We start from the raw sequence: 144,179 nt of genomic DNA on the forward strand, positions 1-144,179 counted from the left end.
CACAATAGCTATAGAGTAGAATGAGCCTTGATGCCCAGCAACTCTTACATACATAAAGAAAGTGAGGTGTGCCTAGATACTGGGATTTTATCTAGCTATAAAGAAAAATGAGACTGTGGCATGTGCAGGAAGATGGATACTGGCTCAGGAAGACTAGATTCTCTCTCACATTCCAGTTATTTATTTTGGTGTGTGTTGGGCACATTTGTACTAAAAGCAGAAGGGGGCCAAAGGAGGGAGGAAGAGGATGAAAAGAGAGAAATGGGGCACATATTCCATGGAAGCAGCAGAGGGGTTGAGGGACCAGTAACCGGAGAGAAGGGGGCTGATATGGCGGATAGAGCGGCAGGAGATTAATAAGAAGCAGTAAGATGACATATAAGTATGAAAATGCTAGCATAAAATCTATTATTTTGCATGACAATTTAAAAATAAAAAAAAAAGCCAAGCCATGGTCTGTAGGGCAGGCTCAGTAGGGTAAACTGTGCTGTGCAAGAATGACGATCTGGCTTTGAATTCATGGAATCCACGTAAAAATCCAGGCACAGTTATCTGTATCTAGCACTGTGGGAACCGACAGGGAGAAACTGGGGCCTCACTGGTGAAACAATTTAAAAGTAGAAAAACACCACCCTGGTTTTGCTAATGATTTGGGTCATATAACTCCTCATAGATGAATATAAATGAGTAAATCTATGCATATAAATAATACACACAAAGCTTGGTGTGATTTAAAGTAAACGCATTTACAATTCGACAGCAAGTCTTTATTTGAAATTGTTTAAACTATTTAACTCAGTATTTACTCAGCTAGAAAACTTTTTTTTTTCTATGTAGAGATTCTGGCTGGTCTAGAATCAGGCTTTGAACTCAGAGAGATGCATCTGTCTGTCTTTTGAGTGCTAGGCTTAAAGGAGCATGTCACTGGGCCCCAGCTTAGAGATCTATTTTAAGTGATCAATCAGAAACTACCCAGAGGTTTGTATAAGAATGAGGGGCCTGTGAGACGGCGCAGCAGGTAAAGCCATCTACTGCCAAGATGGAGACCAGAGCTTGATCCTGGAACCCAGATGGTGGAAGAAGAGTTGTTCTCTGACCTCCACATGTATGATGTGGCAAATGATTAGCGCCCTGGCCACACACACACACACACACACACACACACACACACACACACACACACACCACACACACACCACACACACACACACACAGAGGCACACAGAACAAATCAATAAATGTAACAACAACAACAACAAAAGAATGTTATTATAGTACATTTTTAATTAGAAACTATCCAAAATAGTTAGAGTGTATAGCACAGGGCTAGTTAAAGCTTTGAAACACTGTTAACAACTGGAGGACAGATGCAAAGTTATACTAAAAAAGAAACAAAATGACATAGATACATCCCATTTTTTTATTTATTTATTTATTTATTTATTTATTTATTTATTTATTTATTTTTATTAACTTGAGTATTTCTTATATACATTTCGAGTGTTATTCCCTTTCCCGGTTTCCGGGCAAACATCCCCCTCCCCCCTCCCCTTCCTTATGGGTGTTCCCCTCCCAACCCTCCCCCCATTGCCGCCCTCCCCCCATAGACTAGTTCACTGTGGGTTCAGTCTTAGCAGGACCCAGGGCTTCCCCTTCCACTGGTGCTCTTACTAGGATATTCATTGCTACCTATGGGGTCAGAGTCCAGGGTCAGTCCATGTATAGTCTTTAGGTAGTGGTTTAGTCCCTGGAAGCTCTGGTTGCTTGGCATTGTTGTACTTTTGGGGTCTCGAGCCCCTTCAAGCTCTTCCAGTTCTTTCTCTGATTCCTTCAATAGGGGACCTATTCTCAGTTCAGTGGTTTGCTGCTGGCATTCGCCTCTATATTTGCTGTATTCTGGCTGTGTCTCTCAGGAGCGATCTACATCCGGCTCCTGTCGGTCTGCACTTCTTTGCTTCATCCATCTTGTCTAATTGGGTGGCTGTATATGTATGGGCCACATGTGGGGCAGGCTCTGAATGGGTGTTCCTTCAGTCTCTGTTTTAATCTTTGCCTCTCCCTTCCCTGCCAAGGGTATTCTTTTTCCTCATTTAAAGAAGGAGTGAAGCATTCACATTTTGATCATCCGTCTTGAGTTTCGTTTGTTCTAGGGATCTAGGGTAATTCAAGCATTTGGGCTAATAGCCACTTATCAATGAGTGCATACCATGTATGTCTTTCTGTGATTGGGTTAGCTCACTCAGGATGATATTTTCCAGTTCCAACCATTTGCCTACGAATTTCATAAACTCGTTGTTTTTGATAGCTGAGTAATATTCCATTGTGTAGATGTACCACATTTTCTGTATCCATTCCTCTGTTGAAGGGCATCTGGGTTCTTTCCAGCTTCTGGCTATTATAAATAAGGCTGCGATGAACATAGTGGAGCACGTGTCTCTTTTATATGTTGAGGCATCTTTTGGGTATATGCCCAAGAGAGGTATAGCTGGATCATCAGGCAATTCAATGTCCAATTTTCTGAGGAACCTCCAGACTGATTTCCAGAATGGTTTTACCAGTCTGCAATCCCACCAACAATGGAGGAGTGTTCCTCTTTCTCCACATCCTCGCCAGCATCTGCTGTCACCTGAGTTTTTGATCTTAGCCAATCGCACTGGTGTGAGGTGAAATCTCAGGGTTGTTTTGATTTGCATTTCCCTTATGACTAAAGATGTTGAACATTTCTTTAGGTGTTTCTCAGCCATTCGGCATTCCTCAGCTGTGAATTCTTTGTTTAGCTCTGAACCCCATTTTTTAATAGGGTTATTTGTTTCCCTGCGGTCTAACTTCTTGAGTTCTTTGTATATTTTGGAAATAAGGCCTCTATCTGTTGTAGGATTGGTAAAGATCTTTTCCCAATCTGTTGGTTGCCGTTTTGTCCTAACCACAGTGTCCTTTGCCTTACAGAAGCTTTGCAGTTTTATGAGATCCCATTTGTCGATTCTTGATCTTAGAGCATAAGCCATTGGTGTTTTGTTCAGGAAATTTTTTCCAGTGCCCATGTGTTCCAGATGCTTCCCTAGTTTTTCTTCTATTAGTTTGAGTGTGTCTGGTTTGATGTGGAGGTCCTTGATCCACTTGGACTTAAGCTTTGTACAGGGTGATAAGGATGGATCGATCTGCATTCTTCTACATGTTGCCCTCCAGTTGAACCAGCACCATTTGCTGAAAATACTATCTTTTTTCCATTGGATGGTTTTGGCTCCTTTGTCAAAAATCAAGTGACCATAGGTGTGTGGGTTCATTTCTGGGTCTTCAATTCTATTCCATTGGTCTATCTGTCTGTCTCTGTACCAATACCATGCAGTTTTTATCACTATTGCTCTGTAATACTGCTTGAGTTCAGGGATAGTGATTCCCCCTGAAGTCCTTTTATTGTTGAGGATAGCTTTAGCTATCCTGGGTTTTTTGTTATTCCAGATGAATTTGCAAATTGTTCTGTCTAACTCTTTGAAGAATTGGATTGGTATTTTGATGGGGATTGCATTGAATCTGTAGATTGCTTTTGGTAAAATGGCCATTTTTACCATATTAATCCTGCCAATCCATGAGCATGGGAGATCTTTCCATCTTCTGAGGTCTTCTTCAATTTCTTTCCTCAGTGTCTTGAAGTTCTTATTGTACAGATCTTTTACTTGCTTGGTTAAAGTCACACCGAGGTACTTTATATTATTTGGGTCTATTATGAAGGGTGTCGTTTCCCTAATTTCTTTCTCGGCTTGTTTCTCTTTTGTATAGAGGAAGGCAACTGATTTATTTGAGTTAATTTTATACCCAGCCACTTTGCTGAAGTTGTTTATCAGCTTTAGTAGTTCTCTGGTGGAACTTTTGGGATCACTTAAATATACTATCATGTCATCTGCAAATAGTGATATTTTGACCTCTTCTTTTCCGATCTGTATCCCTTTGATCTCCTTTTGTTGTCTGATTGCTCTGGCTAGAACTTCAAGAACTATATTGAATAAGTAGGGAGAGAGTGGGCAGCCTTGTCTAGTCCCTGATTTTAGTGGGATTGCTTCAAGTTTCTCTCCATTTAGTTTAATGTTAGCAACTGGTTTGCTGTATATGGCTTTTACTATGTTTAGGTATGGGCCTTGAATTCCTATTCTTTCCAGGACTTTTATCATGAAGGGGTGTTGAATTTTGTCAAATGCTTTCTCAGCATCTAATGAAATGATCATGTGGTTCTGTTCTTTCAGTTTGTTTATATAATGGATCACGTTGATGGTTTTCCGTATATTAAACCATCCCTGCATGCCTGGGATGAAGCCTACTTGATCATGGTGGATGATTGTTTTGATGTGCTCTTGAATTCGGTTTGCCAGAATTTTATTGAGTATTTTTGCGTCGATATTCATAAGGGAAATTGGTCTGAAGTTCTCTTTCTTTGTTGTGTCTTTGTGTGGTTTAGGTATAAGAGTAATTGTGGCTTCATAGAAGGAATTCGGTAGGGCTCCATCTGTTTCAATTTTGTGGAATAGTTTGGATAATATTGGTATGAGGTCTTCTATGAAGGTTTGATAGAATTCTGCACTAAACCCGTCTGGACCTGGGCTCTTTTTGGTTGGGAGACCTTTAATGACTGCTTCTATTTCCTTAGGAGTTATGGGGTTGTTTAACTGGTTTATCTGTTCCTGATTTAACTTCGATACCTGGTATCTGTCTAGGAAATTGTCCATTTCCTGAAGATTTTCAAATTTTGTTGAATATAGGTTTTTATAGTAAGATCTGATGATTTTTTGAATTTCCTCCGAATCTGTAGTTATGTCTCCCTTTTCATTTCTGATTTTGTTAATTTGGACACACTCTCTGTGTCCTCTCGTTAGTCTGGCTAAGGGTTTATCTATCTTGTTGATTTTCTCAAAGAACCAACTTTTGGTTCTGTTGATTCTTTCTATGGTCCTTTTTGTTTCTACTTGGTTGATTTCAGCTCTGAGTTTGATTATTTCCTGCCTTCTACTCCTCCTGGGTGTATTTGCTTCTTTTTGTTCTAGAGCTTTTAGGTGTGCTGTCAAGCTGCTGACATATGCTCTTTCCTGTTTCTTTCTGCAGGCACTCAGCGCTATGAGTTTTCCTCTTAGCACAGCTTTCATTGTGTCCCATAAGTTTGAGTATGTTGTATCTTCATTTTCATTAAATTCTAAAAAGTTTTTAATTTCTTTCTTTATTTCTTCCTTGACCAGGTTATCATTGAGTAGAGCATTGTTCAATTTCCACGTATATGTGGGCATTCTTCCCTTATTGTTATTGAAGACCAGTTTTAGGCCGTGGTGGTCCGATAGCACGCATGGGATTATTTCTATCTTTCTGTACCTGTTGAGGCCCGTTTTTTGACCAATTATATGGTCAATTTTGGAGAAAGTACCATGAGGAGCTGAGAAGAAGGTATATCCTTTTGCTTTAGGATAGAATGTTCTATAAATATCCGTTAAGTCCATTTGGCTCATGACTTCTCTTAGTCTGTCTACATCACTGTTTAATTTCTGTTTCCATGATCTGTCCATTGATGAGAGTGGGGTGTTGAAATCTCCCACTATTATTGTGTGAGGTGCAATGTGTGTTTTGAGCTTTAGTAAGGTTTCTTTTACATATGTAGGTGCCCTTGTATTTGGGGCATAGATATTTAGGATTGAGAGTTCATCTTGGTTGATTTTTCCTTTGATGAATATGAAGTGTCCTTCCTTATCTTTTTTGATGACTTTTAGTTGGAAATTGATTTTATTTGATATTAGAATGGCTACTCCAGCTTGCTTCTTCTGACCATTTGCTTGGAAAGTTGTTTTCCAGCCTTTCACTCTGAGGTAGTGTCTGTCTTTGTCTCTGAGGTGTGTTTCCTGTAGGCAGCAGAATGCAGGGTCCTCGTTGCGTATCCAGTTTGTTAATCTATGTCTTTTTATTGGGGAGTTGAGGCCATTGATATTGAGAGATATTAAGGAATAGTGCTTATTGCTTCCCGTTATATTCATATTTGATGTGAGGTTATGTTTGTGTGCTTTCATTCTCTTTGTTTTGTTGCCAAGACGATTAGTTTCTTGCTTCTTCTAGGGTATAGCTTGCCTCCTTATGTTGGGCTTTACCATTTATTATCCTTTGTAGTGCTGGATTTGTAGAAAGATATTGTGTAAATTTGGTTTTGTCATGGAATATCTTGGTTTCTCCATCAATGTTAATTGAGAGTTTTGCTGGATACAGTAATCTGGGCTGGCATTTGTGTTCTCTTAGGGTCTGTATAACATCAGTCCAGGATCTTCTGGCCTTCATAGTTTCTGGCGAGAAGTCTGGTGTGATTCTGATAGGTCTCCCTTTATATGTTACTTGACCTTTTTCCCTTACTGCTTTTAATATTCTTTCTTTATTTTGTGCGTTTGGTGTTTTGACAATTATGTGACGGGAGGTGTTTCTTTTCTGGTCCAATCTATTTCGAGTTCTGTAGGCTTCCTGTATGTCTATGGGTATCTCTTTTTTTAGGTTAGGGAAGTTTTCTTCTATGATTTTGTTGAAGATATTTACTGGTCCTTTGAGCTGGGAGTCTTCACTCTCTTCTATACCTATTATCCTTAGGTTTGATCTTCTCATTGAGTCCTGGATTTCCTGTATGTTTTGGACCAGTAGCTTTTTCCGCTTTACATTATCTTTGACAGTTGAGTCAATGATTTCTATGGAATCTTCTGCTCCTGAGATTCTCTCTTCCATCTCTTGTATTCTGTTGGTGAAGCTTGTATCTACAGCTCCTTGTCTCTTCTTTTGGTTTTCTATATCCAGGGTTGTTTCCATGTGTTCTTTCTTGATTGCTTCTATTTCCATTTTTAATTCCTTCAACTGTTTGATTGTGTTTTCCTGGAATTCTTTCAGGGATTTTTGCGATTCCTCTCTGTAGGCTTTTACTTGTTTATTAATGTTTTCCTGTGCTTCCCTAAGTGTGTTCAGGTCTTTCCTGAAGTCCTCCAGCATCATGATCAAATATGATTTTGAAACTAGATCTTGCTTTTCTGGTGTGTTTGGATATTCCATGTTTGTTTTGGTGGGAGAATTGGGCTCCGATGATGGCATGTAGTCTTGGTTTCTGTTGCTTGGGTTCCTGCGCTTGCCTCTCGCCATCAGATTATCTCTAGTGTTACTTTGTTCTGCTATTTCTGACAGTGGCTAGACTGTCCTATAAGCCTGTGTGTCAGGAGTGCTGTAGACCTGTTTTCCTCTCTTTCAGTCAGTTATGGGGACAGAGTGTTCTGCTTTCGGGCGTGTAGTTTTTCCTCTCTACAGGTCTTCAGCTGTTCCTGTGGGCCTGTGTCTTGAGTTCACCAGGCAGCTTTCTTGCAGCAGAAAATTTGGTCTTACCTGTGGTCCCGAGGCTCAGGTTTGCTCGTGGGGTGCTGTCCAGGGGCTCTCTGCAGCGGCAGCAACCAGGAAGACCTGTGCCGCCCCTTCCGGGAGCTTCAGTGCACCAGGGTTCCAGATGGTCTTTGGCTTTTTCCTCTGGCGTCCGAGATGTGTGTGCAGGGAGCAGTCTCTTCTGGTTTCCCAGGCCTGTCTGCCTCTCTGAAGGTTTAGCTCTCCCTCCCACGGGATTTGGGTGCAGAGAACTGTTTATCCGGTCTGTTTCCTTCAGGGTCCGGCGGTGTCTGTGGCAGGGGTCCTGCCGCTCCTGGGCCCTCCCCCACGGGAGCCCAGAGGCCTTATACAGTTTCCTCTTGGGCCAGGGATGTGGGCAGGGGTGAGCAGTGTTGGTGGTCTCTTCTGCTCTGCAGCCTCAGGAGTGCCCACCTGACCAGGCGGTTGGGTCTCTCTCTCACCGGGTCTGGGAGCAGAGAGCTGCTGCGGGCCGGGATCCGCGGGTGTGGGACTTCCGGTAAACACAGAACGTGCCCGGTTCTAGAGAAATTCTGCTTCCGTGTGTCCCAAGCTCACCAGGCAGCTTTCTTGCAGCAGAAAATTTGGTCTTACCTGTGGTCCCGAGGCTCAGGTTTGCTCGTGGGGTGCTGTCCAGGGGCTCTCTGCAGCGGCAGCAACCAGGAAGACCTGTGCCGCCCCTTCCGGGAGCTTCAGTGCACCAGGGTTCCAGATGGTCTTTGGCTTTTTCCTCTGGCGTCCGAGATGTGTGTGCAGGGAGCAGTCTCTTCTGGTTTCCCAGGCCTGTCTGCCTCTCTGAAGGTTTAGCTCTCCCTCCCACGGGATTTGGGTGCAGAGAACTGTTTATCCGGTCTGTTTCCTTCAGGGTCCGGCGGTGTCTGTCGATACATCCCATTTTTAAATTTGAATTTATGTATGTATGCCTGCATGTATAAATAAAAACAGGACAAAGTACATGATGTATTGTCTGGCTTTTACTTTTTGAATTTTGCTTACCTCATTATAATTTTATCTTTAAACTTTCTCTAAAATTTCTAAAATTAAAATCTGAAAAAGGTAAGTGTTAATTTTAAAGGATTGCTTATCTAAGATAATGAAAGGAAAATTGTAAAAAAGGAAAGGATGGTCAATAGGAAATTCCAATTGATTAGGAGAATTTTAGACTGAATATTGAAACAGAGAGGAAAACCCAGGTATTAACAGGCGCTCTGACTTGGTGTCAGGCCACGGTGGCTGCTTTGATATTTCAGCTCAGCCCTTTACTTACATAGCATTAGGGGTTATGGTGTTGTGATCATTTCAAAGAAGAATCTGGCCCATCTAAGCAACTTGGTCTAGGCTACCATGAGACAGATAAGCTGACTCTCTTGCCCTGGGTACCAGGCAGATGTTAAGCAGAGTTAACAATCTGCTAAAAATCACAACTTGTGTTAATAAATTCTTTAAATTTAGATTGTAGAAATTCACTCCCATACCCATTTTCTTGTAAGTAAGCGAAGGTGCTAGGGGCGAGGAGATTCTCTAATGACACTCACACCATAGCCAGTCACTTTGGGCATTCCCTGGGCACCTTGAACCTGTTATGCAAACATAGTCACTGGTTTGGTGGCTGAAGGCACAGACAAACGGCTGTCTTTCAGGGCTGCCAAGGCTCACAGCCAATGTCCTCAGTGCCGCTTACAGCCTTCTACTTAGTCTCTCCACTGTTGTTTTCTGTCAGCTTTGGGTAGTGTGAGCTGAGCAGGTACCAAGGGCCCAGCATTCATTCTGAGAGCCTGGGGTAGGACTTTGTCTCTGGCCTGGTTGGTCCTAAAATCCTTCTGGATCACCTAGCATTCACAAAGGCTTGTGATAGCAAAAAACTGTTCAAACGGCTTCAAACAATTCTGGTGGAGCTTTACGATGTAGACAATGCATAGTGTTGGAGAAAACTCTATTTCCTGTGTCTTTGCTGAAAAGCATTCCACACCTGTAAATATTTTAAGTAGGAGGGATGGTCAGAGCTGTATTTTAAGTGTTTACAGTTGTGTTTTCTTCTGCAATGCCACTGAGTAATTTTGTACACATGAAACTCTTTCCCTCCACTACATCTCTAGAAACACAAATGTGGCATGATGGGTTGCACAGCCAGGAGGATGTGGTTGCAGAAGATGTGCAGGCATCAACACACATAGAGTTGCTTCTGTATTCCGGGAGTGGTCTTGGGTGCTTGGGACAGGAACAGAGGATCTTCATCCCATAATATTTACACTCATTTGGGGGACAATTAGAGAAAATGACCACTGAAGCATGAAACATTAAATGGTGAGTGGGGAGGACATAAGATACTAGAGAAGGTTAGGAAGGGTCACATTGTCTCACGGTTTGAAATTCAAAAGAAGTTGCTCAGGAAAGGTGAGTGCATTATTCACAGAAACACTGTAACACTCTGTTACTTTCAGGCAGAAGAGCTACCAAGTGTAAAGGCCCTGGGGCAGATGTGTGCTTGTCCTGTTTGGCTGAGCAACTTGGGTGGGCTGACCCAAGGGAAAGGAAATGGGGTCAAGAGAAATGGAGTGTGCCTCCAAAGGCGCTCTCTCTCTCTCTCTCTCTCTCTCTCTCTCTCTCTCTCTCTCACACACACACACACACACACACACACACAGAGAGAGAGAGAGAGAGAGAGAGAGAGAGAGAGAGAGAGAGAGAGAAATCCTAACAGAAGTACAACATTTCACTTGCTAAGTAGTTTTAGAGCATAATTTCACACCTTACTTACTAAGACATCTGTGGCTTATTTCTGATCTTAATGGAAATGCTTTGATTTTCTCTTCATTTAGTATTATGTTGGCTATAGTCTTGTAGAAAATCTTGACTAGCTCTGCTCCCTTGAAGACACCACAGCCTGAGGCATCCCAGGAGATCTACTGCACACAGGGCAACTGACCCAACAGATTGAAAGCCTCCCCAGAGTTCTGCTACACACAGGGAAACAGAAACCACAGTCCATAGGCCTCCTTGGAGAACAGCTTCACACAGGTCAACAGTTTGACTGTTCCTCTGAAGGCCCAACAGTCTAAAGGCCTTCCAAGAGATCTGCTGCAGCCAGGGCAATAGATCAGCCAGCTTCTCTGCCCTCTGAATACCCTCCAGTTGGAAGGCCCCACAGGAGGTCTGCTATAGCCAGGGTCACAGGCCTACCAGGAGACTTGAAGCAACCCCTGGGACAAAAAGGGCAGATTTTAGACAGAGTCACCCAGACCAGCAAACACCAGGAATAAACAGATGTCGAGAGGCAAGCGCAAGACCATAAGCAACAGAAACCAAGCAGAACCCAGTTCTCTGACCACAGCAAGACCTGAATACACCAACATACCTGAAAATCAGGAAGCTGATCTAAAGTCCTATCTCATGAAGATAATAGAGTCCTTTAAGGAGGATATAAATAAGTCACTGAATGAAATGCAGGTAAACATAGTTAAATAGGTAGAAGCTCTTAAAGAGGAAACAAAATAAATCCTTTAAAGAAATACAGGAAAACACAACCAAACAGGTGAAGGAATTGAATAAAGTGATCTGAGACCTAAAAGTGGAAGTAGAAAGAATAAAGAAAACACAAACGGAGGCAACCCTGGAAAACCTAAGAACAAAGTCAGAAATTACAGATATAAGCATCACCAACAGAATACAAAAGATAGAAGAGAGAATTTCAAGTGTGGAACATACCATAGAAGAAATTGACACAACTATCAAAGAAAATTCAAAACATAAAAAACTCCTATCCCAAAACATCCAGGAAATCCAGAACACAATGAAAAAACCAAATCTAAGAATAATTGGAATAGAGGAGAATGGAGATTACCAGATCAAAGGATCTGAAAACATCTTCAACAAAATCATAGAAGAAAACTTCCCCAACCTAAAGAAGACATAAATGTACAAGAAGCCTATAGAACACCAAATAAGCGGACCAGAAGAGAAAATCCTCTTGTCACATAATAATCAGAATACTAAATGCACAGGACAAAGAAAGAATATTAAAAGCTGCAAGGGAAAATGGTCAAGTAATGTATAAAGGCAGACCTATCAGAATTACACCAGACTTGCCAACAGACACTAAAAGCCAGAAGATCCTGGTCAGAGGTCATGCAGACTCTAAGAGAACACAAATGCCAGTCCAGGATACTATACCCAGCAAAACTCTCAATCAACATAGATGGAGAAACCAAAATATTCCAGGACAAAACCAAACTCAAACAGTATCTATCTACCAATCCAGACCTACAAAGGTTCCTAGAAGGAAAAACTCCAACACAAGGAGGTTATCTATACCAAAGACAAGATATTAATCATCTCACAGCAAAACCAAAAGGAGAGAACCACATGCACATAATGCTACCTACAAAAACAAACATAACAGGAATTAATAATCATTTGTCTTTAATATCTCTAAATATTAATGGACTCAACTCACCTATAAAAAGACATAAACTAACGGACTGGATATGCAAATAGGATCCAGCATTTTGCTTCATACAAGAAACATACCTCAATAACAAAGACAGATACTACCTCAGGGTAAAAGACTGCAAAAAGGTCTTGCAAGCAAATGATCCCTAGAAACAAGCTGGAGTTGCCATCCTAATATCCAATAAAATAGGTTTTCAACCAAAAGTTATCAATCGAGATGAGGAAGGACACTTCAGATTCATCAAAGGAAAAATCGACCAAGAGAAAGTCTCAATTCTGAACATCTATGCCCCAAATGCAAGAACATCCACATTCATAAAAGAAACTTTACTAAAGTTCATAACACATATTGATCACCATAAAATATTGAGAGACTTCAACCCCTTATTCTCACTAATGATCATTGAAACAGAAACTAAACAGAGACACAGTGAAACTAATAGAGGGTATGAACCAAATGGGTTTAACAAATATCTACAGAACATTTCACCCCAAAACAAAGAATATACCTTCTCAGCATCTTATGGTAGTGAAGAGACACGTGAAACCACCTTTCATATCTGCACATCAAATCCTGCATTCTCCTGTCTCTGCTCAGAGCCAGGGCAGTTAGCACTCTCTTTCTCCTCCCAGCCCCCCTTTTCCCCAGCATAGATGCCTAGGGTCTTTGGACAGACAAAAGGGAGCCCAACTGGTTGCAATCCCTCTTTCATGAAAGCACTCCCCCGACCCCTGACCTCCCTGGGCAGGTGCCAGCCAGCCTTTGGAATAGCCAGAAGGTAGCCTACTCCAGCCTCAGCATTCTCTCTACTTTGATTAACAACCAGAGTTTCTCTGGTGCAGATGGCTCCTGCCCTTGAAGGAAGCAGGAGCCAATATCCTTGAAATGACAAAAATCCACTCTTAGACTCTGGGAAAGAGGCAATTAAGTGTTCCCAGACAGCTGTGACCAGTTTGTAAAATACACTAGCTTCTGATAATGCAAAGAGTTATTACTTCCCAGATAAGGAAGGTCCCTTTCCTGTGCAGTTCCGCCTGCTTTCTGAACAAACATTATCAGGTTTGAAGGATGACATCCCTTCACCCCTTCAATCCTGTAACACCAAAGCTCGAGAATGCCAGTTTACGCATACTCCTATATATATCTCAAGCCACTGAACTCGAGCATCGCATTCCCACCCTGTCGAGCAGGAAAGGCTTGTGATCCAGGTCAGACTCATGTAATAAAGACTGTTACTGTATTGGACTTGCAATTCCTGGTGGTCTCCTGGGGTTCCCGAGAACTGGGCATTACAGTACCTTCTCCAAAGTTGACCCTATAATTGAGCATAAAACAAGCCTCAACAAGAAGATTGAAATAATCCCATGCATTCTATCAGATCACCATGGCCTAAGGCTTGTCTTCAACAACAACAAAAACAACAAAAAACCCACATACCCATAAAAACTGTACAATTCTTTACTTTATGATAATTTGGTCAGGGAAGAAATACAGAAAGAAATTAGACTTCCTGGAATTCAATGAAAATGATGACAATAACATACCCAAACTTATGGGACACAATGATAGCAGTGCTAAGAGGAAAATTCATAGCACTAAGTGCCCTCTTAAAGAAATTGGAGCAATCCTATACTGGCAACTTAATAGCCTGAGAGCTGTAGAACAAGAAGCAAACACACCCAAGAGGAGTAGAAGGTAGGGAATAGTCAAACGCAGGGCAGAAATCAACTAAATAGAAACAAAGAGAAGGATACAAAGGATCAGTCAATAAGACCAAAAGCTGGCTCTTTGAAAGAATCAACAAGATAGATAAAACCCTAGCCAAACCAACTAAAGGGCCTAGAGGGCCAAATTACCAAAATCGGAAATGAAAAGGGAGACATAACAACAGAAACAGAGGATATTCAAAAAATCATCAGATCTTACTACAAAAGCCTATACTCAACAAAACTGGAAAATCTAGATGAAATGGATGGTTTTCTACATAGATACCATATACCAAAATTAAATCAAGAGCAGGTAAATTTTCTAAATAGGCTCATATCCCCTAAGGAAATGGAAGAAATCATTAAAAACATCCCCCCCCCCAAAAAAAAGGCCCAGGTCCAGATGGTTTTAGTGCAGAATTCTACCAGACCTTCAAAGAAGACCTAATACCAATATTCCTCAAACTATTTCATAAAATAGGAACAGAAGGAAACTACCTAATTCATTCTATAAAGCTGCAATTACTCTGATACCTAAACCACACAAGGATTCAACAAAAAGAGAACTTCGGACCAATTTTGCTTATGAATATCGAAGTAAAAATACTCAATAAAATTCTTGCAAAACAAATCTAAGAACACATCAAAACCATCATTCTCCATGATCAAGTAGGCTTCATCCCAGGGATGCAAGGTTGGTTCAGTGTACAGAAATTCATTAACATAATCTACTATATAAATGAATGCAAAGAAAAAAATCACATGATCATCTCCTAAGATGCTGAAAAAGCATTTGACAAAATGCAACACCCCTTCATGTTAAAAATATTGGAGAGATCAGGAGTTCAAGGCCCATACCTAAACATAATAAAAGCAATTTGCTGCAACCCAAAGCCAATATCAAATTAAATGGAGAGCTACTTGAAGCAATCTGACTAAAATCTGGGAACAGGATGCCTACTTCCCCATATTTACTCAATATAGTACTTGAAGTGCTAGCTTGAACAATAAGACAACAAAAAGAGATTAAGGGGATCTTAATGGGCAAAGAAGAAGTCAAGGTCTCACTATTTTCAGATGATATGATAGTATACATAGGTGACCCAAAAAATTCTACCAGAGAACGTGTACAGCTGATAACTTCAGCAAAGTGGCTGGACATAAATTAACTCATATAAATCAGTAGCCTTCCTTTATACAAAATGATAAACAGGCTGAGGAAGAAATTAGGGAAACAATTTCCTTCACAATAGCCACAAGTAGTATAAAATATCTTGGGGGGTAACTTTAACCAAACAAGTAAAATATCTGTATGACAATTCAAGTCTCTCAAGAAAGAAATCGAAGAAAATCTCAGAAAATGGAGAGATCTCCCATGCTCATGAAATGGCAGAATCAATGTAGTAAAAATGGCCATCCTTTCAAAGGAAATCTGCAGATTCAATGCAATCCCCATCAAAATCCCAACACAATTCTTCAAAGACATTGAAACAGCAATTCTCAAAATCATCTGGAAAGACAAAAAACCCAGAATAGTGAAAACAATTCTTTACAATAGAAGACATGCTAGGGGAATCACCATCCCTGACCTCAGGCTATACTATGGAGCAATAGTGATAAAAACTGCATGGTATTGGTACAGAGACAGAGAAATTGATCAATGGAATAGAATTGAAGACCAGAAATAAAACCACATACTTACGGACATTTGATCTTTGATAGAGAATCCAAAAGTATACAATGGAAAAAAGAAAGTGTCTTCAATAAATGGTCCTGATCTAACATGCAGTCTGTACATATAAAAATAAAAATAGATCTAGATTTGCTACCTTGCACAAAGCTAAAGTCCAAGTGGATCAATGACCTACACATAAAAACAGATACAGTGGATCTAATAGAAGAGAAAGTGGGAAAGAGTCTTGAACTCATTGGCACAGTGGGAAATTTCCTAAACAGAACTCCAATGGCTCACGCTCTAAGATCAAGAATTGATAAATGGGACCTAATGAAACTGGAAAGCTTCTGTAAGGCAAAGGACACCACTGTCATTAGGACAAATTGGCAACCTACAGACTGGGGAAAAAATCTTCACTAACCCCACATTTGATAGAGAGCTAATATCCAAAATATATAAAGAACTCAGGAAGCTAACCACCAAAAAACCCTAAAGAAATAAATAAAAATGAGGTATAAAACTAAACAGAGAATTCACAATAGAGGAATCTTGACTGGGTGTGAAGCACTTAAAGAAATGTTCAAAGTCCTTAGTGATCAGGGAAATGCAAATCAAAACGATGCTTAGATTCCACCTTATACCAATCAGAATGGCTAAGATCAAAACTTCAGGTAACAGCACATGCAGGTGAGAATGTGGAGAAAGAGGGATATTTCTGTATTGCTGGTGGGATTGCAAACTGGTATAATTACTCTGGAAATCAATTTGGAGGTTCCAAAATTGGAAATAGATCTATCTGAAGACCCAGCAGCACCACTCTTGGGAATATACCCAAATATTGCTCCACCATGCCACAGGGGCACATGTTCCACTATGTTCATAGCAGCCTTATTTGTGATAGCCAAAAGCTGGAAACAACCCAGATGTCCCATGACAGAAGAATGGGACAGGAAATGTGGTTCATTTACACAATGGAATATTACTCAGCTATTAAGAATGAGGACATTGGGCTGGAGAGATGGCTCAGCAGTTAAGAGCACCCGACTGCTCTTCCAGAGGTCTTGAGTTCAATTCCCAGCAACCACATGGTGGCTCACAACCATCTGTAAAGAGGTCCGATGCCCTCTTCTGGTGTATCTGAAGACAGCTACAGTGTACTTATATATAATAAATAAATAAATCTTAAAAAAAAAAGAATGAGGACATTAAAAAAAAAAGAACAAAGACATTCTGACTTTTGCAGGCAAATGAATGGAACTAGAAAATATCCTGAGTGAGGTAATTCATGACCCAAAAGGACATGCATGGTATGTATTCACTAATAAGTGGATATTAGCCAAGTGTGTGTGTGTGTGTGTGTATGTGTGTGTGTGTGTGTGTGTGTGTGTGTGTATCACACTCAGGATACACCACAGGACTCAAAAAGGTTAACAAGCAGAATGGCCCAAGTGAGGATGCCTCAGTCCCACTTGGGAGGGAGAAGATAGAAATCACAGGAGGGGGAAGTGAGTGAGGGTGCTGGCTAGCAAAGGGGACAGGGAGCTAAAGAGGGGAACATGGTCAGATATTGGGTGGGGCAGGGGAAGGACTGAAGCCCTGAGGGGCAGCAGAAAGAATGGAAACAGGCAACCTTGGGAGGTAGAAAGTGGGGGACCCTCCAGAATATACCAGAGGAGTGAGACTCTCAGGACCTTAAATGAACTGCCTTACAGTGGGGAGAGGGAACTTGTAGAGCCCACCTCCAGCAGTAGGATAGGGCATCAAGAGGAGGGATGGTGTTGTCATCCCACAGTCAAAATTCTAACCCATACTTGTTCCTATCTGAAGGAACTGCAGGGACAAAAATGGGAAGGGCCTGAGGAAAAGGAGGCCCAGCAACAGGCCCAAAGTGGGATCCAACTTAAGAGGAGGCCCCAAGGCCTGACACTGTTACTGAGGCTATAGAGTGCTCATAAAAAGGGGCCTATATGACTGCCCTTTGAAAGACCAAACAAGCAGCTGAAAGAGTCAGAGGCAGATACTTACACCCAACCAATGGACAGAAGCTGCTGACCCCTGTGGTTGAATTATAGAAAAGCTGGAAGAAGCTGAGGAGGAAGGCGACCATGTAGGAGGACCAACAGTCTCAATTAACCTCAGACCCCGCCCCCTGAGATCTCTTGGATCCTGGACTACCAGCCAGGTACCACACAGCAGCTGAGATCTGGCCTCCAACACATGTACAGTAGAGGGCTTCTGGGTCTGGGTTCAGTCAGAGAAGGTGTATGTAACCCTCAAGAGACTGGAGGCTCCAGGGAGTGGGGAGGTATCCTGTGGTGGGAACATCCTTGTGGAGACAAAAGGGAGTGTATGGGTTGTGGAACAGTCAGAGGGTGGACCGGGAGGGGATAAATATGGAGTGTAAAAAAAGATTATATAAAATAAATAAATTAAATAAAATTTTAAAAAAGGAAGAAGCAAAAGAAAAATCTTTACTATGTTATGTTCCACAGTCTTTCCAAGGCTTTTATCATTGAAGGATGTTGGATTTTTTGGTCAAAGGTCTTTACTGCATCTACAGAGATGATCATATGATTCTGTCCTTGAGTCCATTCATCAGATGAAGTACATTTATTGATTTATATATGTTATATTATCCATGCATCTCTGAGATAATGACCATTCAATCCTGGTGAAAGAGATCTTCATTTTTTTTAAAAAAACATAATTTAAATTTAGTTTGTAAGTATTTTATTTAAGATTTTAAAAATCTATGTTAATTAGGGAGATTTGCCTGTAACTTTCGTGTGTGTGTGTGTGTGTGTGTGTGTGTGTGTGTGTGTGTGTGTGTGTGTGTGTGTGTTTATGAGAGGAATCTGGGGGTGTTCTTTTTCTACTTTCTAAAATAGTTTGAGAAGCACTGTTATTATTTTTTCTCTAAAGGTCTACAAGATCTGACATGTGTCCCTTTGCCTCTGGAGGCCTTAGGGCAACTGAGAGGAGCTGACTCTTTGCCTTCACAAATACATACCAGGGGTCAAACTCAGGTCTTTAGTCTTAGTGGTCTTCCCCTACTAAGGCATCTCTCTGGCCCTCTACTGAATTTGTTGGAGTCCTGGTACTGGTAATCTGGGGGAGGAAATATGCTATTTTTTCAGGTTGCTTGAGTTTTAAACCCAGGCCTGCTTGTCTTGTTAGATTGTTGGTTAAGATTGTTGCTTTGTACTTTTTTCTTTTAGTTTGTTTTGTTTTGTTTTGTTTTGTTTTGTTTTTCAGTCCACTTGTCTTCTTTCAATGCAGTGTTCAGGAATGAGTAGGTTGTGTAGTGTTGTAATTTTTTTTCTGTTAGACTATTGTTTCAGAGATCAGACAGGATCCCCAGTCCTCTACCAAGGGCTGAGTACTATTGGGTAGCACCAGTCAATGTCCAGTGGTGAGCCCACTGTGGTAATAGAGTGCTAGTTACCTACAGAACATATAGCTGTTATGTATCAACTGTTTTAGCAAGTAAGAGAGTGCTGATAATGCTGTGTATGTTAATATATCAGTTATCATGCTATACATGGAAAGAAAAAGAGAAGTGAGGAACCACAGTGAGACATGTGATTAGTGTTGGTTCGCTAGGGGAGAAATAGAGGAGGGAATAACTGGGAATAACAGGGACAAAGAAAAATAGGAGGAGGAGGAGATGTGGGAGTGTTGATTAATAGAATAAAAATATGGAGGTAAAGATTTAAACTCAGATATCAATTCAGCCTCTGGATTTTGAGAGAGGTAGCTGTAAGAGAAGATAAAGGGATAAAAGGAGATAGAATAAGAGAGAGAATGAGAGAGAGAGAGAGAGAGAGAGAGAGAGAGAGAGAGAGAGATATGAGGCGTGGACAGTAGGCAACAGTGCTAGCCTGCCACATTGACCTTGGATATTATGTAGAAAAGGAAAGTCTGTATGTGCAGGGTAGGGATGGGGCAGGGATGGGGCAGGAATGGAGGAGGAGTGTTTTCTTCCTATAATTTATATACATCTATCCAGTCTATTTTGATCGTATTCATCCATGATTGTTGCCCCCCCCTTGTCTTCCAAACTTCATATCTTCTGTTGTTATTGTTACTGATAGCCCCCGAGTCCAATTAGCTCCTATGTGCATGGTTGTGGGTATATCTACCGAGGCTTAGACAACCTACGCTCTCTCTCTCCTTCAGCAACCATGTACTGTCAATAGCTCTCCCATCAAAGCTGGGGCCTTGGGAGCCCCTTGACCATTCCTGTTGGAATTTTGACTGACGTGATCTTGTGTAGGTCAGCACAGTTGTTATGAGTTGATGTGTGTACCTGCTATGTCCTATTCAAAAGTCAACATTTCATAGCACCCCATTCTGTATGCCAGCTCTTATACTTTTTCTACTAATTCTTCCTTAATTTTGCCTGAGCCTCATCTATATGTCTGATACAGCGTAAGTCCCTATAAACGCTGAAGAAACTTACATGCAGTGAGGGCTCCCTATCAGACCCTGGATTAGGCACAAACCACACCCAAACACCCACTTTCACAGAGAGATCCTTTATTCAGCAGGGAAGAAAAGTCAAAGTGGCCGTTCTCTGACTCAGGCAGAAAAGGAGCCTCAAAGGAGGCAGGTGTAATTTTTAAGAAGAGAAAAGGAGAGGTCTGTGTTAGGTTTGGGCTAGGATGTATTGGTACATTTTGATTGGACATGTTAATTAGGGGAGCCAAAAAAGGTTTTTGAATCCTGGACTTTGGTAGTCAGCCTCAGGAATGAGTCTGGCATAAGAAAGTGTCCAAATAAGGGAATAGACCTTGGTAGCTAGCTTCAGGGATGCAATCTATGGTTTATATGAGGAGGGAAGGGGAAGGACAAGGCCTGCCAGTGCCATGTTTGCTAGGGCTTCTATTGTTTCCTAGAGGTCTTTATGTTGTCTTTGCAGTCAACTGCTGGAGTCTTGCTTTTTCACATGAGTAATGAAATCTTGGGGCTAGGGAGATGGCTCAGCATTTAAGAGGTTTGCTGTGTTCCAGGGACTAAGCCCCTACCTAAAGACTATACATGGACTGACCCTGGACTCTGACCTCATAGGTAGCAATGAATATCCTAGTAAGAGCACCAGTGGAAGGGGAAGCCCTGGGTCCTGCTAAGACTGAACCCCCAGTGAACTAGACTGTGGGGGGAGGGCGGCAATGGGGGGAGGATGGGGAGGGGAACACCTACAGAGAAGGGGAGGGGGAGGGATTAGGGGGATGTTGGCCCAGAAACTGGGAAAGGGAATAACAATTGAAATGTAAATAAGAAATACTCAAGTTACTAAAGATGAAAAAAAAAATCCTAGCTCTCACCTCAGGAAAGGAAAAGACTATGGCTCAAGTTAGAGATCAGGCTCCAGCTAGCCTCCCAACTGGCCTGGCTGACCATGGTCTTCCACAGACACAAGTCAGCAGGAAATACACCACTTTCTGAAGGAGAGAATACTACCACAGATGAATGATATTTCTTACACCTCCGGAAACCTCAGTTTTGTTCTAAGATTTTTCACTGATTGTAGGATACCCAATCTATATCATCTATAACTCAAAAAGTTGACTGACTGCCACTGTTAGGTTCCTATACATACCTTCAAGAGAGCAATTCCTAGATTAGTAGCCCAATTAAAAAAAAAGAAAAAAAAAAAGAGTGTTTGCTGTTTTTACAAAAGACCCAAGTTTGGTTGTAAGCATCTATTTCCTGCAGCTCCCAGCCACAGGTAACTCCAGCTCTTCTCCAGAAGTTTTGTTGCCCTCTCCTGGCCTCTATGGGCATCTACACATTAAATCCTCTGGGTCAGGGAGATAACCTCAGCTGGTAAATAGTTTACTATGTAAGCATTATAATCAAAATTCTATGCCAGAATCCATGTAAAACTGGAAGCAGAGAACTGACTCCAGAAAGCTGTCCTCTGACCTCCAGACACACAACAAAGCTTTCACCATCATGCACACACCTCTCACACAAAAATGTTTTTATAAGAAAGAATTAAGCCTTAAGGCTGTGGGAACAGCCCATTTAGTTAAATGTTTGCCTTGTAAGTGTGAGGAACCACGTTTAAACTTAGAATCCACTTAAGGAAAAAATATTCAGGCTCGCGATCCAGGTATCAAGGAGGCAGGAAGGTGGATCCCTGAGGTTCACTGGCCAGCCTACTAGGTGAGGTCTAGGCTGGTGAGAAACCTTATTTAAAAAAAAAAAAAGTGGGTGGCACCTGAGAAATGACCCCTGAGGTTGTCCTCTGACCATGTATAAATGTGCATGCACATGCACACGGGTACACACACTCATGTACACACATGTACACACACTCATGTACATACACGTACACACACACAAACATACAAAATTAAATCTTGGTAAAATATTTCATGCTGCAAAATATTGAACAATCTCACCGTTTTTCAGGGTTGATCAATATTCTGACTTTATGATTATCAATGCTGAAAATACCAATTCCCATAAATGTATATAGTACCAGTGATTGAATTATGGCTAGAACAATTTCAAAATTTCTCAAAAATTTTGCCCTAATCCCAAGTCAAAATTCACTTTTATGATACTCTAATCAGTGACTCAAAACATACTTGAAAAATCAAACATTGTACCACAATCCAATCCCAAAATTCTGCATTATTTTATGCTGAGGAATGACAATAGGAAAATTCAGTAGTTTTAGCTTTCTGTTACTAAACCAAGACCCCAAACCATTCTATGCATGATTGAAACCAAGGACTGCAGTTCACTGCATATGGTAGTTTGGACTCTGAGTCAAGCTGTGTCAGTAGCTGTGCAGGGCGAAGGCATCACCATCCAGATGCATGGAAAATGAGTTCTGGGAAAAGTCACAACCAACCCTGGAAAGTGCTGTCAGTAACTCGCTGGATTCATTATGCATTTCATTTTCAATTAATCTTTGCTTTCTGCGTGTTCAGAAGGATTCTGGCATTAATACAGTGTCTTTCATATTGTGGTTTGGATCCCTACCTTATCCTACTGACCTCTGGTCCATGGGATTTTCTAAGAGAAATATCATAAAAGAGAGGTATGGTCCACCATGAATTGAAGGAAACACAATTGCGTCACTTTTGGAATATGCTACCTCTCTCATAAATATTCATGAAACATCTTAGAGATCCACAATGTGGAACCCACTGCACTGCTACTCACTTTGGGGACAGCCCATGCCCACTTCAATCTCTTTGGAGTGTTTGCTCCGCTTAATAAACTTCTGCTTTAACTGTCAGTGTCTCTTGGCTGCATTCTTTACTTTTAGAAGACAAGAGCTGAGGAGAAGAATCTTCAGCCATCACAGTGGTTACTGCATTTTACTGACATGCCCAAACAGTAAAAAGAGAAATGTGTACTTGGTGTAGGGAATCTCAGAGTCAGCTCATGACACCCCAAGACCCCAAGACCGAGATCATAGCACAGAGGAGATTTATGTGCTCCAGAGGGACAGAGGGGGAAGAATAAGAGACAAAGACAGGAGCTAGAGGAGAAGGGAGGAGGGGAAGGGAACAAGGGAGACGGTGAAGGGGTATTTGTCTCCAGGTGAGTATGTGCGTGCGTGCGTGTGTGCGTGTGTGTGTGTGTGTGTGTGTGTGTGTGTGTGTGTGTGTGTGTGCGCGCGCGCGCGTGCATGTGCGTGTGTGACAAAGGATGTTTCTGGATAGAGAGGAGACAGATGTGACCCATAAAGCAGTTTATAAAGGGAAGAGGGGAAATCCTGTGTTAGGATGAGGTGTTTAATTTTAGTTGGGAATGTTAATTAGGTGAGCCAAAGGGGGATTTTGATTGCTGGACTTCACTTCTTTGATAACTGTACCATGGCAATCAGCCACAGGAGGAGGAAGTGGCCAAGGAAATAGACCTTGGGGGCTAACTTCAGGAATGTAATCTAGTGGGTTTTTAGCAAAGGGGAGGGAAGAAGGGGAAGGGCTGTGAGAACCATGTTTGCTATGCTCCTGCTGGCTAGAGTCCCACATTCCCACCTTTTTGTTGGGTCACTGGGTGTTGGATAAGGGGATGTCATTCTTTCTAGCTGCTTCCTGATGACAACATTGGGGCATTGTTTTTAGGGGACCCAAGGAAGCTGCATTGCTGGTCAAGGCCAGGAAGAGCAGGCTGTTTTACTTGTACCATAGGAAAGTGTAGTCTATGAGGCTGGACCAGGATGTAGATTCCAAGGGAACAGATAGGGCTGGTACTGGAATTGCTGGGGAAGTCTATAGTTTATTTGAAATCTACTGGGGCAGAGTCTAGGGACAGAGACAAATTTAGGAGTTTAGAAAAAATTATCTTGGATATACATTTGAAACTTTTAGGTTCATGGCCCTGGTAGTTAGGAAGAGGAGCCCCAAGACCAGAGAAAGGGGGAGAGATCCTAAGGAAAGGGGGAGAGGTCCCACCCTTAGCCGTAGGTAATCGGCAGGAAAACTAAGGCTGTTGACTGACAGGAGCATTTATCTGGAGTCTGTTTGAGAGTTCTTGAGAGGAGCCAGGAAAATTGAGATTGGCCATACAAGGTTAATTAGAAAACAAATGTTATCTAACAGAAGGGTCTGGTTGTATTAGGGAGATTATAGTTTGAGAGGCTTTTGTTAAATCAGCATAGTCTTTCCTGGGGTATTCAGGTGGTTTCTGAAATTGAGATATTTTAAGATCATGAATGATTGGGGAGGCTCTTGGCAAATGGTGAATGGGATGGTTTGGAGTTTGGTGTGGATAGATTGAGAGAACTTGGCTTGGTTTCCAAAGGGGGACTTGTATGGTCAAAGGGACAAATTGTTGGTAGTGGGGTGGGGCATTGGCAACTGGGGTGTCTACAGTGAGAGGGACTGTAGTTAAAGGAGAGAGTTGAAAAGATGTACAAAGAAAGCAGTGGGAGACATTGAAGGAGCAGTGGGTGGCATTGAGGAGAGTTTGTTGAAAGTCTTTGACCCTAGTGAGGAGAGAGAGAGAGAGAGAGAGAGAGAGAGAGAGAGAGAGAGAGAGAGAGAGAGAGAGACAGAGACAGAGAGAGAGACAGAGACAGAGACAGAGAGACAGACAGAGACAGACAAAAAGAGACCAAAAGAGAGAGAGAGAGAGAGAGAGAGAGAGAGAGAGAGAGAGAGAGAGAGAGAGAGAGAGAGAGAGAGAGAGGAGATGGCTTGGGTTTTGTATTGTTACTTGAAGTGTAGGATTAGTTCAGAGTGTTCAATGTATGAAGACTTTGGACAAATGAGTTGATGAATTTAGGGGATTCAGTGGATGTTTGGCCATCATTTGGGCTAAGGAAAAGCAGGGGCATGAGGAGATGAGATTCAGAACAGGGGATCTTGAAGGTAGAGGAACAGGAGGATGAATATTAATAACCAAGGGTTAGTCTGATGTCTCATCTGAGAGGAAGAGGCTGTCATCTGTATAAAAAGTGTAGCCAGACATAGATAGAGGATCTATTGTGTATGAGAGGGATGGGAGAGGACGTTTTTTGAGTTTTAGGACAGTGCTATTGAGGATCTGAGGAATACTGAAGTAAAAGTATAAGTATGGAGGGGTTGAGGGGATACAGGTAAGAAATGTGAGTTCTTCGATGAGGGAGCCAGAGCATTGGGAATGGATGGTGAGAGAGGATAATAAGTTGTGAGAGCAGATTCCAGAGTTTGTTAGATCCAGAAGTGGGCAGGGTGTCTGTGGCATAGACAAGGATGTGGATGCTGCTCATAGAGTTTTGCTGAGGTAGGCAGCAGGGGCAAATGTCAGTCCTAGAAAATGTTTGTGTGTTTTGGAAATGTAATGATAGAAAGATTTCTATAAATCTGGAAGGCGGGGGTTGTAGTAGAAAGGAGAGCTTTTAGGTTTAAGGGATTGTTTATTACTGGGAGAGAGAAGCTCATGACAGCAGGGATGGCCTGGGGTTGTTTCCAGGAGCAGCTCTGTATAGAGGATGTACTAGATTTGAGAATCCAGGGATCCATGAGCCAAGGAACTTGGCCATGAGGGCGTAGATGAGGAGTGAGGATGGGCAAGGTAGTTTAATGTGAGGTGTCTGTGGATCGGCAAGAGAGAGGATTCAAACTGGGTGGCTTGGGGAAACAGTTGGGTTTTGGAAAGTGAGAGTTGGTAGCCTCTGACGCTGAGGGAATTGAGGAGTCTGGTTGTGTCAAATTGTCTATCAAAGAGGGAGAGGCTTTGAAGGAGGACTTTATCTATAAATTAAAGCAGGGATTTGGGGAGAGGGACAGGCAGGCCAAGTCTGTAGGAGCGCCTGGCCAAAAAGTGGGGACTGAGTCTGAATCCCTAGAAAAGGTCAGTGTATGTCAGCTTTTGGGATTACTGAATATCAGGATCCATTGACATGAAGGTAAAGGGTCTTGGAAGTGGACACCTAGGGGTATTGAGATGAAAGCATCTTTAAGATTCAGAACTGAAAAGTGAGTGGTGTTATCAGGGAAAGTGGAGAGGATAGCCTAAGGGTTAGAGACTTAAGGGTATAAAGGGAAGCAGAAATAAAGAGATCTTGAACATCGTTAGACTGGGAGGCAGACACACTGAGTTTGCATTTTGCCTGGAGGACATGCAGAATCCTCCCTGTCAGCCCCTCTCAAACTCCTTCAGGGATACATCTTGCCACAGTTGCTGTGAGTAACCTGGCCTTAGGTTTGCTAAGTTGTCATAGAGACCAGCTAGGGAGGGTAATGCAGAAGGGCAACCACCAACAGACGGCTGGTAGATTTAACTTTTTGAAGAGGTTCCCTGGAGACTAGGCTGAGGAAATAGAGGAGTGTGGTGGTATCGGAGAGGGAGGGGCTGTGTGTGTCCTGTGGTACCCTTAAGCTCAGTGAAGTCCAAATGCTGCTCAGGCTAAGGAGCCAACCCACTCCAGTGGGGCTGCACAGAAGCAGATGGATTTTTAAAATTATTTTATTTACATTCCAGACATTGTCCCCTCCTGGTCCCCCCCCCCCACACTTCCCCATCCCATTCCCTGCCCTTTGCCCCAGAATCCCCCTTCCCTGGGGCCTCTAGTCTCTGGAGGATTAGGTGCATCTTCTCCCACTGAGGCTGGACTTCTGCTATATGTGCCCAGACCAGCCCACATACGCTGCCTGGTTGGTAGTTCAGTCTCTGGGAGCTCCCTGGGGTCCCGGTTAGTTGACAATGCTCATTGTCTTCCTATGGGGTTGCTGTCCCTTTCAGCTTCTTCAATCCTTCCCCTATTTCATCCATAGGTGTCCCGGACCTCAGTCCAATGGTTGGGTGTATCTGTGTCTGTCTCAGTCAACTGCTGGTAGGACCTCTCAGAGGACAGCTATGCAAGGTTCCACACAGAAGCATATTTAACAGGCTCACGTTTACTCGTGTGCACTGAGTATCTTTGTGGTGGATCTAATGGGGTCTAATTGGATGTGTCTGAAGTGCGTAAGCATTTTTGTTTTTATCAGCTTTGGCTAGTGGATGTCAGACACCAAACCATGGACCATCCAGCTTGTCGGGGTGGCACTGTGTCTGGATCTGGGCTTTGTGTAAGTGTGAAAGGACTGAGAAAGACCATGGTCAGTGCCGTGAAGAAGATCTTGCACTTCTGGAGTCAAAGCCAGTTGTCCTTATCATCCTCCTCCAGCCGGAGCCCACCATTTCTGTGTGGCAGTGCTGGTACCCTCCTCCCGTGGCCCACATACCCCAAAGACACTTTTGGAAAATGCCAGAAGCCTGTGACCTCACCACAGTGGAGCATAGGCCCATCCTTGGCAGAAATGGTCCCTATAAGAGGTAGTAAGTTTTCATACCTGTGAGGACTGAGGAAGGGAATAGTCAAGAAGAGGTTGTGAAAAAAAATAACATTTCCTTAAGAAAGAAAATAACATTCTTCCCTGGGAAGAAGATAATCACTGTACACTGAAGTGGGTTTAACAAACAAGGCTGGAAAGGATGATTATAAGAATATGGTCTATTTCTCTATGAAAACAGCATTATGTTTCTGTTACATTAGCCTTCTTAGACTTTGAACTGAATTCAATGCTATATACTAGTTAGTCCTTTTTATTAATATTCTTTTTATGTTAATCTGTTTCTTGCTCATACAAAACAAATGCATTTTAAATGGTCCGCATACTTTCTAAGTAGGGGAAAAAAACCCCAAATGCGGAGACTAAAAAGATAATTGGAAGTATTCTTTATATTTTATAGGGTTAATGTTTACTTGAAAAATATGCTTTTTACTTTGTGAACCCTTGAGAATACCTAAGGAAAAGCCTAAGTTGGATAAAAATAAATAAAAATAGCATTTTATTTTAAAATTACAAAAGTCAAATGACACATTAAAAATTAATGGGAAATGTATGGATTAAAGTAAAACTCTGGAGGCTGTGGGCATTGAAGGCTGTCCCCAGGAGGTGCCATCAAGGAAGACCACACACCGAGGAAGCCTTTGGCAGAGTGTGTGGTTCTCAGAAGTCTTTGTGTCTCTGATTAGTGTAGAAGGTGAATGATCACCATGTTTACATGTTCAGGTATGCTATAAATTCTTGGGTCAGAACACGGTCCATGAACGACGCTGTGTGAAGAAGATTTCTGAAAGCTTGTGAGGAAATTCCAAGCATCTTATAGCTGCTGTCCATCCACAAGAGGGGCTGTTCTTGGCATGTGCTTTTGTGCCCCTCCCAGCTGTAACAGTGGGTTAGTTTCACATCACTCATTTTACGGTCCTTATGGAGGTGATGCTTCCAAGCCTGGGTTGTCCTTTTGACTTTATCCAGTCTGAACTCCTGTGACCTTGCCCTTGTGATTGTATACAACTCGCACTCAAGTGAGCTTTGCTCACATGACCTCAGACTATAAATCGTCTGCTGCTCTTAATAAAGATGGCTATTTCACTGGGCATGGTGGTGCATGCCTTTAATCCCAGCACTCTGAAGGCAGAGAAGGAGGATCTCTGTGAGTTCAAGGTCAGTAGGTCTATAAAGTGAGTCCTCAATAGCAAGGAATTGTTATCCAGAGAAATCATGTCTCTAAAAACAAAACAAAACAAAACAACAGCAGCAGCAATAAAAATATGGCCATTGCATGAGATTTTAGTTCACATCATTTTTGGACTTCCCCAGGTTCATGCTGCCATAGAGCAGTAACACAGTTGGAAGACATTTTGAAATTGTGCTATTTATTTATAGGTCATAGAAGAAGGACATACTACAGTTGACCTTATTGACCTCTATCCTCTGAACTAGACTCAGGATGGAGCATCCTAATTGAGACTGTATATTTTTTTTTTGCCCTAACTGAACAAGTTAGAGTAGGGTATGAGTTCTGGATCTGCATTATGCCTAGATTCTGGGGTGCTGGGGTGCTGATCAGGGAGAGAAAATTCAGGGGGACTTGGCTACATTTCTTGCTCACCACCATCGGTGCCAGGCTGATGTCAACACCTGCTCAGGGGAAGTGGAGCACAGCCTAAGATGGGGTCCCTAGACATGGTGAGAAATGACACAGTCTGGGGCTCAGGGTAGTTCTCAAACTCCAGGGCACCCAGATGCCTCTGGGAACCTCAAAGACTTGAGAACAGGGGTTATGGGCCTGAGATGAGTTGGGGGTAGGGAGAGCCTGGATTAGGTCAGGGTGAGTGTCAGGAGCACAGAGGGGCCCTCTGCAGGAGGTTTATGAGAGAGATAATCCTTTCTTGTCCAAACTGTTTATTCATGGTGGAAACATAGATGCAAGCAACTTCCTCGGGGTGCACCAGTAGTTAAATACCTTTTGCAGGAAGGAAGGTGTGGGAAAGGAAGGTTATTGGCTAAACCCTCCAGGTCCATCTAGAGGCCTCAGCATGGAGAACTCTGGGCCCTATGCTGTGTGACCAGTTGCCATGGTCTTCTTAGTGAGGTGTTGTGGTCACATGCTTCAGAATAGTGACCTGGTATAGAACTGGGTCAGGCTCAGATTTTAAAAGCTTACCGTTCTCAATTATGAGAATTTCTGGGCTTCCTTAATTTGCTTAACTTTTTTTTTTTTTAGGTCATCTTGATACAAACGAAGGTTATCAGGAAAGAGGATCCTTGTCTGAGAAAACACCTCCATCAGATTGGCCTGTAGACATGTCTCTGGTGGAATTTTTCTGATCATTTATGGAGCGAAGGAACCAGCTAATGGTGGGGGGTGCTACCTCTGGGGCCCTGCTCCAGGGATGCATAAGAAAGCAGTGCCTTAATTTGGGTTCTATTGTTGTGAAGAGACATCATAACCATAACAACTCTTCTAAGGCAAACATTTATTTGGGTCTGGCTTACAGTTCAGAGGTTTAGTCTATTATCATCACTGGCAGAATCATGGTGTTATATGGGCAAACATGGTACTGGAGAGGTCTACATCTTGAGGCTCAAACAGCAGGAGAGAATGACACAGTAGGCCTATCTTGAGCATCTGTGCCCGGAAAGCCCATCCCCACCAGGATATACTTCCTCCAACAAACTCACACCTACTTCCACAAGGCCACACCTCCTAATAGTGCGACTACGTAGGGCCAAGCATTCAAACAAGAGTCTATAGAGGCCATAGCTATAAAGCCACTACACTGAGCAATCCACAGGGGGTGGCTTTTGCCTCAGCTCCTGCCCTGACTTCCCTGGACTGTAAGTTGTACAAGTGAACTAAACCCTTTCCTTGCCATGTTGCCTATTTTTCTTTTCTGTTTCCTTTTATTTTTTTAGCCTCTCTATACAGCCCATGGAACACATTCTGCAGACCAAGCTGGCTGGGAAACTCACAGGCATCCTCCTGCTCTGGCCTTCTGGTGCTTAAAGGCCTGTTCCACCATGACTGGCCCCAAATTGCTTTTGGCTATGATGGTTATCAAAACACTTAGAAAGCAAATTAGGACAAATGGAGTGCAGATTTAGACAGTAACATGAAAATAAATCTTCCAATGTTTGCTATACAATATGTACACATGTTCAACACTACATTGAAGTACATTAACAGGTAGACATTCCTCCATTGCTAACATGGTACTCATCAAGAGAGAGCAGAACTTCTGTGCCTCAGTTTGGAAATGTGGCGTTTGTACTGTACTTTTCTCCATGTGGGACCCTGGAGCTGGGGTCATCATATGGTACTCTTGGATCTCTCCCAGCTTTCTCAGCAACTCTTCCCTGTCCTTTTACCTGAGCAGGTGTAGGCATGTTCCTAGAACACAACTGAGACATTTGAACATTTTTTCTTGCCACCAGACCTCCTGAAACTACAGTCTACTTACACTGAGACTCAGATTATGTACTTAAACTTTGGAGTTGATCATAACTGGACAACGTTCTGAGAATAAGTAATTCAAGGGCTCAGCTGTAGACAGGACAGCTCTATCAGTTTCCTCACTGAAGGTGCAGGGAACATCATAGATGAGGGGTGGGGAGGATGTGAGATCTGGAGACTGGGTGGGGAGACCTGTGAAATGCTGCCCTCTGACCTGATATGCATGTCACCCTCATGAACTCACAGCAGCCATTGCTACTTTTTAGGACCTGAAAACAAAAAACAAATGAACAAGAAATCAAAAACAAACAAAACAAAACAAAAATAACCCCCTAAAATACCACCTCCAGGAGGAGGGGGAGGAGGTCACAGTTAACCAACACGATCTGAGGAGCTGTTGTCAGAGAATAGCTACGGAGGCAGTGAGAGTCTTTGAAGGATGGGGCATTGGTAGGTCGTCCACCCTACCGTTCCTGACCCAATACCCACGAGCATCATGCAGTCCTAATTGAACTCAGTGGACAACTAAAAACAGAAACAGGAAATGAACATGAAATTAGGAAGAGAGCATGTTGGAGGTGTAGGTTGATGTCTTTGTGCAGGTGAGGGCTGGCACAAGTTAAGTCAAGGACATCATTGGACAGTTAAAAATTAGGCAGGGACAAAGCTTCTGTAAGGCAGGAGAGAAGGGGAGGAAAGGGAGAATCAAGATGGAGATGGAGAAGGAGGACCCAGATCTGAATGGCCTTAGGTCGTTCTGTATATTTTTTTCTTTTTACACAAAGCATCTTCACTGTTTAACAAGGAATAACCTTTTACTTGTATATTTATTTTGATGACATTGATAGTATAAAAGCAGGACCCCTAGAGAACCAAGGAATCTCACAAATCCAGATTATTTCCATTAGAACCATGATGTACCATACAGAATTATCTTTCTTATCGATTGCTCTTAGAACCCCAGTAAGCTTGTCATAATAAGTCACTGGAAAAGAAAACAGAAGCTTATTTTGTAGATGGACAATAGTAAGTTTTCTTACTCAGGAACTTCTAGAGAAGATGGCAAGATAGTAAAGTACACAATAAAATGTGCTTTGAAATTATAAAGTTTCTAGTTCTATGCCTAAAGCTCTGAAACATAAAATCTACGTATTTTCCTTTTTTTTTATCCAATTTATTTGGAGTTCTGTAGGCTTCTTGTATGCTTATGGGCATCTCTTTCTTTCTTTTTTTTTTTTATTAACTTGAGTATTTCTTATATACATTTCGAGTGTTATTCCCTTTCCCGGTTTCCGGGCAAACATCCCCCTCCCCTTCCTTATGGGTGTTCCCCTCCCAACCCTCCCCCCATTGCCGCCCTCCCCCCATAGACTAGTTCACTGGGGGTTCAGTCTTAGCAGGACCCAGGGCTTCCCCTTCCACTGGTGCTCTTACTAGGATATTCATTGCTACCTATGGGGTCAGAGTCCAGGGTCAGTCCATGTATAGTCTTTAGGTAGTGGCTTAGTCCCTGGAAGCTCTGGTTGCTTGGCATTGTTGTACTTTTGGGGTCTCGAGCCCCTTCAAGCTCTTCCAGTTCTTTCTCTGATTCCTTCAATAGGGGACCTATTCTCAGTTCAGTGGTTTGCTGCTGGCATTCGCCTCTGTATTTGCTGTATTCTGGCTGTGTCTCTCAGGAGCGATCTACATCCGGCTCCTGTCGGTCTGCACTTCTTTGCTTCATCCATCTTGTCTAATTGGGTGGCTGTATATGTATGGGCCAAATGTGGGGCAGGCTCTGAATGGGTGTTCCTTCAGTCTCTGTTTTAATCTTTGCCTCTCCCTTCCCTGCCAAGGGTATTCTTTTTCCTCATTTAAAGAAGGAGTGAAGCATTCACATTTTGATCATCCGTCTTGAGTTTCGTTTGCTCTAGGGATCTAGGGTAATTCAAGCATTTGGGCTAATAGCCACTTATCAATGAGTGCATACCATGTATGTCTTTCTGTGATTGGGTTAGCTCACTCAGGATGATATTTTCCAGTTCCAACCATTTGCCTACGAATTTCATAAACTCGTTGTTTTTGATAGCTGAGTAATATTCCATTGTGTAGATGTACCACATTTTCTGTATCCATTCCTCTGTTGAAGGGCATCTGGGTTCTTTCCATTTTCTAGCTATTATAAATAAGGCTGCGATGAACATAGTGGAGCACGTGTCTCTTTTATATGTTGAGGCATCTTTTGGGTATATGCCCAAGAGAGGTATAGCTGGATCCTCAGGCAGTTCAATGTCCAATTTTCTGAGGAACCTCCAGACTGATTTCCAGAATGGTTGTACCAGTCTGCAATCCCACCAACAATGGAGGAGTGTTCCTCTTTCTCCACATCCTCGCCAGCATCTGCTGTCACCTGAGTTTTTGATCTTAGCCATTCTCACTGGTGTGAGGTGAAATCTCAGGGTTGTTTTGATTTGCATTTCCCTTATGACTAAAGATGTTGAACATTTCTTTAGGTGTTTCTCAGCCATTCGGCATTCCTCAGCTGTGAATTCTTTGTTTAGCTCTGAAACCCATTTTTTAATAGGGTTATTTGTTTCCCTGCAGTCTAACTTCTTGAGTTCTTTGTATATTTTGGATATAAGGCCTCTATCTGTTGTAGGATTGGTAAAGATCTTTTCCCAATCTGTTGGTTGCCGTTTTGTCCTAACCACAGTGTCCTTTGCCTTACAGAAGCTTTGCAGTTTTATGAGATCCCATTTGTTGATTCTTGATCTTAGAGCATAAGCCATTGGTGTTTTGTTCAGGAAATTTTTTCCAGTGCCCATGTGTTCCACATGCTTCCCTAGTTTTTCTTCTATTAGTTTGAGTGTGTCTGGTTTGATGTGGAGGTCCTTGATCCACTTGGACTTAAGCTTTGTACAGGGTGATAAGCATGGATCGATCTGCATTCTTCTACATGTTGCCCTCCAGTTGAACCAGCACCATTTGCTGAAAATGCTATCTTTTTTCCATTGGATGGTTTTGGCTCCTTTGTCAAAAATCAAGTGACCATAGGTGTCTGGGTTCATTTCTGGGTCTTCAATTCTATTCCATTGGTCTATCTGTCTGTCTCTGTACCAATACCATGCAGTTTTTATCACTATTGCTCTGTAATACTGCTTGAGTTCAAGGATAGTGATTCCCCCTGAAGTCCTTTTATTGTTGAGGATAGCTTTAGCTATCCTGGGATTTTTGTTATTCCAGATGAATTTGCAAATTGTTCTGTCTAACTCTTTGAAGAATTGGATTGGTATTTTGATGGGGATTGCATTGAATCCGTAGATTGCTTTTGGTAAAATGGCCATTTTTACTATATTAATCCTGCCAATCCATGAGCATGGGAGATCTTTCCATCTTCTGAGGTCTTCTTCAATTTCTTTCCTCAGTGTCTTGAAGTTCTTATTGTACAGATCTTTTACTTGCTTGGTTAAAGTCACACCGAGGTACTTTATATTATTTGGGTCTATTATGAAGGGTGTCGTTTCCCTAATTTCTTTCTCGGCTTGTTTCTCTTTTGTATAGAGGAAGGCAACTGATTTATTTGAGTTAATTTTATACCCAGCCACTTTGCTGAAGTTGTTTATCAGCTTTAGTAGTTCTCTGGTGGAACTTTTGGGATCACTTAAATATACTATCATGTCATCTGCAAATAGTGATATTTTGACCTCTTCTTTTCCGATCTGTATCCCTTTGATCTCCTTTTGTTGTCTGATTGCTCTGGCTAGAACTTCAAGAACTATATTGAATAAGTAGGGAGAGAGTGGGCAGCCTTGTCTAGTCCCTGATTTTAGTGGGATTGCTTCAAGTTTCTCTCCATTTAGTTTAATGTTAGCAACTGGTTTGCTGTATATGGCTTTTACTATGTTTAGGTATGGGCCTTGAATTCCTATTCTTTCCAGGACTTTTATCATGAAGGGGTGTTGAATTTTGTCAAATGCTTTCTCAGCATCTAATGAAATGATCATGTGGTTCTGTTCTTTCAGTTTGTTTATATAATGGATCACGTTGATGGTTTTCCGTATATTAAACCATCCCTGCATGCCTGGGATGAAGCCTACTTGATCATGGTGGTTGATTGTTTTGATGTGCTCTTGAATTCGGTTTGCCAGAATTTTATTGAGTATTTTTGCGTCGATATTCATAAGGGAAATTGGTCTGAAGTTCTCTTTCTTTGTTGTGTCTTTGTGTGGTTTAGGTATAAGAGTAATTGTGGCTTCGTAGAAGGAATTCGGTAGTGCTCCATCTGTTTCAATTTTGTGGAATAGTTTGGATAATATTGGTATGAGGTCTTCTATGAAGGTTTGATAGAATTCTGCACTAAACCCGTCTGGACCTGGGCTCTTTTTGGTTGGGAGACCTTTAATGACTGCTTCTATTTCCTTAGGAGTTATGGGGTTGTTTAACTGGTTTATCTGTTCCTGATTTAACTTCGATACCTGGTATCTGTCTAGGAAATTGTCCATTTCCTGAAGATTTTCAAGTTTTGTTGAATATAGGTTTTTATAGTAAGATCTGATGATTTTTTGAATTTCCTCTGAATCTGTAGTTATGTCTCCCTTTTCATTTCTGATTTTGTTAATTTGGACGCACTCTCTGTGTCCTCTCGTTAGTCTGGCTAAGGGTTTATCTATCTTGTTGATTTTCTCAAAGAACCAACTTTTGGTTCTGTTGATTCTTTCTATGGTCCTTTTTGTTTCTACTTGGTTGATTTCAGCTCTGAGTTTGATTATTTCCTGCCTTCTACTCCTCCTGGGTGTATTTGCTTCTTTTTGTTCTAGAGCTTTTAGGTGTGCTGTCAAGCTGCTGACATATGCTCTTTCCTGTTTCTTTCTGCAGGCACTCAGCGCTATGAGTTTTCCTCTTAGCACAGCTTTCATTGTGTCCCATAAGTTTGGGTATGTTGTACCTTCATTTTCATTAAATTCTAAAAAGTTTTTAATTTCTTTCTTTATTTCTTCCTTGACCAGGTTATCATTGAGTAGAGCATTGTTCAATTTCCACGTATATGTGGGCATTCTTCCCTTATTGTTTATTGAAGACCAGTTTTAGGCTGTGGTGGTCCGATAGCACGCATGGGATTATTTCTATCTTTCTGTACCTGTTGAGGCCCGTTTTTTGACCAATTATATGGTCAATTTTGGAGAAAGTACCATGAGGAGCTGAGAAGAAGGTATATCCTTTTGCTTTAGGATAGAATGTTCTATAAATATCCGTTAAGTCCATTTGGCTCATGACTTCTCTTAGTCTGTCGACATCACTGTTTAATTTCTGTTTCCATGATCTGTCCATTGATGAGAGTGGGGTGTTGAAATCTCCCACTATTATTGTGTGAGGTGCAATGTGTGTTTTGAGCTTTAGTAAGGTTTCTTTTACGTATGTAGGTGCCCTTGTATTTGGGGCATAGATATTTAGGATTGAGAGTTCATCTTGGTTGATTTTTCCTTTGATGAATATGAAGTGTCCTTCCTTATCTTTTTTGATGACTTTTAATTGAAAATTGATTTTATTTGATATTAGAATGGCTACTCCAGCTTGCGTCTTCTGACCATTTGCTTGGAAAGTTGTTTTCCAGCCTTTCACTCTGAGGTAGTGTCTGTCTTTGTGTCTGAGGTGTGTTTCCTGTAGGCAGCAGAATGCAGTGTCCTCGTTGCGTATCCAGTTTGTTAATCTATGTCTTTTTATTGGGGAGTTGAGGCCATTGATATTGAGAGATATTAAGGAATAGTGATTATTGCTTCCCGTTATATTCATATTTGGATGTGAGGTTATGTTTGTGTGCGTTCATTCTCTTTGTTTTGTTGCCAAGACGATTAGTTTCTTGCTTCTTCTAGGGTATAGCTTGCCTCCTTATGTTGGGCTTTACCATTTATTATCCTTTGTAGTGCTGGATTTGTAGAAAGATATTGTGTAAATTTGGTTTTGTCATGGAATATCTTGGTTTCTCCATCAATGTTAATTGAGAGTTTTGCAGGATACAGTAACCTGGGCTGGCATTTGTGTTCTCTTAGGGTCTGTATGACATCAGTCCAGGATCTTCTGGCCTTCATAGTTTCTGGCGAGAAGTCTGGTGTGATTCTGATAGGTCTCCCTTTATATGTTACTTGACCTTTTTCCCTTACTGCTTTTAATATTCTTTCTTTATTTTGTGCGTTTGGTGTTTTGACAATTATGTGACGGGAGGTGTTTCTTTTCTGGTCCAATCTATTTGGAGTTCTGTAGGCTTCTTGTATGTCTATGGGTATCTCTTTTTTTAGGTTAGGGAAGTTTTCTTCTATGATTTTGTTGAAGATATTTACTGGTCCTTTGAGCTGGGAGTCTTCACTCTCTTCTATACCTATTATCCTTAGGTTTGATCTTCTCATTGAGTCCTGGATTTCCTGTATGTTTTGGACCAGTAGCTTTTTCCGCTTTACATTATCTTTGACAGTTGAGTCAATGATTTCTATGGAATCTTCTGCTCCTGAGATTCTCTCTTCCATCTCTTGTATTCTGTTGGTGAAGCTTGTATCTACAGCTCCTTGTCTCTTCTTTTGGTTTTCTATATCCAGGGTTGTTTCCATGTGTTCTTTCTTGATTGCTTCTATTTCCATTTTTAATTCCTTCAACTGTTTGATTGTGTTTTCCCGGAATTCTTTCAGGGATTTTTGTGATTCCTCTCTGTAGGCTTCTACTTGTTTATTAATGTTTTCCTGTGTTTCCCTAAGTGTGTTCATGTCTTTCTTGAAGTCCTCCAGCATCATGATCAAATATGATTTTGAAACTAGATCTTGCTTTTCTGGTGTGTTTGGATATTCCATGTTTGTTTTGGTGGGAGAATTGGGCTCCGATGATGGCATGTAGTCTTGGTTTCTGTTGCTTGGGTTCCTGCGCTTGCCTCTCACCATCAGATTATCTCTAGTGTTACTTTGTTCTGCTATTTCTGACAGTGGCTAGACTGTCCTATAAGCCTGTGTGTCAGGAGTGCTGTAGACCTGTTTTTCCTCTCTTTCAGTCAGTTATGGGGACAGTGTGTTCTGCTTTCGGGCGTGCAGTTTTTCCTCTCTACAGGTCTTCAGCTGTTCCTGTAGGCCTGTGTCTTGAGTTCACCAGGCAGCTTTCTTGCAGCAGAAAATTTGGTCTTACCTGTGGTCCCGAGGCTCAGGTTCGCTCGTGGGGTGCTGCCCAGGGGCTCTCTGCAGCGGCAGCAACCAGGAAGACCTGTGCCGCCCCTTCCGGGAGCTTCAGTGCACCAGGGTTCCAGATGGTCTTTGGCTTTTTCCTCTGGCGTCCGAGATGTGTGTGCAGGGAGCAGTCTCTTCTGGTTTCCCAGGCTTGTCTGCCTCTCTGAAGGTTTAGCTCTCCCTCCCACGGGATTTGGGTGCAGAGAACTGTTTATCCGGTCTGTTTCCTTCAGGTTCCGGCGATGTCTCAGGCAGGGGTCCCGCCGCTCCTGGGCCCTCCCCCACGGGAGCCCAGAGGCCTTATACAGTTTCCTCTTGGGCCAGGGATGTGGGCAGGGTGAGCAGTGTTGGTGGTCTCTTGCGCTCTGCAGCCTCAGGAGTGCCCACCTGACCAGGCGGTTGGGTCTCTCTCTCACCGGGTCTGGGAGCAGAGAGCTGCTTTTTTTTTTTATTGGATATTTTTTATTTACATTTCAAATGTTATTCCCTTTCCTGATTTCCCCATAAGCCCCATATCCTGTCCCTATGCCCTTCTTCTAGAAGGGTGTTCCCCCTCCCCAAACACCACTCTTTCCGGCCCCGCTGACATTGCCCTGCACTGGGGTGATCCAGCCTTGGCAGGACCAAGGGCTTCTCCTCCCATTGGTTCCCAACAAGGCCATCCTCTGCTACATATACAGCTGGAGCCATGGGCCTGTCCATGTGTATTCTTTAGGTAGTGGTTTAGTCCCTGGAAGCTCTGGTTGGTTGGTATATTTGTTCTTATGGGGTTGCAAACACCTTAACCAACTTCAATCCTTTCTCTAATTCCTCCAACGGGGACCCCGTTCTCAGTTTAATGGTTTGCTGCTAGCTTTCACCTCTGTATTTGACATGCCCTGGCTGACCCTTTCAGGAGACAGCTCTATCAGACTCCTTTCAGCATGCACTTCTTTGCTCCAACAACCTTATCTAGTTTTAGTGGCTGCACATATATGGGCTGTATACCCAGGTGTGGTAGCATTTGAATGGCCATTCCTTCAGTCTCTGCTCCAAAATTTGTCTCCGTATCTCCTCCTATGAATGTTTTTGTTCCCCCATTTAAGAAGGACTGAAGCATCTGAACTTTGGTCATCCTTCTTCTTGAGCTTTATGTGGTTTGTGGATTGTACCTAGGGTAATTCAAGTTTTTGGGGGTAATATCCACTTATAAGTGAAACATACCATGTTTATTTTTTTGATTGGGTTATCTCAACCAGGATAATATTTTCTAGTTCCATCCATGAATGGATTGCCTATGAATTTCATGAAGTCATTGTTTTTGATAGCTGAGCAGTACTGCACTGTGTAGATGTACCACATTTTCTGTATCCATTCCTCTGTTGAAGAGCATCTGGGTTTTTTCCAGCTTCTGGCTATTATAAATAAGGCTGCTATGAACATAGTGGAGCACGTGTCTTTGTTATATGTTGGAGCATCTTTTGGATATATGCCCAGGAGAGGTATAGCTGGAACCTCAGATAGTACAATGTCCAACTTTCTGTGGAACCTCCAGACTGATTTCCATAGTGGTTTGTATGTAACTTAAGAGATAGATTTCTATAGGTAAATTTATCTTATCTAGGTGCGTGGTTTATATCCTTATCAATTGGTTGTGAGTTTATTGTGTAGATGTATTAGATTAAGAACTTAGCATATAAATCTGATTGATAAACCACAGCTTATTTATTCTTATTTCCCCAGGTATTTGGGAGGGTGGGCAGAGTCCTTGGCAGGGAGCAGCAATAGGACAGCCCTATGTTGGATTTCTAGAGCCCTGATTTTACTGGGTAGGTGGAACCAGAGAGTTCAAGGCTAGTAGAGTGCTGCTGGGAGAGATACTAACCAGAGATAAATTATGGTTAGTTCCATATGGCCCTTCGGTGCCAGAACTAACTAGGGACCAGCATGATAAACCATGCTGGAACGGCTCTTGGACCGTCTAGTCTGAGAGTGCTTGGGGACAGCGTGGGGCCACTGAGATAAAAGTACCCCACAGTGCCATGTGGTCCTAGGGGTTCTGGCCCTAATTGTGGGATAGAAGGTTCAGGTATTTTTAAATACTTACCATAACATGGAGGATGTTGGGAAACCCTGATACTTAAGGTTGAAGTCCACCATGTCCCAATAGCTCCTCTGAGCTCAGCACAAAATGGAGGGCTCCTCCTTTTCAGCAGGGCTCCTTTCTCTGGACCTGTGTGGGGAGCCCAACCTCACACCCCCTACCTGAGAATGGTGAGGAGCCTTCCTTTGGCAAACCTATGACTTCCTTTTCCTGGAAAGTTCCCAAAAGTACCTAGGATTCTTGGAATGCCTCTACACACACACGAGGCATTCACAGTACATTAAGCTCCGACCAATGCTTTTACATTCACTCTGAAAACTCCTTCCCACTCTCCAAGGTTCATATACAGCCCTTGGTCACCCTGAATACAGTGTATGTGCACCAGTTGTTTTACCGGAGATTGTCTAAGAGAGCTATTTTCTTGAGTATCATATAAACCAGCTGTAATGCTAAAAGCCTTGGAGAAGCCCTGCTTTGGAGGGGACGTCCCATACCCCATATATAAACATGTGTCTCCCTGACGTCTATACTCACCTGCCAGCTAGACGGGGATCCTGCACATCCCCACCTCTTCCAGGCCTCAGTTCATCCTTCCAGCCCAGTGTGGAGCTTTGTCTGAATACCATGAGAGGCCCGGGAGGAGTTAGAGCAGGGGCATACATTGGGGAGGATATGATCAGAACCATTTCATGCATTTATGAAATCTTCAAAGGCAAGTCAAAAATACTTTTTGAAAATTGGGAATTGGTGCTGTAAAGATGGCTTAGTGGTTAAGAGCATGGCTGACTTTTCAGAGGACTCAGGTTTGAATCCCAGTCCTTACGTGGCTTCTCAGAAGTGTCTGCAACTGTAGTTCTAGGGGCTCTGGCACCCTTTCCTGGTTTCTGCAAGCACCAGGCATGCACATGGTGAACAGATACGTATGCACAGAAATATACACAGGCCAAATATCCACATATATTACACTAGTCAGGGTTCTCCAGAGGAACAGGACTGATAGAATAAAAAAAAACCCTCTGTCTGTCTGTCTGTCTGTCTGTCTCTCCCCCTCTGTCAGTGTGTGTGTGTATGTGTGTGTGCGTGTGTATGTGTCTGTGTGTGTGTGTGTGTATGTTTAGGAACCCCCTGCAGGCTATATAGCCATCAGGGAGAATGATCCATAAAGAGATAAGAATGACTCAATTCAGCCTGATCTGTCTGTCTGTCTGTCTGTCTGTCTGTCTGTCTGTCTCTCCGTCTATCTATCTATCTATCTATCTATCTATCTATCTATCTATCTATCTATCTATAAATATATGTTATCTCTATCTACACACACATATAAAATATATATTTTATATATATAATATATATGTATATGAATTATTAGAGTGGTTTTTCAGACCATGTGCCTGTCCAACAATGGCTATATTCCAACAGAGTTCAAGGATCCCATAAGACCCCATAGTTACTCAGTTCATGAGGTTATATATCTCAGCTTGCCTTCAGGACAGTCTGGAACCCCAAAGAAGTGGGCTCCAAAGCCAGTGAAGAAATAGACTTGCCAACCAGGATGAGGACAAGCAGGCCAGGAGGAGAGGGCCTCCTCTTTCCAAATCCTTTATATAGGCTGTCAGCAGAAGGTGTGGCCCAAACTAAGGGTGGATATTCCCATCTCAAAATGTCAGATTAAAAGTGGGTCTTCCCACTTCAAATGATTTAGTTAAGGAAAAAAGCCCTCTCAGATCTACCAAACTGCTTGTGTTTTAGAAAATTACAGATGTAGTCAATTTAAGAACCAATAGTATCCATCACCCCATAAAATGCCTTAAAATGTGGAGTTCATCATCAGTTACTTGTACTTAAACTGCAGCTGTTGCTTCTAAGTCCTGGGATGCTGAAGGTCTGGTCCCTAGGGTGCCCCACATTGCTGTGTTCCAGTTTGTCTTCCGTGTCTGTTCTGGATGTAGAGCTTTATGCTTCTATACCATGAGTGAGCTGTAATTGCCATTCAAGATAAACTACCTATATTCAGTTGTACCTACAAACACAAGATTAATCTTGGTTATCAAGAAATCTAGGGGCTGGAAGGATGGCTCAGCAGATAACTCTTTCACAGGACAGGGTTCTGTTCATAGCTCCAGCAAGGTATCTTACAATCATCCTTAAGTGTTGTTCCAGGGGAACCATTTTAACAGGGCCCCAGACCTTAGTAGTCCCCCAGACCTTGGCACAACTGACTCCATGGTGGAAATACCACACAGAGCCTAAAACTCAGCACAAAGACAGTACCATCTGCCACAAAGTAAAGCAAAGTACTAACCCATTAAGGTCCATAGATTTGAGAAAGTCTCTAAAGGTACTAACCTTGCCTTTTAGGTTCTGTAGGTCTGCTTCTGGTTAATTGTTCATATTAACTGAAGTATGTCACCCCAGAGCATGTTTTTCCCCCCACTTAAAGATCATCCTGGCTCTCTCCAACAGCTGATATAGATGCCCAAAGGAAAGAAGGCCAAGTGGCCTGTGTGTGCCCCACCCCCTGCCAGAATGAAGAAACAGGAGGCCAATCCTTTATTTCTGAAAAGGGCCAAGAACTTTGGCATCAGTTAGAATATTCTGCTCAAAAGAGATCTCACTTGCTTTGTCAAGTGGCCCTGCTACCTCAGCGTGCAGCAGCAAAGAGGCATCCTCTATTAGCAGCTCAAGGTACCTCCTGCCATTAATCAGCTCACCCAGGCCCTGGACAGGGAAACGACGACTCAGCTGCTTAAGCTCGCCCATAAGTACAGGCCAGAGACAAAGCAGGAGAAGGAGCAAAGGCTACTGCCCGTGCTGAGAAGAAAGCTGCTGGCAAAGGGGACCTCCGAACTAAGACACCACTTGTTCTCCGAGCAAGGGTCAATACAGTCACCACCTTCATAGAGCACAAGAAGGCTCAGTTGGTGGTGATTCCCCTGATGTAGACCCCATTGAGCTGGTGGTTTTTCTGCCTGCCCTGTGTGGAGGGTCCCCCTAATACACTATCAAAGGAAAGGCCAGGCTGGGGCGCCTGGTCCACAGGAAGACGTGCACCACTGTTGCCCTCACACAGGTGAACTCAGAAGACAAGAGAGCTCTGGCTAAGCTGGTGGAAGCTATTAGGACCAATTACAAAGACACAAAGACAAAGATCAGTGCCACTGGGGAGGCAACATCCTGGGTCCTAAGTCTCTGTCTCCATTATCGAGATAGAAAAGGCACGGGCTAAAGAATTTGCCATTTAACTAGGTTGAATGTTCACTGCTAAGTTTTCTGTACATAAATCTAATTACAAAATTATCTTCCATCCAAAAAATAATCACCCTGGAAAAGGATCGGTGCTACACTGGGAGCCGGAATATACAGTGTAGTGGTCTTCCGGCTAATGAAGAATTTCTATTGGCTTAAAGCCATGTCTGAAAGCCTTCTGTGGTGGATACCCCAGGACACTGTCAGCTTCTCATGACCTGCATGAGCACTAGGTTCACACATAGTTCCCTACATATTTAGGCAAAATTCAATGTACATACAATAAAATAAGGAAATCTGTTTTCTTTCTAATTAAGGAAGGCTCATGTATATGTTGCTTCCAAAAAACCAGTTTCCTTATATTTTGTAAACATAAGGAAATGACTCAATTGATTTTCCAAGCATTCATACCATTTTATACTCACTAGCATATATGAGAGTTGTGATTTTTGTCTTGCCTCGCAATCAGGTGTTGTTATCAGTGATGACTGTTTTCCCATTATACTAAGTGTGTTGCCTGTAAATACAGGCTTACACAAACTTCATGCTTGTAGGACAGAAATTGGTGTCTTTTCTCCTGCTTATTTTCCTTTTTTTGTATCTGCTATTTAAAAATTATGTTGTTTTTCCCAGTCACAAACCCTTTGATCTACACACTGTTCTGCCAGCAAAATATACTAGGCAATAGTGGCAAAAGCTTATGGGAATAACCAGTTATTATCTAAAGTAACAAAACCTTGTGTGTGTGTGTGTGTGTGTGTGTGTGTGTGTGTGTGTGTGTGTGTTTGTGTGTACAATGTAGATAGAACCCATAACTGTCACTGCTTGGGTAACCAAGAACCAGAGACTACATAGCCCAGAACTAGGGGGAAACAAATTACTTCTGTGAGAGAGAGAGAGAGAGAGAGAGAGAGAGAGAGAGAGAGAGAGAGAATAGATTGAGCGCTAGTGATATTCTGCTACACTCACAGATCGGTTCTTTTTTCAGCCACCATCAGAAAGACTTTCTTCTATATCAGATGAGAATGAATCAAGACACAACAGACTGATATTAATTTAGTGTGAAGACCTGGGAACACACAGTTCTTTTTTTCCCCCATCTTTATTAACTTGAGTATTTCTTATTTACATTTCAATTGTTATTCCCCTTCCTGGTTTCCTGGCCAACATCCCCCTAACCTTTTCCCCTCCCCTTCTATATGGGTGTTCCCCTCCCCATCCTCCCCCCATTACCACTCCCCCCCATGATCACGTTCACTGGGGCTTCAGTCTTGGCAGGACCAAGGGCTTCCTCTTCCACTGGTGCTCTTACTAGGCTATTCATTGTTACCTATGAGGTCAGAGTCCAGGGTCAATCTATGTATAGTCATTGGTTAGTGGCTTAGTCCTGGAAGCTCTGGTTGGTTGGCATTGTTATTCATATGGGGTCTCAATCCCCTTCAAGCTCTTTCTGTCCTTTCTAAGATTCCTTCAACAGGGGTCCCGTTCTCAGTTCAGTGGTTTGCTGCTGGCATTCGCCTCTGTATTTGCTGTATTCTGGCTGTGTCTCTCAAGAGAGATCTACATCCGGCTCCTGTCGGCCTGCACTTCTTTGCTTCATCCGTCTTATCTAATTGGGTGGCTGTATATGTATGGGCCACATGTGGGGCAGGCTCTGAATGGGTGTTCCTTCTGCCTCTGTTTTAAACTTTGTCTCCCTATTCCCTCCAAAGGGAATTCTTGTTCCCCTTTTAAAGAAGGAGTGAAGCATTCGCATTTTAGTCATCCTTCTTGAGTTTCATGGGAACACACAGTTCTAAATGACATGTCTCCATCAAATATTTCCCTTCAGAGATCTGAGAACCCTGCAGAAGAGGAGAAGAAAGAGTGTTAGAGTCATACAGGATGGAGAACACCAAAAGAATAAGGCTCAATAAAGCTATTGACCAAAGCTCATATGAACTCACAGACTCCCATGCTATTCAAGCTACTCTTCCTGTACAAATGGACATCTTAGCAAGTCTGTCTTTATAACATTATTATGTGTATTTTCCTTCATGATTTTGATATTTTCCATTAGACTGAGAAGTGCATCCATTACCAGACCACAAAGGCTTACCTCTCTGCTTTCTCTAGAAGTTAGTTTTTGAGGCAGGGTATTTCTTTGGAGACCTGGCTGTCCCAGAACTCTATATGGAGACTAAGCTAGCCACAAACTCAGAAAGATATCTGATCTTGGCTCTCAGGTTCTTGGATTAAAAGTATGCACCATCACAAGAAACTTTTCTAGAAGGTTTATGGTTCAATTTTACATTTGGATCTATTGGAGTTACAGACAGTTGTTAGCTGCCATGTGCATGCTGGGAATTGAACCCAGGACCTCTGGAAGAGCAGCCAGTGCTGCCAACTCTTCAGCCATCTCTGCGACCCCTATATTGACAATTCTTGGGCATTTTCAGTTATGTATGATGTTTATTTTTACATCTCTGAGGATCATATCCTAGCTCTGGTCCATGTCAGTCAAGTGCTCAGCCACTGATTCCAACTGGCAGATTCCATTGGGAACTTTGGGAACATTGTAGAAAAAAAAAGCATCCAAGTCTATGTGTCTTACTAGGAAGGATTCTTGGGAGTACTGACCACCTTTTAACAATACTGTCAACTCTTGCAAAGGGTTCTTACAAGCTACAGATCATAGGCCATCATTGTAGAATGTCAGGAGAAGGACTTAAGCAGAAACTTGAAGCAGAAACAATGGAGGACAAATCCGTTCTGAAACAGAGTTGGGGGCCAGCTTCCATCTTGTAAGTTGGTGGATGTGGCTGAGACAGCAGTTTACAGAGGGCCACAAACCTTTGGGATTGAGCTCTAAAATGATCTGAGAAAGACAATTCCCATGCAAGAACACGGACATTATGTGGCTGAGGGCTGGTACAAGTGTGTATGTGTACTTGCATTTCACACAGGGAGCACACAGGGTAGCATGGAAGAAGGCAACATGGCTAGGGTTTAAGGTGGGCCTGGGTGTGCAGGGCTAAGTTTAGGTGTAGGGATAGAGATGTCATTCAAGTGTAAGGACTCAGATTGCAAAGCTGAGGTGTTGTCTGTACCCAGACATCCCTTGGAGCAGTGGAATGGGACACACCTATGTAATTGTGTCTAAGTGTGTACCTGAGGAATGGGAAGGGACCTAGAAACATTTAGGGAAAGTCCTGTGTGAAGAGGGGACAGTAAAGGGACCCCCAGGAAATGACCTCACTTCCTTCACTATGACCCAACAATGCAAAATCCTGATGACCAGGCAGCCAACTGCTTACACACAGCCCAGCAGGCTCACTTGTCCAAGAGCTTAGAGAGAGCAGGATGTTCTCTTGTTGTCCTTGGACTACTGAAGGCTCAGGCCTGAGGAAAGATAAAAATGAAGGTCAGGTAGGGACCTTGAAATTCATGATTCTTTCTTGCCTACACTGTCTCTGGCCATTTGCCCAGAAGGATACAGACTTGACCCAGGACAACCAGGGCCAGGACTACGCAAACGAGGTAACCTCTCTGAACTCTTAGAGGTTTTACTAGTTTTGCTCAGGGTGTTACTATTGAAGAAGACTTGTAATGATAATAACCAATGAGAATGTTTTAGAAACCTGTGCTTGTCTGAACCATCCATCATGATGTCTCCTCAGGGTGAGCATGAGTGTGCCCCAAAGGTCGTGACGGAGCCCTGTAGAGAGTCCCGCATCAGTGCAGACATGGTGGAAAATCTGGTGAATCGACTGGTGTCATCTCTGCAGGATGGGGACCCCTCCTTTGTCCCTGCCTTCCTGTACACTTACCAACAGTTCACCACCACACAGCATGCGCTGGATCTGCTGTTGAAGAGGTGAGTGCCAACCTCAGAGACCAGAGGTCTCAAGCCCTCTTGTTTGTTCTGAGAAGCACTCTGTCTACTCCTTGACTAGAGTATTGTCAGGCCGCAGCAGCATCAATTCAAAAAATGCTTCTCCCAGACTTAGCCCAAAGGGGTTTGCTGGCCAAGCTGAGACTAATGAATGTAGCTGTCCTCTGTGCCTTACTGAAGCTCTTTATCTTTTGCCCACTATTTCTGAGGCCTTGGTGGAAGCACTCTTCCCATTTGTAAAGAATGTTCCAGAATTCCTATAGAAATACCCAATATAGATGTGTCCAGATTAGAGACCTATGGAGGGAAATCTGAGAGACCTGTGACCACTGAGATGTCAGAATAGAGATGTGTTCCCCCACTGCACAAGCATCTTTGAAGCACCTACTGTATGTAGCTGAACTAATAATTCTGAGAGCAGACAGAACTTCCACATTCTGAATTTTGATTTTTGTCTAGGTAGCCCCCTGCCCCTGATGTCTTTTAGGATTTTACAGGTGACATGTGTTCTGGTGTCCTCTAGGTTTGCCTACTTCTACCTGGATTGTGAAGAGGATAAACACATAAAGAGGCAAGTGGGCTTTGTAGAAAGAGGAAGGATTTGGGTCTCCGGTGTGGGGCATTTGGGTTCCTAGAGTAAGGATGGCCAATGTTTTGGTCTGGTTCTTCTCCTGGGTTCTAGTACCATAACATGGTCCAAGCAGTGCCTGCGGGATGAGAATTGCATGGGCATGGTTCTTCCCAGTGGTGAGATGGGGAAGCCAGGGGCCTCAAGTGCTGCTGTGAGACTCTACGCACATACCAGCTCATGCCAGGAGGCTTGTTCAGCTGTTCTCCACTAGAGGTTGACAGTGAGGTGTGTGAGGTTCCTTGCTCACTAGGACCTCACAGCTCTGCCCACCGTTCTCATCTGCATAGGGCTGGATCTCTTCCTTGCAGTCCTTCCTGTAGGCAGAAGCCATGGGAGGGTTGTAGAAGGAAAGGCCTGCTCATAGCCTGTTGTGCATCCCCTCTCCCCAGCACTCTCTGTTGCTTCCTGGACACATGGATAGACCAATACCCTGAGGAGTTTAGTCAGACCATTCTGAAAAAGTTGAAGACCTACTTGACTGTGAACATGCCCTCCTCCGATCTGAATGTCCGTGTCCATATGCTCCTCAAGGAGTTGCGGCAAGAGTCCAATGAGTCAGAGGGAAAAGGTGAAGACTCAGGTAGGTGTTTGAGACCCTGTGCGTAAGGTTCTGTACTTGCTGTGCTGAGGCTGACGGGCTCCTGTTTGCAGAAGCTGTCACTTGACCCTGATCTGGGCACAGGACCTTTTGTAGGACAGAGTTGAGATCCCCAGCAGACATGGTCTCCTCTGTCTTTGGAAAGGCTGAGAGGAAGTCTCATCTTGGGGATCTTGTCTCTTGCAGTTTCACTGCCCGTTACCTTTCTCTACAAGACTGAATCGGCTGCAGATTTGTCTTCATCTGTAGAAGTGAGGAGCTACACCTCTGGAGATTTAGAAATGGAAGCGTGGTTTCCATCAGGGAACGTGCAGCCAGAACCAGCTTATCTGCAAGAGACAGAGACCCCAGAATCCACCATAAAGGTCATCTCTTGGGACTAGATGGGACAGCAGCAGCCCAGCCAGCATACGGGCTAGCAGCTGTGGAACCTGTGTCTCACCGTGTCAGCCGACACAATGTCCTTCTTGCATCTTCTCCCCTTCTCGACCTTGTCCTATCTCCTTAGAAAATGACCCTGTCATTATCACCTGAGGGGTCTCTTATATCTGCTCTGCAGACAGCACCTGTCTGACGTACTGGCAGAACCATTCCCTGATTTCAATATAGCAACTTCCCTTGCCCCACAGCCAGCCCTCACCTCCCCCTGAGAAATGGCCTTTTTACTTCTGTGGTTCTTTTTATGTTGCTTTTCTTTTAAGTATTTGTTTTAATAAATTGTTAGTACTCCTTTTTTGTTGATTACTTGTGGTTATGGTGTCCACTCAGCAGGCTTGTACTGGGCATAAACAGTCTACCAAGGAGACCACACTGCTCCTGTGAGAGGCTCCATGGAGAGAGACCATCTTGGAGGATGGGAGGTGCAAGTGACTGCTTTGACAGAGATCAGGTCTGTGCCTGAGAGTGGTGCTAGACATACAGGTCGTTGGGGCTGACTGCACTTTGCTGGGGTCCTAAGGCTAAGGTCATGTGCTCTGAGGTCAGACTGACCAGGTGCCCTTGAAAGTGGTTTCTGCTTTCGTTTCAGGCTCCTGAAACTGAGTAGCCGCGCTATGTCAGGGTCTGAAGGGGGCGTGTCATGCTACACTGTTTACACCATTTTGATTTTCTTGAAGGAATGGTTAACTTCCACGGTGGTGGACCATGTAGGCTTACATTTTTCAGAACTTTACTAAGTGTACGTAAATGCTTTAACTTCCCTTCTGGCTCACCACTCGCCAGAAGCAGTGGAAAGGGAAGGTTAATGGGGCAAAAAGGGATGTAGATCTAGTTAGAAATAGTTCTTTGGGGGCGAATCCGATCTATGTGGCCCGAATTTCAGTAGTTTAGTTCCCATAAGTCAGCAGTGGTAACTCAGACCTCTGACAAACACCATTCACGAATCAGCAATGGCAGCTCAATCCAGAAGAAACAGAGGCTCTCCCAATCGACCAGAGTTCATGGAAGCAGCAGGAAGCTGCCAGAATATCACCTGAAGTTCTTTGGTGCATTTTTATGAAGCCATGACAAATGACGATCCATCAAGTAGGTGAGGTGAACCAGTGCCACAGCTTCAGCATCCAAGTCCAGCATCAGGAAACCCCAACGAATCAATACCACACAGCATCATCCCCTGTCTGTTGGGTTAATATTTGTACACTTTCCAAAAGTCATGGTTCTCTCAAGCATCCACTCTAGGAAAAACATCACACAGTCTTTTTGCAGGCAGCTTCCAGGAACAGTGGAACACAATATGAGTCAGTTCTCTGCAAAATATCCTGCCATGAGTCTGCTTCAGCAAACACATCCTCTCATAAGACAGTTTCCAGAAAAGCATCACATGACACAACTGAGGCTTTAAAGTGTCAGGAGCCATCTAGGATAGGCGAGGGCTAGCAGGTGGCCTACCTGGAGGTGGCCCACCAATTTTGCTTGGTCTGTGATGAGTGAGCTCTATGAGGCAAGGTCCAAAAGGACTTCATTGCAGCATTGCTCCTTGCAGCTGATGTCTTTCCTGTCATTAAAATTAATACAATAACCCCTGGTCATCAGCCCAAACTATTGAGCATATTACCTGTAGATCAACATGAAGATGAACTTTTATGAATAAGGCTGTTCAGATGATTTAATGATTCTATAGAATTTCTGATTTGATTCAAATATGTTTAGGAAGAAATTATTAAGAGATGGTCTCAGTTGTTTTGCTAGAAAGATGTAATAAAGTCAGAATCAAGAAGAGAATGTAGAGGAACGAATACAGAAAATGTGGTACATCTACACAATGGAATATTACTCAGCTATCAAAAACAATGACTTTATGAAATTCGTAGGCAAATGGTTGGAACTGGAAAATATCATCCTGAGTGAGGTAATCCAATCACAGAAAAACACACATGGTATGCACTCATTGATAAGTGGCTATTAGCCCAAATGCTTGAATTACCCTAGATGCCTAGAACAAATGAAACTCAAGACGGATGATCAAAATGTGAATGCTTCACTACTTCTTTAAAAGGGGGAACAAGAATATCCTTGGCAGGGAATAAAGAGGCAAAGATTAAAACAGACACAGAAGGAACACCCATTCAGAGCCTGCCCCACATGTGGCCCATACATATACAGCCATCCAATTAGACAAGATGGATGAAGCAAAGAAGTGCAGGCCGACAGGAGCCGGATGTAGATCTCTCTTGAGAGACACAGCCAGAATACAGCAAATACAGAGGCGAATGCCAGCAGCAAACCACTGAACTGAGAATAGGACCCTCGTTGAAGGAATCAGAGAAAGAACTGGAAGAGCTTGAAGGGGCTCGAGACCCCATATGTACAACAATGCCAAGCAACCAGAGCTTCCAGGGACTAAGCCACTACCTAAAGACTATACATGGACTGACCCTGGACTCTGACCTCATAGGTAGCAATGAATATCCTAGTAAGAGCACCAGTGGAAGGGGAAGCCCTGGGTCCTGCTAAGACTGAACCCCCAGTGAACTAGATTGTTGGGGGGAGGGCGGCAATAGGGGGAGGGGGGGGAGGGGGACACCCATATAGAAGGGGAGGAGGAGAGGTTAGGGGGATGTTAGCCAGGAAACCAGGAAGGGGAATAACAGTTGAAATGTAAATAAGAAATACTCAAGTTAATAAAAAGAAAAAGAAAAAAAAAAGAATAGAATGTGCCCATTCCTCATAATAGTAAGCCAAAGCTGCATAATAAAATACAGTGCGCTTTAGTAATTACACTAAAAAGAGAAACAGACTTGGGACACATTAGTGTTCAAGGAAAAACCTTTTCGACCTAGTATGAAGCTGTAGATGTACACTATGATAAGCAAGGCATGTGGGGGTTGGGGATTTAGCTCAGTGGTAGAGCGCTTGCCTAGCAAGTGCAAGGCCCTGGGTTCGGTCCCCAGCTCCCAAAAAAAAAAAAAAAAAAAAAAAAAAAGGATAAGCAAGGCATGTGAAAATTTCTGTGAACACATAATGAACATAATAGGATGAAACACTGCCTTGAACTTAATGTCAACATCCCTCTGTAATGCCCACTTTATATAACATTTTATCTCTGATGTAATTTTCTAAGAACTTTTGTCTAGGAAGGTGTAAAAAGGCCAAATACAAGAAATAAGGTTGGTGGCTTGGGGGGTCTCTGCTCCATTCCTCCCTCCCTCCATCCATCCATCCATCTGTCTGTCTGTTCATTCATCCATCCAAATGTATGTTTGTTTATATGTACCTATGAAGGTATGTATGTATGTACGTATCTATGTATGTACGTGTCTATGTATGTATGTACATATGTATGTATGTATCTATGTATCTATGTATGTATGTACGTATCTATGTATGTATGGAAGCATGCGTGAACACTTGAGGAGTTGATGAGACAGGTGGCTCGACCTGGCCAGACTGTGTGTGTATGGATATGTGTCTGTGCACATTTGCCTTTGTGAGGGATTTCAATTTTTTACTTTGTAACATTTTATCTATAAGATAATTCTTTTCTACATAGAGAACTCTTTTGTCTGAAAACTAGAGAAAACTGAAAGTCATAAAAGGTGGTATAGTCATTTTCTCTTATTTTAAATTTTCTCTTTATTTTAAAATTACAAAAGTCAAATGACACATTAAAAATTAATGGGAAATGTATGGATTAAAGTAAAACTCTGGAGGCTGTGGGCCTTGAAGGCTTTCCCCAGGAGGTGCCATCAAGGGAGGGCACACACTGAGGAAGCCTTTGGCAGAGTGTGTGGTTCTCAGAAGTCTTTGTGTTTCTGATTAATGTTGAAAGTGAATGATCACCATGTTTACATGTTCAGGTATGCTAAAAATTCTTGGGTCAGAACACGGTCCATGAACGACGCTGTGTGAAGAAGATTTCTGAAAGCTTGTGAGGAAATTCCAAGCATCTTATAGCTGCTGTCCATCCACGAGAGGGGCTGTTCTTGGCATGTGCTTTTGTGCCCCTCCCAGCTGTAACAGTGGGTTAGTTTCACATCACTCATTTTACGGTCCTTATGGAGGTGATGCTTCCAAGCCTGGATTGTCCTTTTGACTTTATCCAGTCTGAACTCCTGTGACCTTGCCCTTGTGATTGTATACAACTCGCACTCAAGTGAGCTTTGCTCACATGACCTCAGACTATAAATTGTCTGCTGCTCTTAATAAAGATGGCTATTGCACTGGGCATGGTGGTGCATGCCTTTAATCCCAGCACTCTGAAGGCAGAGAAGGAGGATCTCTGTGAGTTCAAGGTCAGCTTGGTCTATAAAGTGAGTCCTCAATAGCAAGGGTTTGTTATCCAGAGAAATCATGTCTCTAAAAACAAAACAAAACAAAACAAAACAAAACAAAATAGCAACAGCAATAGCAACAGCAACAGCAGTAGCAATAAAAGATGGCCATCGCCTGATATTTTAGTTCACATCATTTTTAGATTTCCCCAGGTTCATGCTGCCATAGAGCAGGAACACAGTTGGAAGACATTTTGAAGTTGTGCTATTTATTTAAGGTCAGAGAAGAAGGACATACTACAGTTGACCTTATTGACCTCTATCCTCTGAACTAGTCTCAGGACGGAGCATCCTAATTGAGACTAATGAATGTAGCTGTCCTCTGTGCCTTACTGAAGCTCAAAAACAACTGAGAACATGCAGCGATTTCCCTCTGGATCTGAGTCACCTCAGGATCACATGGGCTGTTTCCATCCATTCACCTGAACTGTCGTGATTCCATTCTTTTTAACAGCTGGATAGCACCATAGTGGATGTGTTCCTTGTTTTGACTACATCAGTAGACGCCCCCAGATGGGGGAGCGGACAATGAACTTAACAGACCAAGTTTCTGGGAAGTGTGATTCCATTCTTTTGGAAGTATATCGATGGGTGGTATGGCTTTGTCATCTGTGGATTTATTTTTTAGCTTTTTGAGAGTTCTCCATGCTGACTTGCAAAGTGGCCACACCTTGGTATCTCTTTTGTTTTGTTCAAGAAGAATTTCGTGTAGCCCAGAGTTGCCTCTAGTCTGTTATCTGGCTGAAGTTGGCCTTGAACTCCTGATCATTCTCCATCCACCTCTCAAGTGATAGGATTTCAGAGGGCAAGCACTATTTTTCCCAGCCACCACTTGCAATTAAATGTGAGCTTTCCAATTGTTTGAAAGATAAGGAACTCAGCAGTCGGATGATTGAAGATAAAAAAGATACTTTCTTACAGCCCTCAACAGGAGGAAGCAAGATTTCAGAGCCATTTTTGTTCCATTCCGTTTTCCACACATGCCAGGCTTGGTGGCACATGCCTGTAATCCCAGTTCTCAGAGGAGACAGGATGAACAGATGTCCACGTTTTTAAGGTCATGTTCAAATACTTAGAGAGTTTAGGCCAGCCTGTGTCACATCTATAAATAAATGTCCTTAAACAAGTATACAAAATCATTGAGGATGAATATGTGAGATCAGTCCCAGCATCCTTATCTGAGGGACTGAAAGTGACTTGGTGTCTCAGCTCCTACCTGTCATGCATGCATGGTACACCAGCTCACACAGCCTTACTCACATCTTTCTTCTGTCAGCACCAGGTCTAAACCTCATTGCCATCTTTGGCTACTGTCCCTCTAACTCTTTGTGACCCTTCCTGTTTGGGGGAAAGTAGTGCATCTTGAAACAATGACATTTTTAAAAAAGAACAAAACACAAAAAATTGAACAGGACAAAGCAGGCCAGAAAGACTCACCACCAGAGTCACTGAAGACAGCAGACATATTGTCTTCTGAGAAGAGTGCTGGATAGGAACAAAATGCGTGTGTGCGTGTGTGCATGTGTGCATGTGTGCATGTGACACACACACAAACACTGCATCTGTCAAGATGCCAAGATGCAATAACAGTAACCAGGCAAGAGTTCAAACATTCCATTCCTGTTGTTGGATGCATTTGGAGCTCCCTTCAGGCTGGCTTACCTTTCTGGATGGCCCTTAGGCCTGGGCACACACTAGAGTTAATGTGTATGCACTATCAAAAGCAGCGGGAACAGCCATTATGTCCGCAGGATTTTCTGATATCCTGCTTATAAACCTGGGTTCACACAAAGTAATCTAAGACTGCTTCCAGTAGGCTGACCCCTCAAATTTAGGAGTCTACAAGATCCATACATAGAACTCTTTTCCAGGAAAAGAGGAGCCTACCGACTGTGAGGAAAGACTCTCTCACAGGTCTGGCTATCAGCCAGGGGCTCAGAGTGTGGGATTTCTAAAACACCAGTCTCAGAATACCTTCTGTCAGAGCAGAGGGTAGGCCTCAAATGTGTGTATGTTGGGGGGTGTTATTAAGAGACCATATTCTCCTTACCTTTCTCTATAATTGAGTGGTGGGTATCATATGCACTCTTTGCTAATGTCCAGAAGCTTGGGTTGGATCAGGAAAAATGGAACTGGAAGCAGTGCCACCAGGATGTTGTTGTATCCCAGAATTTTGCAACATTGTAAGAGCAGAGCCTCCTGGTGCCCTGGCACTCCTGGCATTGGCAGCACTGAATGTTGGTTTGGAATCCACAATCATGCTTTTAGACCAGGAAGTCAGGAGTCAGAGGAGTCTGCTACGTGAGAGTGAATCTTTGCCCTGCTCTGGACCTGGTTTCTTTTGATACATTTAACATAGGAAGGAAGACCAGACTCTTCCAGACTATCGAAGCTCTTGCCCAGGACTGGCCTGTGGAGCCTGACCAATGAGTGAAGAGAGCTAGGGTTCCCCCCAGAGCTATGCTAGCTTTCATGTCCAGAGGACAAATAGGATTCCCTGAGGATGAGGGTAGGGACCCCTACACTAATAAAATTCAAGCCTCTTCATATTTCATTTCATGAAAAAAGATGTCTACATCATTGATACTGAACCTGCAGAGTTCAGTATCTGTGTTCAGAATGAGAGCACCAGTGCATTTAGCAAAGAGCTGGACCAGGAAAATGTTGCTACAAGTTTAGATCTGATAATGCAGGATGGTCTCTACTTCCTGAGTCCTGAAGACAACTGGTAACCTGGGCTAGACCATGAAGAGGGAAGGATGACAACATAGCCCTCTGTCACTTTCACTGTATGCATGCATGTTCTTTCTGTTCTTGTTGACATGCCTTGATCTCTCTGAGCCTGGAGAGCAAATTCTCTTCTGCAGGCCTGTCCCAAGCTCAGCCCCTAGAGTTCTGGAGGAGGTTCCAGCAGAGACATCTGTGAAACCCAGAAGGACACCACAGCTTACAATGAGGCTCCATGCAACCCAGGAGGGCACAGCTTACAGCAGGGACCCATGGCAGCCCAGGAGAGCATGGCTTGTAGCTGGGCTCCACTGCCGCCTCCCAGCTGAACTTCCCTGGCCTCTGCTCATGAGAATGAGGGACAGGCAAGTTGAGGCCTCTCCTCTTCCCATGACAGTTAAGGAAAACTAGGGCATTTGGGGATCTGAAGACAAAGCCTTTGACACCAACTCGGAGACAGCAATAGTCAGCATTTGATAAGTGGCACCACAGTTCACAGAGCAGCTGAGAGCAGGGTTTAATGGCCACCCTTCATGCGTCCCCAAGTAGACAACCTCTACGCAGTCTCCTCTCCCTAACATGCTCCCAAATAAAGCACCCACCACTTTTCAAAGAGCCTCCTTGTTTTTGTTAGTTACTAGTCAACAACCTATACACAAGAATGCTATATCCCAAGTGACATCTATCACAGAATGCTCAGCCAGAACAGCTCTTACCTCCCAAACTTCCCTTTCCCTATGTCCAAACTCATAGCATGCCAGGAGAAAGGCTGAGTCTGGCTTTACTCCTCCCTCTTGAGACCCCCAGATTCCCAATGGCCAGGCAGGAGCTTGGAATCTGTGAGACCGAGCACAAGAATTATGGAGAGGACTCCAGTTCCCTCTCCACACCACCAGAAGCAGTTTGGGCTCTTGTGCTCCTGCAACAGAAGAGTTCAGAATGAGACAATGCAGAAAGACAAGCCTCCAGAAATTAATGCGTGCAAGCAAGAAAAGTGGGATACAGTGTATACAAAACAATCAGGCCTAGCAGGACGGGCTCACATCGCTCCTGTCCCTGCAATCTCTCCCTCAGCATGGGCACACCCAAGACAGGAGTGTGCTTTTCAGCAAGTCCCATTTTACCATGAATTCAGTCCATGGTGACAGATAAGTTGTAAGAATAGGCATGATGTAAACACCCCCAAATCTGATCAGTCTGCTAGAGGAGAGCATGGCAACCTTCTCTGCATGCTCCCCTGGAGAGGAACTCTCTGAAGACAGCTGCTCAGACATCAACCCATGGCACCTACTCTTCTTTAGGTCCTGTTTCATGAACCACCACTTTGTTTATATTCTGACCCTTACTTAACCTCCAGCATTATATGTCTATCCTGACTCAGGCTTGTGAGTAGGTCCAGGTCCTGTAGTACATGCCCTGTTCTGGGGACAGTTTGTCAGTTACTCCAGGAGCTAGCCTGCAGCCTAATACAAGGATAATGTCCTGCAATAAAAACACAAGGATCTAGGGTCTCTACCCTCTGCTTAGTGCCACCTGTGCTTTCCAAACATAAAAGTCCCAGGCACAGAAATAAAGCCACGTGTGATTCTGAACCAGTGTGCACCATCACACTTCAGCAAAGTTGTGGGTCCCATGTCCACTTTGCTACAGGGATCTCCCTCTTGGTGAGCCAGGATGTGGGGAGTTTGACTGCACTTACCTCATACTGTGTCAGGCTGTATAGGGAAGCCACAGGACACCATCCCAGTGGGGTGGGGAAGCACAGTCTGAGGCTTGGGACAGCCATAGTTGGCTCAGGGATCCCCATGCCCAGATACCCAGGCACCTCTAGATACTGCAGAAGAGCTAAGAACAGAGTGAGGGCCTGTGGGACTGGATCTAGCCTGGGTTGAGGGGGAAAAAAAGAAGAGCTCCAACTATTCCCTTGTGGGAGTCTTTGGCTTGGTGGGGCCATCGCTGGAAGCGCAGAGAGTCCTTTTACTGGAGATTAGACAGCAGCTCTGTAGGCAAAGGCCTTCTCCATGGCTCCCTACTGCATATCCCAATGAAAAGAGATAGCCCATGGTTTTAAGGTGTTTATTGTCATGGCAGAAAGTGGATGAGTAAAACCATACCCCATTTCTCAGGGTGGGCCACAGATTAAATACCTTTTGCAGGGATGAGTGTCTGGGAAGGGAAATTCATTGGCCATGCCCTCCAGGCCTCTATGGGATTACTCACAGCCAACCCATGGACAGTTTGGTGCAGCAACCCGGAACTCTCATTGGGACGAGGTTTTATAGGAAATGGCAAGCCAGGGAGGGCTGAGGGAGGAGTGTCCAGCATGGCCAGCATCTAATAGGATGACTATTGTATGCTGACAGGTGGGTGGAACCGTATACAATTACAAATGGTCTAAAGTACATCTGAAACAATCAGACTGAACTTGACTAACTGTTGCTAGGAAGTAGCTAGGGAGTAACTGTGGCCAAGGAAAAGCCCTGGGGTCCTTCCTGGTTCTTGGTTGCAGTTGGGTTCAGCTGTGGGTCAAGTTCTCTGGGCCTCTTTTCTTTTCTTTCTTTTTTTTTTCTTTTAAGATGGAGGCTGTTTCCAAGATGGAGTAAGTTTGGCCTCTTACATGACAGGCTTCAAATTGGCAGTTCAGGAGACTAGGCCTAAATCTCTGTTTCCAAGAATGGGGCAAGTCCAGGCAAGTCCAGGCCTCAGAAGCTGTCCCTCCACCTGGCCTGAGACAAGGACAATGGGACAAGAGCAGTTTCCAGACTTCCTCAACAACAGTTTCCAGTCCCCCATTCCACAGCAATGGTTCTGGAATGACCCAACAGATTAAGATAGAGATCACCTACCCCCTCCCCACAATCCCCCTAATGTGCTTTAATTCCTGCCTGTGAGCTCATGTGGGGTCTTCATAGTTGTGTTTATATACTACTTGAGTCCAGGCTATCATTCTTTGGTAATCATGGACCCTTAAATAATAAAGATAGAACCATCATAACAACAGAGTCTCTGATTTCTCTGGTGGGAGCTTTGGGGCATTTTATATTTGTACCCTATTTGATTCCCTGCAGAGGCCACTGATGGTTCTTTCTCTATATGCATGAAGCAGTCCAGATTCAAAACTTTGAAGCACACTTATTGAATCAACTTAAGAAAGGTACATCTCAGCTTCTGTAAGGCAAAAGACACTGTCATTAGGACAAAATGTCAACCAACAGATTGGGAAAAGATCTTTACCAATCCTACATCTGATAGAAGGCTAATATCCAAAATATACAAAGAACTCAAGAAGTGAGACTACAGAGAGCCAAATAATCCTATTTAAAAAATGGAATATAGAGCGAAACAAAACATTCTCAGCTGAGGATTATTGAATGGCCAAAAAGCACCTAAAGAAATGTTGAACATCCTTAGTCATAAGGGAAATGCAAATCAAAACAACCCTGAGATTTCACCTCACACCAGTCAGAATGGCTAAGATCAAAAACTCAGGGGACAACAGATGCTGGCGAGGATGTGGAGAAAGAGGAACACTCCTCCATTGTTGGTGGGATTGCAGACTGGTACAACCACTCTGGAAATCAGTCTGGAGGTTCCTCAGAAAATTAGGCATTCTACTACCTGAGGACCCAGCTATACCTCTCTTGAGCATATACCCGAAAGATGTTCCAACATACAACAGAGACACATGCTCCACTATGTTCATAGCAGCCTTATTTATAATAGCCAGAAGCTGTAAAGAATCCAGATGCCCTTCAACAGAGCAATGGCTTCAAAAAAATGTAGTACATCTACACAATGGAGTACTACTCGGCTATCAAAAACAATGACTTCATGAAATTCGTAGGCAAATGGATTGAACTAGAAAATATCATCCTGAGTGAGGTAACCCAATCACAGAAAAACACATGGTATGCACTCATTGATAAGTGAATATTAGCCCAAAAGTTGGAACTACCTCAGATGCAATCCACAAACACAGGAAGCTCAAGAAGAAGGATGACCAAAATGCGGATGCTCCCACTCTTTCTTAAAAGGGGGTAAAAATATCCATGGGAGGGGAATATGGAAGCAAAGTTTAGAGCAGTGACTCAAGGAATGGCCATTCAGAATCTGCCCCACATGTGGCCCATATATATATACAGCCACCAAAACTAGATAAGATTGATGAAGCTAAAAAATGCATGCGGAAAGGGACCAGATATAGATCTCTCCTGAGAGACACATCCAGAGTGTGTCCAATACAGAGGTCAATGCTAGCAGCAAACCACTGACTGAGAACAGGACCCCCTTAGGGGGAATTAGTGGAAGGATTGAAAGAGTTGAAGAAGCTTGCAACCCCATAAGAACAATAATGCCAACCAACCAGAGCTTTCAGGGACTAAACCACTACTGAAAGACTATACATGGACTGACTCAGGGCTTCAACTGCATATGTGGCAGAGAATTGTTGGGGCACCAGTGGAAGGGGAAGCCCTTGGTCCTGACAAGGTTGGACCCCCAATGTAGGGGAATATGGGGGGTGCAATAAAGGGCATGGATGGGGGAATACCCCTATGGGGGAGGGGGAGAGGATGGGGGGGTATGGATAGGAAACCAGGAAAGGGAATAACATTTGAAATGTAAGTAAAGAAATATATGTAATTTTTAAAAAAAGATATAGGGGTTGGGGATTTAGCTCAGTGGTAGAGCACTTGCCTAGCAAGCGCAAGGCCCTGGGTTCGGTCCCCAGCTCAGAAAAAAAAAGAAAAAAAAAAGAAATAGTTCAAGAGACAAAAATGATTTTAAAAAAAAAGGTACATGGCCCATTTTAGTAAATTACAAAGTTTGTTTTCTTGTGTAATTAATGCCCATTATTGTGACCATACCCAGCAAAGCACAGTTGATTAAACAGGTCACTATTTCAGTAATTTTTTAGAAATATTTTTTAAAAATTAAGAATCATACCAGAAAGTTGAAACTCAGAGGAAAAATGTTAAGCCCACTTGGAAATGTCTCTAGCCTCACTCTAGCTGCCATGAATTTGCAGTTGATATCATCTGGGGTTTTCTCTTGGCAGGAATTTTCCACTGAGCCCCAAACTCTTACAAACATTTCTAGTGGAAGAGAGTTGAAGGCAGGGCTCTGTCAGAGCAGTGTAATTTAGAGCCACACCTCACGGAGGCCTCAAGGTTTGCTACCTTTCTGCTTTGAATAGAGCTGTGAGGTTGTGAGCATCAAAACCTGGGTATCTTATTCTCAGTTTTAAGATAAATGAACATTTTCTTTTTTTTTTTCTTTTCTTTTTTTTCAGAGCTGGGGACCGAACCCAGGGCCTTGCGGTTGCTAGGCAAGCGCTCTACCACTGAGCTAAATCCCCAACCCCAAATGAACATTTTCTTAACTGCTGCAAATGAAGTTTCTCACTGAGTAATGTTTTAACACAAAAACTTACCAGAACACATTCACTGTGAACTTCTGTAGTTTACAATCATTCTGAAGAGATATATATGTTTCTGAGGGGGGCAGTCCAGAGTGAAAGGAGAGTGGAACATATCAGGAGGAACCCTTGGCCTGTGGAGGGTGTATAGAGACGACCCCTTGGTGTGTCACTGGGAACACTAATCCCTACAGGGCTGAGAAAGGGATGCTGGGGTGCTCAGGCCTAAGCAAGACAAGCATGCTGTTCCCCTTCAAAGCTCGGGGAACACCACAAAACAGAAGGCAGAAAGAAAAGGCAGCCAAAAAGGCTGCCAAATGTCTTCTGGATAGGACAGCCATTGTGGCTGTGGACTTTCAACACCTGCAGATGCTTGCACTGGGTTTGCAGAAGGAGAGTCCCACGGGGCCTCACTGCAAAACAAACACAGAAAGGGGCAAGTAGGGGAGAGAGGAGCTTGATGGGGCAAGAGGGAAATAAGAGAGATAGAGTAACCAGAATGTAGTAATATGCATGGTATCAAGATGTCCAAGGACTAACTCAATAATAACAAAGATATACTTGTACTGAGAAGGTAACTTTCTAAGGTGAAGGTATGCTAATCTGTTTATAGTGTGTATTTCATTACGTATAAATTATTAAAGCATCACTTTAGAAAGCATCTATTTAAATAGAACTAAAAAGGAAAATTTCCAACAATATCTGTATTTATTAAACTAAGCTCCAGGTGTTTTGAAAACTCTCCAAGGAAAATTATTAGTATTAGTTCTCTTTATCTGTTTATCTACTCATAGGCCAGAAGTGTTTGGAACTCAGGAATCATCCTGAACAACAAGAACTTGAGGTCCAGTGTAGTGACTAGTTCTAGGGCTATTTGCACATCCTCACCAAGACAGCGAGGTGGGGCTGCCCTTTCTGTTGACCACACACTCTTGCCCACACTGAACGAGGAATTATTCTAACTACCCTGGAAGTTCTGGTACTTCAGCTCCTCTGTTGGTCCTTCCCTGTATTCCAACAATGCGTTTTGGGAGAGACTCCAAATGGCAGCCCCTCTGCCTACTCCCTCTAGTGGTAACAATGAACATCACAAGAACGTTAGATTGCCCATGCCAGAATGGGCCCACAGTGAGTGTCAGGAGCGCTTGAAGGTTCGGGTTTAAGCTATACTCTTCCCAACAGTTAAACTTTTGATGTTAATATTTATGGGAACTCTACAAATTAAGCTATAATTATTTAACTTATAATAATACAAATCGCTATCTAGAGACGTTCATAAAAAATTAAAGATCAGATCTATTAAATCAACTATGTAAGAATATTAAAGTAGGAAATGCCATATGTCATGAAAAATGGAGGAAGAAACACTGTCCTGGACTAGCATTTTAGAGGACGCTCATTTATCAACATATTTTCCAGATTTACACTGTTCCGTTACTCTAGCGGTTTACAATGATCATGAGCTGGGTTCTCTGCGACTGTGCTTCCGCGGTGAGGCCCAGGGTCCTCCTGCCGTGGCTCCCCTCCATTTACACGGTCTGCTCCAATGACACGCTGTCTATGTGTTCTAACTCTCCTCGGTACAGCTGCTTAATTACGTCCAGCTCTTTTTTAACCAAGCATTCCTGGGTGTTCACTTCGGCGATAGCAGATTCGATCCTTTTCATTTCAAGCTCCATCTGGGTTAGGAAGGACGTGGAGTCTCGCGAGCACACACTAAGTTGTCTGCAGCTGCCGCTTCTCCCTGAGACAGACGAAAGTGGTGTGTCATTCAAAGTCAGGATCCAAATAAAAAAATAAATCGTAAAATCAAATCAAATCAGGATCCAATGACCTGTGCTGTGTTGAATATGCATTTTGCATCAGTAACTCAGAGAACTATTTAAATGCATTCAAAAAAAGAATTCTGTAGTCTTGAATATATGAAGTCAGTAACAACTCTTATAGTGTTTCTATTCACGGGGACTAGAGAGATGGCTCAGTGGTTAGGGGCATTTGCTGCTGTCCTAGAGGACCATTCAGTCCCCAGCACTTGGTCAAGCAGTTCATAACTCCTGTAAAGTCTGACTCCAGAGGAAACAACACTCCCTTCTGGCCTCAGTGGGCACCATCCCTCACATGCACATACCTACACTCAGACACACACATAAGTTCTTTTTTAACTTTTAATTTTTTTATTGACATTTCTTTTGCATATGTGAGAAGTAGTGTGCTTCTGCCATGGCACATTTGTCTAAATCAAAGGATAACTTATGAGAGTGATTTTCTTTTACCATGTGGGTTGCAGGAATCAAACCCTAATTCCCCAGATCCACTTGTCCTGTGTTTCCATTCAGAAAGCACCAAACTTCCCAGGGATAGCAATTGAACACCGAATAACAAGATGCAATAAGTCTAGGCACAAATCCTCATACCGAGGCTGGATGAAGCAACTCAGTAAAAGGAAAAGGGTCTTAAGAATAAGAGACATCCCACTCCCACTCTTCAGAGTCCCATAAAAATCCCAAGCTAAACAACCATTTCATATTCAGTGGCCCTGGCACAGGCCCATGTTGGTTCTGTGACAGCCACCTCATTTTCTCTAAGCTCTTATGAGCCCTAAGTAGTTAGTTCTGTGGGCCATGTTCTTGTGTTATCTTAACCCATCTGTCCCCTATAATCCTTCCTTTCTTTCCTCACTGCTTAATGTTTGACTGCGGGCCTTTGCATCCTTTCCTATCAGTTGCTAGATGAAGCCTTTTAAAATATAATTGGATAGTGTCCAGTCTATGACTAGAGTAGAATATTAGCAATAATTTCATTGACACTCCCCGTTTGGCCAGTTCTGTTTAGTTCTGCCATAGATCTCTGGACTATCCAACTTCCAGTTCCTGTCCATCCAAACAGTGTCTGCTGTGGTCTCTCTCATACCTTGTGATTGGGCTAGGCCAGGGTTGTAAGTCAATTTTTTTTTCTGGGTGGTGTTCCAGTTTCAGCACTATAAGTCTTGCCTGGTTCTAGGAGATGGCTGGTTCAGGTTCTCCATCCTCCATTACTAGGAATCCTCACTGGTATAACTCTCATAGATTCCTGGAAGTTTTCCCTTTACTAGGGGACCTAATTGCCCCTCAAATGCCCTTCCATTCATCCTTCTGTCCCCTACCTGGTCCCTTTTGGTCACATCTCTACCCACCTTCAGTTCACCAGTTGAATTCTCTTCCAGGAATATCCAGGAGTCACCCCCTACAGTCTTTCTTGTTATTTAGCCTTTCTGGGTCTGACTATTTTTAATAGCTAATACCTACTTATAAGTGAGTACACAGTATGTCTGTCTTTCGGGATCTGGGTTACCTCAGGTCATGCTTTTCTAGTTCCATCAATTTGCCTCCAAATTTTATGACAGCATTTTTTGTTTTAGTTTTTCACACATAAGTTTTAAAAATAAAATACATTTAAAAAAATTATAAACAATTTTAATTTATCCTCGGTGTGTGTACGGTGCATGTGGATCGCTGTGATTTGGAAGCAGCTCATGGCACATGCTAGGAAGCTCTCTCCCGCCCAGCCACAACCTCAGCTCTGGTTTACACTTGTGTGAGCATTCATGTAATATGACAATCTAAAAACGTATAAAAGGTAATCGAAAAATTTAATAGTGAACAGTGTAACTTAAGAACGAGTTACGAGAATGATAGTCCCGAGGCCTAGAAAAACCAGAGGTGATGAGGGTTTCGAGGCCAGTGGAAGTGATCATGAAGTCTGGCAGGGCAGGGACTCGGCTACGGGCAGCCAGGAGTGAAACGAACGTGAGAAGTAAGGGGAGAAGAAGCCTAACGGAGCCAGCACATGCTGACAGTAGCATACACTGGCTCTAAACACTCACTTCCCATCTGCAACCACCACACAAGTAACATCACCACAGAATTCTAAAACATCTTTTGAGATGACGTCAAATCCAGGCTATTGCTGAAAACATGTGGTGTGCCGGACCAGCCTTGACTAGGACCGTGTTAAGACTTCAGAAATGTGTAAACTGGTACCGTAGTTCCCATGAAGTTTTGTAGCCATAAAGTTACAAAAGCTTTAGAGGCATTGCTTGGGTACAGTGCCCTGGACATTCCAAGGCAAGAGGTTTTTTATCTCAGAAAGATTTGCAAAAGTGGATTCTTATAGTGTCACAAATTCCAGTGAAACCCAGAGACCATCTCTTAGGAGAAATGAAGAAACAGCAGAAGAGCCCATTCACTTGGATTAATCATAAACAAAGCAGTTTAAAAAATATTTGTGTGACAGGTTAGGAGAATGTAGTGTCTGGGTGACAGCTTTGCCACCTGAGCTTTGAGGTGCCCACACACAGAGAAGTTGTTTTGAAGGGCAGTTCTCTAGGAATCGCATCTGATCTCAGGCACACTGGGACCTGATACTGCTGATACGACCTGGTGTTTCAAGTTTGCTTCAAGTTAGCACAAAGTCTGACAACTGAACAGTAGCAGGTACTGGCACTTTCGAGAAGGAGACGTAAGCTGTTGCACACAAAGAACAGAGTGTGCTAGCTTTGGGCAGGCCATCCCACAGAGAAGGGTGACAGAGTCTGATAAAGGGATTACATGCAACTTCCAACATAAGTTAGAAAACTGTCCCAGAATGCTGCCCCGGGGCACCACGCTACCGTGTGAGGTCACTAAGCCACAGAGCTACACCAGGGGTTCCAGTGTGGGGTGGGGAAAGGGTTCCAACTGCCACCTCAAGTGACATTCCAGCAGGCCAAGTCTTCCAGTACACGAGTCGGAGCTGCCTCCCCAGCCGAGGAGAGCAGCAAGCAGCATCCACAGCAGCTAGAGATCACCCCGTACCCCAGGCATCAAGCTGCCCCACCTCAGCTGAGAGGCATAACAGATAAGCTGTCTCCAAAGTTTCCCCAAACCACAGACTCAGAAAGGAAATAAATCTCTGAAGCCATTAAACTGAGTGATCTAAGAGGAAAGGGGGAAAGATTGGTTTGTAAAAGTCTCAGTAAGAGAGCTACTTAACCAACCACGGAAGTTGGTGATCCTGGGACACAACGGGAGGGTGCTGACTGAACACCATCAGAAGGGCTGATGAGAATCCACAAAGTACCCTACGGCTACATGGAAGGTTATGCACAGCACCCTGCTACTGTAAATTCTTTTTTTTTTTTTTTTTTGGTTCTTTTTTTCAGAGCTGGGGACCGAACCCAGGGCCTTGCGCTTCCTAGGCAAGCGGTCTCCCACTGAGCTAAATCCCCAACCCCACTACTGTAAATTCTTACAGTGAGGCCAATGTGTCCAGATTTTCCCCTCAAATTGGGGAATATGAAAAAGGGAGAAGGTGAGGATAGTGTGATTATGCATGTACCAACAGCGACTAGATTCTGTAATTTGTGTGGTTTCACTCATGGCGTGTTGGCTATAAGCCAGTGATTTCCTACTGGCAAATCTGAGCACTGTCATGGTGTGTGCTGTTTACATCTATCCGTAAGTCACTTTTAAGATGAGGAAATCAATCCCATATTTCCTTGATGTCATGTTCAATCTCCATGGGCTGTTGGAAGTTTGCAGAAATTTATTTCTCCCAAGGTTAAGTGATTTTGATCCCACTTGATCACCTCGAGTCTTAGCATGGCAACTGGAACACCCATTTTGGCTCGGCTGACTTTTGAAACCTCATGAAAACTATGTCCTCGGCCTTCATGCCCATGTCCTTCCCGGGGGGCCATGTTAAAGATCTTCTTCATTCTGCAAAAAAGCAAAGGGTTTCTGTTGTTGTTGTTGGTGGTGGTGGTGGTGGTGGTGGTGGTGGTGGAGCTTTTTAAGATTAGTATACCCTATCATATGTAGGAAACATCTGTACATCATAATCCTGTCTCACAGTAACTTTATGTGAAACCACTAGGCTTATATTATAGTCATAGATAACTGATGTCTTAGGATTGCTACTGATGTAATGAAACACTATGAACAAAAGCAACTCGGGGAGGAAAGGATTAATTTTGCATGTGTATCCTGAATCACTGTCCATCAGGGAAGACAAGACAGGAACTCAAACAGGGCAGGAACCTGGAGGCAGAAGCTGATGAAGAGGCCATGAGCAGGTTCTCTTACTGGCTTGCTCCTCCCGGCTTGCTCAGTCTGCTTTCTATAGAACACAGGATTACCAGCTCAGGGATGGCACCACCCACAATGACCTGGGTCCTCTCTCATCAATCACTAATTAAGAAAATGCCCTGCAGGCTTATCTGCTACAACTGGATCTTATAATAGCATTTTTTTTCAATTGAGCTTCAATCCTCTTAGCTTGTGTAAGGTTCATGTATGAAGACTAGCCAGAACAATTGATATGCATGGCAGACAAATGGTTGATATTATAACTATATATGAAATTCTATAATGATTAGTATCAATTTCAGCATGTTAACATATACTTTAACTTAATATTAAATATTAGCTATAATCCAGAAGTTAGTAGCCGAGGCAAAGAAGCTAGGAATAGGTCTATATAATGTTTTCAAAATATCTATAAAACTATGCCTTGGTAACTACAGAATACATTCTAGCAAAAGAAGACAATATACATGAAAACACATCAGGGAGATTAGAAGACGCAGCTCGGTGCTAGAAGCCAGGTTTATAAGCCACATTCTGATCACAGTGCCAGCACAAAACACAGGCCTCAAGAACATTCATAGTTGAAAACAAATAGAAAAAGTCTTTGAAATTGCTATAGAGAGGGAAAGTAAGACAAAAAAAAAAAAGGTTTGAGAGGAAGGAAACCCACAAAGAATAAGTGAAGAATCATGGCCATTTTTTAAAAATCCATGTCTTTACTTACACAATAGTGACTAATGCATGAAATAAAGACCATGCACAAGAGGTTAAGTGGGAGGAGACCATTGATTACACTCATCAAATAAACCAAGCATTCAGCAAATAAATATAACAACGGCCATGTGGGGGTCTGCAAAGCCCATGCCAGACCCAGGCTGTTCGTCTGTCTTTCCCTCCCTCTCTCTCTCCCTTCCTCCTCCCCTCTGCCTTCAGATCAATATGAAGCTCTTAGCTGATGCTCCAGCAGCATAATAATAATGGACTGAGACAATAAGGAAGCCCCAATGAAATGCTTCCCTTGTACGTGATGCCTCCTCACAGCAATAGAACAGCAACCAAGACAGAACTAACAGAGAGATTTCAAAGAAATGCAAATGGCTGAGAACTATCTCTTACATGTTAAGTATCCTTAGCTATCAGGGAAATACACATCAAAACTACTGCGAGATTTCATCTTACGTAGGTCAGAATAGCTAACATTTTTTAAAAGGCAAAAAGGTAATAAATTCTGGCATGGATGTGAGGAAGAAACCACTCCTTCACTGCTGGTGAGAGTGCAAACTTGTACAAACTTGTACAGCACTAAGGAAATCAAGATGGACATCAGATCCAAAACATTGGAACTAGAATATGCTCCAGCTACACATAGTCCCCAAAGACCCTATATCCTAGAACAGACACACATGCTCACCCATGTGCATTTCTGCTCTAAACACAACAGCTAGAGCATAGAAAGGGCCTACATACCCATCAAGTGGTCACTTGGATAAGAAAAATGTGCTACCTATTCACAATGGAATTTGATATAAAAAATGAATGTTTAAGAAAAGGAATGAAATTGGAAATAATAATTCTGAATGAAGTGACCCAGACCCAGAAATACCAGTGTTGCCTGCTCTCCCTCTAGCTAGCTTTGACTCTGTACATACACATGTTTAAATGGGAGTAAACATGGATGATAAAATGTATGGAAATAAAAATTCAAGGTAGATGAAGAAGAGAGCAATTGGCATTATTCTTACTGTTTTAAAAATGATTGAAGAGTAACTGTAATATTTTGACAACCAAAATTGTTCAGGATGCACTTTGAGTGTCTAAAGTCCATATGACAATACGCACTTTCGGTGTGAGTTTGTGTTTAGGATTTCATTCAATTCTAATTAAGCCAAATAATGGTTAAATAAAGACTTACTTGGCAAGCTCTTTTTGTAGCTCTTTAGTCCTCCTGGTTTCTTGATGCAAAGCACAGAGTAAAGAACGCACTGAGCTTATCAGTTTATGCCTCACTTTCTCCGTATCTTCAGACTTCAGGAAGAAGTTAGTAGAAGGTTACTTTTTCAAGCAAAAACACTTGCACATCTTTCTTAAAATACTTTAGGATTCATGTTTTTACTGTTTTTAATTCTCTTTTCCTTATGTGCATTACTGTGACCTTCTACCAAAGCATAAGTCAACGAAGTAACTCAGGAGTTCACCCAAATTAAGCACTGAGTAATATCAAGAAGTTAAAACCCAAAGAAAATATGATTATACAACTCACGCAGCCCCTAGCATTTTCCATGAATTCACAGCTAGCTCCTGGGCATTGGGAGGGCTGGGGCACATTTCCTTGTGGCTCCATGCTGCTGCCTGTTAGATATGGCACTTGAGGGCACTCGGGGTGGGGCCCTACAAGAGCCACCATTGAAGATGTCTTCCACCGCATCTCCCCCTCATGATTTGAACATGACTGCTCTGGACACTTGCAAGTCCTGCACAGATGGAAAAAAGTTAATGTGGAGTATATCTCCTGTTCCCCAAAATGACTACAGGATTCCTGCATGACTTGCATCTCAGAGAATGGTGGTACCAGAGTAAAATGGTGCATTAACTCTGAAGCTGTCACAGGATTCAGACGGCACACAATTATAGGCTTAGGGTCAGTCTCAAGACACACAGCAAGGTATGGAAGCATATGTCCATAATGCTAGCACATACAAAGCTGAAGCAGGAGGATTGTGAGTTTAAGGCCAGACTGTGAGTTCTAGCCCAGCCTCATCTACAGAGTGAACCTTGTCTCAAAAGACAACAATGGAAACTTTGAACCATCGAACAGTATAGGACAGATTAACAATATGTGGCTTAACAGGTAAAGCTATGGCCTGTGGAAGGAATCTGCTTTGATTTTTTTAATGTGCCTGTAAAGATTTACATTTTTAAAGGGTTACTCTGGAAGATAAAGGCATACTTGATAATTATAATAATCCTATTGCATATGAACATATTCAAATATCATGCTGTACTACTAAATACATACAATCAGTAAAAGTTAAGACTACCTGAGCCAGAAGTGGTGGTACATGCTTTTATTCCCAATACTTGGGAGGCAGAGGCAGAAGGATCCAGAGAGTTCTAGGCCAGCCTGGTCTTTCTTGATCAAACCATTTAAAGCAGAAAGTCCACCCACCCACTCTAAATGTAGGTGGAACTTTCTGATGCAGCCCAGACTGTAGGACATGGAAGACAGAAACTTCTCTTTTTGCCTGCTTTCCCTCACTCTTGCTGGCAAATTCATCTAACTTGTTGCAGCAACTCTTCATCAATATTAGAACCAATTTCTTCAGGCTTCCAACATAGACTAAAGGCCAGCAGCTCTCCAGGAATCCTCAAGTGCCAGACTCAGGCTGCTAAGCCATCCAGTCTCATGGACTGAGCAGATATCGGATTCTCAGCCTCTCCAATACAAGACTGCTATTACTGAACTATGCAGACTACAGCTTGTAGACCAATCTATTAAATCGTGTGTGTGTGTGTGTGTGTGTGTGTGTGTGTGTGTGTGAACACATGCCCTCTGTGTGTGTGAATGTGATTGTGCATGCACGTTCATGTGCATATATATTCACTCAGTTGTATTCCTTTAAAGAACTCTGACTAATACACTTGTATTTAGCAAAATGCTTTAATGATTAAAAGAAAAAATCTTGAAGACTTCCAGGTAAGATAGAAGACAAGAATCTACACAGGAACAATTGTCTGATGATGATTTTGGAAAACACAGTGAAAGGGAGTTTCCTATCACTCCACAAGTTACTTTTCCATCTTGGCCCCAACAAACCCTTCTATCCCCTGGGCCCTAAACTTGCCCTCCCACTGGACTGCTCTTACCACTATAAGTGTGATCAATGAGTCCAGATTCCTACCAGGAAACTTAAATGGATATTCGACTAGGAATACCACAGTAGGATTCCTGCTGTCAGGGACACCATCAGCACCACAGAGCTCTACACAGTGCTTTGGGTACCAGATAGCCAGGCAGGCCTGTGGGCATGCAGCATTGGTGGCTGAGTGGAGTCTGCCTCAACTATCCACAGTCCATAGGGCAATCAAGAAAACCCCACATACAAGAACAAGAACTGGGATCCCGAGACCGGATAAACAGTTCTCTGCACCCAAATCCCGTGGGAGGGAGAGCTAAACCTTCAGAGAGGCAGACAGGCCTGGGAAACCAGAAGAGACTGCTCCCTGCACACACATCTCGGACGCCAGAGGAAAAAGCCAAAGACCATCTGGAACCCTGGTGCACTGAAGCTCCCGGAAGGGGCGGCACAGGTCTTCCTGGTTGCTGCCGCTGCAGAGAGCCCCTGGGCAGCACCCCACGAGCGAACTTGAGCCTCGGGACCACAGGTAAGACCAAATTTTCTGCTGCAAGAAAGCTGCCTGGTGAGCTTGGGACACACGGAAGCAGAATTTCTCTAGAACCGGGCACGTTCTGTGTTTACCTGAAGTCCCACACCCGCGGATCCCGGCCCGCAGCAGCTCTCTGCTCCCAGACCCGGTGAGAGAGAGACCCAACCGCCTGGTCAGGTGGGCACTCCTGAGGCTGCAGAGCGGAAGAGACCACCAACACTGCTCACCCCTGCCCACATCCCTGGCCCAAGAGGAAACTGTATAAGGCCTCTGGGCTCCCGTGGGGGAGGGCCCAGGAGCGGCAGGACCCCTGCCACAGACACCACCGGACCCTGAAGGAAACAGACCGGATAAACAGTTCTCTGCACCCAAATCCCGTGGGAGGGAGAGCTAAACCTTCAGAGAGGCAGACAGGCCTGGGAAACCAGAAGAGACTGCTCCCTGCACACACATCTCGGACGCCAGAGGAAAAAGCCAAAGACCATCTGGAACCCTGGTGCACTGAAGCTCCCGGAAGGGGCGGCACAGGTCTTCCTGGTTGCTGCCGCTGCAGAGAGCCCCTGGACAGCACCCCACGAGCAAACCTGAGCCTCGGGACCACAGGTAAGACCAAATTTTCTGCTGCAAGAAAGCTGCCTGGTGAACTCAAGACACAGGCCCACAGGAACAGCTGAAGACCTGTAGAGAGGAAAAACTACACGCCCGAAAGCAGAACACTCTGTCCCCATAACTGACTGAAAGAGAGGAAAACAGGTCTACAGCACTCCTGACACACAGGCTTATAGGACAGTCTAGCCACTGTCAGAAATAGCAGAACAAAGTAACACTAGAGATAATCTGATGGCGAGAGGCAAGCGCAGGAACCCAAGCAACAGAAACCAAGACTACATGGCACCATCGGAGCCCAATTCTCCCACCAAAACAAACATGGAATATCCAAACACACCAGAAAAGCAAGATCTAGTTTCAAAATCATATTTGATCATGATGCTGGAGGACTTCAGGAAAGACCTGAACACACTTAGGGAAGCACAGGAAAACATTAATAAACAAGTAAAAGCCTACAGAGAGGAATCGCAAAAATCCCTGAAAGAATTCCAGGAAAACACAATCAAACAGTTGAAGGAATTAAAAATGGAAATAGAAGCAATCAAGAAAGAACACATGGAAACAACCCTGGATATAGAAAACCAAAAGAAGAGACAAGGAGCTGTAGATACAAGCTTCACCAACAGAATACAAGAGATGGAAGAGAGAATCTCAGGAGCAGAAGATTCCATAGAAATCATTGACTCAACTGTCAAAGATAATGTAAAGCGGAAAAAGCTACTGGTCCAAAACATACAGGAAATCCAGGACTCAATGAGAAGATCAAACCTAAGGATAATAGGTATAGAAGAGAGTGAAGACTCCCAGCTCAAAGGACCAGTAAATATCTTCAACAAAATCATAGAAGAAAACTTCCCTAACCTAAAAAAAGAGATACCCATAGACATACAGGAAGCCTACAGAACTCCAAATAGATTGGACCAGAAAAGAAACACCTCCCGTCACATAATTGTCAAAACACCAAACGCACAAAATAAAGAAAGAATATTAAAAGCAGTAAGGGAAAAAGGTCAAGTAACATATAAAGGGAGACCTATCAGAATCACACCAGACTTCTCGCCAGAAACTATGAAGGCCAGAAGATCCTGGACTGATGTTATACAGACCCTAAGAGAACAAAAATGCCAGCCCAGATTACTGTATCCAGCAAAACTCTCAATTAACATTGATGGAGAAACCAAGATATTCCATGACAAAACCAAATTTACACAATATCTTTCTACAAATCCAGCACTACAAAGGATAATAAATGGTAAAGCCCAACATAAGGAGGCAAGCTATACCCTAGAAGAAGCAAGAAACTAATCGTCTTGGCAACAAAACAAAGAGAATGAAAGCACACAAACATAACCTCACATCAAATATGAATATAACGGGAAGCAATAATCACTATTCCTTAATATCTCTCAATATCAATGGCCTCAACTCCCCAATAAAAAGACATAGATTAACAAACTGGATACGCAACGAGGACCCTGCATTCTGCTGCCTACAGGAAACACACCTCAGAGACAAAGACAGACACTACCTCAGAGTGAAAGGCTGGAAAACAACTTTCCAAGCAAATGGTCAGAAGAAGCAAGCTGGAGTAGCCATTCTAATATCAAATAAAATCAATTTCCAACTAAAAGTCATCAAAAAAGATAAGGAAGGACACTTCATATTCATCAAAGGAAAAATCCACCAAGATGAACTCTCAATCCTAAATATCTATGCCCCAAATACAAGGGCACCTACATATGTAAAAGAAACCTTACTAAAGCTCAAAACACACATTGCACCTCACACAATAATAGTGGGAGATTTCAACACCCCACTCTCATCAATGGACAGATCATGGAAACAGAAATTAAACAGTGATGTAGACAGACTAAGAGAAGTCATGAGCCAAATGGACTTAACGGATATTTATAGAACATTCTATCCTAAAGCAAAAGGATATACCTTCTTCTCAGCTCCTCATGGTACTTTCTCCAAAATTGACCATATAACTGGTCAAAAAACGGGCCTCAACAGGTACAGAAAGATAGAAATAATCCCATGCGTGCTATCGGACCACCACGGCCTAAAACTGGTCTTCAATAACAATAAGGGAAGAATGCCCACATATACGTGGAAATTGAACAATGCTCTACTCAATGATAACCTGGTCAAGGAAGAAATAAAGAAAGAAATTAAAAACTTTTTAGAATTTAATGAAAATGAAGATACAACATACTCAAACTTATGGGACACAATGAAAGCTGTGCTAAGAGGAAAACTCATAGCGCTGAGTGCCTGCAGAAAGAAACAGGAAAGAGCATATGTCAGCAGCTTGACAGCACACCTAAAAGCTCTAGAACAAAAAGAAGCAAATACACCCAGGAGGAGTAGAAGGCAGGAAATAATCAAACTCAGAGCTGAAATCAACCAAGTAGAAACAAAAAGGACCATAGAAAGAATCAACAGAACCAAAAGTTGGTTCTTTGAGAAAATCAACAAGATAGATAAACCCTTAGCCAGACTAACGAGAGGACACAGAGAGTGTGTCCAAATTAACAAAATCAGAAATGAAAAGGGAGACATAACTACAGATTCGGAGGAAATTCAAAAAATCATCAGATCTTACTATAAAAACCTATATTCAACAAAATTTGAAAATCTTCAGGAAATGGACAATTTCCTAGACAGATACCAGGTATCGAAGTTAAATCAGGAACAGATAAACCAGTTAAACAACCCATAACTCCTAAGGAAATAGAAGCAGTCATTAAAGGTCTCCCAACCAAAAAGAGCCCAGGTCCAGACGGGTTTAGTGCAGAATTCTATCAAACCTTCATAGAAGACCTCATACCAATATTATCCAAACTATTCCACAAAATTGAAACAGATGGAGCCCTACCGAATTCCTTCTATGAAGCCACAATTACTCTTATACCTAAACCACACAAAGACACAACAAAGAAAGAGAACTTCAGACCAATTTCCCTTATGAATATCGACGCAAAAATACTCAATAAAATTCTGGCAAACCGAATTCAAGAGCACATCAAAACAATCATCCACCATGATCAAGTAGGCTTCATCCCAGGCATGCAGGGATGGTTTAATATACGGAAAACCATCAACGTGATCCATTATATAAACAAACTGAAAGAACAGAACCACATGATCATTTCATTAGATGCTGAGAAAGCATTTGACAAAATTCAACACCCCTTCATGATAAAAGTCCTGGAAAGAATAGGAATTCAAGGCCCATACCTAAACATAGTAAAAGCCATATACAGCAAACCAGTTGCTAACATTAAACTAAATGGAGAGAAACTTGAAGCAATCCCACTAAAATCAGGGACTAGACAAGGCTGCCCACTCTCTCCCTACTTATTCAATATAGTTCTTGAAGTTCTAGCCAGAGCAATCAGACAACAAAAGGAGATCAAAGGGATACAGATCGGAAAAGAAGAGGTCAAAATATCACTATTTGCAGATGACATGATAGTATATTTAAGTGATCCCAAAAGTTCCACCAGAGAACTACTAAAGCTGATAAACAACTTCAGCAAAGTGGCTGGGTATAAAATTAACTCAAATAAATCAGTTGCCTTCCTCTATACAAAAGAGAAACAAGCCGAGAAAGAAATTAGGGAAACGACACCCTTCATAATAGACCCAAATAATATAAAGTACCTCGGTGTGACTTTAACCAAGCAAGTAAAAGATCTGTACAATAAGAACTTCAAGACACTGAGGAAAGAAATTGAAGAAGACCTCAGAAGATGGAAAGATCTCCCATGCTCATGGATTGGCAGGATTAATATGGTAAAAATGGCCATTTTACCAAAAGCAATCTACAGATTCAATGCAATCCCCATCAAAATACCAATCCAATTCTTCAAAGAGTTAGACAGAACAATTTGCAAATTCATCTGGAATAACAAAAAACCCAGGATAGCTAAAGCTATCCTCAACAATAAAAGGACTTCAGGGGGAATCACTATCCCTGAACTCAAGCAGTATTACAGAGCAATAGTGATAAAAACTGCATGGTATTGGTACAGAGACAGACAGATAGACCAATGGAATAGAATTGAAGACCCAGAAATGAACCCACACACCTATGGTCACTTGATTTTTGACAAAGGAGCCAAAACCATCCAATGGAAAAAAGATAGTATTTTCAGCAAATGGTGCTGGTTCAACTGGAGGGCAACATGTAGAAGAATGCAGATCGATCCATCCTTATCACCCTGTACAAAGCTTAAGTCCAAGTGGATCAAGGACCTCCACATCAAACCAGACACACTCAAACTAATAGAAGAAAAACTAGGGAAGCATCTGGAACACATGGGCACTGGAAAAAATTTCCTGAACAAAACACCAATGGCTTATGCTCTAAGATCAAGAATCGACAAATGGGATCTCATAAAACTGCAAAGCTTCTGTAAGGCAAAGGACACTGTGGTTAGGACAAAACGGCAACCAACAGATTGGGAAAAGATCTTTACCAATCCTACAACAGATAGAGGCCTTATTTCCAAAATATACAAAGAACTCAAGAAGTTAGACCGCAGGGAAACAAATAACCCTATTAAAAAATGGGGTTCAGAGCTAAACAAAGAATTCACAGCTGAGGAATGCCGAATGGCTGAGAAACACCTAAAGAAATGTTCAACATCTTTAGTCATAAGGGAAATGCAAATCAAAACAACCCTGAGATTTCACCTCACACCAGTGCGATTGGCTAAGATCAAAAACTCAGGTGACAGCAGATGCTGGCGAGGATGTGGAGAAAGAGGAACACTCCTCCATTGTTGGTGGGATTGCAGACTGGTAAAACCATTCTGGAAATCAGTCTGGAGGTTCCTCAGAAAATTGGACATTGAACTGCCTGATGATCCAGCTATACCTCTCTTGGGCATATACCCAAAAGATGCCTCAACATATAAAAGAGACACGTGCTCCACTATGTTCATCGCAGCCTTATTTATAATAGCCAGAAGCTGGAAAGAACCCAGATGCCCTTCAACAGAGGAATGGATACAGAAAATGTGGTACATCTACACAATGGAATATTACTCAGCTATCAAAAACAACGAGTTTATGAAATTCGTAGGCAAATGGTTGGAACTGAAAAATATCATCCTGAGTGAGCTAACCCAATCACAGAAAGACATACATGGTATGCACTCATTGATAAGTGGCTATTAGCCCAAATGCTTGAATTACCCTAGATCCCTAGAACAAACGAAACTCAAGACGGATGATCAAAATGTGAATGCTTCACTCCTTCTTTAAATGAGGAAAAAGAATACCCTTGGCAGGGAAGGGAGAGGAAAGATTAAAACAGAGACTGAAGGAACACCCATTCAGAGCCTGCCCCACATGTGGCCCATACATATACAGCCACCCAATTAGACAAGATGGATGAAGCAAAGAAGTGCAGACCGACAGGAGCCGGATGTAGATCGCTCCTGAGAGACACAGCCAGAATACAGCAAATATAGAGGCGAATGCCAGCAGCAAACCACTGAACTGAGAATAGGTCCCCTATTGAAGGAATCAGAGAAAGAACTGGAAGAGCTTGAAGGGGCTCGAGACCCCAAAAGTACAACAATGCCAAGCAACCAGAGCTTCCAGGGACTAAGCCACTACCTAAAGACTATACATGGACTGACCCTGGACTCTGACCCCATAGGTAGCAATGAATATCCTAGTAAGAGCACCAGTGGAAGGGGAAGCCCTGGGTCCTGCTAAGACTGAACCCCCAGTGAACTAGTCTATGGGGGGAGGGCGGCAATGGGGGGAGGGTTGGGAGGGGAACACCCATAAGGAAGGGGAGGGGGGAGGGGGATGTTTGCCCGGAAACCGGGAAAGGGAATAACACTCGAAATGTATATAAGAAATACTCAAGTTAATAAAAAAAAAAAAAAAGAACTGGGATCCCACAAGAGAACAGGACTGGGAAAAAGCCCAGTCCAGGACCAGACAGAAAACACAGTGAAGCAGCAGGTTCACCAAGGAGAGGAAAACTATTCAGGCTTCTGATTCCCTTTCCTCGTGTCTCCGCCCAGCTCTCCTTCCTCAGCACAGCTCTTGTTACCCTCTTAGCTGCCAGGGGCCCAGATATCTCATGTCTCCACTCAGCTCTCCGCCCTCCCCTACAGCCATGTCTTACCAGGATGGTACAGTCGGTTGTAGCAAGCAAACACTGTCCTCTCCTGTTCATGTCTCCCGACCCTCTGTGTATGCATATGCTCATGTGCTCATGTGTGTATGTGTGTATGTTTATGTGTGTGTGTGTGTGTGTGTTCTTTTTCATTTTTTCCTTTACTCTTTTTCTATGCCTTTTCTTCTTACTCCCAAAGTTTAGAGGCTGACCTGGTTTATACTATGCCTTTATTACATTATTTTAAATTGTAATTTATTATACTTTTTACTTTATTCCTGTATCATAGTATATAGAGAGGGTACATTCTTTACCCTCTTGGTATAGTCTTCAGTTAACTCTATATTCAGCCCACTTTCCCTCTGCCTTGATTACTCCCATTCCTCTCTGCATCCTCTCCTCTACTTCCTATCTAACTTGACCTGAGACCAGTCACTGCAGTCACTGTGACATTGTCCACCTTTTCTTCCCTCTTCCTTTTAATTAATTCTAACACATTAACATACACTGGCTTATCTGTGTCCCTTTGCTCCCTAAACCAATCAAGACTTAACAAGAAAATATCATCCTGAATGAGGTAACCCAATCACAGAAAAACGCACGTGGTATGCACTCATTGATAAGTGGATATTAGCCCAAAAGCTTGAATTACCCAAGATACAATCCACAGACCACAGGAAGCTCAAGAAGAAGGATGACCAAAATGTGGATGCTCCCAGTCCTTCTTAAAAGGGGGAACAAAAATATCCATAGGAGGGGATATGGAAGCAAAGCTTAGAGCAGAGGCTGAAGGAATGGCCATTCAGAGTCTGCCCCACATGTGGCCCATAAATATACAGTCACCAAAACTAGATAAGATTGATGAAGCTAAAAAGTGCATGCTGAAAGGGACCAGATTTAGACCTCTCCTGAGAGACACATCCAGATCATGTCCAATACAGAGGTCAATGCTAGCAGCAAACCACTGAACTGAGAACAGGACCCCCTTTGAGGGAATTAGAGGAAGGATTGAAAGAGCTGAAGGGGCTTACAACCCCCATAAGAACAACAATGCTTACCAACCAGAGCTTCCAGGGACTAAACCACTATCCAAACACTATACATGGACTGACCCAGGGCTCCAACTGCATATGTAGCAGAGAATAACCTTGTTGGGGCACCAGGGGAAGGGGAAGCCCTTGGTCCTGCCAAGGTTAGACCCCCAGTGCAGGGGAATGTCGGGGGGAGCGGTAAAGAGGTGAATAGGGGGAATACCCGTATGGGAGATTGGGAGGGGGTGAGGGGGGGCTTATGAACAGGAAACCGGGAAAGGGAATAACATTTGAAATGTATATAAAGAAATATATCTAATAAAAAAATAAAATAAAAAAAGACTTAACAAGTATCTGTTTTTGTAGTCTCGTGCAGAGGGGGCTAACACCTGGATAGTGACTATGGCTGCACAAAATACTCAACCACCAACCTCATAAACAAATACAGCTGTACCACAACCTAGATTCTCCTGAACACTGCAGACAAATCCACTGAAAGAGGAGAGGCATTAAAAGCCAGAAACTGGAAAGAACCCAGATGTCCCTCAACAGAGGAATGGATACAAAAAAAGTGGTACATTTACACAATGGAGTATTACTCAGCTATTAAAAACAATGACTTCATGAAATTCTTAGGCAAATGAATGGAAATAGTAAATATCATCCTGAGTGAGGTAACCCAACCACAAAAAAAACCACACTGATAAGTAGATATTAGCCCAAAAGCTCAAATTACCCAAGATATAATCCACAGACAACATGAAGTTCAAGAAGAAGGATGACCAAAGTGAGGATGCTTCAGTCCTTCTTAGACGAGGGAATAAAATATTAATGGGAGGAAACACAGAGACAAAATTTGGAGCAGAGACTGAAGGAAAGGCCATCTAGAGACTGCCCTACCTGGGGATCCAGCCCATATACATACAGCCACCAAATCCATATTGCTGATGCCAAGAAGTGCATTCTGGCAGGAACCTGATATAGCTATTTCCTGAGAGGCTCTGTCAGAGCATGACAAATACAGAGGCAGATGCTCACAGCCAACCATTGAACTGAGAACACGGTCCCCATTAGAGGACTTAGAGAAAAGTTTGAAGGAGCTGAATGGGCTTGCAACCCCCTAAGAACAACGATATCAACCAACCAGAGCTCCCAGGGACTAAACCACCATCCAAAGCATACACATGGACAGACTCCTGGCTCCAGCTGCATATGTAGCAGAGGATGACCTTGTTGGGCACCAATGGGAGGAGAAGCCCTTGCTCCTGCCAAGGCTGGACCATCCAGTGTAAGGGAATGTCAGGGAGGGAAGGTAGGAAGGAGTGGGTGGATGGATGGGGAAGCACCCTCATAGAAGAAGGGGGAGGAGGAATAGGACTGGGGGTTTATGTATGGGAAACCCGGAAAGGGGACATTTGAAATGTAAATAAAAAATATCCAATGAAAAAGAAATATAATTCATGGAAACTTTTGTCAAATAATTTCATCAAACTAAATGAAGTGATACCCATCTCTATATCTTTATGGTACCTCATTTGAAATACATTCTCAGAAACTTTGAATTGTGTATTGTATTTGCTGGATTGAATGTGATATACAATTTATTTCAGTAGAAGAAAATGTTACTTCTCCAGTTTAATGGATTTTATACTCCCAGCCCACGTGTGTCTCTTCGATGCACACCACATCTGGCAGTGGCCACTGTCAAGCACGCTGCCTGGAGGGGAATTGCTTTACAATCCAAAAGTATGTGGAACTCGTGCTTGCCTCTCTCTGTCCTTAGATTACTTTACTTTGCATGGTGCTCTTTAAATCTTCAGTTCTATCCATAATCTTCAATTCTATTCTGCTGTTGAAATTCCCATTTTCAAGATAAGCACATTACAATTCTCATTTTCTTTGCCAGTAATCTGTTGGCAGACACTTAACTTGGTTACTGTGTGTAATGCTCCAATGTACATCAGACTACAGATGCATTTTGGGAAAATTATCTCAGATATGTTTGTTAGTTTGCTGTGATGGTTTGTATGTGCTTGGGCCAAGAAGTGGCATTATTAGGAGGTATGGTCTTATTGGAGTAGATGTGTCATTGTGGGCGTGGGCTTTAATACCCAAGCCCTAGCTTCCTGCCTGAATGCTGCCATGTTCCTGCCTTGATGATAATGGACTGAACCTCTGAACCTGTAAGCCAGCCCCAATGAAATGTTGCTCTTATGAGAGTTGCCTTGGTCATGGTGTCTGTTCACAGCAGCAAAACCCTAACTAAGACATATGCACAGGATAAATTTCTAGGTCTAATTATTTCTTTTAATGCCAGTTCCTTCCTATTCTGTTGCCATCTCAACCCTATAAGGCTGTTGAGCCAAAAGAGTTCATATGCCACAAAATTCAGACCCAGTTACACTGCTTGGACAAAATGCAAACACAACGTTGAGTCCAAACATGAGAAGTGACTTCTGGCCTCCTGAACATTAGTGATGGTTTAAATAGTAATATTAACCTTGAAAATAATTTAATAGATGATATTGAGGAACTGTTTCCAACTGTCCTGCTTAAGTTTCTGTTGCTGTGGTGATCACTATAATAACCAAAAGCTACCTTGGGAGAACGGGGTGTATTCGCCTTATGTATCCCAAGTAATGATCCACCCCTGAGGGAAGTCAGAGCAGGAATTCAAGGCAGGAACTTGGAGGCTGGAATGGATGCTGAGGCCATGGAGGAGTGTTCCTACTGCCTTGCTCCTCATGGCTTGCTCAGCCTGCTTTCTTATACAACTCAGAACCGCCTGCCCAGGGGTAGCATTGCTCCCAATGGGCTGGCCTTTACCGCATCAATCATCAATCAAGAAAATGCCCCACAGACTTGCCTATAGCCAATCCAGCGGAGGCATTTTCTCAGTTGTGATTCGTTTCCCCCACATGACTCTAGCTTGTGCCAAGTAGACAAACCACTGACAAGCCCACCAACTAAAAGAGCCAAACTTTACTCAGGAAGCATGAAATAAGCCACACACGAAGGCCATTCTCACACACTCAACTTCTTCTAAAACACTGTAAGAGAGGAAGTGAAAAATACAAATTAAAAAAACAAGAAATGAGCAGATCCCAGGGCAAAAACACAAATAACACAAGAAACCAAGACGACTCATTTCTTCCAAACATTACCAGTCTTGGGCTGCAAACATGGCTCAGAGACTAAAAGCACATTTTGCATATGTAAATCAATAAAATGCAATTTGCCGCATAAGTATATCCACGGGCAGAAACTATGTGATCATCTTATTAAAGTTCTTTCACAAAACCTAAGATCTGTTTATGATAAAAATCCTTGATCGGTTATGGGTGAAGAAAACATATGCAAGGAGAATAAAGGCCAAGTGTGGCAAATCAGGAGTCACAATCCTGGTGAGGGGACAAGAGCATGAAGGACTCCCACCAAGATCAAAACGAGACAAGGCCGTGGGTGTCTGCTTTGGTCTCTTCTGTTTAATAGGGCTTGAAATCTTAGCTGGAGCAACAGACACGAGGAGGAAATAAGAGGAACACACACAGGAAAGGAAGCTGTCAAGGTATTGCTGTTTGCAGATGATATAATCCTACACGTGGCAGCCCCCAAAGACTCCTCCAGGGAACGTCTCAAGCTAATGATCACTTTCAGCTATGCGGCATGTTCTAAAAATAACATCAGTAGTTGTCCCACACCCTGAAGCCAAAAAGACTGGGAAAGAAATCAAGAATCCCATTCACACTAGTACTGAGAAATCAAGTTGTTACTGACCAGGAAGCTTCCTCCCCCTGGCTAGCTTTCATGGACCCACACAGGTTGAATGGGAAGAAAAGCCATCAACTGCCTTACCCAGCTCTGAATCCTGCAAGCTACAGTAATGACCAGCATGGAGGGTAGCCAACCAACCTTCTGACTGGATATAGGTATATTTCACAAGAGGAAACACATGTGAGGTATTATGAATAAAGTCAAGAACCAATGGTTAGAGAGCTCATTGGCCCCAAGGGGTGAAACCCCTATTATTATTTTGCTAAATGAACATGGTATCAAGTTGCCCTCTAAATTAGTAAAGATTAGTGCAACTCTCAGACCTCATTGGAGAAAGTTCTATGTGGTTAATGCAGACATTCCCAACTGGCTAATGTGGTAGAGACTATAAGCCAATGGAGTGCTAAGCCACAAATGGGACTCCTTTTATCAACCCCTACCCACGAGCCTCAAAGAACATTACAGAACACATGGCACAAGAGTCAAAGGAGGATGGAGACTAAGGAAAGCTATCTCCTAGGCACGACAGGATTGCTGTCATCCTGAACTCACGGTGACATGCACAGGACCAAGCCAGTCAGCATCCTAGCATGAACTGGGGAGAGGGTCTCAAGCTCCCACACCAGAGGAGCTTTTGACAGTTATGGCTTCTGAGGGAGAATCGGTTCTCTTTAAGGCTGTCCCTTAAAGGTCCCTATCGTGGATGACCCCAAACCCAAGGGTATTTGGGCAGCAAAAATTTTACTCATTAGGTTAGAATTTAAAAACGAAAAAAAAAAAAAAAAAGGACACGAATTTGGTGGCAGGGTAAAGGTGGGCAGTTAGTGATGGAAGTTGAATACGATCAAAATACTTTGCATTTATGAATGAAATTCTCAACGGCTTAATGAAAATATGTTTTTTAAAAATCCCTCAAAGACACCCACAAGCATTTGCTTCTGCTATCTGTACATTCGTTGCACCGAAGTGAAAGAAACTGAGCCTTTATCCCTGAGGAGTTCTGGGTCAGGGAGGCCAAGATGGAGAGAGGACGAGAAACTGAAACAAGCAGCCCAGGCAATTAGTTCAGCACATCCTTGCCGAGGCACCGAGGAGGTGAAGCTGACCTTTCTGCCACACACTCTTAGCCCAACTGAACAAGGAATTGCTGTAACCAGCTGAGACTTCTGCTTCCTTCGGCTCAAAGTTGGTCTTTTCCTGTATCCCAAAAATGCGAGGAGAGAGAAACACTGAAGGGCAGTGACTCTGCTGCACCCTCTAGTGGTGACACTGAATACCACGGGAACGTTCAATGCAGAGGTTATAGTCTTCCAAAAATAGTAAAGCTTTTAATATTTATTTTATGTAAACAATCGAGTTATAGTAAAACTATGTTAACTAAAGAGTTTCATAAACACCTAAAAAATCAATAGATTAAATCAACTAGGTGAGAATACTGAGTTGGAAATAGACATACTGCAAGAATGGAGGAGTAAAAAGTGTCCCGAATTAACATTTCAAAGAAGTGCTTTAGCGTAACCTCCCAGAATTACAAAGTCCACTTAGCTCTCATAATCTATAGATCCAGGGACGCTGCTCACTGAGAAGTATCCTTTAGTGACAGGCACTGAGCTTAGTTTAGTCTCAGCACCTCTCTCCTCTCCCGTCCCCTCCCCTCCCCTCCCCTCTCCTCCCCTCCTCCCCCCGCCCCCTCCCCCGTGTCTCCCTCACCTATTTTGAAGACGTGAGAGTAAGGCATTATTGCTTCTTAGTTCTTGTAGATAGAGTTCCTTGTATTTTTGAACTTCCGTTTTACAAGAGTCCTCTTGCATTCTCATTTTCGTGAGCTCAGATGTGAGCTCCATCAACTCCATCTGACTCCAGGGTGCAGCAACAGCCTCCTCCCTCGGCTCCACCGGGTCTCCTTCCGGTGCCGCTTCCACCTAAAACAAATTACAAAGGTGGACTTTTACAAATCAGAACGTAAGTAACTTCTGTGAACCTGAAATTTTGCAGTTTTCACCCACAGCTCAGCAACTGTAAGTATACCGGAAATGGAATATACATTTTGAAAAGGGAAATTGTGAGGAAATAATGTGACTTAGGAAAGGGAAGTAAGGAGGCCCAGGAAGGGCACTGGTGTTTGAAGAATTAGCAACAATGGATAAAAACATATGTACATAAAAATGTCACATTCTTTCTCTGCATGCTGGTAAAATACAATTCAATTAAGAAAAACAGAACTGGAGTTCAAAATATTTTTCTTCAGTATCTACTAAATATGGCTCATAGGGACTTGTGATTCACCCTATGCATGTATGTGTGTACATGTGTGTGCATGTACATGTGTGTGAGCATGTATGTGTGTGTGCCTGTACATGTGTGTGTGCACACCCCTGTATGTGTATGTTTGTGAGAATGTGTGGTTTCTGTGGGCGTGGAGTGCTGTGTTTTGAAAGCCCACCTTGGCACAATCTAGGCAAACTGAGTCACATCCTCAGCCATGAATGGCCTTGTGTAATTTCATAAATTCATCATTCCCAAAATAATAAAATCAATTCAGAAATTTTAATCACAAATACTGTAACCCAAAAGGAGCTAAGTAAGAAGTTCTGGAGGGTGTGTTGTCACTGTCTTTAGTCTTGAACCCACTCAGACGGCCCTGGTTAATTTCACTGGGTCACACAAATGAAGAGACAAGTGTGAGAAGGAGATTTGTGAGGAGGAAGGGGAGTGAAGAAGGGTGGGAGAGGGTGGGAGTGGTGAGCATGCAGTGGATTCAGGTGAGAAATTATAAGATCATTTTTAAAAATTAAAAAATAAACTAAATATGATATTCCTTGGGAACAACAAAAGTTGGAAGCCATGGGGGCTTCAAAGGGTAGTACTGGACACCTGTGGAGGCTCCAAGACATTGGCAGTTAGGGCTGGGAGGCTGGTGAAGTCTGATGAAGAAGGGACTTTACAACACAATGCTGAGGGCAAATCAACGTGCAAGCTGAGCTGAAGAAAGATGCTTCACCGAAAATAGCCTGGGCTCTATGAGTAAAAAGAGCAACCACTTCATTGGTCCAATTTGGGGCTCAAAACGCAACAGGGGTCAGCTTCCAGGAAAGAGAACATGGACGCTGCTCTGTGGGTGTGCAGATACACAACTTTCATTCTACAGCGATAGATTTCCATCCCAGAGGCATATCCACCTTTCAGGGGCATGGACTGCCGCATGGTTGGGAAGCTCAGACACTGACGACAGTCAATGGTAGGATTCCTAGGGTACTCTGCAAGGTCCATGACAGCTCAGAAGCCACATCTTTTTTTATTTTTTCAGACATAACTTTTCTTTTTAAAACCCAAAGGGGTGGGTGGTGCAGGGCAATTCTCTGGCACGAATCAAAAGCTTCTGTAAGACTTAGTATCTATTCTTGATGACGAGTAGAAATTGTAAGTTATCTTTCCCCAAAAGTTGTCACAGTTAGTTTTAGTTGCCACTTTGACACATCTGGGAAGAGGAAATCTCAAATGAGGAAGTTCAGTCAGGTTGGCTTGGGGGCATGTATGTGGGACATTTTCTTGACTACTGACTGACATAGGTGGGCCCATCCAACTGAGGGTACAGAAATCCTAGGCACGGGGCCTCGGCTTCATACAAAACATAGCGGAGCAAGCCATGGGGAACAAGCTATGTGCTTCAGTTCCTGCCTTCAGTTCCTGCCTTCAGTTCCTGCCTTCAGTTCCTGTCCTGACCTTCCTCAGCACCTGAGTATGACTGGGGAGATCTAAGGTGAAATAACATTCTTCTCCCCAAGTGAGCAGCAACAGAAAGCAAAACGAGTACAGAAGCTAACGTTAAGAAACTGGCAATAAGACAAGGTCAGAATTCTTCATCTAACTAGCACTGAATGTAAGAGTTATCTTAAACTTTTATGAGAGACCCAGAGATCCAAAGCAGCACAACTGACAGCAACCAAACTGTGGGAAGCATTGAGTGTGCCCATCAATGGATGCCTATATAAAACAGGACCATCAATGTTTCTCATTAAAAATTCTACCGAAATTTCTTTTATCTATTCCGTCAATTTCTGTAAAGCCAGAGGACTTTCACCTCTACTAATAAATAGTAGCAATGTGATTAAAACAAACACTTTTGTCAATGAGCCTTTTCATTCTGGGTAACATGGTCCAGTGGAGTACTACTAGAGAAAGAACAACAACTCTTCCATATTGACGGCATTAATGAGAAACCTATTAAACTTACCACGTCGTTTCCTGTGTTTAACAGTTTTTCACCAAGCGCTTCCATTTCTCTCGCTTGTTTTTCAATTGTGACGACTAAGTTGGAATTTTCAAGTTCGAGCCTAAGTATTTTAAAGGAATGATTCTCATGAGTGAATTTTTTAAATACCACGTGATTTCTAAATAACCATCTAAAAGGCAATTTGGCAAATTCTTTGGAAAACAAGCTACTCAAGAGATCTATCATTTTTCTAGCTGTGTTATGTGGTTAGTTGTGACGTGTAGGGACTGCGTGAATAACTACTTTCTCCTTTTATTTTTGTGGTGCACGGGGATGAAACCAGGGCCTTACATAGGCAAACATACACTCCAGCACTGAGTTAATCCCCTGCCCCATGCAGCTGTGCAATCATGTGAAGTGACTGGGAGCAGAAATGTTACCCTGGCCTTACACACGTGCATCACACTGCTCTGCCTGCATCGGAACACAGCAGCTACCTCTGCACGTTGCATGTAGTCATACCTTTGAATCCTACAACGCATTTTCTTGGCCGCTTTTAGCATCGCTAATGATTCTCGCAACTAGAACAAAAAATGGGGGAAAGTTAAGTTAGACTCCGGCTCGAGCTTACCCATCTCCTGTTTGTGTTCTCTTCTTAAGTGTTATAGGAGCACAGATGGACCCTTCCTCTGCACGCCGTGTACAGTCGCAGATGTGTTGCAACACCTAATATCATACTGTCTGGCTTTTTCCAGAAATATGACCCGCCGGCACTAATGTTAAACACATCATTAGGTCTGAATTGTATTCTCTCAGATACTCAAGTTGGCACAATCAGTAAGACTGAAAGAGGAAATGCCATGCAGCAATAAGCGTTTGTAATTTTGACATCCAAACACCACCTCGCCAACACTATAATTTGAGACGCCATGGTAGTGATGATGAAATTAACATGATGCCTTAGATGACCTCTTAGTCACTGTTATATTGCTGTAAAGAGGCAAAGAAACTCTTGATAAAAGAAAGCACTTAATTGGGAACTTTCTTACAGTTTCAGAGGCTGGGTCTGTCATTAAAGCAGGTAACACGGTGGCAGACATGAGAGACTGGGCCTTGAATGAGCTTTTGAGACCTCAAAGCCCACTCCCAGTGGCACACTTCCTTCACCAAGACCCCGCCTCCTATCTGTCTCAAATAGTGCATTCTTTAGTAACTGAGCATTCAAATGTCTGAACCTGTGGGGGCCATTATCATTCAAATGTCTCATGGGATCATTTGCAGGGACAGTGTCTACACAGATGTCAGAATGCCTGGGGCTCCATCTCAACTTGACCCCGATGAGGTGTGGGGTCCTGAGCAAGTTCATCCTTTGGCTTGGTTTCTTCACCTGTGACATGAAAATATTGATAGACATTGCCACAGTGGGTCATCAGGGATGCTGTTAGAGAATACACGTGTGGCACAGTAGAAGCTGTACATAACATCTGCTGCTAGCATTAGTGTCAAGAGTACATTGATATTCTAATGTGTGAGGGAAGATATCTCATCCCGATGACTCCTTTCTCACAACAGTCCAAGTGGTACCATGAGGAACAAGGCCCCAGTGCACCCTTAGTACTTATTGAAATTTGACCAACCATGTTGTGCTGTGTAGTTGCCTTCTCTGGATGAAAACATCCCTTTCTGGAAGAGAGTGGGGATCACAAGACTCCAGAAGCTCATGGAAGTTACTATGCTCTGAATGTGCATAAAGCTTAGAGGACCATAGGGTCCCTCCAGGAGATCTAACAATACCTGGGGGAGACTCTTTTTTTTTTAAATCATCACTACCAGAGCACATTTGAGCTGCCATTATGCTGGGATAGGATCTCCAGTGATACCTCAGTCCCCTGTGCTCCTCTAGTGATCCCCAAACCTCAGCGTTGATTATAGCCCATCTAAACCTCAGGGTTGATTACTGCCCATCTTGGGCAGCATTCTTCTTTCGTATGTCGTCGTTGCTGTATCTGGTATGAATAGACATTTAGTCACATCTCCACAGAAAAAGCCAAACAACAACTAGACAGCACTACTCCTGCCCACTTAGAAAAGTCCACATCTTCCTGGTTGCTGCCGCTGCAGAGAGCCCGTGGGCAGCACCCCACGAGCGAACCTGAGCCTCGGGACCACAGGTAAGACCAAATTTTCTGCTGCAAGAAAGCTGCCTGGTGAACTCAAGACACAGGCCCACAGGCACAGCTGAAGACCTGTAGAGAGGAAAAACTACACACCAGAAAGCAGAACACTCTGTCCCCATAACTGACTGAAAGAGAGGAAAACAGGTCTACAGCACTCCTGTCACACAGGCTTATAGGACAGTCTAGCCACTGTCAGAAATAGCAGAACAAAGTAACACTAGAGATAATCTGATGGCGAGAGGCAAGCGCAGGAACCCAAGCAACAGAAACCAAGACTACATGGCACCATCGGAGCCCAATTCTCCCATCAAAACAAACATGGAATATCCAAACACACCAGAAAAGCAAGATCTAGTTTCAAAATCCTATTTGATCATGATGCTGGAGGACTTCAAGAAAGACATGAAGAACTCCCTTAGAGAACAAGTAGAAGCCTACAGAGAGGAATCGCAAAAATCCCTGAAAGAATTCCAGGAAAACACAATCAAACAGTTGAAGGAATTAAAAATGGAATTAGAAGCAATCAAGAAAGAACACATGGAAACAACCCTGGATATAGAAAATCAAAAGAAGAGACAAGGAGCTGTAGATACAAGCCTCACCAACAGAATTCAAGAGATGGAAGAGAGAATCTCAGGAGCAGAAGATTCCATAGAAATCATTGACTCAACTGTCAAAGATAATGTAAAGCGGAAAAAGCTACTGGTCCAAAACATACAGGAAATCCAGGACTCAATGAGAAGATCAAACCTAAGGATAATAGGTATAGAAGAGAGTGAAGACTCCCAGCTCAAAGGACCAGTAAATATCTTCAACAAAATCATAGAAGAAAACTTCCCTAACCTAAAAAAAGAGATACCCATAGACATACAAGAAGCCTACAGAACTCCAAATAGATTGGACCAGAAAAGAAACACCTCCCGTCACATAATTGTCAAAACACCAAACGCACAAAATAAAGAAAGAATATGAAAAGCAGTAAGGGAAAAAGGTCAAGTAACATATAAAAGGAGACGTATCAGAATCACACCAGACTTCTCGCCAGAAACTATGAAGGCCAGAAGATCCTGGACTGATGTCATACAGACCCTAAGAGAACACAAATGCCAGCCCAGGTTACTGTATCCAGCAAAACTCTCAATTAACATTGATGGAGAAACCAAGATATTCCATGACAAAACCAAATTTACACAATATCTTTCTACAAATCCAGCACTACAAAGGATAATAAATGGTAAAGCCCAACATAAGGAGGCAAGCTATACCCTAGAAGAAGCAAGAAACTAATCGTCTTGGCAACAAAACAAAGAGAATGAAAGCACACAAACATAACCTCACATCCAAATATGAATATAAAGGGAAGCAATAATCACTATTCCTTAATATCTCTCAACATCAATGGCCTCAACTCCCCAATAAAAAGACATAGATTAACAAACTGGATACGCAAGGAGGACCCTGCATTCTGCTGCCTACAGGAAACACACCTCAGAGACAAAGACAGACACTACCTCAGAGTGAAAGGCTGGAAAACAACTTTCCAAGCAAATGGTCAGAAGAAGCAAGCTGGAGTAGCCATTCTAATATCAAATAAAATCAATTTTCAATTAAAAGTCATCAAAAAAGATAAGGAAGGACACTTCATATTCATCAAAGGAAAAATCCACCAAGATGAACTCTCAATCCTAAATATCTATGCCCCAAATACAAGGGCACCTACATACGTAAAAGAAACCTTACTAAAGCTCAAAACACACATTGCACCTCACACAGTAATAGTGGGAGATTTCAACACCCCACTCTCATCAATGGACAGATCATGGAAACAGAAATTAAACAGTGATGTCGACAGACTAAGAGAAGTCATGAGCCAAATGGACTTAACGGATATTTATAGAACATTCTATCCTAAAGCAAAAGGATATACCTTCTTCTCAGCTCCTCATGGTACTTTCTCCAAAATTGACCATATAATTGGTCAAAAAACGGGCCTCAACAGGTACAGAAAGATAGAGATAATCCCATGCGTGCTATCGGACCACCACGGCCTAAAACTGGTCTTCAATAACAATAAGGGAAGAATGCCCACATATACGTGGAAATTGAACAATGCTCTACTCAATGATAACCTGGTCAAGGAAGAAATAAAGAAAGAAATTAAAAACTTTTTAGAATTTAATGAAAATGAAGATACAACATACCCAAACTTATGGGACACAATGAAAGCTGTGCTAAGAGGAAAACTCATAGCGCTGAGTGCCTGCAGAAAGAAACAGGAAAGAGCATATGTCAGCAGCTTGACAGCACACCTAAAAGCTCTAGAACAAAAAGAAGCAAATACACCCAGGAGGAGTAGAAGGCAGGAAATAATCAAACTCAGAGCTGAAATCAACCAAGTAGAAACAAAAAGGACCATAGAAAGAATCAACAGAACCAAAAGTTGGTTCTTTGAGAAAATTAACAAGATAGATAAACCCTTAGCCAGACTAACGAGAGGACACAGAGAGTGCGTCCAAATTAACAAAATTAGAAATGAAAAGGGAGACATAACCACAGATTCAGAGGAAATTCAAAAAATCATCAGATCTTACTATAAAAACCTATATTCAACAAAATTTGAAAATCTTCAGGAAATGGACAATTTCCTAGACAGATACCAGGTATCGAAGTTAAATCAGGAACAGATAAACCAGTTAAACAACCCCATAACTCCTAAGGAAATAGAAGCAGTCATTAAAGGTCTCCCAACCAAAAAGAGCCCAGGTCCAGACGGGTTTAGTGCAGAATTCTATCAAACCTTCATAGAAGACCTCATACCAATATTATCCAAACTATTCCACAAAATTGAAACAGATGGAGCACTACCGAATTCCTTCTACGAAGCCACAATTACTCTTATACCTAAATCACACAAAGACACAACAAAGAAAGAGAACTTCAGACCAATTTCCCTTATGAATATCGACACAAAAATACTCAATAAAATTCTGGCAAACCGAATTCAAGAGCACATCAAAACAATCATCCACCATGATCAAGTAGGCTTCATCCCAGGCATGCAGGGATGGTTTAATATACGGAAAACCATCAACGTGATCCATCATATAAACAAACTGAAAGAACAAAACCACATGATCATTTCATTAGATGCTGAGAAAGCATTTGACAAAATTCAACACCCCTTCATGATAAAAGTCCTGGAAAGAATAGGAATTCAAGGCCCATACCTAAACATAGTAAAAGCCATATACAGCAAACCAGTTGCTAACATTAAACTAAATGGAGAGAAACTTGAAGCAATCCCACTAAAATCAGGGACTAGACAAGGCTGCCCACTGTCTCCCTACTTATTCAATATAGTTCTTGAAGTTCTAGCCAGAGCAATCAGACAACAAAAGGAGATCAAGGGGATACAGATCGGAAAAGAAGAGGTCAAAATATCACTATTTGCAGACGACATGATAGTATATTTAAGTGATCCCAAAAGTTCCACCAGAGAACTACTAAAGCTGATAAACAACTTCAGCAAAGTGGCTGGGTATAAAATTAACTCAAATAAATCAGTTGCCTTCCTCTATACAAAAGAGAAACAAGCCGAGAAAGAAATTAGGGAAACGACACCCTTCATAATAGACCCAAATAATATAAAGTACCTCGGTGTGACTTTAACCAAGCAAGTAAAAGATCTGTACAATAAGAACTTCAAGACACTGAGGAAAGAAATTGAAGAAGACCTCAGAAGATGGAAAGATCTCCCATGCTCATGGATTGGCAGGATTAATATAGTAAAAATGGCCATTTTACCAAAAGCAATCTACAGATTCAATGCAATCCCCATCAAAATACCAATCCAATTCTTCAAAGAGTTAGACAGAACAATTTGCAAATTCATCTGGAATAACAAAAAACCCAGGATAGCTAAAGCTATCCTCAACAATAAAAGGACTTCAGGGGGAATCACTATCCCTGAACTCAAGCAGTATTACAGAGCAATAGTGATAAAAACTGCATGGTATTGGTACAAAGACAGACAGATAGACCAATGGAACAGAATTGAAGACCCAGAAATGAACCCACACACCTATGCTCACTTGATTTTTGACAAAGGAGCCAAAACCATCCAATGGAAAAAAGATAGCATTTTCAGCAAGTGGTGCTGGTTCAACTGGAGGGCAACATGTAGAAGAATGCAGATCGATCCATGCTTATCACCCTGTACAAAGCTTAAGTCCAAGTGGATCAAGGACCTCCACATCAAACCAGACACACTCAAACTAATAGAAGAAAAACTAGGGAAGCATCTGGAACACATGGGCACTGGAAAAAATTTCCTGAACAAAACACCAATGGCTTATGCTCTAAGATCAAGAATCGACAAATGGGATCTCATAAAACTGCAAAGCTTCTGTAAGGCAAAGGACACGTTGGTTAGGACAAAACGGCAACCAACAGATTGGGAAAAGATCTTTACCAATCCTACAACAGATAGAGGCCTTATATCCAAAATATACAAAGAACTCAAGAAGTTAGACCGCAGGGAAACAAATAACCCTATTAAAAAATGGGGTTCAGAGCTAAACAAAGAATTCACAGCTGAGGAATGCCGAATGGCTGAGAAACACCTAAAGAAATGTTCAACATCTTTAGTCATAAGGGAAATGCAAATCAAAACAACCCTGAGATTTCACCTCACACCAGTGAGAATGGCTAAGATCAAAAACTCAGGTGACAGCAGATGCTGGCGAGGATGTGGAGAAAGAGGAACACTCCTCCATTGTTGGTGGGATTACAGACTGGTCAAACCATTCTGGAAATCAGTCTGGAGGTTCCTCAGAAAATTGGACATTGAACTGCCTGAGGATCCAGCTATACCTCTCTTGGGCATATACCCAAAAGATGCCTCAACATATAAAAGAGACACGTGCTCCACTATGTTCATCGCAGCCTTATTTATAATAGCCAGAAAATGGAAAGAACCCAGATGCCCTTCAACAGAGGAATGGATACAGAAAATGTGGTACATCTACACAATGGAATATTACTCAGCTATCAAAAACAACGAGTTTATGAAATTCGTAGGCAAATGGTTGGAACTGGAAAATATCATCCTGAGTGAGCTAACCCAATCACAGAAAGACATACATGGTATGCACTCATTGATAAGTGGCTATTAGCCCAAATGCTTGAATTACCCTAGATCCCTAGAACAAACGAAACTCAAGACGGATGATCAAAATGTGAATGCTTCACTCCTTCTTTAAATGAGGAAAAAGAATACCCTTGGCAGGGAAGGGAGAAGCAAAGATTAAAACAGAGACTGAAGGAACACCCATTCAGAGCCTGCCCCACATGTGGCCCATACATATACAGCCACCCAATTAGACAAGATGGATGAAGCAAAGAAGTGCAGACCGACAGGAGCCGGATGTAGATCGCTCCTGAGAGACACAGCCAGAATACAGCAAATACAGAGGCGAATGCCAGCAGCAAACCACTGAACTGAGAATAGGTCCTCCGTTGAAGGAATCAGAGAAAGAACTGGAAAAGTTTGATGGGGCTCGAGACCCCAAAAGTACAACAATGTCAAGCAAGCAGAGCTTCCAGGGACTAAGCCACTACCTAAAGACTATACATGGACTGACCCTGGACTCTGACCCCATAGGTAGCAATGAATATCCTAGTAAGAGCACCAGTGGAAGGGGAAGCCCTGGGTCCTGCTAAGACTGAACCCCCAGTGAACTAGACTATGGGGGGAGGGCGGCAATGGGGGGAGAGTTGGGAGGGGAACACCCATAAAGAAGGGGAGGGGGGAAGGGGATTTTGCCCGGAAACCGGGAAAGGGAATAACACTTGAAATGTATATAAGAAATACTCAAGTTAATTAAAAAAAAAAAAGAAAGAAAGAAAAGTCCACATCTCCTGAGCTCTTAGGAGTACTCGCAGGCCGTGATTGTGTATTGCAAACAAAGTGTGGCGCTGACTAGAAGAAGGGATGTGGAAATAGCATAGCCTCAGAGTCAGGTTAAAGCCCTGGATGGTCTCCACTGTGGAATCAGGTTCCTCAGTTAGTCTGTCCTAGCACCTGTCACACGAAACTGCTTTGCCACACCCCAGGAGCAGGTGAAGGTGCTAGGATGAGTGTATAGAAAACTACTGCAATGAAGCAAAGAAGTGCAGGCCGACAGGAGCCGGATGTAGATCTCTCCCGAGAGACACAGCCAGAATACAGCAAATACAGAGGCGAATGCCAGCAGCAAACCACTGAATTGAGAATAGGACCCCCGTTGAAGGAATCAGAGAAAGAACTGGAAGAGCTTGAAGGGGCTCGAGACCCCATATGAACAACAATGCCAAGCAACCAGAGCTTCCAGGGACTAAGCCACTACCTAAAGACTATACATGGACTGACCCTGGACTCTGACCTCATAGGTAGCAATGAATATCCTAGTAAGAGCACCAGTGGAAGGGGAAGTCCTGGGTCCTGCTAAGACTGAACCCCCAGTGAACGTGATTGTTGAGGGGAGGGCAGCAATGGGGGGAGGATGGGGAGGGGAACACCCATAAAGAAGGGGAGGGGGGAGGGGGATGTTTGCCCGGAAACTGGGAAAGGGAATAACACTTGAAATGTATATAAGAAATACTCAAGTTGATTAAAAAAAAAAGAAAGAAAGAAAACTACTGCAGGGGACTTCCTACCAGTTACGTCTATAATCTCCAGTTCTGGCTAAACAAGGAAGGAAAGCAGGTCTATGTTTTTCTGTTTTAAGGCAAACAGGAGCACTCAATTAAACAATGTGTCCGATTTATTAAGTGCATTTGATCTTATATTAATTCCTCAGAATATAAAATAATTCTCAGAATATAAAAATAAAAACTTTAGAACATCTTTGTCCTCAGGAAAAAGTATTGGCATGATACATATTTTATCCTATAACTTAGGCAAACATGTCTTAAATTTTTTGAGAAAACATGTCATATATCATTTGATATTCCTCCCAATTTATACTTAGATGATATTTATTCAAAGTTGAAGGATAAGCTGAATAACTTATCTGAAAGGATAAGTTCTAGATGGACTTTGGAAAATCAGTCTAGTTAGAGAAGGCTTCATGGAAGAGAAGGTAGTGAGACACTCCTAAGTAAATGAAGCCAAATGAGAAAATATGGACAAGCAGGAAAGAACAGTATAAGGGAAGGCAGAGAGATAGCACCATGAACTCAGTTGGCTAGGAGGGCAAAACCCAGTCGAAAGGAAACAAGAAGAAGTACACAGCGTGGGTACAGCAATGCTCACAGCACAATTATCAGCCTAGGAACAGGTATGTGGTGCAGCCTCGCAATGCTGTATGTGTCTATGTGCCTTTGTGTGTCTGTGTGTGTTTGTCTGTCTGTCTGTGTGTCTCTCTGTGTGTGTCTGTGTCTGCCTGTGTGTCTGTGTGGGTCTGTATGTGTGTGTTTGTGTGTGTCTCTGTGTCTGTGTCTGTGTCTGTGTGTTGGGACAGGATTTCATTAGGTAGCAGGAATTCACTATGTATACCAGGCTGGCTTTGAACTTGAGCCTATCTTTCTTCTTCAGACTCTGTGCTAGGATTACAGATGTGAGCCACCATTCCTGACCACATGAGAGACGCTGCACAGCAACGTTAAGAAATGAAGACTCCCCAAGGTATTACCCTAACTAAATGGAACAGGTTAAAGGGCTAAATATTATATAACTATTTGCATGGAAATTCAACCTACAGGTTGTAGATTGGTGACTTTCAAAGAACAAATCAGGTTGAGGGACTAATAAGGGGGTTTGTGGGTCTAAATATGTAATCATTAGCACAACCTACAAGAGCAAAACTTTGTTGAAAGTACATAGCCTGTTAAAGTCCTGTGTCATTTGTATTATTCGGATTCTAATTGCTTGAAAGACAGCATGATTTATCAAAAACAAAAGTTCTTTAATGCAGGCAGAGTTAGTACTGGGAATTAACATCTCATTACAGAATATTAACTAACATTTAAACATTTAAATATTTAACATTTAAATATTACTAACATCACTAATTTCAGAGCTAGGTAAGCCTGCACTATAGCACGGCAGTGCCAAAGCTAACCTTTATCCTAGAGGTTGCCTTTGGTTCACCTTCCATGCCATCGTTCAGAAAATATGCACTGAGCATCCAATATACACCAAGATTTATAACAAAGGGAAGTAAAAAACTCATTCATAAATGTCATCGTTTACTTTTAGCATGAGATGACATTTTGTTTTAAGTCTAAATAAAAGTCACACATCACAGAATGTTCTGGGCCACCATGGACCACAAGCCTGCAGGGCATAGTGCTGTGAGATTTCTGTGAGCACAGAACTGCGATGATCCATAAGTACAATTGCCAAACACCACATTCTAAGGTTGAATCCCTGTCTTTATGCAAAACACATCTCTGTGTCAAATCAAGGGAGCGTTATATGTTATATTGATCAAATAAAGCCAGAAATATGAGATTTTACCAAAGGTTAATTCACCTCATCCCAAGTTTTTGCCTCAATTTCTATCCATGAATAGATCCCAGGGTGTGTCACATCAAGCTTCTGAAGGTACCTCTGTCTTTCAGTTCTCGAGTCTTCCTTGTTTCCACAAGGCAACCGCTCATTTATCGTAGTCTTCTCCATTTGTGAGGCAAATCTGCAATTAAAGATGCTTTTATTGAAATTTTCTGATTATTCATGTGTTAATTACTATCCAGAAAAATGTTCATTTCTTACTTTGAACTTTTCCAAAGGACTAACACTCAAAAGGTAACAAGGTAAGCATTCTGGCAATAACAAAGTCTCTCTTCTTTCTTATTCTACTTAATATTATGGCTTTCCCAGGAAAGTGGCAGCTTGAAAGTTCTTTTCTAAATGTTTCCTCAACTGGACCAGATAATTTAAAATTAAATAATTTTGAAAAAGTTATTGCTATCTGGTCATTGTATCACATGCCTTTCCTCCCACTCAGGAGGCAGAGGTAAACAGATCTCTGTGAGCTCACGGCTAGCCTGGTCTACATAGAGCGTTCTAAGATACCCAAAAATATGTAAGAAAATCTTGTCTGAAAAAAAGTTAGTGTTTATATGTTTACAGACTAGCGTATAAAACAAGAAACTAGTTTATAAATTCTAGAAATGAAATTCTATCCTCACAAAAGGTGGTCCTGTTGACCACCCTGAGATGTATTCCAAATACCATGGATGTATATATTACTAACTCTAAAAGTAAGCTACCAAGTCTATTGTCTATTACCACACAATTTTTATCATTTAAAATTCCATTTTTAAGGGGTTGGGGATTTAGCTCAGTGGTAGAGCGCTTGCCTAGGAAGCGCAAGGCCCTGGGTTCGGTCCCCAGCTCCGAAAAAAAGAACCAAAAAAAAAATTCCATTTTTATTTATTTTTATTTTTCTCCATTTATTTATTTGTTTATTTATTTATTCACTTTACATCCCTTTGAGATAGAGATTCATACATTGTTTTAGACAGGATTTCAATCTTTAGTTTTTACTGACCTGTAACTTGTGAAGATGAGTCTGCCTCTGTTTCTCAAGTGCTGAGAATACAGTGTGGTTGTTCTTACCTGGATTCTATCACATTTTAAAATCCTTTTCTATAACCTATCTTGTGGATTATTATATATTTTATAAACAATTTTATAAACCTCAAGACCCAGCTATAACACTCCTGGACATATACCCAAAAGATGCTCCACCATCCCACAAGGATACTTACTCCTCTATGTTCATAGCAGTTTTATTTGTAATAGCCAGAAACTGGAAACAACCTAGATGTCCCTTGACTAAAGAATGGATAAAGAAAAGGTGGTTCATTTACACAATGGAATAGTACTCAGCTATTTAAACCAAGGACATCATGAAATTTATAAGCAAATGGGTGGAACTAGAAAATATTATCCTGAGGGAGATAACCCAGACTCAAACGGACATGCATGGTACTCTCTTATAAGTGGATGTTAGCCATAATTACAGTATACTCAGGCCACACTCCACAGACCCACAGAAGATAAATAACAAGGACAGCCAAAGAAAGGATGTTCAAATCTCACTCAGAAGGGGAAATAAAATAGTCATCAAAGGTGGATGGAAGGAACTTGCAGAGGGATGGGAAGGGGACATGAGGGATCAGATGTGGGGAGAGCTGGGGAGAGAGGAGTGGGAGAGTGAATTGAAATTGATGGCTGACAGTGGAAGGGTGTCCCTAGGATGTGCCAGAGACATGGGATTGGGGAGACTCCAGGGAGTTTATGAGAATGACTGTAGCCCAGCCTCAGGTATGTGAATCCTGAAGTGACTACCTCCTGTAGCCAGACAGGACTCCCAGTGGAGGGATAAGGACACCAACCAACCCACAAAGCCTTCAGCTCCAAATTCGTCCTCTCTACAAGAAGTTCAGGGACAAAGATGGAGCAGAGACTGAGAAAATGGCCAACCAATGACCAGCCCAACCAATGACCAGCCCAACCAATGACCAGCCCAACCAATGACCAGCCCAACCAATGACCAGCCCAACCAATGACCAGCCCAACCAATGACCAGCCCAACCAATGACCAGCCCATTGAGACCCATCTCATAGGCAAGAACCAATCCCTGCAATGATTAATCACTCTGTTTGACTTGCAGAGAGGAGCTTAGCATAACTGTTGTCAGAGACAACAACCCATGTATGCTCTTTGATTGGTGATTCAGTCCAATCAAACTTTTGGAGCCCCCAAAAGTCCAGGTTAGTGACTCTGTTAGTCTTCCTGTGGAGTTCCTATCCCCTCCAGGTCACTCAATCCTTCACCCAAGTCTTCCACAAGACTCCTTGAGCTCTGTTTAATTCTTGGCTGTGGGTCTCTGCATCTGTTTCCATCATCTGCTGGGTGGAGCCTCTCTGACAACAGTTATGCTAAGCTCCTGTCTGCAAGTCAAACAGAGTGTGATTAATCATTGCAGGGATTGGTTCTTGCCTATGAGATGGGTCTCAAGTTGGGCTGGTCATATGTAGCAAATGTCCAGCTTGATCTTCATGCTAGTCCCCTAATAATTGAAGCAGGGGTGGTGGGGGTAGACATTCCCTGACTTTGTTCCCTGCCTGTAGGTCCTGTTCCTGTCACTGGGCTGTGTTATCTGGCCTCTATGATAGGAGTTGCGCCCAGTCTTGCAGTGACTCGATGCCCCAGGGTGGGTTGGTACCCAGGACAGCCTCCCCATTCTCAGAGAAGGGGAAACGTGATGGAGGGGAGGATGTTACTGGGTGGGGGATGTGCTGTTATGAGAATGTACTGTGATGGGGATGTAAAGTAAATAAATAAGTGGAAATTTAATTATTTAATTATTTAATTATTTATATTAAGTTTTTTGAGACAGGATCTCTCTATTGTAGTCTTGATTGACCTGTAACTCACTATGTAGACCAGGCTTGCCTTGAACTTATGGAGAACCACTTACCTCTCTGCCTCATGAGCGCTGGGATAAAAGAGACCTATAAGGAGGATGGATATAAATAATTCACTTAAAGAAATACAGGAAAACACAATTAAACAGGTAAAAGCCTTTAAAGAGGAAACAAAAAATCTCTCAAAGAAATACAGGAACAAAGAACCAAACATGGAAAGGAATTGAACAAAGGGGTCCAAGACCTAAAAATGGAAATAGAACAACAAAGAAATCACAAATAGAGGTAACCCTGGCAATGGAAAACCTAGGAAAGAGGTCAGGAGCTACAGATGCAAGCATCACCAACAGAATACAAGACATAGAAGAGAGATCTTGAGCATAGATGATATCATAGAAGATATGGACACAACTGTCAAAGAAAATACAAAGAATAAAAAACCTCTAACCCAAAACATCCAAGGTATCCAGGACATATGAAAAGACCAAATCTAAGAATAATTGGAATAGAAGAGAGCAAAGAGTCCCAGCTCAAAGGGCCAGAAAACATCTTCAAAGAAATCATAGAGGAAAACTTCCACAACCTAAAGAAAGAGACGGCCATAAAAGTAAAAGAAGTCTACAGGAAATCAAATAGATTGGACCAGAAAAGAATCTTCCTGTCACATATAATCAAAACACTAACTGCACAAGTAGAAGAAAGAATATTAAAAACTACAAGGGAAAAAGACTAAGTAACATATAAAGGAAAATCTATCAGAATTACACAAGACTTTTCAACAAAGATTCTAAAAGTTGTAAGATTGTGGACAGATGTCATGCAGACTCCAAGGGAACACAAATATCAGCCCAGGCTACTATCCCTAGCAAAATTCTCACTCATCACAAATGGATAAAACAAAATATTCCATGACAAAAACATATATATATATATATATATATATATATATATATATATATATATCCCCATCCATATAGAGGATTCTAAAAGGAAATTGAAAGGAAAACTCCAACAAAAAGAGAATAGCTATACTAAAGAAAAAACAAGAAATATGTCATCTCACAGCAAACCCAAAAGAAAATAATACACACATAATACCACCTACAACAACAACTATAACAGGAACTAACAATCATGTCTTTAATATCTCTCAAAACCAATGAACCCGATTCCCCAATAAAAACAACTAAGCTAACAGACTAGATATGCAAGCAGGATCCAACATTTTTCTGTATACAAGAAACACACTTCAATGACAAAGACAGACACTACCTCAGAGTAAAAGGCTAGAAGAAAACGTTTTCCAAGCAAATGGTACCAAGAAACAAGCTGGAATTGCCATTTTAATATCCAATTAAATAGACTTCACCCAAAAGTTATCAAATGAGATGGGGAAGGACACTTCATATTCATCAAAGGAAATAATGACCAAGATGAACTCTCAATTCGGAACATCTATACCCCAAATGCAAGGACACCCACATTTGTAAAAGAAACTTTACTAAAGTCAAACACACATTGAACCTCACACAATAATAGTGGAAGACTTCAAAATCCCAGTCTCACCAATGACAGGTCATTGAACCAGAAACTAAAAAGATAAACAGTGAAATTAACAGAAGTTATGGACCAAATGGATTTAACAGATATATACAGAACATTTCACCCTAAAACAAAAGAATATACCTCCTTCTCAGCACCTCAGTGTGCTTTCTCCAAAATTAACCATATAATCAGCCACAAAATAAGCCACAACAGGTACAAGAAGATTGAAGTAATCCTATGCATCCTATCAGATCACCACAGATTAAGGCTAAACAATAACAACATAAAGAACAGGAAACACACATACCCATAGAAACAGAACAACTCTCCATTGAATAATAACTTGGTAAGGGAAGAAATAAAGAAAGAAATTAAAGACTTTCTAGAATTCAATGAAAATAAGACACAATGAAAGCAGTGCCAAGAGGAAAATTCATAGCACTAAGTGCCCTCATGAAGAAACTGAAGAGATTCTACACCAGCAACTTAACAGCCCAACCGAAAGCCCTAGAACAAAAAGAAGCAAACACACCCAAGAAAAGTAGACAGCAGAAAATAATCAAATTCGGAGTGTAAATCAACTCAGTAGAAACAGAATGATACAAAGAATTAACAAAACCAAAAGCTGGTTCTTTGAGAAAAACAACAAGATAGATAAACCCTTACCCAAACTAAAGGACACAGATTGTATCCAAATCAACAATATCAGAAATGAAAAGGGAGACATAACAACAGAATTTGAGCAAATAAAAAAATCATCAGAACTTACTACAAAAGCCTTTACTCAAGAAAACTGGAAAGTATAGATGAAATGGATGCTTCCCTAGACAGATACCACATACCTAAAATCAAGAGCAGTTAAACTAAACAGTTCCATATGCCCTAAGAAAATAGAAGTCATTAAAAAACTTCCAACCAAAAAAAAAAAAAAAAGCCCAGGGCCAGATGACTTTAGTGCAGAATTCTACCAGGCATCCAAAGAAGACCTAATACTAATATTCCTCCAAGTATTCCATACAATAGAAGCAGAAGGAACACTGCCTAATTCATTCTATGAAGCCACAGTTAAACTGATACCTAAACCACACAAAGACACAACAAAGAAAACCAGACCAATTTCACTTCTGAATATTCATGTAAAATACTCAGTAAAATTCTCACAAACTGAATCCAAGAACACATCGAAAGCATCATTAACCATGATCAAGTAGACTTCTTCCCAGGAATGCAAGATTGGTTCAGTATACAAAAATCCATTAATGCAATCCACTATATGAACAAACTCAGAGAAAAACATCACATGATCATCTTATTTGTTGCTGAAAAAGCGTTTGACAAAATACAACACCCCTCCATATTAATAGTATTGGAAAGACCAGGAATTCAAGGCCCTTACCTAAACATAATAAAAGCAATATACAGCAATCAGTCTGCCAATATTAAATTAAATGGAGAGATACTTGAACCAATCCCACTAAAATCTGGAACAAGACACTCTCTCCATATCTATTCAGTATAGTACTTGAAGTTCTAGGTAGAGCAATAAGACAACAACAGGAGATCAAGGAGATAAGAATTGGAAAAGAAGAAGTCAAGGTATCACTCGTTGTGGATGATAGTATATATATATATATGTATATATATATATATGTATATACACACACACACACACACACACACACACACATATATATATATATATATATATATATATATATATATATATATATATGCAATCCAAAAAGAAAAAAATCTACCTGAGAACTTCTTCAGCTGATAAACTTCACCAAACTGGCTCAATATAAAAATTAATTAAACCAATCATATAAATGATAGACTGAGAATGACAGTAGAAAAACAACACCCTTTAAAGCAGCCACAAATAGTATAAAATATCTTGGCGTAACTCTTACCAAGCAAATGAAAGATCTATATGACAAGAACTACAAATCCCTGAAAAAGAAATCAAAGAAGATATTAGAAAATGGAAAGATCTCCCAAGTTCAAAGATTGGTAGGAGTAACATAGTAAAAATGGCTATCCTACCAAAAGTAATCTACATATCCAGTGCAATCTCCATCAAGATTACAGACAGGGTAAGAGTAATTCTCAATTTCATATGGTAAAACAAAAAACACAGGATAGCAAAAACAACACTTAACAACAAAAGAACTTCTGGGGGAATTATCACCCTCTGATCTCAAGCTGTTTATTGCTACAGAGCAATAGTGATAAAATCCTCATGATATTGGTACAGAGACAGACAGATTGATCAATAGAATAGAATTGCAGAGCCAGAAATATGCCTACACACTTAGAAACACTTGATCTTTGACAAAGAAGCCAAAACATACAATGGGAAAAACAAAGCACTGTCAATAAATGGTGCTGGTCCAAACCACTGAACTGAGAACTTTCTCCCCTTTGGAGGAAGTAGAGAAAGGATTGAAAGAGCTGAAGGGACTTGCAACCTCAGAAGAACAACAATGCCAACCAATCAGAGCTCCCAGACTAAACCACTACCCAAAGACCATGGACTGACCCAGGGCTCCAACTGCATATGTAGCAGAGAATGGCTTTGTTAGGCACCAATGGAAGGAGAAGCCCTTGGTCCTGCCAATGTTGGACCCCGAGTGTAGGGGAATGTCAGGGGGGTGGAAGAGGGTTTGGATGGGTTAGGGAACACCCTTAATGAAATGTAAATTTAAAAAAATCCAATAAGAATAAATAAATAAATAAATAAATAAATAAATAGTGCTCATCTGTTGGTCTGTATGTAGAAAAGTGAAAATAGATCCATATTTATCACGTTGCACAAAGCTCCAGTTGAAGTGGATCAAGGACCTCAACATAAAACTAGATACACTCAAACTAGTAGAAGAGAAATTGGGAAAGAGCCTCAACCTCATTAAATTTCCTAAACAGAAACTTCAATGTCTCAGGCTCTAAGATCAACAATTGATGAATAGGACTTCATGAAACTGAAAATCTTCTTAAGGCAAAAGATACAATCAGTAGGATAAATTAACAACCCACAGAATGGGAAAAAGCTTTCTCTAAGCCCACATCGGAGAGAGCGCCAAATGTATGCAGAACACAAGAAGCTGATCCCCAAAAAACCAAATAGCCCAATTAAAATATGGTACAGAGGTAAACAGAGAATTCACAACAGAGGAACTTCAAATGGCAGAGAAGCACTTAAGGAAATGTTCAAAGTCCTTAGTCATCAGAGAAATGCAAATCAAAATGACCCTGAGATTCCACTGTACACCAATCAGAATGGCTAAGATCAAAAACTCAGGCAACAGTATATGCTGGCAGGATGTGGAGAAAGAGGAACACTCCTCCATTGTTGGAGGGATTGCAAACTGGTACAACCACTCTGGAAATCAATCTAGCAGTTCCTCAGAAAACTGGAAATTGACGTACCTGAGGACCCAGCTATACTACTCTTAATCATACACCCAAAAGACGCCCCAGCACATCAAAGGGAAAAGGGCTCCATGATGTTCATAGCAGCTTTATTTTTAATAGCTAGAAGCTGGGGGGAAAAAAGCAGATTTCCCACAGAATGGATACAGAAAATGTGGTACATTTACACAGTGGAATACTCTTCAGCTATTAAAAACAAGGACAAAACGAATTTTGCAGGTAAATGGAGGGAACTAGAAAATATCATCCTGAGAGAGGTAATCCAGACTCAAAAAGACATACATGTACTCAGTAATAAGTGAATATTAGCCAAAAGGTACAGAATACCTAGGATATACTCCACAGAATTTAAGAACTTTAACAAACAGAAAGGCCAAGTGAGGATGTTTCAATTTCACTTAGTAGGGGGAGAAAATAATCACAGGAGGCAGAGGGAGGGGGGATTTGGGTGGGAAGGGGAAGAGTAGAGGAAAAGGGGAACTTTTCCCTGAAAATGGGAGACAGGAGAGAGGCCCAGAGGGCCAGCAGAATGAATGGAAATATGCAGCCTCAGAAGGTGAGAGGTAGAGAGACCCTTTAGAAAGTACCAGAGACCTGGGAGGTGTTCGATTCTCAGGACTCGATGGCAGTGACCTTAGATGAAGTGCCAAACAGTGGGGAGAGGGAAATAAAAAAAGAGTTTGCCTCCAGTAGACAGACAGGGCCTCAAGAGCAGGTACAGGGTTGCCATCCCACAGTCAAAATTTCTGACCCAGAAGTGTTCCTGTCTAAAAGAACTGCAGGGACAAAAATGGAGGTGGGACTGAGGGAAAGGTGGTCCAGTGACAGGTCCAACTGGGAATCCATGTGGAGACACCAAGGACTGACACTTCCTAATGCTATAATGTGCTTACAGGCAGGAGCCTAACATGGCAGGCCTGGCTCTGAGAAGCCCAACCAGCATGAGACGGACCCAGATACTTACACCCAGCCATTGGACGGAAGCTGGGGACCCTCATGGTTAAATAGGGGGAGGATAGAAGAAGCAGACAAGGAAGGCAGCCCCTAAAAAGACCCGCAGTCAACTGGCACCATGCCAAGGAGCTCCTGGACACTGAGCCACCAACCAGGCGGCTGCCCCAAGGCGCCCCACACATATACAGCACAGAAATAGCCTGGCCTCCCTCAATGGGAGAAGAAGTGTCAAGTGCTCAAGAGACTTGAGACCCCAGGGAGTAGGGAAGCCTGGTGATGGGGGAGCATCCTCTAGGGAACCGGTGGGGGGAGAGGAATAGGATGAGGAACTGCAGAGAGGAGCATGGGAGTGGGGGTGGGGAGTGGTGGGTGGACTGTAAATAAATTTTAAAAAATCTTTAAAAGAAAAGAAAATGAGGCCTGAATTTAAAAAGATGTCACACGAAACACCGTGGGTACGTCTCACTAAATGGCCCATGCATTTTCTACTACAAAAGATGAAAGACTTATAATTCAGTTGTATAAAAGCTCAATACAGAATTGTATTTGCACACAGAATTATATCTCTAATACACATACACTATTTCAAACTAATGTTTATTCTATTTCTATGTTCATTATCACTAGCTATTTTTCATTTTAGGTAAAGTATAAATGGAGTAGAAATATAAAGGAACATCAAAATTCCAATACACCTCTTTATATATTAATCTGAGCATAATGAAAGCCGCTAAATCACTCACATTGTTAAGGGACAATGCTGAGGAGAAGAATATAAGTTTGTTTGCAAGAAGCGCAACTCCCTCAATAAAGACCACAACCAGCCCCCTTTAGGCTTCCTGGCATTCTAATGAGAATATGAATAGTTAACAATATCAAAGAAAATGCTTTAAAAATACCACAACACAAATCATAGAGAAGATTCAGTACATCTGTGACCCAGGTTGAGGCCACAATCATTGGGTCTTACATTTGATGTGGCTGGGTGCATCTGTTCAAATGATTAGATATAAAAAAAATATTGGCATGTGGAATTTCTTCCTTAATATTATGCTTTACCAAAACTCATGTCCCATCATGGAACAGAAGGAATCAATGCCTTCATCACCTGCCCTCCAGAACTTGTCACTTCATTTACACTGAATCTTCCCAACCTCCTAAGTAACTGAACAATTAGTTGACACACATTTTTGAAACTCAGCTAGTTAGATGATTTCTGTTTGTACTCTTACTAAATGTATGGTTACCAGTGTTCATAGATGCCAACTGATGACACCATCTTCTACCAATGCAAACAGACGCAACTTCAACTGAAAAAAACAACTGTTTAGAATCTGCTACTACTCTTCTCTCAGAGAAAAGCTTGCTTGCTATGATGGCTATTCTTGGCTGTCAACTTAACTACATCTGGAACTAAGTAAAACCTAAAAGTGGAGGACACACCTGTGAGAGATTCTTTCTTAATTCAAAGTACGAAGATTCACTTTTAATCCACATTCTTGAGGTAAGGATCTTGACATGGGAAGACACACACCTTTAACCCAGGACTTGGAGTAGGAAGATAGTGCTGGGAAAACCCACCTCTGATCAGCGTCACACCTTCTGTTGGAAGCCTCTATAAGGACAGGGAAGAAGGGAGCTTTGCCCTTCGCTGTTTGAGCCCACTCCTTTATTGGCATTATTAGAGTTTTCTTCCTTGGGATTCCAGGTATATTGAAGACCTGCTGAGACATTCAGCCTCTTGGACTGAGCAACTAAGGGATGCTTAAACTTTCTGTTCGTAGCCAACTTCCATTGGATTAGCCTGGTCTCAGCCTGTAAATCATTCTAATAAATCCCTATTCTCTACCCAAGATGCAATCCACAGATCACAGGAAGCTCAAGAAGGATGGCCGAAATGCAGATGCTTCCACTCCTTAAAAGGGGGAACAAAAATATCCATAGGAGGGGATATGGAGGCAAAGCTTAGAGCAGAGACTGAAGGAACGGCCATTCAGAGCCTGCCCTACATGTGACCCATATATATATACAGTCACCAAAGCCAGAAAAGATTGATGAAGCTAAGCAGTGCATGCTGACAGGAACCGGATATAGATCTCTCCTGAGAGACACAACCAGAGCATGTCCAATACAGTCATAAATGCTAGCAGCAAACCACTGAAATGAGAACAGGACCCTCTTTGGGAAATTAGAGGAAGGATTGAAAGAGCTGAAGGGACTTGCAACCCTGGAAGAACAACAATGCCAACCAACCAGAGGTTCCAGGGACTAAAGCACTACCCGAACACTATATATGATCTGACCCAGGGCTCCATCTGCATGTGGATATGGAATAGCCTTGTTGGGGCACCAGGGGAAGGGGAAGCCCTTGGTCCTGCCAAGGTTGGACCCCTTGCGCAGCAGAATGTCAAGTGGGATGGTAAGGGAGGGTGGATGGGAGGAACACCCTTATGGGGGAGGGGGAGGGGATGGGTGATATGAACAGAAAACCAGGAAGGGGAATAACATTTGAATTGTAAATAAAGAACTATAACCAATAAAAAATATGTTTGCATTGACACATATAGAAAATATGTCTATATAATCTTTAAGTAATATATATATATATACACATATATTCCATAAATTTTGCTGTTTGTTGACCTGAGGATGGAAGTAAGAAAAGGGAGGCAGGAAGTCTTCTATAAGAGACAAACTGGACTTACTAAAAGAGCAATTTTCTAAAGAGCTTGTGAGTGAAATGAATCATTAACAGTGCAGCAGATGTGATAGGATTCTGTGAACCATTACTTATAACCAGTAGGTTTCCTTTTAAATTGTCAGGTAATGGAAGCTAAGAAAGAAGGACCTTAGGCTAATACTACTAAAAAGGAGACATTGCAGACATAGTATATAACTATAGTTGTCAGAATCATTAGGAAAGAAATATCCACGTCCAGGCTACATTAGGTCTATTGATTCAGATGTTTAGGGACACCCTGTATTTGTAATTGTTCAAAACTCTCCCCAGGTCGTTTTCATGGACAATCTAATTGAAAAGCAGACAAGCTTCCCCTTCAGCCTTGTTTCTCACCAACACAGCTGACTTCCCTTGTCATCTGAGGATATGGCCAGATGAAGAAATAAGACACATCTATTTCCTAAGAATGCTAATTTTCCCAGCTAGGGGCAGAACAGGAGCCAGAAAATTCCAAATGCAAGTTGATTCTACCATATAAAATTCTGGAGCAAAACTGAAGAGTGGAAAGGTGAGTTATAGCTCTTAACTAAGGGCTTGCTTCTGACAGAGAAAATAACACCACTATGCTTCTGACCCTCCTCCAGACCTCCACACAGTCAGACCTGTGCTACCTCTTTGGGGCCTTCTGGAACTCATCTTGGGCATATTTGTAACTCGGTTGTGATGATTACTAGCCCAGTTTCCTTCCATACACAGAATGTAGAGTATTTGAACATTCATTTAGCATTGCATCTGGGCAATGCCCTCGGATAGCTTCGTTTGTAAACTGGTCTTCACATTGGACCCCTGATCTTCCTTTTTTCTCTTCCTCCTCATTTTTCTCCCATTCATCTTCTCCTTCTTTTTGCTGTAGCCTTACTTCTTAATATTAATCACTTTGACAATTTTTTCAACAGCAACAAGCTTTCCATTTATTATAAAATATAAATACTTTTATTTCCTTTACAATGGAGCCTGTTTTCAAGTACCATTTTGCTTCAGTATGTTAAAAATCTTTATTGAAAAAATATTTTGAAAAATATAAGTTTTGCTTTGAACAAATTCAGTGTTTTATCAAATATTTCTCATGAGTGCATGGAAGAGGAGAAGACTACATCTCCTTCCACTTCCTTTCTATAGGATTTAATTATTTATGTGAATACACTGTCGCTCTCTTCACACACACCAGAAGAGGGCATCAGACCCCATTACAGATAGTTCTAAGCCATCATATGGTCTCTGGGAATTGAACTCAGGACCTCTGGAAGAGCAGTCGGTGCTCTTAACCACTGAGCCATCTCTCCACGCCATTTAAAGAACTGGAGTTCTTTAAACCATCAAAATATACAGAGAAGCTTTGATAAATTACCTCAACATGTTTTTTTCCAGAATAGTTGAGCTTCTACACGGTCAAATGAACCTGCTATGTCACTGTTACTACAAACACTCTGTGGGTGTTGTGGAAATAAAATTGTGTCATCCGTACCTTGTTCTTCATTCTGTGTTTGCACCATGTGAGCAGACTGTGCCACCATTAAGATGCTTTCAATGTACACAGCACACAAGGCCACAGCGGTGTGCTGCCTGGCCAGCATGTTTGAATCAGCACCATTTGAGGAAAGATCGACACATACTCCTGTGGAATTAGGAGGCGAGTGGCCCAAGGCTAACTCCTCACACAGATGATTTAACAGAGCCTAGTATTTCCTTATTGATATAAATAATTGTCTATAAAGCAAAGACATGTTGTTCACCTGAGACAAGCATATTGTGAATATTGTGGGAAGAGGCTTCACTTATCTACATGTTTTGTGCTACACAGGAAGGATTGATTTTTGTTTCAACGAATTAAACTTCACAAGAATTTCTCTGATGCTGGATGTGGAGGAATGTGTGCTTCTCAAGCATCAGGCCCTGGGTTCAATCCCCATACCTAAATAACAGTAATATTATTATTATCAGGGCAGGATTTGACAATTAAACTGTGAGAATAAGAATCGGATCTCTCTATACAAAGAATCAACAAAACCTGGAGCTGGTTCTTTGAGAAAATCAACACGATAGATAAATCCTTAGCCAGACTATCCGGAGGGCATAGAGACGGTATCCAAATTAACAAAATCAGAAATAAAAAGGGAGACATAATAACAGGAACTGAGGAAATCCAAAAAATCACAGATTCTACCACAAAACTGGAAAATCTGGAAGAAATGAACAATTTTCTAGACAGATAAGAGGTACCTAGGTGAATCAGGCCCAGATAACCCATCTAAACTGTCCCATAGCTTGTAGAGAAATATCAGCACTCATTAAAAGTCTTCCAACCAAAAAAAGCCCAGGACCAGATGGGTTTAGTGCTGAATTCTATGAGACTTTCATAAAGGACCTCATACCAATACTCTCCAAACTATGCCACAAAATAGAAACGGAAGGAACACTACCCATTTCATTCTATGAAGGCACAATTGCACTTGTACCTAAAACACACAAAGACTCAAGAAAGAAAGAGAACTTCAGACCAATTTGCCTTATGCATATCAATGCAAAAATACGCATAAGATTCTCACAAACTGAATGCAAGAACACATCAAAACAATCAACCACCATGATCAAATAGGCTTAATCCCAGGAATAAATGGATGGTTCAATATATAGAAATCCGTCAACATAATCAACTTTGTTAACTAACTCAAAGAAAAAAACCACATGATCATTTCACTAGATGCTGAGAAAGCATTTGAAAAAAATTCAACAGCCTTCATAATAAAAATCTTGGAAAGATCAGGACTTCAAAGCCCATACCTAAACATGGTAAAAGCAAACATTCCTAGCTCTGGTCCATGTCAGTCAAGTGCTCAGCCACTGATTCCAACTGGCAGATTCCATTGGGAACTTTGGGAACATTGTAGAAAAAAAAGCATCCAAGTCTATGTGTCTTACTAGGAAGGATTCTTGGGAGTACTGACCACCTTTTAACAATACTGTTAACTCTTGCAAAGGGTTCTTGCAAGCTACAGATCATAGGCCATCATTGTAGAATGTCAGGAGAAGGACTTAAGCAGAAACTTGAAGCAGAAACAATGGAGGACAAATCCGTTCTGAAACAGAGTTGGGGGCCAGCTTCCATCTTGTAAGTTGGTGGATGTGGCTGAGACAGCAGTTTACAGAGGGCCACAAACCTTTGGGATTGAGCTCTAAAATGATCTGAGAAAGACAATTCCCATGCAAGAACACGGACATTATGTGGCTGAGGGCTGGTACAAGTGTGTATGTGTACTTGCATTTCACACAGGGAGCACACAGGGTAGCATGGAAGAAGGCAACATGGCTAGGGTTTAAGGTGGGCCTGGGTGTGCAGGGCTAAGTTTAGGTGTAGGGATAGAGATGTCATTCAAGTGTAAGGACTCAGATTGCAAAGCTGAGGTGTTGTCTGTACCCAGACATCCCTTGGAGCAGTGGAATGGGACACACCTATGTAACTGTGTCTAAGTGTGTACCTGAGGAATGGGAAGGGATCTAGAAACATTTAGGGAAAGTCCTGTGTGAAGAGGGGACAGTAAAGGGACCCCCAGGAAATGACCTCACTTCCTTCACTATGACCCAACAATGCAAAATCCTGATGACCAGGCAGCCAACTGCTTACACACAGCCCAGCAGGCTCACTTGTCCAAGAGCTTAGAGAGAGCAGGATGTTCTCTTGTTGTCCTTGGACTACTGAAGGCTCAGGCCTGAAGAAAGATAAAAATGAAGGTCAGGTAGGGACCTTGAAATTCATGATTCTTTCCTGCCTGCAATGTCTCTGGCCATTTGCCCAGAAGGAAACAGACTTGACCCAAGAAAACCAGACCCAGGACTACGCAGACGAGGTAACCTCTCTGAACTCTCACAGTTTTTTCTAGTTTTGCTCGAGGTGTTATTATTGAAGGAGACTTGTAATGATAATAACCAATGAGAATGTTGCAGAATGAAACTTGTGCTTGTTTGAACCATCCATCATGATGTCTCCTCAGGGTGAGCATGAGTGTGCCCCAATGGTCGTGACGGAGCCCTGTACAGAGACACATATCAGTACAAACATGGTGGAAAATCTGGTGAATCGACTGGTGTCATCTCTGCAGGATGGGGACCTCTTCTTTGCCCCTGCTTTCCTGAACGCATACCGACAGTTCACCACCACACAGTATGCGCTGGATCTGCTGTTGAAGAGGTGAGTGCCCACCTCCAAGCGTGGAGGTCTCAGGCCCTCTTGTTTGTTCTGGGAAGCACTCTCTCTACTCCTTGACTAGAGTATTGTCAGGCCGCAGCAGCATCAATTCAAAGAATGCTTCTCCCAGACTTAGCCCAAAGGGGTTTGCTGGCCAAGCTGAGACTAATGAATGTAGCTGTCCTCTGGGCCTTACTGAAGCTCTTTATCTTTTGCCCACTATTTCTGAGGCCTTGGTGGAAGCACTCCTCCCATTTGTAAAGAATGTTCCAGAATTCCTATAGAAATACCCAATATAGATGTGTCCAGATTAGAGACCTATGGAGGGAAATCTGAGAGACCTGTGATCACTGAGACGTCAGAATAGAGATGTGTTCCCCCACTGCACAAGCATCTTTGAAGCACCTACTGTATGTAGCTGAACTAATAATTCTGAGAGCAGACAGAACTTCCACATTCTGAATTTTGATTTTTGTCTAGGTAGCCCCCTGCCCCTGATGTCTTTTAGGATTTTACAGGTGACATGTGTTCTGGTGTCCTCTAGGTTTGCCTACTTCTACCTGGATTGTGAAGAGGATAAACACATAAAGAGGCAAGTGGGCTTTGTAGAAAGAGGAAGGATTTGGGTCTCCGGTGTGGGGCATTTGGGTTCCTAGAGTAAGGATGGCCAATGTTTTGGTCTGGTTCTTCTCCTGGGTTCTAGTACCATAACGTGGTCCAAGCAGTGCCTGCGGGATGAGAATTGCATGGGCTTGGTTCTTCCCAGTGGTGAGATGGGGAAGCCAGGGGCCTCAAGTGCTGCTGTGAGACTCTACGCACATACCAGCTCATGCCAGGAGGCTTGTTCAGCTGTTCTCCACTAGAGGTTGACAGTGAGGTGTGTGAGGTTCCTTGCTCACTAGGACCTCACAGCTCTGCCCACCGTTCTCATCTGCATAGGGCTGGATCTCTTCCTTGCAGTCCTTCCTGTAGGCAGAAGCCATGGGAGGGTTGTAGAAGGAAAGGCCTGCTCATAGCCTGTTGTGCATCCCCTCTCCCCAGCACTCTCTGTTGCTTCCTGGACACATGGATAGACCAATACCCTGAGGAGTTTAGTCAGACCATTCTGAAAAAGTTGAAGACCTACTTGACTGTGAACATGCCCTCCTCCGATCTGAATGTCCGTGTCCATATGCTCCTCAAGGAGTTGCGGCAAGAGTCCAATGAGTCAGAGGGAAAAGGTGAAGACTCAGGTAGGTGTTAGAGACCCTGTGTGTAAGGTTCTGTACTTGCTGTGCTGTGGCTGACGGGCTCCTGTTTGCAGAAGCTGTCACTTGACCCTGATCTGGGCACAGGACCTTTTGTAGGACAGAGTTGAGATCCCCAGCAGACATGGTCTCCTCTGTCTTTGGAAAGGCTGAGAGGAAGTCTCATCTTGGGGATCTTGTCTCTTGCAGTTTCACTGCCCGTTACCCTTCTCTACAAGACTGAATCGGCTGCAGATTTGTCTTCATCTGTAGAAGTGAGGAGCTACACCTCTGGAGATTTAGAGATGGAAGCGTGGTTTCCATCAGGGAACGTGCAGCCAGAACTAGCTTATCTGCAAGAGACAGAGACCCCAGAATCCACCATAAAGGTCATCTCTTGGGACTAGATGGGACAGCAGCAGCCCAGCCAGCATACGGGCTAGCAGCTGTGGAACCTGTGTCTCACCGTGTCAGCCGACACAATGTCCTTCTTGCATCTTCTCCCCTTCTCGACCTTGTCCTATCTCCTTAGAGAATGACCCTGTCATTATCACCTGAGGGGTCTCTTATATCTGCTCTGCAGACAGCACCTGTCTGACGTACTGGCAGAACCATTCCCTGATTTCAATATAGCAACTTCCCTTGCCCCACAGCCAGCCCTCACCTCCCCCTGAGAAATGGCCTTTTTACTTCTGTGGTTCTTTTTATGTTGTTTTTCTTTTAAGTATTTGTTTTAATAAATTGTTAGTACTCCTTTTTTGTTGATTACTTGTGGTTATGGTGTCCACTCAGCAGGCTTGTACTGGGCATAAACAGTCTACCAAGGAGACCACACTGCTCCTGTGAGAGGCTCCATGGAGAGAGACCATCTTGGAGGATGGGAGGTGCAAGTGACTGCTTAGACAGAGATCAGGTCTGTGCCTGAGAGTGGTGCTAGACATACAGGTCGTTGGGGCTGACTGCACTTTGCTGGGGTCCTAAGGCTAAGGTCATGTGCTGAGGTCAGACTGACCAGGTGCCCTTGAAAGTGGTTTCTGCTTTCGTTTCAGGCTCCTGAAACTGAGTAGCCGCGCTATGTCAGGGTCTGAAGGGGGCGTGTCATGCTACACTGTTTACACCATTTTGATTTTCTTGAAGGAATGGTTAACTTCCACGGTGGTGGACCATGTAGGCTTACATTTTTCAGAACTTTACTAAGTGTACGTAAATGCTTTAACTTCCCTTCTGGCTCACCACTCGCCAGAAGCAGTGGAAAGGGAAGGTTAATGGGGCAAAAAGGGATGTAGGTCTAGTTAGAAATAGTTCTTTGGGGGCGAATCCGATCTATTTGGCCCGAATTTCAGTAGTTTAGTTCCCATAAGTCAGCAGTGGTAACTCAGACCTCTGACAAACACCATTCACGAATCAGCAATGGCAGCTCAATCCAGAAGAAACAGAGGCTCTCCCAATCGACCAGAGTTCATGGAAGCAGCAGGAAGCTGCCAGAATATCACCTGAAGTTCTTTGGTGCATTTTTATGAAGCCATGACAAATGACGATCCATCAAGTAGGTGAGGTGAACCAGTGCCACAGCTTCAGCATCCAAGTCCAGCATCAGGAAACCCCAACGAATCAATACCACACAGCATCATCCCCTGTCTGTTGGGTTAATATTTGTACACTTTCCAAAAGTCATGGTTCTCTCAAGCATCCACTCTAGGAAAAACATCACACAGTCTTTTTGCAGGCAGCTTCCAGGAACAGTGGAACACAATATGAGTCAGTTCTCTGCAAAATATCCTGCCATGAGTCTGCTTCAGCAAACACATCCTCTCATAAGACAGTTTCCAGAAAAGCATCACATGACACAACTGAGGCTTTAAAGTGTCAGGAGCCATCTAGGATAGGCGAGGGCTAGCAGGTGGCCTACCTGGAGGTGGCCCACCAATTTTGCTTGGTCTGTGATGAGTGAGCTCTATGAGGCAAGGTCCAAAAGGACTTCATTGCAGCATTGCTCCTTGCAGCTGATGTCTTTCCTGTCATTAAAATTAATACAATAACCCCTGGTCATCAGCCCAAACTATTGAGCATATTACCTGTAGATCAACATGAAGATGAACTTTTATGAATAAGGCTGTTCAGATGATTTAATGATTCTATAGAATTTCTGATTTGATTCAAATATGTTTAGGAAGAAATTATTAAGAGATGGTCTCAGTTGTTTTGCTAGAAAGATGTAATAAAGTCAGAATCAAGAAGAGAATGTAGAGGAACGAATACAGAAAATGTGGTACATCTACACAATGGAATATTACTCAGCTATCAAAAACAATGACTTTATGAAATTCGTAGGCAAATGGTTGGAACTGGAAAATATCATCCTGAGTGAGGTAATCCAATCACAGAAAAACACACATGGTATGCACTCATTGATAAGTGGCTATTAGCCCAAATGCTTGAATTACCCTAGATGCCTAGAACAAATGAAACTCAAGACGGATGATCAAAATGTGAATGCTTCACTACTTCTTTAAAAGGGGGAACAAGAATATCCTTGGCAGGGAATAAAGAGGCAAAGATTAAAACAGACACAGAAGGAACACCCATTCAGAGCCTGCCCCACATGTGGCCCATACATATACAGCCATCCAATTAGACAAGATGGATGAAGCAAAGAAGTGCAGGCCGACAGGAGCCGGATGTAGATCGCTCCTGAGAGACACAGCCAGAATACAGCAAATACAGAGGCGAATGCCAGCAGCAAACCACTGAACTGAGAATAGGACCCTCGTTGAAGGAATCAGAGAAAGAACTGGAAGAGCTTGAAGGGGCTCGAGACCCCATAGGTACAACAATGCCAAGCAACCAGAGCTTCCAGGGACTAAGCCACTACCTAAAGACTATACATGGACTGACCCTGGACTCTGACCTCATAGGTAGCAATGAATATCCTAGTAAGAGCACCAGTGGAAGGGGAAGCCCTGGGTCCTGCTAAGACTGAACCCCCAGTGAACTAGATTGTTGGGGGGAGGGCGGCAATAGGGGGAGGGTGGGGAGGGGGACACCCATATAGAAGGGGAGGAGGAGAGGTTAGGGGGATGTTAGCCAGGAAACCAGGAAGGGGAATAACAGTTGAAATGTAAATAAGAAATACTCAAGTTAATAAAAAGAAAAAGAAAAAAAAAAGAATAGAATGTGCCCATTCCTCATAATAGTAAGCCAAAGCTGCATAATAAAATACAGTGCGCTTTAGTAATTACACTAAAAAGAGAAACAGACTTGGGACACATTAGTGTTCAAGGAAAAACCTTTTCGACCTAGTATGAAGCTGTAGATGTACACTATGATAAGCAAGGCATGTGGGGGTTGGGGATTTAGCTCAGTGGTAGAGCGCTTGCCTAGCAAGTGCAAGGCCCTGGGTTCGGTCCCCAGCTCCAAAAAAAAAAAAAAAAAAAAAAAAGGATAAGCAAGGCATGTGAAAATTTCTGTGAACACATAATGAACATAATAGGATGAAACACTGCCTTGAACTTAATGTCAACATCCCTCTGTAATGCCCACTTTATATAACATTTTATCTCTGATGTAATTTTCTAAGAACTTTTGTCTAGGAAGGTGTAAAAAGGCCAAATACAAGAAATAAGGTTGGTGGCTTGGGGGTCTCTGCTCCATTCCTCCCTCCCTCCATCCATCCATCCATCTGTCTGTCTGTTCATTCATCCATCCAAATGTATGTTTGTTTATATGTACCTATGAAGGTATGTATGTATGTACGTATCTATGTATGTACGTGTCTATGTATGTATGTACATATGTATGTATGTATCTATGTATGTATGTACGTATCTATGTATGTATGGAAGCATGCGTGAACACTTGAGGAGTTGATGAGACAGGTGGCTCGACCTGGCCAGACTGTGTGTGTATGGATATGTGTCTGTGCACATTTGCCTTTGTGAGGGATTTCAATTTTTTACTTTGTAACATTTTATCTATAAGATAATTCTTTTCTACATAGAGAACTCTTTTGTCTGAAAACTAGAGAAAACTGAAAGTCATAAAAGGTGGTATAGTCATTTTCTCTTATTTTAAATTTTCTCTTTATTTTAAAATTACAAAAGTCAAATGACACATTAAAAATTAATGGGAAATGTATGGATTAAAGTAAAACTCTGGAGGCTGTGGGCCTTGAAGGCTTTCCCCAGGAGGTGCCATCAAGGGAGGGCACACACTGAGGAAGCCTTTGGCAGAGTGTGTGGTTCTCAGAAGTCTTTGTGTTTCTGATTAATGTTGAAAGTGAATGATCACCATGTTTACATGTTCAGGTATGCTAAAAATTCTTGGGTCAGAACACGGTCCATGAACGACGCTGTGTGAAGAAGATTTCTGAAAGCTTGTGAGGAAATTCCAAGCATCTTATAGCTGCTGTCCATCCACGAGAGGGGCTGTTCTTGGCATGTGCTTTTGTGCCCCTCCCAGCTGTAACAGTGGGTTAGTTTCACATCACTCATTTTACGGTCCTTATGGAGGTGATGCTTCCAAGCCTGGATTGTCCTTTTGACTTTATCCAGCCTGAACTCCTGTGACCTTGCCCTTGTGATTGTATACAACTCGCACTCAAGTGAGCTTTGCTCACATGACCTCAGACTATAAATCGTCTGCTGCTCTTAATAAAGATGGCTATTGCACTGGGCATGGTGGTGCATGCCTTTAATCCCAGCACTCTGAAGGCAGAGAAGGAGGATCTCTGTGAGTTCAAGGTCAGCTTGGTCTATAAAGTGAGTCCTCAATAGCAAGGGTTTGTTATCCAGAGAAATCATGTCTCTAAAAACAAAACAAAACAAAACAAAACAAAACAAAACAAAATAGCAACAGCAACAGCAACAGCAACAGCAGTAGCAATAAAAGATGGCCATCGCCTGATATTTTAGTTCACATCATTTTTAGATTTCCCCAGGTTCATGCTGCCATAGAGCAGGAACACAGTTGGAAGACATTTTGAAGTTGTGCTATTTATTTAAGGTCAGAGAAGAAGGACATACTACAGTTGACCTTATTGACCTCTATCCTCTGAACTAGTCTCGGGACGGAGCATCCTAATTGAGACTGTATTTTTTTTCCCTAACTGAACAAGTTAGAGCAGGGTATGAGTTCTGGATCTGCATTATGCCTAGATTCTGGGGTGCTGGGGTGCTGATCAGGGAGACAAAATTCAGGGGGGCTGGGCTACATTTCTAGATGCCCAAAGGAAAGAAGGCCAAGTGGCCTGTGTGTGCCCCAGCCCCTGCCAGCATGAAGAAACAGGAGGCCAATCCTTTATTTCTGAAAAGGGCCAAGAACTTTGGCATCAGTTCAATATTCTGCTCAAAAGAGATCTCACATGCTTTGTCAAGTGGCCCTGCTACCTCAGCGTGCAGCAGCAAAGAGGCATCCTCTATTAGCAGCTCAGGGTACCTCCTGCCATTAATCAGCTCACCCAGGCCCTGGACAGGGAAACGACGACTCAGCTGCTTAAGCTCGCCCACAAGTACAGGCCAGAGACAAAGCAGGAGAAGGAGCAAAGGCTACTGCCCGTGCTGAGAGCTGAGAAGAAAGCTGCTGGCAAAGGGGACCTCCCAACTAAGACACCACTTGTCCTCCGAGCAAAGTTTTCTGTACATAAATCTAATTACAAAATTATCTTCCATCTAAAAAAAATAATCACCCTGGAAAAGGATCGGTGCTACACTGGGAGCCGGAATATACAGTGTAGTGGTCTTCCGGCTAATGAAGAATTTCTATTGGCTTAAAGCCATGTCTGAAAGCCTTCTGTGGTGGATACCCCAGGACACTGTCAGCTTCTCATGACCTGCATGAGCACTAGGTTCACACATAGTTCCCTACATATTTAGGCAAAATTCAATGTACATACAATAAAATAAGGAAATCTGTTTTCTTTCTAATTAAGGAAGGCTCATGTATATGTTGCTTCCAAAAAACCAGTTTCCTTATATTTTGTAAACATAAGGAAATGACTCAATTGATTTTCCAAGCATTCATACCATTTTATACTCACTAGCATATATGAGAGTTGTGATTTTTGTCTTGCCTCGCAATCAGGTGTTGTTATCAGTGATGACTGTTTTCCCATTATACTAAGTGTGTTGCCTGTAAATACAGGCTTACACAAACTTCATGCTTGTAGGACAGAAATTGGTGTCTTTTCTCCTGCTTATTTTCCTTTTTTTGTATCTGCTGAAACTTCCTTTCAACTTTTTTTGCTATTTAAAAATTATGTTGTTTTTCCCAGTCACAAACCCTTTGATCTACACACTGTTCTGCCAGCAAAATATACTAGGCAATAGTGGCAAAAGCTTATGGGAATAACCAGTTATTATCTAAAGTAACAAAACCTTGTGTGTGTGTGTGTGTGTGTGTGTGTGTGTGCATGTGTGTGTGTTTGTGTACAATGTAGACAGAACCCACACCTGACACTGCATGGGGAACCAAGAACCAGAGACTAGATAGCCCAGAGATCTAGGGGGAAACCAATTACTTCTGAGACAGACAGACAGACAGACAGACAGAGAGGGAGAGAGAGAGAGAGAGAGAGAGAGAGAGAGAGAGAGAGAGAGAGAGAGAGAGAGAGAGAGAGAGAAACAATAGATTGATCGCTAGTGATATTCTGCTACACTCACAGATCGGTTCCTTTTTCAGCTACCATCAGAAAGACTTTCTTCTATATCAGATGAGAATGAATCAAGACACCACAGCCAGATATTAATTTAGTGCGAAGACCTTGGAACACACAGTTCTTATTTTTCTCCATCTTTATTAACTTGAGTATTTCTTATTTACATTTCAACTGTTATTCCCCTTCCTGGTTTCCTGGCTAACATCCCCCTAACCTCTCCTCCTCCCCTTCTATATGGGTGTTCCCCTCCCCACCCTCCCCCCATTGCCGCCCTCCCACCAACAATTAAGTTCACTGGGGCTTCAGTCGTGGCAGGACCAAGGGCTTCCCCTTCCACTGGTGCTCTTTTTTTTTTTTTTTTTAATTAACTTGAGTATTTCTTATATACATTTCGAGTGTTATTCCCTTTCCCGGTTTCCGGGCAAACATCCCCCTCCCCCCTCCCCTTCCTTATGGGTGTTCCCCTCCCAACCCTCCCCCCATTGCCGCCCTCCCCCCATAGACTAGTTCACTGGGGGTTCAGTCTTAGCAGGACCCAGGGCTTCCCCTTCCACTGGTGCTCTTACTAGGATATTCATTGCTACCTATGGGGTCAGAGTCCAGGGTCAGTCCATGTATAGTCTTTAGGTAGTGGCTTAGTCCCTGGAAGCTCTGGTTGCTTGGCATTGTTGTACTTTTGGGGTCTCGAGCCCCTTCAAGCTCTTCCAGTTCTTTCTCTGATTCCTTCAATAGGGGACCTATTCTCAGTTCAGTGGTTTGCTGCTGGCATTCGCCTCTGTATTTGCTGTATTCTGGCTGTGTCTCTCAGGAGCGATCTACATCCGGCTCCTGTCGGCCTGCACTTCTTTGCTTCATCCATCTTGTCTAATTGGGTGGCTGTATATGTATGGGCCAAATGTGGGGCAGGCTCTGAATGGGTGTTCCTTCAGTCTCTGTTTTAATCTTTGCCTCTCGCTTCCCTGCCAAGGGTATTCTTTTTCCTCATTTAAAGAAGGAGTGAAGCATTCACATTTTGATCATCTGTCTTGAGTTTCGTTTGTTCTAGGGATCTAGGGTAATTCAAGCATTTGGGCTAATAGCCACTTATCAATGAGTGCATACCATGTATGTCTTTCTGTGATTGGGTTAGCTCACTCAGGATGATATTTTCCAGTTCCAACCATTTGCCTACGAATTTCATAAACTCGTTGTTTTTGATAGCTGAGTAATATTCCATTGTGTAGATGTACCACATTTTCTGTATCCATTCCTCTGTTGAAGGGCATCTGGGTTCTTTCCATTTTCTGGCTATTATAAATAAGGCTGCGATGAACATAGTGGAGCACGTGTCTCTTTTATATGTTGAGGCATCTTTTGGGTATATGCCCAAGAGAGGTATAGCTGGATTCTCAGGCAGTTCAATGTCCAATTTTCTGAGGAACCTCCAGACTGATTTCCAGAATGGTTTTACCAGTCTGCAATCCCACCAACAATGGAGGAGTGTTCCTCTTTCTCCACATCCTCGCCAGCATCTGCTGTCACCTGAGTTTTTGATCTTAGCCAATCGCACTGGTGTGAGGTGAAATCTCAGGGTTGTTTTGATTTGCATTTCCCTTATGACTAAAGATGTTGAACATTTCTTTAGGTGTTTCTCAGCCATTCGGCATTCCTCAGCTGTGAATTCTTTGTTTAGCTCTGAACCCCATTTTTTAATAGGGTTATTTGTTTCCCTGCGGTCTAACTTCTTGAGTTCTTTGTATATTTTGGATATAAGGCCTCTATCTGTTGTAGGATTGGTAAAGATCTTTTCCCAATCTGTTGGTTGCCGTTTTGTCCTAACCACCGTGTCCTTTGCCTTACAGAAGCTTTGCAGTTTTATGAGATCCCATTTGTCCATTCTTGATCTTAGAGCATAAGCCATTGGTGTTTTGTTCAGGAAATTTTTTCCAGTGCCCATGTGTTCCAGATGCTTCCCTAGTTTTTCTTCTATTAGTTTGAGTGTGTCTGGTTTGATGTGGAGGTCCTTGATCCACTTGGACTTAAGCTTTGTACAGGGTGATAAGCATGGATCGATCTGCATTCTTCTACATGTTGCCCTCCAGTTGAACCAGCACCATTTGCTGAAAATGCTATCTTTTTTCCATTGGATGGTTTTGGCTCCTTTGTCAAAAATCAAGTGAGCATAGGTGTGTGGGTTCATTTCTGGGTCTTCAATTCTATTCCATTGGTCTATCTGTCTGTCTCTGTACCAATACCATGCAGTTTTTATCACTATTGCTCTGTAATACTGCTTGAGTTCAGGGATAGTGATTCCCCCTGAAGTCCTTTTATTGTTGAGGATAGCTTTAGCTATCCTGGGTTTTTTGTTATTCCAGATGAATTTGCAAATTGTTCTGTCTAACTCTTTGAAGAATTGGATTGGTATTTTGATGGGGATTGCATTGAATCCGTAGATTGCTTTTGGTAAAATGGCCATTTTTACTATATTAATCCTGCCAATCCATGAGCATGGGAGATCTTTCCATCTTCTGAGGTCTTCTTCAATTTCTTTCCTCAGTGTCTTGAAGTTCTTATTGTACAGATCTTTTACTTGCTTGGTTAAAGTCACACCGAGGTACTTTATATTATTTGGGTCTATTATGAAGGGTGTCGTTTCCCTAATTTCTTTCTCGGCTTGTTTCTCTTTTGTATAGAGGAAGGCAACTGATTTATTTGAGTTAATTTTATACCCAGCCACTTTGCTGAAGTTGTTTATCAGCTTTAGTAGTTCTCTGGTGGAACTTTTGGGATCACTTAAATATACTATCATGTCATCTGCAAATAGTGATATTTTGACCTCTTCTTTTCCGATCTGTATCCCTTTGATCTCCTTTTGTTGTCGGATTGCTCTGGCTAGAACTTCAAGAACTATATTGAATAAGTAGGGAGAGAGTGGGCAGCCTTTTCTAGTCCCTGATTTTAGTGGGATTGCTTCAAGTTTCTCTCCATTTAGTTTAATGTTAGCAACTGGTTTGCTGTATATGGCTTTTACTATGTTTAGGTATGGGCCTTGAATTCCTATTCTTTCCAGGACTTTTATCATGAAGGGGTGTTGAATTTTGTCAAATGCTTTCTCAGCATCTAATGAAATGATCATGTGGTTCTGTTCTTTCAGTTTGTTTATATAATGGATCACGTTGATGGTTTTCCGTATATTAAACCATCCCTGCATGCCTGGGATGAAGCCTACTTGATCATGGTGGATGATTGTTTTGATGTGCTCTTGAATTCGGTTTGCCAGAATTTTATTGAGTATTTTTGCGTCGATATTCATAAGGGAAATTGGTCTGAAGTTCTCTTTCTTTGTTGTGTCTTTGTGTGGTTTAGGTATAAGAGTAATTGTGGCTTCGTAGAAGGAATTCGGTAGGGCTCCATCTGTTTCAATTTTGTGGAATAGTTTGGATAATATTGGTATGAGGTCTTCTATGAAGGTTTGATAGAATTCTGCACTAAACCCGTCTGGACCTGGGCTCTTTTTGGTTGGGAGACCTTTAATGACTGCTTCTATTTCCTTAGGAGTTATGGGGTTGTTTAACTGGTTTATCTGTTCCTGATTTAATTTCGATACCTGGTATCTGTCTAGGAAATTGTCCATTTCCTGAAGATTTTCAAATTTTGTTGAATATAGGTTTTTATAGTAAGATCTGATGATTTTTTGAATTTCCTCTGAATCTGTAGTTATGTCTCCCTTTTCATTTCTGATTTTGTTAATTTGGACGCACTCTCTGTGTCCTCTCGTTAGTCTGGCTAAGGGTTTATCTATCTTGTTGATTTTCTCAAAGAACCAACTTTTGGTTCTGTTGATTCTTTCTATGGTCCTTTTTGTTTCTACTTGGTTGATTTCAGCTCTGAGTTTGATTATTTCCTGCCTTCTACTCCTCCTGGGTGTATTTGCTTCTTTTTGTTCTAGAGCTTTTAGGTGTGCTGTCAAGCTGCTGACATATGCTCTTTCCTGTTTCTTTCTGCAGGCACTCAGCGCTATGAGTTTTCCTCTTAGCACAGCTTTCATTGTGTCCCATAAGTTTGGGTATGTTGTACCTTCATTTTCATTAACTTCTAAAAAGTTTTTAATTTCTTTCTTTATTTCTTCCTTGACCAGGTTATCATTGAGTAGAGCATTGTTCAATTTCCACGTATATGTGGTCATTCTTCCCTTATTGTTATTGAAGACCAGTTTTAGGCCGTGGTGGTCCGATAGCACGCATGGGATTATTTCTATCTTTCTGTACCTGTTGAGGCCCGTTTTTTGACCAATTATATGGTCAATTTTGGAGAAAGTACCATGAGGAGCTGAGAAGAAGGTATATCCTTTTGCTTTAGGATAGAATGTTCTATAAATATCCGTTAAGTCCATTTGGCTCATGACTTCTCTAAGTCTGTCTACATCTCTGTTTAATTTCTGTTTCCATGATCTGTCCATTGATGAGAGTGGGGTGTTGAAATCTCCCACTATTATTGTGTGAGGTGCAATGTGTGTTTTGAGCTTTAGTAAGGTTTCTTTTACATATGTAGGTGCCCTTGTATTTGGGGCATAGATATTTAGGATTGAGACTTCATCTTGGTGGATTTTTCCTTTGATGAATATGAAGTGTCCTTCCTTATCTTTTTTGATGACTTTTAGTTGAAAATTGATTTTATTTGATATTAGAATGGCTACTCCAGCTTTCTTCTTCTGACCATTTGCTTGGAAAATTGTTTTCCAGCCTTTCACTCTGAGGTAATGTCTGTCTTTGTCTCTGAGGTGTGTTTCCTGTAGGCAGCAGAATGCAGGGTCCTCGTTGCGTATCCAGTTTGTTAATCTATGTCTTTTTATTGGGGAGTTGAGGCCATTGATATTGAGAGATATTAAGGAATAGTGATTATTGCTTCCCGTTATATTCATATTTGGAAGTGAGGTTATGATTGTGTGCTTTCATTCTCTTTGTTTTGTTGCCAAGATGATTAGTTTCTTGCTTCTAGGGTATAGCTTGCCTCCTTATGTTGGGCTTTACCCTTTATTATCCTTTGTAGTGCTGGATTTGTAGAAAGATATTGTGTAAATTTGGTTTTGTCATGGAATATCTTGGTTTCTCCATCTATGTTAATTGAGAGTTTTGCAGGATACAGTAACCTGGGCTGGCATTTGTGTTCTCTTAGGGTCTGTATGACATCTGTCCAGGATCTTCTGGCCTTCATAGTTTCTGGCGAAAAGTCTGGTGTGATTCTGATAGGTCTGCCTTTATATGTTACTTGACCTTTTTCCCTTACTGCTTTTAATATTCTTTCTTTATTTTGTGCGTTTGGTGTTTTGACAATTATGTGACGGGAGGTGTTTCTTTTCTGGTCCAATCTATTTGGAGTTCTGTAGGCTTCTTGTATGCCTATGGGTATCTCTTTTTTTAGGTTAGGGAAGTTTTCTTCTATGATTTTGTTGAAGATATTTACTGGTCCTTTGAGCTGGGAGTCTTCACTCTCTTCTATACCTATTATCCTTAGGTTTGATCTTCTCATTGAGTCCTGGATTTCCTGTATGTTTTGGACCAGTAGCTTTTTCCGCTTTACATTATCTTTGACAGTTGAGTCAATGATTTCTATGGAATCTTCTGCTCCCGAGATTCTCTCTTCCATCTCTTGAATTCTGTTGGTGAAGCTTGTATCTACAGCTCCTTGTCTTTTCTTTTGATTTTCTATGTCCAGGGTTGTTTCCATGTGTTCTTTCTTGTTTGCTTCTATTTCCATTTTTAATTCCTTCAACTGTTTGATTGTGTTTTCCTGGAATTCTTTCAGGGATTTTTGCGATTCCTCTCTGTAGGCTTCTACTTGTTCTCTAAGGGAGTTCTTTATGTCTTTCTTGAAGTCCTCCAGCATCATGATCAAATATGATTTTGAAACTAGGTCTTGCTTTTCTGGTGTGTTTGGATATTCCGTGTTTGCTTTGGTGGGAGAATTGGGCTCCGATGATGCCATGTAGTCTTGGTCTCTGTTGCTTGGGTTCCTGTGCTTGCCTCTTGCCATCAGATTATCTCTAGTGTTACTTTGTTCTGCTATTTCTGACTGTGGCTAGACTGTCCTATAACCTGTGTGTCAGGAGTGCTGTAGACCTGTTTTCCTGTTTTCTTTCAGCCAGTTATGGGGACAGAGTGTTCTGCTTTCGGGCATGTAGTTTTTCCTCTCTACAGGTCTTCAGCTGTTCCTGTGGGCCTGTGTCTTGAGTTCACCAGGCAGGTTTCTTGCAGGGGAAAAATTGGTCCTACCTGTGGTTCCAAGGCTCAAGTTTGCTTGTGGGGTACTGCCTAAGTCCTCTCTGCTGTGGCAGCAACCGGGAAAATCTGTGCCGCTCCTTCCGGGAGCCTCCGTGCACCAGGGTTCCAGATGGCGTTTGGTGTTTTCCTCTGGCGCCTGGATGTGCACAGAGTGCAGTCTCTTCTGGTTTCCCAGGCGTGTCCGCCTCTCTGAAGGTTCAGCTCTCCCTCCCTCGGGATATGGGTGCAGAGAACTGTTTATCCGGTCTGTTTCCTTCAGGTTCCGGCAGTGTCTCAGGCGCAGGGGTCCTGCCGCTCCCGGGCCCTCCCCTACGGGAACCCAGAGGCCTTATACAGTTGCCTCTTGGGCCAGGGATGTGGGCAGGGGTGGGCAGTGTTGGTGGTCTCCTCCGCTCTGCAGCCTCAGGAGTGCCCACCTGATCAGGCGGTGAGGTCTCTCTCCCTCGGGGTTTGGGAGCAGAGAGCTGCTGCGGGCCGGGATCCGCCGGTGTGGGACTTCCGGTAAACACAGGAAGTGCCCGGCCTTAGAGGAATTTTGCCTCTGTGTGTCCTGAGTTCACCAGGCAGGTTTCTTGCAGGGGAAAAGTTGGTCCTACCTGCAGTTCCAAGGCTCAAGTTTGCTCGTGGGGTACTGCCTAAGTCCTCTCTGCTGTGGCAGCAACCGGGAAGATCTGCGCCGCTCTTTCCGGGAGCCTCCGTGCACCAGGGTTCCAGATTGCGTTTGGTGTTTTCCTCTGGCGCCTGGATGTGCACAGAGTGCAGTCTCTTCTGGTTTCCCAGGCGTGTCCGCCTCTCTGAAGGTTCAGCTCTCCCTCCCACGGGATTTGGGTGCAGAGAACTGTTTATCCGGTCTGTTTCCTTCAGGTTCTGGCAGTGTCTCAGGCGCAGGGGTCCTGCCGCTCCCGGGCCCTCCCCTACGGGAACCCAGAGGCCTTATACAGTTGCCTCTTGGGCCAGGGATGTGGGCAGGGGTGGGCAGTGTTGGTGGTCTCCTCCGCTCTGCAGCCTCAGGAGTGCCCACCTGATCAGGCGGTGGGGTCTCTCTCCCACGGGGTTTGGGAGCAGAGAGCTGCTGCGGTCCGGGATCCGCCGGTGTGGGACTTCCGATCCTTTGATGAATATGAAGTGTCCTTCCTTATCTTTTTTGATGACTTTTAGTTGGAAATTGATTTTATTTGATATTGGAATGGCTACTCCAGCTTGCTTCTTCTGACCATTTGCTTGGAAAGTTGTTTTCCAGCCTTTCACTCTGAGGTAGTGTCTGTCTTTGTGTCTGAGGTGTGTTTCCTGTAGGCAGCAGAATGCAGGGTCCTCATTGCGTATCCAGTTTGTTAATCTATGTCTTTTTATTGGGGAGTTGAGGCCATTGATATTGAGAGATATTAAGGAATAGTGATTATTGCTTCCTGTTATATTCATATTTGGATGTGAGGTTATGTTTGTGTGCTTTCATTCTCTTTGTTTTGTTGCCAAGACAATTAGTTTCTTGCTTCTTCTAGGGTATAGCTTGCCTCCTTATGTTGGGCTTTACCATTTATTATCCTTTGTAGTGCTGGATTTGTAGAAAGATATTGTGTAAATTTGGTTTTGTCATGGAATATCTTGGTTTCTCCATCAATGTTAATTGAGAGTTTTGCTGGATACAGTAACCTGGGCTGGCATTTGTGTTCTCTTAGGGTCTGTATGACATCAGTCCAGGATCTTCTGGCCTTCATAGTTTCTGGCGAGAAGTCTGGTGTGATTCTGATAGGTCTCCCTTTATATGTTACTTGACCTTTTTCCCTTACTGCTTTTAATATTCTTTCTTTATTTTGTGCGTTTGGTGTTTTGACAATTATGTGACGGGAGGTGTTTCTTTTCTGGTCCAATCTATTTGGAGTTCTGTAGGCTTCTTGTATGCCTATGGGTATCTCTTTTTTTAGGTTAGGGAAGTTTTCTTCTATGATTTTGTTGAAGATATTTACTGGTCCTTTGAGCTGGGAGTCTTCACTCTCTTCTATACCTATTATCCTTCGGTTTGATCTTCTCATTGAGTCCTGGATTTCCTGTATGTTTTGGACCAGTAGCTTTTTCTGCTTTACATTATCTTTGACAGTTGAGTCAATGATTTCTATGGAATCTTCTGCTCCCGAGATTCTCTCTTCCATCTCTTGTATTCTGTTGGTGAAGCTTGTATCTACAGCTCCTTGTCTCTTCTTTTGGTTTTCTATATCCAGGGTTGTTTCCATGTGTTCTTTCTTGATTGCTTCTATTTCCATTTTTAATTCCTTCAACTGTTTGATTGTGTTTTCCTGGAATTCTTTCAGGGATTTTTGCGATTCCTCTCTGTAGGCTTCTACTTGTTCATTAATGTTTTCCTGTGTTTCCCTAAGTGTGTTCATGTCTTTCTTGAAGTCCTCCAGCATCATGATCAAATATGATTTTGAACCTAGATCTTGCTTTTCTGGTGTGTTTGGATATTCCATGTTTGTTTTGGTGGGAGAATTGGGCTCCGATGATGGCATGTAGTCTTGGTTTCTGTTGCTTGGGGTCCTGCGCTTGCCTCTCGCCATCAGATTATCTCTAGTGCTACTTTGTTCTGCTATTTCTGACAGTGGCTAGACTGTCCTATAAGCCTGTATGTCAGGAGTGCTGTAGACCTGTTTTCCTCTCTTTCAGTCAGTTATGGGGACAGTGTGTTCTGCTTTCGGGCGTGTAGTTTTTCCTCTCTACAGGTCTTCAGCTGTTCCTGTGGGCCTGTGTCTTGAGTTCACCAGGCAGCTTTCTTGCAGCAGAAAATTTGGTCTTACCTGTGGTCCCGAGGCTCAGGTTCGCTCGTGGGGTTCTGCCCAGGGGCTCTCTGCAGTGGCAGCAACCAGGAAGACCTGTGCCGCCCCTTCCGGGAGCTTCAGTGCACCAGGGTTCCAGATGGTCTTTGGCTTTTTCCTCTGGCGTCCGAGATGTGTGTGCAGGGAGCAGTCTCTTCTGGTTTCCCAGGCTTGTCTGCCTCTCTGAAGGTTTAGCTCTCCCTCCCATGGGATTTGGGTGCAGAGAACTGTTTATCCGGTCTGTTTCTTTCAGGTTTCTGCGGTGTCTCAGGCAGGTGTCCTGCCGCTCCTGGGCCCTCCCCCACGGGAGCCCAGAGGCCTTATACAGTTTCCTCTTGGGCCAGGGATGTGGGCAGGGGTGAGCAGTGTTGGTGGTCTCTTCCGCTCTGCAGCCTCAGGAGTGCCCACCTGACCAGGCGGTTGGGTCTCTCTCTCACCGGGTCTGGGAGCAGAGAGCTGCTTCCTCCACTGGTGCTCTTACTCGGCTATTCATTGTTACCTATGAGGTTGGAGCCCAGGGTCAGTCAATGTATAGTCTTTGAGTAATAGCTTAGTCCTGGAAGCTCTGGTTGATTGGCATTGTTATTCATATGGGGTCTCAATCCCCTTCAAGCTCTTTCCGTCCTTTCTAAGATTCCTTCAACGGGGGTCCTGTTCTCAGTTCAGTGGTTTGCTGCTGGCATTCGCCTATGTATTTGCTGTATTCTGGCTGTGTTTCTCAGGAGAGATCTACATCTGGCTCCTGTCGGCCTGAACTTCTTTGCTTCATCTGTCTTATCTAATTGGGTGGCTGTATATGTATGGGCAACATGTGGGGCAGGCTCTGAATGGGTGTTCCTTCTGCCTCTGTTTTAAACTTTGTCTCCCTATTCCCTCCAAAGGGAATTCTTGTTCCCCTTTTAAAGAAGGAGTGAAGTATTCGCATTTTAGTCATCCTTCTGAGTTTCATGGGAATACACAGTTCTAAATGACATGTCTCCATCAAATATTTCCCTTCAGAGATCTGAGAACCCTGCAGAAGAGGAGAAGAAAGAGTGTTAGAGTCATACAGGATGGAGAACACCAAAAGAATAAGGCTCAATAAAGCTATTGACCAAAGCTCATATGAACTCACAGACTCCCATGCTATTCAAGCTACTCTTCCTGTACAAATGGACATCTTAGCAAGTCTGTCTTTATAACATTATTATGTGTATTTTCCTTCATGATTTTGATATTTTCCATTAGACTGAGAAGTGCATCCATTACCAGACCACAAAGGCTTACCTCTCTGCTTTCTCTAGAAGTTAGTTTTTGAGGCAGGGTATTTCTTTGGAGACCTGGCTGTCCCAGAACTCTATATGGAGACTAAGCTAGCCACAAACTCAGAAAGATATCTGATCTTGGCTCTCAGGTTCTTGGATTAAAAGTATGCACCATCACAAGAAACTTTTCTAGAAGGTTTATGGTTCAATTTTACATTTGGATCTATTGGAGTTACAGACAGTTGTTAGCTGCCATGTGCATGCTGGGAATTGAACCCAGGACCTCTGGAAGAGCAGCCAGTGCTGCCAACTCTTCAGCCATCTCTGCGACCCCTATATTGACAATTCTTGGGCATTTTCAGTTATGTATGATGTTTATTTTTACATCTCTGAGGATCATATCCTAGCTCTGGTCCATGTCAGTAAAGTGCTCAGCCACTGATTCCAACTGGCAGATTCCATTGGGAACTTTGGGAACATTGTAGAAAAAAAAGCATCCAAGTCTATGTGTCTTACTAGGAAGGATTCTTGGGAGTACTGACCACCTTTTAACAATACTGTCAACTCTTGCAAAGGGTTCTTGCAAGCTACAGATCATAGGCCATCATTGTAGAATGTCAGGAGAAGGACTTAAGCAGAAACTTGAAGCAGAAACAATGGAGGACAAATCCGTTCTGAAACAGAGTTGGGGGCCAGCTTCCATCTTGTAAGTTGGTGGATGTGGCTGAGACAGCAGTTTACAGAGGGCCACAAACCTTTGGGATTGAGCTCTAAAATGATCTGAGAAAGACAATTCCCATGCAAGAACACGGACATTATGTGGCTGAGGGCTGGTACAAGTGTGTATGTGTACTTGCATTTCACACAGGGAGCACACAGGGTAGCATGGAAGAAGGCAACATGGCTAGGGTTTAAGGTGGGCCTGGGTGTGCAGGGCTAAGTTTAGGTGTAGGGATAGAGATGTCATTCAAGTGTAAGGACTCAGATTGCAAAGCTGAGGTGTTGTCTGTACCCAGACATCCCTTGGAGCAGTGGAATGGGACACACCTATGTAACTGTGTCTAAGTGTGTACCTGAGGAATGGGAAGGGATCTAGAAACATTTAGGGAAAGTCCTGTGTGAAGAGGGGACAGTAAAGGGACCCCCAGGAAATGACCTCACTTCCTTCACTATGACCCAACAATGCAAAATCCTGATGACCAGGCAGCCAACTGCTTACACACAGCCCAGCAGGCTCACTTGTCCAAGAGCTTAGAGAGAGCAGGATGTTCTCTTGTTGTCCTTGGACTACTGAAGGCTCAGGCCTGAAGAAAGATAAAAATGAAGGTCAGGTAGGGACCTTGAAATTCATGATTCTTTCCTGCCTGCAATGTCTCTGGCCATTTGCCCAGAAGGAAACAGACTTGACCCAAGAAAACCAGACCCAGGACTACGCAGACGAGGTAACCTCTCTGAACTCTCACAGTTTTTTCTAGTTTTGCTCGAGGTGTTATTATTGAAGGAGACTTGTAATGATAATAACCAATGAGAATGTTGCAGAATGAAACTTGTGCTTGTTTGAACCATCCATCATGATGTCTCCTCAGGGTGAGCATGAGTGTGCCCCAATGGTCGTGACGGAGCCCTGTACAGAGACACATATCAGTACAAACATGGTGGAAAATCTGGTGAATCGACTGGTGTCATCTCTGCAGGATGGGGACCTCTTCTTTGCCCCTGCTTTCCTGAACGCATACCGACAGTTCACCACCACACAGTATGCGCTGGATCTGCTGTTGAAGAGGTGAGTGCCCACCTCCAAGCGTGGAGGTCTCAGGCCCTCTTGTTTGTTCTGGGAAGCACTCTCTCTACTCCTTGACTAGAGTATTGTCAGGCCGCAGCAGCATCAATTCAAAGAATGCTTCTCCCAGACTTAGCCCAAAGGGGTTTGCTGGCCAAGCTGAGACTAATGAATGTAGCTGTCCTCTGGGCCTTACTGAAGCTCTTTATCTTTTGCCCACTATTTCTGAGGCCTTGGTGGAAGCACTCCTCCCATTTGTAAAGAATGTTCCAGAATTCCTATAGAAATACCCAATATAGATGTGTCCAGATTAGAGACCTATGGAGGGAAATCTGAGAGACCTGTGATCACTGAGACGTCAGAATAGAGATGTGTTCCCCCACTGCACAAGCATCTTTGAAGCACCTACTGTATGTAGCTGAACTAATAATTCTGAGAGCAGACAGAACTTCCACATTCTGAATTTTGATTTTTGTCTAGGTAGCCCCCTGCCCCTGATGTCTTTTAGGATTTTACAGGTGACATGTGTTCTGGTGTCCTCTAGGTTTGCCTACTTCTACCTGGATTGTGAAGAGGATAAACACATAAAGAGGCAAGTGGGCTTTGTAGAAAGAGGAAGGATTTGGGTCTCCGGTGTGGGGCATTTGGGTTCCTAGAGTAAGGATGGCCAATGTTTTGGTCTGGTTCTTCTCCTGGGTTCTAGTACCATAACGTGGTCCAAGCAGTGCCTGCGGGATGAGAATTGCATGGGCTTGGTTCTTCCCAGTGGTGAGATGGGGAAGCCAGGGGCCTCAAGTGCTGCTGTGAGACTCTACGCACATACCAGCTCATGCCAGGAGGCTTGTTCAGCTGTTCTCCACTAGAGGTTGACAGTGAGGTGTGTGAGGTTCCTTGCTCACTAGGACCTCACAGCTCTGCCCACCGTTCTCATCTGCATAGGGCTGGATCTCTTCCTTGCAGTCCTTCCTGTAGGCAGAAGCCATGGGAGGGTTGTAGAAGGAAAGGCCTGCTCATAGCCTGTTGTGCATCCCCTCTCCCCAGCACTCTCTGTTGCTTCCTGGACACATGGATAGACCAATACCCTGAGGAGTTTAGTCAGACCATTCTGAAAAAGTTGAAGACCTACTTGACTGTGAACATGCCCTCCTCCGATCTGAATGTCCGTGTCCATATGCTCCTCAAGGAGTTGCGGCAAGAGTCCAATGAGTCAGAGGGAAAAGGTGAAGACTCAGGTAGGTGTTAGAGACCCTGTGTGTAAGGTTCTGTACTTGCTGTGCTGTGGCTGACGGGCTCCTGTTTGCAGAAGCTGTCACTTGACCCTGATCTGGGCACAGGACCTTTTGTAGGACAGAGTTGAGATCCCCAGCAGACATGGTCTCCTCTGTCTTTGGAAAGGCTGAGAGGAAGTCTCATCTTGGGGATCTTGTCTCTTGCAGTTTCACTGCCCGTTACCCTTCTCTACAAGACTGAATCGGCTGCAGATTTGTCTTCATCTGTAGAAGTGAGGAGCTACACCTCTGGAGATTTAGAGATGGAAGCGTGGTTTCCATCAGGGAACGTGCAGCCAGAACTAGCTTATCTGCAAGAGACAGAGACCCCAGAATCCACCATAAAGGTCATCTCTTGGGACTAGATGGGACAGCAGCAGCCCAGCCAGCATACGGGCTAGCAGCTGTGGAACCTGTGTCTCACCGTGTCAGCCGACACAATGTCCTTCTTGCATCTTCTCCCCTTCTCGACCTTGTCCTATCTCCTTAGAGAATGACCCTGTCATTATCACCTGAGGGGTCTCTTATATCTGCTCTGCAGACAGCACCTGTCTGACGTACTGGCAGAACCATTCCCTGATTTCAATATAGCAACTTCCCTTGCCCCACAGCCAGCCCTCACCTCCCCCTGAGAAATGGCCTTTTTACTTCTGTGGTTCTTTTTATGTTGTTTTTCTTTTAAGTATTTGTTTTAATAAATTGTTAGTACTCCTTTTTTGTTGATTACTTGTGGTTATGGTGTCCACTCAGCAGGCTTGTACTGGGCATAAACAGTCTACCAAGGAGACCACACTGCTCCTGTGAGAGGCTCCATGGAGAGAGACCATCTTGGAGGATGGGAGGTGCAAGTGACTGCTTAGACAGAGATCAGGTCTGTGCCTGAGAGTGGTGCTAGACATACAGGTCGTTGGGGCTGACTGCACTTTGCTGGGGTCCTAAGGCTAAGGTCATGTGCTGAGGTCAGACTGACCAGGTGCCCTTGAAAGTGGTTTCTGCTTTCGTTTCAGGCTCCTGAAACTGAGTAGCCGCGCTATGTCAGGGTCTGAAGGGGGCGTGTCATGCTACACTGTTTACACCATTTTGATTTTCTTGAAGGAATGGTTAACTTCCACGGTGGTGGACCATGTAGGCTTACATTTTTCAGAACTTTACTAAGTGTACGTAAATGCTTTAACTTCCCTTCTGGCTCACCACTCGCCAGAAGCAGTGGAAAGGGAAGGTTAATGGGGCAAAAAGGGATGTAGGTCTAGTTAGAAATAGTTCTTTGGGGGCGAATCCGATCTATTTGGCCCGAATTTCAGTAGTTTAGTTCCCATAAGTCAGCAGTGGTAACTCAGACCTCTGACAAACACCATTCACGAATCAGCAATGGCAGCTCAATCCAGAAGAAACAGAGGCTCTCCCAATCGACCAGAGTTCATGGAAGCAGCAGGAAGCTGCCAGAATATCACCTGAAGTTCTTTGGTGCATTTTTATGAAGCCATGACAAATGACGATCCATCAAGTAGGTGAGGTGAACCAGTGCCACAGCTTCAGCATCCAAGTCCAGCATCAGGAAACCCCAACGAATCAATACCACACAGCATCATCCCCTGTCTGTTGGGTTAATATTTGTACACTTTCCAAAAGTCATGGTTCTCTCAAGCATCCACTCTAGGAAAAACATCACACAGTCTTTTTGCAGGCAGCTTCCAGGAACAGTGGAACACAATATGAGTCAGTTCTCTGCAAAATATCCTGCCATGAGTCTGCTTCAGCAAACACATCCTCTCATAAGACAGTTTCCAGAAAAGCATCACATGACACAACTGAGGCTTTAAAGTGTCAGGAGCCATCTAGGATAGGCGAGGGCTAGCAGGTGGCCTACCTGGAGGTGGCCCACCAATTTTGCTTGGTCTGTGATGAGTGAGCTCTATGAGGCAAGGTCCAAAAGGACTTCATCTCAGGATTGCTCCTTGCAGCTGATGTCTTTCCTGTCATTAAAATTAATACAATAACCCCTGGTCATCAGCCCAAACTATTGAGCATATTACCTGTAGATCAACATGAAGATGAACTTTTATGAATAAGGCTGTTCAGATGATTTAATGATTCTATAGAATTTCTGATTTGATTCAAATATGTTTAGGAAGAAATTATTAAGAGATGGTCTCAGTTGTTTTGCTAGAAAGATGTAATAAAGTCAGAATCAAGAAGAGAATGTAGAGGAACGAATACAGAAAATGTGGTACATCTACACAATGGAATATTACTCAGCTATCAAAAACAATGACTTTATGAAATTCGTAGGCAAATGGTTGGAACTGGAAAATATCATCCTGAGTGAGGTAATCCAATCACAGAAAAACACACATGGTATGCACTCATTGATAAGTGGCTATTAGCCCAAATGCTTGAATTACCCTAGATGCCTAGAACAAATGAAACTCAAGACGGATGATCAAAATGTGAATGCTTCACTACTTCTTTAAAAGGGGGAACAAGAATATCCTTGGCAGGGAATAAAGAGGCAAAGATTAAAACAGACACAGAAGGAACACCCATTCAGAGCCTGCCCCACATGTGGCCCATACATATACAGCCATCCAATTAGACAAGATGGATGAAGCAAAGAAGTGCAGGCCGACAGGAGCCGGATGTAGATCGCTCCTGAGAGACACAGCCAGAATACAGCAAATACAGAGGCGAATGCCAGCAGCAAACCACTGAACTGAGAATAGGACCCTCGTTGAAGGAATCAGAGAAAGAACTGGAAGAGCTTGAAGGGGCTCGAGACCCCATAGGTACAACAATGCCAAGCAACCAGAGCTTCCAGGGACTAAGCCACTACCTAAAGACTATACATGGACTGACCCTGGACTCTGACCTCATAGGTAGCAATGAATATCCTAGTAAGAGCACCAGTGGAAGGGGAAGCCCTGGGTCCTGCTAAGACTGAACCCCCAGTGAACTAGATTGTTGGGGGGAGGGCGGCAATAGGGGGAGGGTGGGGAGGGGGACACCCATATAGAAGGGGAGGAGGAGAGGTTAGGGGGATGTTAGCCAGGAAACCAGGAAGGGGAATAACAGTTGAAATGTAAATAAGAAATACTCAAGTTAATAAAAAGAAAAAGAAAAAAAAAAGAATAGAATGTGCCCATTCCTCATAATAGTAAGCCAAAGCTGCATAATAAAATACAGTGCGCTTTAGTAATTACACTAAAAAGAGAAACAGACTTGGGACACATTAGTGTTCAAGGAAAAACCTTTTCGACCTAGTATGAAGCTGTAGATGTACACTATGATAAGCAAGGCATGTGGGGGTTGGGGATTTAGCTCAGTGGTAGAGCGCTTGCCTAGCAAGTGCAAGGCCCTGGGTTCGGTCCCCAGCTCCAAAAAAAAAAAAAAAAAAAAAAAAGGATAAGCAAGGCATGTGAAAATTTCTGTGAACACATAATGAACATAATAGGATGAAACACTGCCTTGAACTTAATGTCAACATCCCTCTGTAATGCCCACTTTATATAACATTTTATCTCTGATGTAATTTTCTAAGAACTTTTGTCTAGGAAGGTGTAAAAAGGCCAAATACAAGAAATAAGGTTGGTGGCTTGGGGGTCTCTGCTCCATTCCTCCCTCCCTCCATCCATCCATCCATCTGTCTGTCTGTTCATTCATCCATCCAAATGTATGTTTGTTTATATGTACCTATGAAGGTATGTATGTATGTACGTATCTATGTATGTACGTGTCTATGTATGTATGTACATATGTATGTATGTATCTATGTATCTATGTATGTATGTACGTATCTATGTATGTATGGAAGCATGCGTGAACACTTGAGGAGTTGATGAGACAGGTGGCTCGACCTGGCCAGACTGTGTGTGTATGGATATGTGTCTGTGCACATTTGCCTTTGTGAGGGATTTCAATTTTTTACTTTGTAACATTTTATCTATAAGATAATTCTTTTCTACATAGAGAACTCTTTTGTCTGAAAACTAGAGAAAACTGAAAGTCATAAAAGGTGGTATAGTCATTTTCTCTTATTTTAAATTTTCTCTTTATTTTAAAATTACAAAAGTCAAATGACACATTAAAAATTAATGGGAAATGTATGGATTAAAGTAAAACTCTGGAGGCTGTGGGCCTTGAAGGCTTTCCCCAGGAGGTGCCATCAAGGGAGGGCACACACTGAGGAAGCCTTTGGCAGAGTGTGTGGTTCTCAGAAGTCTTTGTGTTTCTGATTAATGTTGAAAGTGAATGATCACCATGTTTACATGTTCAGGTATGCTAAAAATTCTTGGGTCAGAACACGGTCCATGAACGACGCTGTGTGAAGAAGATTTCTGAAAGCTTGTGAGGAAATTCCAAGCATCTTATAGCTGCTGTCCATCCACGAGAGGGGCTGTTCTTGGCATGTGCTTTTGTGCCCCTCCCAGCTGTAACAGTGGGTTAGTTTCACATCACTCATTTTACGGTCCTTATGGAGGTGATGCTTCCAAGCCTGGATTGTCCTTTTGACTTTATCCAGCCTGAACTCCTGTGACCTTGCCCTTGTGATTGTATACAACTCGCACTCAAGTGAGCTTTGCTCACATGACCTCAGACTATAAATCGTCTGCTGCTCTTAATAAAGATGGCTATTGCACTGGGCATGGTGGTGCATGCCTTTAATCCCAGCACTCTGAAGGCAGAGAAGGAGGATCTCTGTGAGTTCAAGGTCAGCTTGGTCTATAAAGTGAGTCCTCAATAGCAAGGGTTTGTTATCCAGAGAAATCATGTCTCTAAAAACAAAACAAAACAAAACAAAACAAAACAAAACAAAATAGCAACAGCAACAGCAACAGCAACAGCAGTAGCAATAAAAGATGGCCATCGCCTGATATTTTAGTTCACATCATTTTTAGATTTCCCCAGGTTCATGCTGCCATAGAGCAGGAACACAGTTGGAAGACATTTTGAAGTTGTGCTATTTATTTAAGGTCAGAGAAGAAGGACATACTACAGTTGACCTTATTGACCTCTATCCTCTGAACTAGTCTCGGGACGGAGCATCCTAATTGAGACTGTATTTTTTTTCCCTAACTGAACAAGTTAGAGCAGGGTATGAGTTCTGGATCTGCATTATGCCTAGATTCTGGGGTGCTGGGGTGCTGATCAGGGAGACAAAATTCAGGGGGGCTGGGCTACATTTCTAGATGCCCAAAGGAAAGAAGGCCAAGTGGCCTGTGTGTGCCCCAGCCCCTGCCAGCATGAAGAAACAGGAGGCCAATCCTTTATTTCTGAAAAGGGCCAAGAACTTTGGCATCAGTTCAATATTCTGCTCAAAAGAGATCTCACATGCTTTGTCAAGTGGCCCTGCTACCTCAGCGTGCAGCAGCAAAGAGGCATCCTCTATTAGCAGCTCAGGGTACCTCCTGCCATTAATCAGCTCACCCAGGCCCTGGACAGGGAAACGACGACTCAGCTGCTTAAGCTCGCCCACAAGTACAGGCCAGAGACAAAGCAGGAGAAGGAGCAAAGGCTACTGCCCGTGCTGAGAGCTGAGAAGAAAGCTGCTGGCAAAGGGGACCTCCCAACTAAGACACCACTTGTCCTCCGAGCAAAGTTTTCTGTACATAAATCTAATTACAAAATTATCTTCCATCTAAAAAAAATAATCACCCTGGAAAAGGATCGGTGCTACACTGGGAGCCGGAATATACAGTGTAGTGGTCTTCCGGCTAATGAAGAATTTCTATTGGCTTAAAGCCATGTCTGAAAGCCTTCTGTGGTGGATACCCCAGGACACTGTCAGCTTCTCATGACCTGCATGAGCACTAGGTTCACACATAGTTCCCTACATATTTAGGCAAAATTCAATGTACATACAATAAAATAAGGAAATCTGTTTTCTTTCTAATTAAGGAAGGCTCATGTATATGTTGCTTCCAAAAAACCAGTTTCCTTATATTTTGTAAACATAAGGAAATGACTCAATTGATTTTCCAAGCATTCATACCATTTTATACTCACTAGCATATATGAGAGTTGTGATTTTTGTCTTGCCTCGCAATCAGGTGTTGTTATCAGTGATGACTGTTTTCCCATTATACTAAGTGTGTTGCCTGTAAATACAGGCTTACACAAACTTCATGCTTGTAGGACAGAAATTGGTGTCTTTTCTCCTGCTTATTTTCCTTTTTTTGTATCTGCTGAAACTTCCTTTCAACTTTTTTTGCTATTTAAAAATTATGTTGTTTTTCCCAGTCACAAACCCTTTGATCTACACACTGTTCTGCCAGCAAAATATACTAGGCAATAGTGGCAAAAGCTTATGGGAATAACCAGTTATTATCTAAAGTAACAAAACCTTGTGTGTGTGTGTGTGTGTGTGTGTGTGTGCATGTGTGTGTGTTTGTGTACAATGTAGACAGAACCCACACCTGACACTGCATGGGGAACCAAGAACCAGAGACTAGATAGCCCAGAGATCTAGGGGGAAACCAATTACTTCTGAGACAGACAGACAGACAGACAGACAGAGAGGGAGAGAGAGAGAGAGAGAGAGAGAGAGAGAGAGAGAGAGAGAGAGAGAGAGAGAGAGAGAAACAATAGATTGATCGCTAGTGATATTCTGCTACACTCACAGATCGGTTCCTTTTTCAGCTACCATCAGAAAGACTTTCTTCTATATCAGATGAGAATGAATCAAGACACCACAGCCAGATATTAATTTAGTGCGAAGACCTTGGAACACACAGTTCTTATTTTTCTCCATCTTTATTAACTTGAGTATTTCTTATTTACATTTCAACTGTTATTCCCCTTCCTGGTTTCCTGGCTAACATCCCCCTAACCTCTCCTCCTCCCCTTCTATATGGGTGTTCCCCTCCCCACCCTCCCCCCATTGCCGCCCTCCCACCAACAATTAAGTTCACTGGGGCTTCAGTCGTGGCAGGACCAAGGGCTTCCCCTTCCACTGGTGCTCTTTTTTTTTTTTTTTTTAATTAACTTGAGTATTTCTTATATACATTTCGAGTGTTATTCCCTTTCCCGGTTTCCGGGCAAACATCCCCCTCCCCCCTCCCCTTCCTTATGGGTGTTCCCCTCCCAACCCTCCCCCCATTGCCGCCCTCCCCCCATAGACTAGTTCACTGGGGGTTCAGTCTTAGCAGGACCCAGGGCTTCCCCTTCCACTGGTGCTCTTACTAGGATATTCATTGCTACCTATGGGGTCAGAGTCCAGGGTCAGTCCATGTATAGTCTTTAGGTAGTGGCTTAGTCCCTGGAAGCTCTGGTTGCTTGGCATTGTTGTACTTTTGGGGTCTCGAGCCCCTTCAAGCTCTTCCAGTTCTTTCTCTGATTCCTTCAATAGGGGACCTATTCTCAGTTCAGTGGTTTGCTGCTGGCATTCGCCTCTGTATTTGCTGTATTCTGGCTGTGTCTCTCAGGAGCGATCTACATCCGGCTCCTGTCGGCCTGCACTTCTTTGCTTCATCCATCTTGTCTAATTGGGTGGCTGTATATGTATGGGCCAAATGTGGGGCAGGCTCTGAATGGGTGTTCCTTCAGTCTCTGTTTTAATCTTTGCCTCTCGCTTCCCTGCCAAGGGTATTCTTTTTCCTCATTTAAAGAAGGAGTGAAGCATTCACATTTTGATCATCTGTCTTGAGTTTCGTTTGTTCTAGGGATCTAGGGTAATTCAAGCATTTGGGCTAATAGCCACTTATCAATGAGTGCATACCATGTATGTCTTTCTGTGATTGGGTTAGCTCACTCAGGATGATATTTTCCAGTTCCAACCATTTGCCTACGAATTTCATAAACTCGTTGTTTTTGATAGCTGAGTAATATTCCATTGTGTAGATGTACCACATTTTCTGTATCCATTCCTCTGTTGAAGGGCATCTGGGTTCTTTCCATTTTCTGGCTATTATAAATAAGGCTGCGATGAACATAGTGGAGCACGTGTCTCTTTTATATGTTGAGGCATCTTTTGGGTATATGCCCAAGAGAGGTATAGCTGGATTCTCAGGCAGTTCAATGTCCAATTTTCTGAGGAACCTCCAGACTGATTTCCAGAATGGTTTTACCAGTCTGCAATCCCACCAACAATGGAGGAGTGTTCCTCTTTCTCCACATCCTCGCCAGCATCTGCTGTCACCTGAGTTTTTGATCTTAGCCAATCGCACTGGTGTGAGGTGAAATCTCAGGGTTGTTTTGATTTGCATTTCCCTTATGACTAAAGATGTTGAACATTTCTTTAGGTGTTTCTCAGCCATTCGGCATTCCTCAGCTGTGAATTCTTTGTTTAGCTCTGAACCCCATTTTTTAATAGGGTTATTTGTTTCCCTGCGGTCTAACTTCTTGAGTTCTTTGTATATTTTGGATATAAGGCCTCTATCTGTTGTAGGATTGGTAAAGATCTTTTCCCAATCTGTTGGTTGCCGTTTTGTCCTAACCACCGTGTCCTTTGCCTTACAGAAGCTTTGCAGTTTTATGAGATCCCATTTGTCCATTCTTGATCTTAGAGCATAAGCCATTGGTGTTTTGTTCAGGAAATTTTTTCCAGTGCCCATGTGTTCCAGATGCTTCCCTAGTTTTTCTTCTATTAGTTTGAGTGTGTCTGGTTTGATGTGGAGGTCCTTGATCCACTTGGACTTAAGCTTTGTACAGGGTGATAAGCATGGATCGATCTGCATTCTTCTACATGTTGCCCTCCAGTTGAACCAGCACCATTTGCTGAAAATGCTATCTTTTTTCCATTGGATGGTTTTGGCTCCTTTGTCAAAAATCAAGTGAGCATAGGTGTGTGGGTTCATTTCTGGGTCTTCAATTCTATTCCATTGGTCTATCTGTCTGTCTCTGTACCAATACCATGCAGTTTTTATCACTATTGCTCTGTAATACTGCTTGAGTTCAGGGATAGTGATTCCCCCTGAAGTCCTTTTATTGTTGAGGATAGCTTTAGCTATCCTGGGTTTTTTGTTATTCCAGATGAATTTGCAAATTGTTCTGTCTAACTCTTTGAAGAATTGGATTGGTATTTTGATGGGGATTGCATTGAATCCGTAGATTGCTTTTGGTAAAATGGCCATTTTTACTATATTAATCCTGCCAATCCATGAGCATGGGAGATCTTTCCATCTTCTGAGGTCTTCTTCAATTTCTTTCCTCAGTGTCTTGAAGTTCTTATTGTACAGATCTTTTACTTGCTTGGTTAAAGTCACACCGAGGTACTTTATATTATTTGGGTCTATTATGAAGGGTGTCGTTTCCCT

General features: G+C 42.7%; 4 protein-coding genes across 8 annotated transcripts; 3 read left to right on the plus strand and 1 right to left on the minus strand.

Annotated features, from left to right (window-relative positions):
* Window positions 1-44,357: 44,357 nt before the first annotated feature.
* Window positions 44,358-48,796, plus strand: LOC120097886 (ral guanine nucleotide dissociation stimulator-like). Of its 2 annotated transcripts, none has more exons than XM_087591710.1 (5): window positions 44,358-46,480; window positions 46,621-46,817; window positions 47,359-47,406; window positions 47,856-48,046; window positions 48,251-48,796. In XM_087591710.1, the coding sequence occupies exons 1-5, from the start codon at window positions 46,304-46,306 to the stop codon at window positions 48,445-48,447; spliced, it is 810 nt and encodes a 269-aa protein (XP_087447836.1). In that variant the 5' UTR covers window positions 44,358-46,303; the 3' UTR covers window positions 48,448-48,796. The 2 variants fall into 2 exon arrangements, with proteins under 2 accessions (XP_087447836.1, XP_087447837.1); XM_087591711.1 differs by having other exon boundaries at window positions 46,238-46,369.
* A 13,563-nt stretch (window positions 48,797-62,359) lies between these two features.
* Window positions 62,360-108,073, minus strand: 4921524L21Rikl2 (RIKEN cDNA 4921524L21 gene like 2). The gene is given in 10 exon segments (NM_001433467.1): window positions 62,360-62,669; window positions 62,672-62,720; window positions 66,582-66,711; window positions 68,993-69,105; window positions 69,341-69,551; window positions 84,739-84,950; window positions 87,263-87,362; window positions 87,764-87,822; window positions 97,934-98,093; window positions 108,019-108,073. Coding segments are annotated over 9 exon segments (1,185 nt in total). The 5' UTR covers window positions 98,081-98,093; window positions 108,019-108,073; the 3' UTR covers window positions 62,360-62,505.
* A 26-nt stretch (window positions 108,074-108,099) lies between these two features.
* Ralgdsl8 (ral guanine nucleotide dissociation stimulator like 8) lies at window positions 108,100-115,673 on the plus strand. 4 transcript variants are annotated; one of them, XM_087591714.1, is made up of 6 exons: window positions 108,100-108,275; window positions 109,934-110,019; window positions 113,501-113,697; window positions 114,239-114,286; window positions 114,736-114,926; window positions 115,131-115,673. In XM_087591714.1, the coding sequence occupies exons 3-6, from the start codon at window positions 113,522-113,524 to the stop codon at window positions 115,325-115,327; spliced, it is 612 nt and encodes a 203-aa protein (XP_087447840.1). In that variant the 5' UTR covers window positions 108,100-108,275; window positions 109,934-110,019; window positions 113,501-113,521; the 3' UTR covers window positions 115,328-115,673. The 4 variants fall into 4 exon arrangements, with proteins under 4 accessions (XP_087447840.1, XP_087447839.1, XP_087447841.1 ...); XM_087591713.1 differs by having other exon boundaries at window positions 108,103-108,275; window positions 109,782-110,019; XM_087591715.1 differs by lacking the exon at window positions 109,934-110,019 and having other exon boundaries at window positions 108,113-108,275.
* Window positions 115,674-133,067: 17,394 nt separating this feature from the next.
* LOC120097781 (ral guanine nucleotide dissociation stimulator-like) lies at window positions 133,068-135,642 on the plus strand. Its single transcript, XM_087591716.1, has 5 exons — window positions 133,068-133,325; window positions 133,470-133,666; window positions 134,208-134,255; window positions 134,705-134,895; window positions 135,100-135,642. The coding sequence occupies exons 1-5, from the start codon at window positions 133,149-133,151 to the stop codon at window positions 135,294-135,296; spliced, it is 810 nt and encodes a 269-aa protein (XP_087447842.1). The 5' UTR covers window positions 133,068-133,148; the 3' UTR covers window positions 135,297-135,642.
* The last annotated feature ends 8,537 nt before the right edge of the window (window positions 135,643-144,179 follow it).

The sequence above is a fragment of the Rattus norvegicus genome, chromosome 17, assembly GCF_021556685.1.
Source record: "Rattus norvegicus strain SHRSP/BbbUtx chromosome 17, alternate assembly SHRSP_T2T, whole genome shotgun sequence".
In the NCBI taxonomy this organism is placed as follows: Eukaryota; Metazoa; Chordata; class Mammalia; order Rodentia; family Muridae; genus Rattus; species Rattus norvegicus.

Bases quoted from the DNA above. Each gene is read 5' to 3' on its own strand.
- LOC120097886 (XM_087591710.1), top strand. From the start codon at position 46,304: ATGTTCTCTTGTTGTCCTTGGACTACTGAAGGCTCAGGCCTGAGGAAA. The intron at 46,481-46,620 runs GTAACCTCTCTG...ATGTCTCCTCAG, and splicing joins GCCAGGACTACGCAAACGAG to GGTGAGCATGAGTGTGCCCC. The intron at 47,407-47,855 runs GCAAGTGGGCTT...CCCTCTCCCCAG, and splicing joins GAGGATAAACACATAAAGAG to CACTCTCTGTTGCTTCCTGG.
- Ralgdsl8 (XM_087591712.1), top strand. From the start codon at position 113,180: ATGTTCTCTTGTTGTCCTTGGACTACTGAAGGCTCAGGCCTGAAGAAA. The intron at 113,357-113,500 runs GTAACCTCTCTG...ATGTCTCCTCAG, and splicing joins CCCAGGACTACGCAGACGAG to GGTGAGCATGAGTGTGCCCC. The intron at 114,287-114,735 runs GCAAGTGGGCTT...CCCTCTCCCCAG, and splicing joins GAGGATAAACACATAAAGAG to CACTCTCTGTTGCTTCCTGG.
- LOC120097781 (XM_087591716.1), top strand. From the start codon at position 133,149: ATGTTCTCTTGTTGTCCTTGGACTACTGAAGGCTCAGGCCTGAAGAAA. The intron at 133,667-134,207 runs GTGAGTGCCCAC...GGTGTCCTCTAG, and splicing joins CTGGATCTGCTGTTGAAGAG to GTTTGCCTACTTCTACCTGG. The intron at 134,896-135,099 runs GTAGGTGTTAGA...TGTCTCTTGCAG, and splicing joins GGGAAAAGGTGAAGACTCAG to TTTCACTGCCCGTTACCCTT.